Genomic DNA, 144,179 nt, shown 5'->3' with positions numbered 1-144,179 from the left:
GTAAATGAAAAGCTGTTAAATGTCATGAAAAGTATGTTTGAAGGCGCTTGGGTTCCAGTACGTGTGGATGGTGAACTGAGTGAATTTCTCCATCTGAATGTTGGATTAAAACAGGGATATGTCATGTCAACATGGTTGTGCAATCGGTATATGGATGGAGTTATGACGGAGATACATGGTAGGGCACTGGATGTTGGAGCGGCCCTAACGAGAGATGGCAGCATTTCGAAACTTCCAGTTCTGTTGTTTGGAGATCATTCTGTAGTCTCAAGTGAAGACGAAGGGGAACTGCAAGGCTTGGTGAATGAGAGTGAGAGTGTGTGTAAGTAACGGGAGAGTAAAGATGTAGTCTTCGAGAGACATGAAGTCACTGAGTGCAAGTGAGGCTGGATGGTGAGGAAAAGGAAAATGTGAGTGCATTCATGTGCTTGTTTACTGTGAGGAGTAAGGATGGAAGTGTAGAGGATTAAGTGCTTGAAAGGGTACAATTGGGAAGAAAGGTTGCTGGTTCTTTGAAAGCAGTGATAAGAAACATGGAAGTGAGCATGGAAGTAAAAAGAGTCACTGTGATACCAACTGTAATGTATGGAAGGGACGTTTGAACCTTGTCGGAATGACACAAATCAAGAGGGAAAACAGTGGAAATGAGTTATTTGAGAGGAGCATTTAGAGTTACATGGAGAGACAGACTGACAAATAAGGAAGTGATGGAGTGTTGTGGTGTGGGTGTGGGTATGAGAGAAAGCGTTATGAGAAGTACACTAAGGTGGTTTGGCCACGTGGAGATGATGAAGAACGACAGACTATGTAGCAGAGTACATATGAGTGAGGTAGGGGGAGACCGAGGACGAGATAGAGGGATAGAGTGGAGATGTATATGAGAGATGCATGTATTAGCCTGGGGGAGAGCATCGCAATGGCAAGGAACAGGGCGACATGGAGGAGATTTGTTTGTGGCTACTCCTTACGGTATTATGGCGTCTGCCTACAGACCGATGGATAGAGTGGTAGAAAAAATGAAGTAAGAAATTTTATCACGGTATGCCTCAAATTTGCAGACATCCAGCAGAACCGAACCCCGCCGAACTGAACGTACTGGGTGATGGAAGGAAGTCCAGGCACCGAAACTGATCAAGGACCTCGTCTGCAGCAGCCAACAAACAATTTCACCCTGACTGCCTCACAAACGGGGAGATAATTGGATGCGTCACCGATATAATGAAAATCTTGTCGCCTTCACCTGAGGATGTCTTTGATGTTTTATTCTCACTAACACTCGATTATTTTATTTAGCTTTTGGAATACCATTCATAGTAGAGGACTTTGATGCTGAGTTTACTGAGGCTTAAATCCTGTTGGTGTGAAGATAGTTTCTACCCAAAATAAACCCGCTTCAGGTAGATATGAACAAACAGAACACAGACGTGCATTTATACCGAGGTAAGAGAGAGGGGAGGGGGGAACAGGGATGGTGGGAAGGGAAGAGATTAAAGGAAGCAGTGGGATGAAGACGCGGAAAAATGTGTTGGTGGCGAGTAGGAGGAGCGAGGAGAGGTGAGAGAGGTGTCTTTACAGTAAGCCCAACCTCAACGTGATGGTAAAAATATGTCTATAGCCGCTTAATTGAGGCAGATTTGCCAATAGCTAGATAAAACCACTTCGGGTGGCCAGTAAATAATATAAATGTTATTATCGAAGAGAAGTTAATTGGCATAGTTGAGTAAGGAGGAGGAGGAGGAGGAGGAGGAGGAGGAGGAGGAGGAGGAAGAAGAAGAGGAGGAGGAGGAGGAGGAAGAGGAGGAGGAGGTCATCAATTACTGAGATATGTATGCATGGGTGAAGGGGATTGGAACGGATAAGGTGGAGTGTGAGTGTGATCATGTTGAAAGTTTAAGTGTGTTGGGCTAAAGGGTAAGACGACTAAGCAGAGCAGTGAACATTAATTCCATCATCCCGTGAAAGCCATTTAGATTAATTCTTGTTATCCTAAGACGATTTTATTCAGCCTGGGAGGTATTTCGAGCTGGGGGGTTATATGTAGCCTTAATTAATCTCTTCATTAATAAAGCAAGAGAGGACTGACTGAGGTGGACTTGGAGAGTGTGAAAGAGCATGTGAGGCAGCATGGATGAGTAAGAAAGAACCATGGAATATTGATTATGTTGAAAAAAGAAGGGATGAAGCAAGAAAGATTAACCCCTTCAATCGCATCCCGTATTTTCAAAACTAATTCTTGTTATCTCAGGACAATTATATTCCGCTTAGGGAAGCTCTTTCGTATTCGATGAATGATTGAAGGAAAGCTCTCTCGTGTTCAAGGGATTAATAGAGGAGAGCTTTTGCGTATTAGGAGGTTTATTAGAGGAAAGATTTCTCGCAACTGACTGACTGATGAAAGCTGTATCTAACTCCTCCGACTGAAAGTTTCTTCTAAGCTAGATAAAATCACTTGAAGGTAGCATAAATAAAATACGTCATCGGACTGAAGGGTTAAGATCAGAGTATGGAAGTGTATGGAAGGAGCATAAAAAAGAAACGGTGGAAGAAGGATGATGAAGGACGGAATACAGAATCGGTATGGGAGAAAGCATGAAGGAGTGTGTGGAGGAGCATGGAGGAGTGTCGATGAGCATGGAGAAAAGTGTGGAGGAGCATGGATGAATGTGGAGGAGCATGGAGGAGTAGAAAAAGTAGCACAAAAGAGAAAGGGTAGACAAAAAAGGTTTAGGATGGAGCAAAGATGAAGGAGAGAGTATGAACGTTGTGTAGGACAGGGAATTTGAAGGAATATATGAGAAAGCATTGAGGAATAAAAGGAGAAAGCATAGAACCATAAAGGGAGAATACCTTATGTGTGTGAGGAAATTAGGAGAGCATGGAATAGATGGAAAGCAAGAGAGAATATTAAGGACGGAGGATGAAAGGAAACATAAGTACTGGCGTGTGACAGAATGAATGAAGCTTGAAAGAAAATGAGATATTGAAATAAAAATTTCGAAACTTGTAAGATTAATTCAGGGACATGGAACTGTAGCAGGAGTAAACAGGAATGTAGAACTCACAGAACGCATACCTTTGCCAATGCCTGTACCAGACAACTCCGATCACCACCAAAACAAAATCAACTCTTCCTTGACCCACATATCCAAAATATTTCACTGAAATCCATCGGTAACTTTTTGAGACATCTTGTGGACAAAGAAACAGATATACAAGGGTGAATACATAAATACCTCCAACTTCGGTGGCGGAGGTAACTAAACGAAGTGTGTGGTGGAGCATGGAGGAGTGTGTGGAGGAGGATGTGGCAGACGCAGATATCAATACCGCTTGAATGCACGCGGGAACACCAGGATGAAATTACGACGGAGCGGGAAATACAAAGTAGCAATCATCATCCTCGCCACTCCTCGCCTCTTCACTCCTGGCTTATTTATCTCTGTCCTCTACTTCACTTCTTCAGTTCTGTTCACATTTTTTTTTCTTTCCCTTCATTCCTGCTCCTCTCCTTCCGCCTTTTCATTGTTTCTTCTCACTGCACATCTTCTCTCTTCCTCTCCTGTTTTCTTGTCTTTGCTCATCTTCTCGCTTCCTCTCCCATTTTCATATTGTTTCTTTTCTCCTCCACTCCTATTTCCTCCAATCCCAGCCTGTTTTATTTCTCCAACTTCTCCCCTTTTTCCTCTATTCTCTTCTCTTATCTAAACACCACTGTTGAATTTTTCACTGAACACACACACACACACACACAGGGAGTCAATCGAGGCAGACGTGCGACATCGGAGCTCCGTACCGAACCAACACGGCCAGTGGCATTGCCTAAATTAGTATCTTTGTATGAGTCAAGCTCTGTACCAGGTTAGACTAAATAATTTTTCATTATTAAAAGGAAAAAAAAAAAAGTTTAAACAAGACTTGTTCAAACAGAAAAGAGAACCAAGACGAAAGAATGCGCTGAGTCAGCTGAGGTTTGTTTAGACTACAGCTGCACGGGGATTGTAAGTACATACTCTGTTCTTTTAGTATTGCAAAATGGATACATACTTTAGTAAAGCAAATTTGGAAAAGAAAAGGGATAAAGGTAGAAAGCAAAATGATGATTTCTACCAAGAACTGGCTGAAGTGGAGACTCACAATAGACTGGTTGAACGTGTAATCAAACTAGAAATGACTTTCAAAAAAGAAATTGATGAAATAAAGAAGCAGATGCACTTGCAAAAGGAAGAAATAGAATAACTAGGAAGGGAGGCCAACAAGAAAGACACAACCATCAGTGAACTAACAGTGGAATTGAGTACACTTAGGAAGAAAATGAGTGAAATGGCAAGTACAGTAGTCAATCACGAGAGTGTTATGGAAGAGTTCAAAAATGACACAGAGACAATTAGGCAAGTAATCAGTCTTATAGACCAGAGCAATGATACTGAGAAGATAACAAAGGTGAATGAAGCTGTACAAAGCTACAAAAATGATGTGGAAACCACGTATGCTGAAATGGTGAAAGTAAAGAAAGACTTAGAAACAAGGGTGGAGGAAAAAAACATTAAACAGGAAGTGAAAAGAATAATCCAAAACAATCCAAAGTTAGTCAGAGATTCAGTAGATTTAAACAAATCTATAGTAATCACTGGTATAGAAAAGGAAGAAGTAAAAAACAAGATCACAAGAGACAAAAAGGAGATGGCAAATGTAATGAGCTTACTGAAAGAAGTATCAGAGGAAATCTGTAGTAAAGACATAGAGGAACACAAAAGGTTAGGGAAATAGGAGAAAAGCAAGACAAGACCTCTAAAGGTGACTTTCCAGAGTGTAAACACTGTGGAAGAGATACTAAAATATGCAAAGAATCTTATGGAAAAAGAGGAGTTCAATAATGTATCGATAAAAAGTTGCCTAACACAAGAGGAACTGGAATTACTGAAAGAGAAAAGGGAGGAAGCAAAAGCAAAAAATGAGGGAAGATCAGAAGAGAAGAAGAAGAAATTTTTTTACAAAGTAATAGGATTGCAGGTACGAAAGTGGTACACAAACAGGATGGAATAAAAAGAAGGAAGGTAGTAAAACCATGTCATGACAAGTATATAAACAAGATGATAAAGTTGATGTACTCAAATGTGGATGGAATGGTATCTAAATTACTAGAGATGAATGATTATGTCAGAGAAAATGAACCACAAATAATATGCCTAACTGAAACAAAATTAACACCAAGGATATCCAATGACATACTAAACTTAGAGGAATACAATATATAGAAAAGAGACAGAAATTTAAAAAAAGGGGGAGGAATTATAATATTAACTAAGAAAAATCTAAAAGTCAAGGAAATTAAACTAAATATACCATCACAAGTAGAACTGTTTGCAGTAGAGATCAACACATCTGAAAGGAAAGTAATTGTAGCCAATTAGTACATGCCACCCAGATCAAACACATGGGAAAGAGATGAATATGAGGACCTGGCAGAGAGTACAATTCAGAGTTTAAGATCATTACTACATAAAATGGAAGAGAAATCGGAAAGAATTATACTAACTGGGGATTTTAATACAAATATTAATTGGAATACTCTAGATATAATTAGCCAAGAAAACTGTTGGGACCAAAAGCTCCTGGATCTCGTGCAGGAGTTTTTCCTGACGCAACATGTGAGGGAAACCACCAGAAAAAGAGGACTTGATGTACCTTCAGTGCTAAATCTAATATTTATTAAGCAAAAAAATGATATTGACAGTTTAATATATCACCCTCCACTCGGCAAAAGCGATCATGCAGTACTAAATTATAACTTCAGGATAGCATATGACATAGTTAACAGCAATGACAGTTACAAAAAGAGCCTAAACTATAAAAAGGGAAATTATCAAGACCTAAAGAAGTATTTCTTAGAAGTTGATTGGGAAAATGAGCTTAGAGGACAAGATTTAAATGCTATATATAAAAAATTCTGTGAATTTTATGAAATAGGAGTCCAGAAGTATATCCCACAGCACAAAGAAGCAGATAAGAAAATACAGAAATGGTTCAATACAGAATGTAAAAAATCAAAAGAAAGAAGAGATTTGTTGTGGAATAGATACAGAAGACACAATAGTGAAAGGGCGTATAATAATTAGAAACAGGCAAGAAACGATTATACAAGAATAAGGAGGGAAGCCCAAAAACAGTTTGAGGAGAATATAATAAATAAAAGTAGTGATCAACCAAAGCTGTTTTACATCTACATCAGAAGCAAAACCAAAGTAAAAGATATAATACAATCCATTACGGACGAGGGAATCACTTATACACAAGAGAAAGATATTTGTGAAGCACTAAATAAGAATTTCCAATTAGCTTTTACAGAAGAAAAAAATTTTGAGAGGGGCTATGTGGAACATGCATGTCCACACATACTACCAGATATACAAATAGCAGAAAAAGTAATACAGGAGGAGGTAAGTAGATTAGACAGAGGAAAAGCAAGTGGTCCTGATGAAATTTCATGTTGGGTACTATGAGAATGTGCAAAGGAGTTAAGTAAACCATTATTTTTAATTTTCAAGAAATCCTTGAGTCAAGGTAAACTACCTGATATTTGGAAAAAAGCAAATATTGTCCCCTTATTCAAGAAAGGAAATAGATAAAATCCACTCAACTACTGACCAGTATCACTGACCAGTGTTGTATGCAAGGTATTAGAAAAGCTTATAAGAAAAGCTTGGGTAAATCATCTAGAAGAACACAGTATGATAACAGAAAGACAGTTTGGTTTCAGAAAAGGAAAATCATGTGTTACTAATCTGTTGAGCTACTATGACAGAGTAACAAACACAATACAGGAAAGGGAAGGATGGGTGGACAGTATCTATTTAGATTTCAAAAAGGCTTTTGACACAGTACCACACCAAAGACTTTTATGGAAACTGTACCATCAAGGAGGAATTCGAGGCAAACTGTTTTGTTGGATGTAAGACTTTCTCATAAAAAGAGAAATGAGAACAGTACTAAGAGGAAACTACTCATCATGGAAAGAAGTGACTAGTGGAGTACCACAGGATTCAGTGCTAGCACCAATCATGTTTTTAGTGTATATAAATGATATAAACAGTAAAACTGGAAATGAAAACTATCTGAATATGTTTTGCAGATGATGCAAAAATACAAAGGAGAATTACTAACACAGACTCTAGTAAAGAGCTACAAGAAGAATTAAATAAACTTCATGAATGGAGTAATACATGGCAAATGGAATTCAATGTGGACAAGTGTCATGTAATCAAGTTTGGTAAAAGTGGAAAAAGACCTGATTGGGATTATAAGTTAGGAAATAAAACCCTATACACATCAGAAAGAGAGAAAGACCTAGGTGTGATTATTAATAACAGACTATCTCCGGCTGACCACATCAGCGAGAAGGTACGGAACATGTATACACTGCTTGCAAATATGAGAATAGCATTCACATACATAAATGAAGACATGCTAAGAAGGATAATATCATTCATTAGACCAACCCTGGAATATGCATCAGTAGTCTGGAGTCCTCATCTCAAAAAACACATAGACAAGATTGAAAAAGTTCAAAGGGCCTCTACAAGATGGATACCAAGCTTAAAGGACCTAAGCTACGAAGAAAGACTAAATAAACTGAATCTACCAACACTACAGGAGAGAAGGAAAAGAGGTGACATGATAATGCTATATAAGTGCATATCAGGGAAGGAGAAAATAGACATAAATAATTACTTAACATATGGAGGAGCATCAACAAGAGGACACTGCAAAAAACTGCATAAGAAGAGAGGTGGTAAAGACATAAGGAAATTCAGTTTCCCAAACAGAGCAATTGATCAATGGAATGCACTACCGAATGAAATAGTGTGTGCCCAAACAGTTCACAAATTTAAGGATATGTACGATAAATATGATTTAAGACACGGGACAGTACGAGCTTGACTCTTTCCTGTAAAGATACAATTAGGTAAGAACAATTAGGTAAGAACACACACACACACACACACACACACACCTCCTCATGTTCTATTCTTAGGGCTTCTTGCCTGTGGCGAAAACTTGGTGAAATCGGAGACAGACAGGCGAGAGGCGGACCCAAGTTTGTATGCTTCTTTACGTGTGCGGCTGAGTCCACTTGCTTCTCTCTCGTCACCACGAAGTTTGGATCAGCGGTGCCCTGAGGTGAGGCCTGTATAACACCACCCCACGCCATCTGAGTGACACCTTACCCACTAACCCTGCATGACCTCACCCCAACCTCCTCTGAATGACACCATACCCACTGACCCTAAATGACACCACCCCAACCCCCTCTGAATGACACCTTACCCACTGACCCTGCATGACACCACCCCAACCCTCTCTGAATGACACCATACCCATTAACCCTTGTATAACACCACCCCAGCCCCTCTGAATGACACATTACCCACTGCCCCTGCATGACACCATCCCAACTCCTCTGAATGACACTATGCCCACTGACCCTGCATGACACCACCCCAGCCCCCTCTTAATGACACCTTACCCACTGACCCTGCATGACACCACCCCAGTCCCCTCTGAATGACACTATGCCCACTCACCCTGCTTGACCCCATCCCCAACACCTCTGCAACACCACATCTACTGAGCCTGCCTGACCCCACCTCCAATTCCAGTGACACCATCCTTACCCACCCCCGCATGACCCCACTGCACCCTCTCTACAACATCACACCCACTGACCGTGCATCACCGCACCCCAACACCCTTGCATGATATCATACCTGCTCACCTTCCATGACACACTTCATCCCCTCTGCAGTACCACACCCACCCATCCTGCATCACCCAACCCAACCCCCGTGAAACACCATACCCATTCAACCTGCATGACCCAACTCCTAATCTCTCTCTATAGCCCGACAGCCTAACCACTCACCCTGAATGACCCCATCCCATCCCCCTCTACATGATCCCACCCAACCCCCTTTGCACAACATCCCCACTCACCCGGCACGATCCCAGCCCACACTGTGTGACCGTAACCCATTTACCAGCTCTCCATGACCCCACTCTCCACAGCTTATTAATTCACATCCCACTTCCTACATAATTTCACCTCTTCCCGAACTCACAATACAGCTTTCATAACCCCACCCCATCTCCTGTTTGACCCACTTCATCTTCCAATACTGCATTGTTTAACGCCAATCCTCTGCATGGCCTCAAACGAGTGCTGTAAGAAAACTCACGATTCTAATGCATCATGAACAGATAAATAACTCTTAAGATCTCTAATGCCTAAACACCATGTGATTATTTATCTGGCAAATGCCCAACGATTTTACGCGGCAGTGAGAATTCTGCCAAAGATTGAACGTTAATGAAACATGACGATTTTTGTAATATTTTTTTTTATTCTTTAAGATATGTCCGACTGTGGGCAAAGGCTTCAGGGCCTATCTCAAGGCCCAGCAGTCCTCCTAAACATCTCAACATGTCACCAATTCGGCGCTAACACCTACAGTCCATTCTGAATACATGATAGGGCTGTCTCATACAGGACTGGTGTACTGGTATTAGCTGGGGTATTTTTACGACATGATGGTGGGTCTTCTCGTAGATCAGTAAAGTCTGCTTTTTATGAAATTCAAATCTTTAAACTGTTCCCTGCCCAACAGGGATTCGATCTAGGGTTCATTAGGAACACAGGCCGCTGCCTCTCTACCGATTCAGCTCTCTCTATCCACTGGTTCAATCAAGCCGCGTGGAGAGTTCTGCCTTGTCAGTTTTCAGCCTAACTGGTGCAAGTCAATAAGTGGGAATACAAGAAAATGGATAGGACTATTAAAAATCATGGTGGTGGTGGGATAGGGCAGGACGAATACAGCCTGTGAAGATGAGTTTGTCCTAAAGACAGCACTGGTGAAGAGAAGGTACATGTCACAGGATTCCCTTAGATGTCTGACGAGTGGGGAGAGAAAAAGGGTGTGTAATGGGGTGGGTGGAACAGACTGCGTGGATGTGCGTGAGGGGGCTGATCAGATGCATACATTCAATTTTATCTCTTTACCTGTGCCTTATGGTATGCATAAAAGAATACTGTCATTTTGAAAGTTACTTGACACTGAAATACAAGAAAAAAGAACTAACCAGATTCAATGGGTTGAGGCACCATAGTAATGACATAAGAGTGAATTCCACCAGTGTCGGATGTGAAAGGGGAGAGAAGAGCGAGAGCATTAAGAGCACACAGACCCCACAAGACACCAGGGTTGAAATTATCTAGGAAACCCTTCAGTCTGAACGTTCGGCCCAACTTTACCTATAATGCCCCACTCTACAATAAGGGGAGAAGTAGGAATGCACTAAGGAGCCTGTTATTTCTGTGAGATCGGAAACCACTTGACGGTGATGCTATGAGCTCTACCTTAGACCTACTACGAGAGTTACAAGGATCACTTCACACAACATCCAAGGAGCAAATGAAGAAGCTGTTTTTATCTTTTGAATTGCATATCTAGCTGCTGACTGATTCCTAAGAAAAAGTAGCATGGCCATCGATAAACACACATTATCATTGGAAAATAATGCCGAATATTCCATTATGATTGTGTCTTCCCTTCCATATTCGTCATTCCTCCCCTAACGCAAGAGTACGTTACTGTACGCCATTTCCCTCTCTACACATTGCTATCACAAAAAATATTTCATGTAACATCGTTCATCACCGAAGCCAGGAGGAGAGTCTAGAAACTTTGGACTGTTACTAAACAGCTGCTGCAAATATTTCCTTTACTATTGCTGTCCTTACATTAAGTAATCCCCATTTTTTACTTCACTGTCGATGGTATGACGAACCCAAAGGTGTTTGTAAAGGATATAATATGAATAAAATTCGAAAATACATCTGCTGATGGCAGTGTTGTGATGAGAGCTTGTAATCAATGACAACTGACTCCCAGAAAGTCATCATGGACGACTGTAAATATCTGCTAGGGTTCAAACTTCCTATAGAATACATCATTGCAACAATATTACTTTCTTGCAAGGTCCCCAGATCTACCGCTGGGCGGAGAGGGATAAAAGGGAACAAACTGGATTCAACAGGATGACTATCCCTAGAATGTAACTCTTACTTGATGCCACCTGGATCAGCCAACCAGTACATTGCTGGTTCTCCCTTTGCTGGTAAGGTGGAGCCAGCATGACCAAAGCTGACATATGTTAATGATGGCGTGGACCACATCAGCGAGAAAGTTGTTTAACAATATTCCGGGCCAATGATGCACCGCTGTGTCATTTGTTGGTCAGCTGATTCCTGGCTGATGTGCTGCGTCATTTGTTAGAGTGATTTTTCATGGGTCAGTTACATGGCACAACAATCTGGTGAACACAGGCAACAAATCATCATTTTGTTGGAAACTCACCCCCGGTCCAGGAACGGGGTAGAAAAGTAACCCAAGGCTGGCCAGGAATAGTGTTAATCGTTCACAGCTGTATATTTTCTAGTTTCTTTGTGCTTAGATCCAAATTTATCCCACATAGGGTAGGGGGATGATCAGTAACTAAACCAAAACTAATCTATTTGGTTATAATAGTCATCTCAAAAAGTAAGCAAAAAATGATCAGTAACTCAGCCAAAACTAATATACTAAGCTACTTGATTTATGTTAAAACAGAGAGAAAAATAAAGATCAACTAAAAGCCAAAATATTTGGTTGAAGCCGAGTCATGCAGAAAGAAGTACAAAAAGTCAGTTAGCATGTACTGTACAATAGCTCCAAATTGTATCTCTACTTTTCTGTATATTCCTTTAAAGTAAAAAAGGGTTGAAAAGTTTATATATACTCTCCAGTAATTTATTCTTGTGCATGTCTCATGCTTTTCGGTATAAAGTTAAAAGCTCCGCGTATAAAGTTAAAAGCTCCGCAATCCAATCCTTTATTGTCCCACCAGGAGCATAGAGGTCCTGGACTAGGCTGTTCATTTCGGACATTTACCTTGAGGGTAACAAGTTACTCTTCGATATGTTTATCAAATGCGAAATTAACACAACCCATCCCCACACATAACTCCATAACTGATTATGAATTATGTCCAGTTGGAGAGCCATGACTCACGAATTCCGATGCCCTTTTGTTGGCTACGAGGTTACCACTTTGCTTAAAAAAATGGTTCATTGATTACAAGAAACTATGTTGTTTGTCACTCAGGGAAGCTACTAGAAGGTGGATGGTGGGAGGCCCCCCTCCAAGAAAAATTAGAGCAAAAACGCTCATGTTGAAAAAACCAGTTCGTTGTGTAAGTGTCGCCTACAAAATCCAAAGATTAACTGAATTGCTCTAATAACGCAGAGTAATTGGGATACCAGATAATAAAAATACCGATGACAAGAGGCTATCTGATCCATGTAGATAAGAACAAAGAGTAATTCAAAGGGGGAAAAATAAAGAGCCCAAAGATAACACTTATATCTTTATCAATTGAATACTGGGCCCAATATTTCGTACGTAATTCTTTTCACGGGTGAGGAGAAGTAAAAGATATGAATAAAAAAGATATAAGTACACCCCCTCACACACACGTCTTTCTACCTACCACCTATATCTACCTACCCAGATAACATGGGGTTATTGGGCCAATATCGGCTCATTCCGGATTAGTATCGGTACCACCGGGTTGTGGCAAATAGCATTTGACCTGCACTGACTTAATACACAAAATACTACTGTATTCCATTCCAATTCTGGCAAACCAGAATTGAAATAGATTACTGTTGCCGATGCTAGCATATACCTGAATTGGGTCTATACTGTATAGTCAAACCCTATTCACGCCATTTCCGGCTGTTTGTTTATTGTTTGCCTGTATATAAATTTTACAGTTTTTAAGTTACTTTAATTTTGGATAGAGGACACAGAAACAAATAATGGTTAGTTAATCGAACATCTTCTAAAATCTATTTTTACTTCAAAATTAGAAAATTATGCATTGTATTATAACTTTTCTGAATAACAATTGGTTATTTATTATTATTATTATTATTATTATTATTATTATCCGATACAGTAAATGTGCACTGGATTTTCCCCTTATTTTTCCGACTTTTCTTCCACCGCCCGCAGTACCACTGATGTCTATCTTCCCGATATTTGTAGTGCAAATTACACTCTTTACACTAAATTTGGCTTAGCAAAACTCCGTGTTTTCTTAGTAGTTCAATAGATGCTTCGTTATTACTGTGGAAAAGTAAATATTGATTTTGTCAAATTTGTACTCTTCGTATCCTAAACCTGGGTGTGTGTGTGTTTTTTTTTTATTATTATTATTTCAAACTATTTGGCTCCTATACAAGTCTGGCAGTCTGTCCAGTAGAATTATGTGTGAAATTATATACCAGTCATGCTTTAACAAAGAACCAAAAATTATAAACTGCAGATGATTGAGAGTCACAAGACGCCAACAGACTTATATCACACCTTTTCCAAGCTGCAAAACCACCTTTAAATCACCTTGTACTGTGCTGAATATCACTATTCAACAAAGACATGAATGATGTTCAGCTCAGTTCAAGGTAATTCAAAGATGGTCTCTCAACTTGTAAAAATAGAAGAAATCGGGATATGCAGTTTTGCCTTTAATGGTCTAATACATAACCAATGCTGGCTAACAGATGGTTCTGTAATGGTTATGAATAGGTCTGATACAGCAGAACATATTTACATGAATCAACACGTACCCAGCAAACACTGAAATGACGGGCCAGCACTGGCATATAACGGAACTAAGGGAAAACGGCAACCATGCACTGGACCGATTCCTGGCCATAATATTCTGTTTATATCGGGCCAATTGATGCATAACTTGTGTTGGGACGATATATAAATAATTCTTTTTTTTTTTCCCAACACTGGGGTGAAACGGCAACCATACATTGGACCGCGTCCTGGCAGTAATGGTTATATATATATATATATATATATATATATATATATATATATATATATATATATATATATATATATATATATATATATATATATATATATATTTGCCAGAAATTCTACCTTAGTGCAAGCCAGCCAGAACGTCCCAGCACTAGAACTTGACTCTCCCGAAATTGTTCCACTTAAAACACAGACAAGGTAAGTGAAATCCATCCTAGATATTTTACCTACCAACAAAGCTCCAGGTCCAGATGGAATTCCGCCAATTGTTTTGAAAAAGTGTTCCCCAGAACTTCCCTCTGTTCCTGCTGAATTATTCAGACTATGCATACGTACTTCTTCATTCCGTAATTAATGGAAAGAAGCCAATATCCACCCAATTCCAAAGAAAGGAAGTTCCTCTGACCCCTCTGATTACAGACCAATAGCAGTCACATCTTCTCTTGGTAAGGTTTTGGAAACTGTAATTAATAAGCACATAGTTAAACATCTCGAATCCAACAACTTAATTAGTGAAAGACAATATGGTTTTCGCCAAGAAAGATCTACCATTGACATACTCAATCTCCTGACTCACACCATCCACCAATCAGTTGACCTACATGGAGAAACTCACGCAGTAGCCCTGGATATTTCTAAAGCTTTCGACAGAGTGTGGCACCGTCCCCTGTTGTCCAAACTCCCTTGCTATGGACTAAACTCTTTTGTTCCTTTGACTTCCTCATATCTCAGCAACAGAAAAATAAGAGTAAAAATAAATGATGTATATTCCACTTTCCACTCAATTAACGCCGGCGTGCCGCAGGGATCAGTTCTGGAACCAACCCTGTTCCTCGTTCATATCAATGATCTCTTGTCTGTCACCCAGAATCCCATCCATTCATATGCAGATGACTCAACAGTTCATAGTTCATTCACATTCAAACACCCATTTACAAAGTCTGATATCTCTAATGCTCAGCTCAGTACAGGCATCTCTTTATATCAAGAATTATCCACGATCAGTGAATGGGGACAAAATAACCTTGTCTCATTTAAAGCTAGTAAAACTAAATATATACACTAACAGACAGGTATTGTCAGTATCGTATATCACCTTCTATGCTACAAATATTCCTATTTCCAAAAGTATTGAAATTTTCGGCGTCTCGCTTAACAATGCCCTCAGCTTGACCTCTCATGTCAGACCACTTGCTAAAACCGCCTCAAAGAAACTTGGATTATTGTACAGAGTCCGTAACTTCTTCACTGATGAGCAGTTAGTTATTATTTATAAGTCATGTGTGCTCTCACCTTGAATACTGCTCACCTTTGTGGAATGGATGTGGAGAGGTTGCATTAAAACAACTAGACAAAATTCAGAACAGGGCAGTTAGAACTATTAATATCCCTGCTATTACTAATAAACTGCCTCCCCTACAAGTAAGAAGGAATGTTGCCTCCCTTGCGTTATTTTACAGATATTTCTATAGCTAATGCTCAGACGAAGTTGCGTCCATTGTGCCACGTCTCCATGCCTTCCCTCGTGCTACACGGGCAACTGGCAGTGCTCATAACTGGAATGTCACTCAGCCGTACTGCAGAACTTCTGCCTATCAGAATTCTTTCATTCCCCGAACTGCATCTCTCTGGAACTCACTTCCCCAGAGTTGTTTCCCTCCAATCTTCAACCTACTGCTGTTCAAGTCTAACTGTTAGAGATATTTTATGAACAGAGGACACCAGTAATTTGGTGCATGGATTTTTTTTTTTTAATTCATTTGTTTTTCCTTCCTCTGCTCTGTTATAATATATAATATATATATGTATATATATATATATATATATATATATATATATATATATATATATATATATATATATATATATATATATATATATATATATATATATATATATATATATATATATATATATATATATATATATATATATATATATATATATATATATATATATATATATATATATATATATATATAAATATCCATTAATTATCTAGTCCTACGTTGTTGCCCCATGAGGAGCGTGGAAGCTCGGGGCTGGGCAGTTGGTCCTGACATTTAAGGTGAGAGTGACCAGTCTTACTCATCCCTGACTGGCATTACGTGAGCAATAAACCCCAATCACCCCATGGATATAAACCTTCACCGGATCAATCCGATTAGAGCACAATAATTACCCACTAAACCACCAGGCGCCAAATTTTGGTTATATGGTTACCACCCATCATAGTAGATGGTTTCCTGGTGTACAGGAAACCATTTGGCTTGTCACTCAGTGTAGAGTCACCCACAGGCAGAAGGAAGTGGAAATAATGAAGGAAAGAAAGACAGAAGAGGGAGTGTAAAGTCACCCGTAGGCAGAAGGACGAGGAAAGACTGAAGTGAAGAAAGACAGAAGCTGATGGAAGGAAAAAGGATGGAGGTGAGGAAAGGGCAGACACCCGAGAGCAGCACTACGTATATCTATCTATCTATCTATATACCTAGGCTGCTTCCCCCAAGGAAAGGGAGGTAGCCGAGACAGGATGACACACTCCCCATTACTCATCCATTCAAACACATTCATTCGCATCTTAGCCCCAAAGGGGAGAAGGAACAGATCCTCACCGCAACACACCGCACAAGGGTCAACTGCGCAATGCAATCAGTGACATCTGCAGCAGGGCCCGACAGCAGAGCTGGTTTACCCCTGCCACATCATAATAGACCCATCCCCTTATCCACACCTGACCTGACTAGCTGATCAGACCAAATGAGGGAGAATATCCCCTCAGGGCTGCGTCATCATTTATTCATTCACAATTTCTCTCCATTTATTTCTGTCACGCACAGCCACTCTTCCTTGCTCAACAGACATCCCTCTCGCATCCAGCGCTCTCTTCACACTGTCCATCCATCCTATTCGTGGTCTCCCTCTCAGCCTTACACCTCTCACATCAGACCTAGTTACTTTTTCACCAATCGCTCATTATCCAGTCCCTCCATATGCCCAAATCATCGCAACACCCTCTGCTCAACTCTACCAGCCATCTCCCGAATAGCTCCAGTTCTCCTTCGCACTTCATCATTCTGCACTCGATCCATACGCGACACTCCACACATACTCCTCAGACACCTCATCTCCATTACATTCAAACTTTTCCTCTCTGCTACACCCATATTCCATGTTTCAGCCCCATACAACGCAGTCGGTACCACAACACTCTCATACAGCCTTCTCTTTACATCCATTCTAAGTGAACGACATCTAAACACTTTTTTCATTCCTCCCCGGACCTTACATACTTCATTAATTCTAAACTTCACTTCTGCATCTATTCTTCCATCCACAGCAACATGTGACCCTAAATATTTAAAACACTCTACCTCCTCAAGCAACTCACCATTCAAAACTATATTCAACCTCCTCAAGCAACTCACCATTCAAAACTATATTCATCCCCCTACCATCTACCATCCTCGTATACTTCATCACTTTACTCTTATTCTCATTTACTTTCAATTTCCTTATTTCATCCTTCCAAACTCCTCTACCAACTGTCTCAATCTCTCCTCTAAATCAGCCACCAGTGCAGTATCATCTGCACACAGCGGCTGCTTCAGATTCCACTCTTCATTCCACTCTTCACCATCAACATTCACCAGACTCAGACCTCCACCTAAAACTCTTGCATTCACCTACCTTACAACACCATCCATCTAAATATTAACCCGCCCCATCCCGACGGTTTCTGGGCAGTGGTATGCCCCAGTCCCGACATTTTTGGACCTTTTTTTTTTTGGGGGGGCTCAAACATCCGCTTTTGGTGAGAAACATCGAAAATTCATAGAGAAATCGCTCACTTGAGGTTTGAAATGCTCAATTTAGGTACGAGTACATCCTTACCTGATTGGGTTTTCTAACAGGCTGGCACCAAAGAAAACGAGTTCTATGGGAGGGTAACTATTTTATCCACTCATAAACAGTATTTATTTATTTACTTGGTACGAATTTATATGTAGTACAAGAGTATATTGGTTTTCAAACAGTAATATAGGCATTATAAGCATTGTTTCACTCTCTAACTCATCACCATTCATGACCTTTATTTTCCCACATTACCTGATCATCATTTCTGACTGTTTCTTCCTCTAATGCTATGTAAAGTTTGTCCTCCACATTGTCATCGATTGGGGAATCACTCTGGCCCTGAATGTCTTTATTGGCCAGGTCACTGGTAACAGGTGAATTGCCGAGACAATGGCATGCAGGGGGGGGGGATAGGTTATGCGGTGTAAGGCATTGTCCCTGCTTGGCATCTTGTAGAGGAATAGAGGAAGGTGTCCCGTGTATACGTGCCAAAAATCACTCGCGAAATCACTCGCGAAAATTGAAAATTGTGTAAATTAGGGACCTTGCAATGTTGCCGCGTTAATTCACTTCGCCGGGACATGAGTGCACATCATGTGCAGACGTTAATTCACGTTGCCGGGATGGCGCAGGTGAAACAACCAATGCGACATCACACATCCCTGTCGCAGCCCCACTCTCACGGGAAACCAATCACTGACAGCATTACCCACTCTTACACTATCTATTTTTTCTATTGCCAGATGCCTCAATCCCGTTTGGGGTGGCCACAAACAAATCGCCTCCAAGTCGTCCTGTCCCCCGCCATTTCACTGCCCTGCTCCCAACTCACACCCCCCTCTCTCATATACCTCTCCACCCCATCCCTCCATCTCATCCTCGGCCTCCTCCTCCCTCTTTCCCCCTCCACCTCACTCACATACACTCTCTTTGTCAGTCTGTCACCCTCCATCCTCTCCGCATGGCCAAACCACCTCAGTGTGTTCCTCATAACGCTTCCTATCACATTCACATCCACACCACAACGTTCCTTTATATCCTCATTCGTCAGCCTGTCTCTCCATGTGACTCCACAGGTTCCTCTTAAATAACTCATTTCCACTGCTCTCACTCTTGACTTGTGTCCTTCCAACAACGTCCAAGCTTCACTTCCGTACGTTAGAGTTGGTATCACAATACTGTCATGTAGTAGCTTTTTCACTTCCATGCTCACTTCCCTGTTTCTTATCACTGCTTTCAAAGAACCAGCAACCTTTCTTCCCTGCTGTACCCTTTCAAGCACTTCACCCTGCAAACCTCCATCCTTACTCATCACACTAGCCAAGTACTTAAACGTACTCACATTTTCCAATTCTTCACCATCCAACCTCGCTGTACATTCATTGACTTCACCTCTCTCAAAGACCATCACTTTACTCTTCCCTACATTCACCTTTAGATTCAGTTTCTTACACACTCTCCCAAACTCATCCACCAAGCCTTGCAGCTCCCCTTCGTCTTCACTCAACAACACAGTATCATCTGCAAACAACAGTACAGGGAGTTTCCAAATACTATCCTCTCTCACCAGGGCCACTCCAACATCCACTACCCTACCTTGTACCTCTTTTATTACCCCATCCATGTACAGATTGAACAACCATGGAGACATGACACATGCCTGTTTCAACCCAACTTTCACGCTCTACTATTTACATATAAACTTTTCACCCCTTTTAGTAACCTACCATCAAGTCCATACAATCTTAAAACAGTCCACAAAGCATCCCTATCAATTCTATCATATGCTTTCTCTAAATCCATGAATGCCCAAAACACATCCTTGCCTTTCACTAAATACTTTTCACACACTTGTCTCACAGCGAACACCTGATCCACGCATCCCCCCCCTCTCCTAAAGCCACACTGCTCATCACCGATCACTCCCTCTGTACCCTCTCTAACTCTCATAATTAACACACTACCATACACCTTACCTACAACACTCAACAGACTTATACCCCTAAAGCTAGTACATTCATACTTATCACCCTTACCTTTATACAATGGGACCACACAAGCACTTGCCCAGTCAATTGGCACCATACTTTTCACAAAGCACACATTCAACAATTTTACTAACCAGTCAGCAATAGTCACTCCACCACCTTTCAGGCATTCCACAGCACACCCATCCATACCTGCAGCTTTCCCTGTTTTCATCTCCTTTACTGCCTTCTCCACTTCCTCCTTCGTGATCAAAGAATCAATCAACTCTCCAAACACATTTATTCATTGAACCCTTCCATCCGCCACAATCTCAGCCATCCTTTCCTCCTCTACATTTAACAATCTTTCAAAATACTTGCCCATCTCTTCCTTACTGCATCCATTTCAATTAACATCCTTCCATCCTCTGATTTTACTCGTTCTTCCTTCGCAGACTCTCCCTTTCGCACCTTTTTCACCTCCTTCCAGAACATTTTCTCATTCTGTTGAAAATTCTCAGTTAGTCACCTACCCCACCTTTCATCTGCTGCCACTTTAGCACCATGCATAGCCCTTCTCGCCCTATTCTTCTTTTCCTTATACCTCTCATATGACACCTCATCCTTCCTCTGCAACCACACTTCATATGCACGTCTCTTCTCAGCCACAGCCATACTTACTTCCTCGCACCACCATTCACTTCCCTTTCTTACACCACCACCCACACGTCTCACACCACACACCTCTTCTGCATGCCCCACCACAGCACTCTTAAACATCTGCCATTCCTCCTCAATACTGCCATTTTCCTGATCTTTCAATGCATTCCACTCATCTTTCAATTTCTCCTGATACTCTATCATTTTTTCTTTCATTTACCCAACTCACTCACTTTCAAAACCTCCCTGCCACACATAACCCTCTTAGCTCTCACCCATCTCTTACCTACTCTTAACTTTCCTTCTACAAGGTAGTGGTCAGACATACCTCCACCCTCCCCTCTCAGAACTCTCACATCCAACACTTCCTATTACATTCCGAGACACAACCACATCAATGCTTTATCCACAACCATTCCACCCTCCTGTCTCATCCATGTATACTTATAAATATCTTTCTTCTCGAACAGAGTATTTCCAATCACCATCTCTCGCTCAACACACATCCCTATCATTCGTTCCCCATTTTCATTTCTTCCAGGCACACCATGCATACCAACTACACCTTCAACTGCTACATTTCCCACTCTGGCATTCAGATCTCCCATCATTACTACATTCACATTCGCTCCAAAACTCTGCAGACACTCGTCAACATCATTCCAGAAAGACTCCCTCTCTTCTTCATCCCTTTCACTACCAGGCCCATATGCACTCACAAACACCCACAACTCACGTTGAAATTTCACTTTCACCCACAGCAGTCTCGATGACACCTCCTTCCATTCAATCACACACTGCTGTACTTCCGGACTCACTAACAAGGCCACACCTTCTCTTGCCCTTCCTCTATCAACACCTGACAATCTTCCATTCACACTTCCAAACATAGATTCCCCCTTCCCTTTCATCTTCGTTTCACTCAAAGCTAACACATCCAACTTTCTTCTCACAAACATTCTCCCAATCTCCTTCCTTTTAGCCTCAATCGTACTACATCCACGCACATTCATAGACCCAGTGTTCAGGGTACGGGGATAACTCAATCCCTCATCGCTTTCTCTGGCCTGTCTCTTTTTAGGAACTGAAAAACAGAGGAGGGGGTCCCTATATATATATATATATATATATATATATATATATATATATATATATATATATATATATATATATATATATATATATATATATTCTATCTATCTGTAGCCCGACGCCCTAATCCCGCAAAGGGTGGCCGGAGACAAAACGCCTCCAAGTCGCTCTGTCACCCACCATTTGACTACCCTCCCCTCAGCTCACTCACACCTCCCTCATATACCTCTCAACTCCATCCCTCCACCTCATCCTCGGTCTACCCCTCCCTTTCCCTCCCTCCACCTCACCTACATACACCCTCTTAGTCAGTCTTTCATTCTTCATTCTCTCTACAGCACATGTCCAAACCACCTCAGTGTATTTCTCCTAATCTTCTCAACCACATCCACATCCACCCCACAACGTTCCTTCACTTCTTCATTCGTCAACCTGTCAATCCATGTCACTCCACATGCTCCTCTCAAGTAACTCATTTCCACTGCTCTCACTCTTGACTTGTTCCCCTCTTGCAAGGTCCATGCCTCGCTTCCATACGTCAGGGTAGGGATCACAATACTCTCATGGAGTGACTTCTTAGCTTCCATACTAACTTCCCTATTTCTCATCACTGATTCAGTGAACCAACAAATTTCTTCCCTGCTGTACCCTTTCACGCACTTCATCCCCCATTCCATCCTTACTCATCACACTACCCAAGTACTTGAATGCACTCACATTCTCCATATCCTCACCATCCAACCTCACTGCACACTCTGTGACTTCATTCCTCTCAAACACCATAACTTTACCTTTGTTTACATTAACTTTCATCTTCCTCCTAAACACTGTGCCAAATTCATTCACCAAACCTTGCAGCTCCCATTCAGTTTCATTCAACAATACTGTATCATCAGCAAACAGCAACACTCTCCAATTGTCACCCTCATGCATTACAGCCACCCCCACATCCACTGCCCTACCTTGCACCTCCTTTTCAACCCCATTCATGTATATATTAAACAGCCATGGAGACATCCCTCAACCCTGTTTCAGTCCCACAATGAGATCAAAGAACTCACTCAACTCACCATCTACTTGCACCGTAGCCCTAGTTCCTTCGTACATACTCTTCACAGCACTCAACAATTTCCCCTCCACTCCATATATTCATAATTCTTTCCACATACCTTGTCTATCTATTCTGTCATAACCTTTCTCCATGTCCATGAAGGCAGCATACACTTTCTTTCCCTTCTCTAGATACTTCTCCACTAAACATCTTTGAACAAATATCTGATCTACACACCCTTTTCCCTTCCGAAATCCCCCTTGTTCTTCTCCAACTAGCTCCTCTGTCATATGCCAAACCCTATCAGTGAGTATTCTACCATATATTTTACCAGTCACACTAAGAAGGCAAATACCCCTATGGTTACCACATACTTCTCTCTCACCTTTTCCATTGTATAAAGAAACAATTATACCTGATTTCCAGTCCTCTGGAACCCTTCCCTATTCCCAAGCCAATCTACACAACTTCCATATCCACTCCACAACAATCTCACCCCCATACCTCAGCATTTCACCACACAGTCCAGCAATTCCTGGGGCCTTTCCCAACATGATCTTCTTCATTGCTTCCACTACTTCCACCCTACTGATCTCTTCCTCCCTCCTCTCATCTCTTCTTCTCCCAGTCATTCCCCAACCACTTAAACTCGCACTGCTCTCACTCTCTACATTCAATAAATCCTCAAAGTGCTCCTTCCATCTCCTCAGTTTCTCTCTCTTCTCCACCAGCAATCTTTCACTCCCCTACTATTTTCCCTTTCACACTGCCTTACTTTCTTTACCTCCTTCCAAAACATTTTCTTACTCTCCCTCCATTTCACACTCAGATTCCTCCCAAACACTTCATCCACTTTCTTTTTACTCTCCTTCACCAGTCTCTTCACCTCCCTTCTACTGCTTACATATACCTCTCTCTTCTCTCTCTCTCTCATCTTCTCCTGTACCTCTACTTGCTAACCATTCACTATATGCCTTCTTCTTTTGTTCCACAGCTCGTTTCACCTCATCATTCCACCATGCTGTCCCTTGCACACCCTTGCATCTCCTTCTCACTCCACAAACCACCTCACACGCTGCTCCTATCTCTTCCATGAATATCTCACATACGTCTTCCACCCATTCCATCTGCTCTAGCTCATACCTTCCCAATCTTTCTTCCACTATACTCTTATACTCTGCCATTTTCTCACTATCTTGCAAATTCTCTACTCTTCTCACAGGAGCTGTTTCCTCTTGTCTTCCCCTTCGTCTCCTCAACCATTTTCTTTGCAGCTTTACCTTGGCCATCAGTAAGTGATGGTCCGAGACTCCATTCCCCCACCCTCTCCACAATCGTGCATCCAACGCTTGTCTTCTCATTCGCTCATCCACACACATGTAGTCTATCATTGCCTTTTGCTCAACAAGTTCACCATCCATCCTCCTCATTACTCTCCATGTATTCCGGTGGATCATGTTATGCCGAAAGTAGGTGTTGGCTTTTGCTAACCCCTTACCAGCACAGATGTCCACCAAAGCACTACCATTCCCATCTACTTCAGCTGGCACACCCCACTGACCAACCACCCCATCCACTCGTACATTCCCAACTATCCCATTCATGTCTCCAATCAAAAGCACTCTCTCACTCCTTTCAAATTTGTCCATATGTACATGCTTCTACTCTCGCCCAAAACTCATCTTTCACTCTTGCCACTCGGTCCTCTGTCGGAGCATACACACATACAATCGCCCACACTTGTATACCTACTTTCATCCTCACCCATACAATCCTTGCACCCACCGTTCCATACTCTCTTATATTCTCCTTCCACTTCTTGCTTATCATCAGACATACTCCCTCTCTTGCCCTCTCATTCTCATTAACTCCCACACATATACCTAAACCATATTCCCATTCTCTCACCCTTTCACCTTCCCATTTAGTTTCAGTCAATCCACATATATCCACTTTTGCATCCTCAAGCACCTGAACAATCTCTCTCTCTCTTTCACTTCATCATTCACTCCTCTCACATTCCATGTTCCCACCCTCAGAATGTCCTTTGTCCGTTCCTTAGTCATTAACGTATGGTCCGTCCTGGTCCGAGGTGCTTTATTCGCTTGTTTTAGTTAGTTCTTTTTACGGGGTGGGGCACGAACCCACCACCAACCTTTTAGTTGCCTCGTACAACAAGCAGGGATACTGAGGGAGTATTCTTGAAACCCACCTACCCCCAGGGGGGTATATATATATATATATATATATATATATATATATATATATATATATATGTGTGTGTGTGTGTGTGTGTGTGTGTGTGTGTGTGTAAAGGATGCAAGAGTGTATAGAGGTTGGGGGAGTGGACTTTCTGACCACTACTTGGTGGTAGCCAGAATTAGGATGCAAGTAAGATGGAGGAATAGAAGAAGGGAAAGACGAGAGGAAGGAGTAGTTGCAAGTAGAGAGGAAAGGTTACAAGAGGATGAGAAAAAGGCAGAGTATAAGAGAGAAGTGAAGGAACGATTGGGCAAATATGAATTGGAGCAGATGGGAGACGTGGAAGGTGTGTGTAAGATATTTACAGAAGAAATATGTGCAGCATGTGATGTGGTGTGCGGAAGGAAGAGAAGACGGAGGGGGGTGCAAGGAACAGCGTGGTGGACTGAAGAGGTGAAACAGGCTGTGGCACAAAAGAAGAAAGTATACAATGAGTGGATGAGAAATAGGGGCGTGGAACACGTTGAGAGGCTGAAGAGAGAGTTATATGTAGAAAGAAAGAGAGAGGTGAAAAGATTAGTGAGAGAGAGTAAGAAGAGAGTGGATGAGGAATTTGGAAGGAATTTGAGTGTAAAGTGGAGGGACTATAAGAAAATGTTCTGGAGAGAAGTGAAAAGAGTAAGACAGGGTGGAAGTGAAGTTAGCAGGGGAGTGAAAGATAAAAATGGTAGATTACCAGTGGAGAAGGGAGAAAAAGTGAGCAGATGGAGAGAACACTTTAAGGAATTGTTGAACGTAGTGGATGGAAGTATTGCGAGTATAAGTGGCTGGGGAATGGCTGGGAGAAGGAGGGAGGTGAGAAGACAGGAAGAAATCAGTAGTATAGAAGTTGTGGAAGCAATGAAGAAAGTTAAATCTGGGAAAGCCCCAGGAATTGATAGAGTGTGTGGTGAAATGCTGAGGCATGGGGGAGAGATAGTAGTAGAATGGATGTGGAAGATGTGCAGATTGGCCTGGGAGGAAGGTAGAGTCCCGGAGGATTGGAAGTTAGGTATAATTATTCCCTTGTACAATGGAAAAGGGGAAAAAGAAGTGTGTGGTAATCATAGGGGCATTTGTCTTCTTAGTATAATAGGAAAAGTGTATGGTAGGATACTTATAGACAGAGTTAGAGAAAGAACAGAGAAATTAGTTGGAGAAGAACAGGGAGGCTTAGGAAGGGAAGAGGTTGTGTAAATCAGATATTCATTCGTATATCTTTAGTGGAAAAGTTTCTAGAGAAGGGAAAGCAGTTGTATGCGGCTTTCATGGATTTGGAGAAAGCATATGACAGGGTGGATAGACAAGGATTGTGGAAAGTGTTAAGAATATATGGAGTAGATGGGAAGTTGTTGAATGCTGTGAAGAGTATGTACGATGGTGCGAAGGCTGCAGTGCGTTTGGATGGTGAACTAAGTGCATTTTTCTCTTTGAAACTTGGTTTGAAACAGGGATGTGTCATGTCTCCATGGTTCTTCAATCTGTACATGGATGGCGTAATAAAAGAGGTACAAGGTAGGGTAGTGGATGTTGGAGTGGCCCTGGTGAGAGAGGATAGTGTTTGGAAACTCCCTGTATTGTTGTTTGCAGATGATACTGTGTTGTTGAGTGAAGACGAAGGGGAGCTGCAAGGCTTGGTGGATGAGTTTGGGAGAGTGTGTAAGAAACGTAACCTAAACGTGAATGTAGGGAAGAGTAAAGTGATGGTCTTTGAAAGAGGTGAAGTTAGTGAATGTACAGCGAGGTTGGATGGTGGGGAATTGGAAAATCTGAGTACGTTGAAGTATTTGGGTAGTGTGATGAGTAAGGATGGAGGTTTGGAGGGTGAAGTGCTTGAAAGGGTACAGCAGAGAAGAAAGTTTGCTGGTTCTTTGAAAGCAGTGATAAGAAACAGGGAAGTGAGCATGGAATTGAAAAAGTTACTACATGACAGTATTGTGATACCAACTCTAACGTACGGAAGTGAAGCTTGGACATTGTTGGAAGGACACAAGTCAAGAGTGAGAGCAGTGGAAATGAGTTATTTAAGAGGAGCCTGTGGAGTCACGTGGAGAGACAGGCTGACGAATGAGGATATAAAGGAGCCTTGTGGTGTGGATGTGGATGTGATAGGAAGCGTTATGAGGAACACACTGAGGTGGTTTGGCCATGTGGAGAGGATGGAGGGTGAAAGACTGATGAAGAGAGTGTACGTGAGTGAGGTGGAGGGGGGAAGAGGGAGGCGGAGGCCGAGGATGAGATGGAGGGATGGGGTGGAGAGGTATATGAGAGAGGGGGGTGTGAGTTGGGATCAGGGCATTGAAATGGCGGGGGACAGGGCGACTTGGAGGCGATTTGTTTGTGGCCACCCCAAACGGGATTGAGGCGTCTGGCAATATATATCTATGTATATCTCTCTCTCTCTCTCTCTCTCTCTCTCTCTCTCTCTCTCTCTATATATATATATATATATATATATATATATATATATATACACTTATCCCCTAATTCTACTATCAAAAGTTCTTCAACCATCTTACTTCTACTATGGAACACATTCTATCCATTTCTCCTTTCTCTGAATCTCCATTTTAGGAGATTTCAATGTTCACCACCACCTTTTGCTCTCCTCTCCTTTCACTGATCCATCTGGTGAACAAGTCTACATCTTTTCTATCCTTAATGACCCAGAGCAGCTTGTACAGCACGCTGCCCGTATCCCAGACCACCTTGGAGAGAGCTCCAACATACATGACCTCTTCCTTACAACTAATCCTTCTGCTTACACTGTTAATCTATTCTCTCCGTTGAGCTCCTCCGATAACAACCTTATCACCTTAACCTATCCTATCACTCCGGTACGGCCTGTGGACCCTCCAGGGAAACGTTGTCTGTGGCATTTTGGAGCCGCGGATATGGAGGCCCTCAGGCAGTACTTCTTTGATTTTCCCTGGAATGATTATTGCTTCCCTGGCCGGGAGCCGTCTGAGTGTGCCTTGCGCATTACGAAGGTTATTCTATCAGGCATGGAAGCATACATTACTTTCTCATATCTTTATCATGCATGTTCTAATGCTGTCCACAAGAAGGAGAGGGCCTACAAAAGGCACCAGAGACCCACCCCTGAATCAAATCATCTTTATGTTTCTGCCCGGAATCGTGCTAAGTCTGTTCTTCGCTTTGCTAAAAATAATTTCATCTGTACTAAATGCTCTCAACTTTCCAACTCGAATTCTTCCTGCTCTTTCTGGCACCTTGCCAAAAACCTTTCTAACAACTTTACCTCATCATCCTTCCCTCCTCTTTTCTACTCTGATGGTTCTGTAGCTATTTCTTCTACTGATAAAGAAGATCTCTTCGCACAGACTTTCTCCTCCAATTCCTCCTTTGACGATTCTGGTGCTGTTCATTCATCACGTCTCCCCTCTGACTTCCTCATGGTTGACATTAAAATTTCTTCAGCTGATGTATTTTCTGCCATCACAGGCCTCAATACTAACAATATTGGCCTGATGGAGTCCCTCCTGTTGATCTCAAGAACTGTGCTTCTGTGCTTACACCCTGCATAGGCAAACTCTTTCGCCTCTGTCTATCAATTTGTACCTTTCCTTCTTGCTGGAAGTTTGCTCTCATTAAGTCAGTCCCAAAGAAGGGTGACCACTCCCAACCCTCCAACTATCGTCCAATTGCTTTAACGTCCTGTATTTCAAAAGTTTTCAAGTCAATTCTAAATAGAAAAATTTTAAGGCATCTCTCCTATCACAACCTTCTTTCTGATCGTCAGTATGGGTTCCATCAGGGACGCTCCACTGGTGATCTTCTCACCTACCTTTCAGACTCCTGCTCACCCTCCTTTCGGGACTTTGGTGAAAGCTTTGCCATTGCACTTGACATCTCAAAGGCTTTCGATCGAGTCTAGCATAAATCTTTAATTTTCTAAACTGCCCTCTTAAGGTTTCTATCCTTCTATCTGTGCCTTCATCACTAGCTTCCTTTCTGGTCATTCTATTGCCGCTGTTGTAGACGGCCATCGTTCTTCTCCTAGGTCTATCAACGGTGGTGTTCCTCAAGGCTCTGTCCTATCACCAACACTCTTCCTTTAATTCATCAATGACCTTCTAAGCTGTACACCTAATCCTATTCACTCATATGCTGATGACTCGACCCTTCACCTTTCCATTCGGTTCCCGCAACGCCCATCTCAGCAGTTACTTCAATAAACAAGGGATGAGGCTATGGCACACCTAATATCTGACTTGGCTCGTATCTCTGACTGGGGTAAAAATAATCTTGTTTTTAATGCATCTAAGACTCAGTTCTTACACCTATCGACCCCACAGAATCTTCCACAGGTATACCCATTAATATTTAATAATACTCAGCTTAATCCTGCATCATCCTTGAACATGCTTGAGGTTTTATTTACTCGGGACTTGTCTTGGAAAGATCATATTACATCTCTTGTAAAATCTGCTTCCAGGGGATTAGGTGTGCTAAGCTGACTCCGTTCTTTCTTTACCCTTCACAATTGTTGACTCTATACAGGGGTTTTATTCGCCCCTGTGTGGAGTACACCTCTCATGTGTGGGGAGGCTCCCCACATAGAGCTCTTCTCAATAGGATGGAGTCAAATGCTTTTCGTCTCATTAACTCTCCTCCTCTTACTGACTCCCTTCAACCTCTGTCTCTTCACCGCACTGTTGCATCTTTATCTCTTTTCTATCGCTACTATAATGGTCACTGCTCCTCTGAACTGTCTGCATGCATTCCTCCACCTCTACGACGGGCACGTAGCACCCGTCTAGCAGCAAACTCTCATCCCTTTTCTGTCCAACTCTCTAATGCAAGAGTTAACCGTTACTCCCAGTCCTTCATTTATGCAACAGGTCAACTCTGGAACTGTCTCCCTCTGTCTGTATTTCCTGCTGCCTATGATCTTCAGTCTTTCAAACGTCCAGGCATCTCGGAATGATCGGATCTTGAATTTGGCCCTCTCTTGTATTTTGTTTTTCTCTTGGAGGGAACTGTTATTGCGGACTCATGGCCTTTGGTTCCTTCTTCCTCGCATTAATATATATATATATATATATATATATATATATATATATATATATATATATATAGATAGATAGATAGATAGATATAGATATAGATAGATAGATAGATAGATGGATACGATATGTGAAGCTACAGAATGTGGTGAATGTTTTTGGCGTATCCGATAGAGCCGGGATTCCGGGGGCTTGAATGATGAATGAATGGAAGCGTGGCCCATTGAATTGGGCAAATTTTGGGCTGTCTGGACATTGCTACTCCTCACCCTGCCCTTGGGTGGGAAAGGAGGTCCTGATGACGATGATGATGATGATGTTAATAATATATATATATATATATATATATATATATATATATATATATATATATATATATATATATATATATATATATATATATATATATATATATATATATATTGTAATAGGCCTATTGGTGTAAAACATGTATTGGACGGATATATAACTTCGAGAACTGGGTCAAGAATGGTAATAATATGTTGGCCCAATCTATGTATTGCTGATCACGCCAATCAAGCAGCTAACAACTGAGTGATATAAATACACATCATCCATCCCAGATCATTGTCATATAGTGGATAATTTAAATATATTTTATATAATATAGAAATTTCGACGGACGGGGGTTTTCCACTGACAACTATCTGGTTATAAAACGAGAGTCTTATTTTTCGTAATGTTTTTGTGGAACTGAACTTTTTTTCAGGTTACTAGATCATAATTGTAATGTTAAAGGGGCATTGGCATAAGCACAAAATATATACACCTGGGTCTACAAAATGGTCAGAGTTGCACTACCGATTAGGAAGGTCGTCCGTGGCTCAGTGGTAACATGCACATATCTGATGTGGTGGAGGCACGGGTTCGAGTCCCACACCTGGCTTATGATTCAATTTCTCTCATTTCAGACATTCCATCATTTGATAGTAATTCGGGACAGACGGAGATACTGAGCTGGCAACATAGTGTGTATTCATAGATGTATGTACACACAACAAAAAAAACTATCGTTACACCTTCTGCGCGATATAAAATGACACACGAATGAAGGTTTTTGATAACAGCCTCCTCCATTGGTATCCCTGCGTGTGTTTGTTGCATATTTATTATAAGCTATATCCATTGCTTCTCCCATGCATATTTCTACCTCGTCCTATTTGGCAACTCACCCACTGTCAGGCTTACCAACCCTAGCGAGACAGCCAGGTTGTTCAGTATGAAACACATCGGACCCCCCTGTAACGATAGTTTTTTTGCTGTGTGTACCTTGGGTAAGAGAGACTCCACTCACTAAATCAGCTGTCGGATGTTTAGACTGTACTGTAGACTTTCAGAGGAGAAAGGTTCGAATCCAGATTTTTTTTTTTTTTTTTTTTTTTTTTTTTAAGGGTAAAAGTTTACAATGTTATTCCCTCAAAGGAAGAAAAAGTAAATATCAAGATCTGTTAATTTCGAGCTATGCAGACACACTTACTTGTAAATTGGTCTGATTACTTACACCCGATTCAGATTTGATTACTGGCTTCTGATACAGACATGATGTTGGGCCAGAAGAGAACCGAATCTGGATCTATGTGCAAAAGGTTGTCGGCACTTGCACTGGGACGATTCTGGTCGTCTGGCTTGCCTGCACAATTCCAACACCACGTGCCATCACAAGCCAGCATCGGTACGATTCTGATCCAACACAGTCATGTTTGCTGGCTACTTATTTATTATCTACCTCTCTACCAACCTGCCTACCTAGCCGACTACTTAAATACATATCTACTTAAACACTTATAAAACTATATATATACATAGAAACTTTTCTTTCTTACCTAAATATCTACCTACCTACCAACTTACCAGTCTGCCTACCTACCAACCAACTAGTTTCTCACCTACCTTGTAAACTTTTTTCTACCTTTCTACTCTCACCTACCTAAAGAAATAAAGTATGTACCCACCTATTTACATATTGTACCTACCTCATAACTTACTTAACTACTTTCCTACCTACCTACATGCCTATCTTAACTGCAGTGTTACCTATTGACTTACTATGGGGAAAAGTACAAACAAAAAAAAGTGATCCATACAGATACAACCCAAGGAGATCCCTTTCAGTACCATGATATCTGCCACTTTTGTTCCAGATACTGTTAAACGATTTTTCTTCATTTCTTGGCAGACCTTCCGCTGTGCAGGACGTTAGCTTTGTTCTGGTTGCAGTCATTTTGTTGATTTTGCGAATGACCCCTGAGGCCAATATTCTTGTTAGGTTAGAAACCTCCCTAGCACCTCTTCCTTAGCAATTTATTTTTGGTGAGTCTGGTTAATATCGTTTTGCAGATTATACAGTATATGCAGAGTTTAGCTATACAAGAAGGACTTGTGTAATACACAACAGGACAGTAAGGTGTAACCAGCTAAGTGCTCTTTGTGAGAGCGTGACGAGTGAGCGTCGCCATGTTATTACACTATCCCTTTTTATATAAAATTACAGGCGAAAACTCCGATATTGTTAGAGCTAATGCCAAAAAACAGTGTTACGATGGAAAATTTTTTTTCATTTGATTTCGTAATTGAGATATTCACCGATTAGAGACGACCACTTCTTTGGAAAGTTCAAGATTCCAAGGAGTTCCTACACATTTATGGGTGAGTTTTTAGTTGATGACAAAATTGCTTGATGAATGTATCACATGCAGAAAGAATTTCAACTCTACTTGACCTAGGAGTGAAGCTATTAGCTTCTGCTTGGCGTGACCTTAGGGTAGGGCCGGCCCAGGTCGGGCCAGGTCGCTCATTTCGAAACCTAACTGAGAGTAGACATCATTCGTTTGCTTCCCTCGCTCGCTCGTGATAAACGAAATGAATGCCTTTGAAAAAGATGTTTGAGAGCTTTTTAACCGACGAGAACATGGGCCACATAAACCACTGAACACCTTGGAAACAACCTCAGTGTTTATGTCCGTAACAATGGTTCATTCAGTTCATCTTAGCCCAAATTTGCATCCTTTTGCAGCTTATTTCACGTAGCTCACTGAAGAAAAAGACAATACTGTGGCTCTACATCCTTTCTACAGCACTTCCTTTTGACTAGGATCATTGTAGTGTTAATAATGTTATAACTCAATACTCAAGGTGGAAGGATGGCAATTTCAGGCCAAGGTGAAGTGAACAGTGTATCTTTTTTTTTTTTTTACGATATATGTTCTTTTCATTCAACTTTAGGAAACCCCTCGTGATGAAGAGGTTAAACTTACTTTACTATGTGAAAACGCTGTGCTTCTATTCCTTCAGAACGAGGACGTCTACTATATTACTGGATTCTTGCCATTTTCAAGGTAGCCGAGTAATTAATGTTGTTAACTACGAGGCTGCCGGCTTCTTAACGCCAGTGGTCGAATCCTGGTGATGGCAGCTTGCGTCACTTGACTCAGGTGTCCATCCATGTTTTGTATGCTGGTAGGTAAAATGAATTACTAGAGGAACACCTAGGGGAGGTGCCTGGAAATCTGAATGATGGATGATTCAGTGACCTTATATCCCAGGATAGTGGGTGAATAACCCTCCACAGGATTAAAGGTCTCAGTTACAAAGAGGAGCACAGCGTCTAAGTTCCCCATGGCATATGGCCCATCTTTACTCTAATTGATCAGTTACATTCATTGATGAATGCTATTTCTGACGGAGGAGGTTATGTATTTACCCAAAACGCTTATGGAAATAATTCACAATGGTTAAAAAATTACTGAGTACCATGTCCAGCGCTGGGCATCAGGCATAAACAGTATCTCATGATCTAGACTGTTGATACTTAAATTAATTACTGTGCCTTCAGTTACATTCGTCTTAGGGCTAAATTAATAGCCTACATATAAATTTAAACTATTACATAGCTACAATGATCACAGACAGTAGCCGACAGTCATATCTACGAATCACTTCATTCAAAAATTACACTCACAGTGAAACACTCACACATCTAACATTCACGCATCTAACATTCAAACATCTAACAGCCCTTCTGAAGTGACTTGATTTCTGAAGTTTATTAAATTTATACCCATCCTAACTAGAGACCACACAACAACAACAGCAACAACAACAACAACGATGACGACGTCGTCGACGGCACAACAACAGCAACGACGACAACGACGGCAACAACAACAGTAACAAAAATAACACATTCAACCCGGCACCCAATATTCAATCACTGTCAGTCACATGACCACAACCACTACCAATAATAGTAATAATAATTATTATTATTTTTATTATTATAATAATTATTATTATTATTATGATGATGGAGTGTGTGGTGAAATGCTGAAGCATGGGGGAGAGATAGTAGTAGAATGGATGTGGAAGATTTGCAGATTGGCCTGGGAGGAAGGTAGAGTCCCGGAGGATTGGAAGTCAGGTATAATTATTCCCTTGTACAAAGGAAAAGGGGAAAAAGAAGTGTGTGGTAATCATAGGGGCATTTGTCTTAGTATAATAGGAAAAGTGTATGGTAGGATACTTATAGACAGAGTTAGAGAAAGAACAGAGAAATTAGTTGGAGAAGAACAGGGAGGATTTAGGAAGGGAAGAGGTTGTGTAGATCAGATATTCATTCTTAGATCTTTAGTGGAAAAGTTTCTAGAGAAGGGAAAGAAGTTGTATGCGGCTTTCATGGATTTGGAGAAAGCATATGACAGGGTGGATAGACAAGGATTGTGGAAAGTGTTAAGAATATATGGAGTAGATGGGAAGTTGTTGAATGCTGTGAAGAGTATGTACGATGGTGCGAAGGCTGCAGTGAGTGTGGATGGTGAACTAAGTAAATTTTTCTCTTTGAAAGTTGGGTTGAAACAGGGATGTGTCATGTCTCCATGGTTGTTCAATCTGTACATGGATGGGGTAATAAAAGAGGTACAAGGTAGGGTAGTGGATGTTAGAGTGGCCCTGGTGAGAGAGGATAGTGTTTAGAAACTCCCTGTACTGTTGTTTGCAGATGATACTGTGTTGTTGAGTGAAGACGAAGGGGAGCTGCAAGGCTTGGTGGATGAGTTTGAGAGAGTGTGTAAGAAACGGAATCTAAAGGTGAATGTAGGGAAGAGTAAAGTGATGGTCTTTGAGAGAGGTGAAGTTAGTGAATGTACAGCGAGGTTGGATGGTGAGGAATTGGAAAATGTGAGTACGTTTAAGTACTTGGGTAGTGTGATGAGTAAGGATGGAGGTTTGGAGGGTGAAGTGCTTGAAAGGGTACAGCAGGGAAGAAAGGTTGCTGGTTCTTTGAAAGCACTGATAAGAAACAGGGAAGTGAGCATGGAAGTGAAAAAGTAACTACATGACAGTATTGTGATACCAACTCTAACGTACGGTAGTGAAGCTTGGACATTGTTGGAAGGACACAAGTCAAGAGTGAGAGCAGTGGAAATGAGTTATTTAAGAGGAGCCTGTGGAGTCACATGGAGAGACAGGCTGACGAATGAGGATATAAAGAAGCGTTGTGGTGTGGATGTGGATGTGATAGGAAGCGTTATGAGGAACACACTGAGGTGGTTTGGCCATGTGGAGAGGATGGAGGGTGAAAGACTGACGAAGAGAGTGTATGTGAGTGAGGTGGAGGGGGGAAGAGGGAGGGGGAGGCCGAGGATGAGATGGAGGGATGGGGTGGAGAGGTATATGAGAGAGGGGTGTGTGAGTTGGGAGCAGGGCAGTGAAATGGCGGAGGACAGGGCGACTTGAGGCGATTTGTTTGTGGCTACCCCATACGGGATTGAGGCGTCTGGCAATAGATAGATAGATAGATAGATTATTATTATTTTATTACTATTATTATTATTATTATTATTATTATTTTTATTATTATCAACATCATGATTATCACTCTCCTGACAATACTGTGGCTCGGCATAAAAATCCACAAACACAGCAAACCACACACACACACACGAACTCTCCTAATCTCTTATCAATTAACATTCGTGAGAGAGAATAACAATACACTGACCAACACTGGCCTTCATTAAGAGACTACATAAACACAAAATATATCTGACCGCGTGACGTGAACAATACACAGGCACACACACACACACACACACACACACACACACACACACACACACACACACACACACACACACACACACAGCATCGTATATGCAGATCACAGTCAAGAGAACCATGAACTCCTTCACCACAGTGATATGATATAATCTTGCTGCCAACAGTGATATGATATAATCTTGCTGCCACCAGACTGTTTTATGCAGCGTGGGATATGGGTCTTACAAGCGGCAAGATTACTGAAGGCAATATCTATGACTGCGTAGGTCGGAAAGTCTCTACAAGCTGAATAAATGTCTGGAAATAGAATAATGAAAGAGTGCTCGTTGACCCTTCGGGCCCCTCGCACTTGCTCCTGCGGAGGGCTCTAGCGTTTATGTGCTGTTCTAGCGTAACGTTGCCACTTGGATTTTTTGCAGCTAACCAATTGATCGTGTTATTTGCAGCTTCGGGAATGGAACCCAAGTTGTCCGAACGCAAGTCCGAAGTACACACACAGACATACGGCTACTGCTACAGTTTATTTTTGTTCTACATCTGGGCAAAAAATCTACGGAGATCCTATGCCGGGCTCCGGGAGCAGCGTTTTTTGGTCAAAATGTGATCGCTTATTAAATATAGTAAAAGTTTTTCAATCGTGATGGGACCAAGTTTTTTTTACATCAGCGATTTCTTTGCGATTTTTATGCCAATTTCATTGCGATTTGAATGTGTAATTTCGGCTGCCCAAATTACACACACACACACACACACACACACACACACACACACACACACACACACACACACACACACACACACACACACACACACACACACACACACACGCACACACACACACACGGTTAGTGCTATAGTATATTAGATATTAGCATGGGAGGATATAACACTGTGAAAAAATTATAGATCTGATGTGTAATATGAATGTTTTCATACCGAACTTTCTCACCTAAGGATATACACACAATGACGTAAGGTCTAAACATGTTAAAAGTAATCTAGTGGTGGCAAGAACAAGGTATAAATGCCATCATTGTGCTGAAGGAAGTGGGTTTGTAAATTCTGACTCTAGTACAAAAAAAAAAAAAATCTGTCTGTCTTCTGTCTGTCTGTCTGTCTGTCTCTCTCTCTCTCTCTCTCTCTCTCTCTCTCTCTCTCTCTCTCTGCAGTCTGAAATCAGGAAAGCCATAAAGCAGGATTTTGGTGTGGTTCAGTGAGTGAAGCCTCGTCAAGAAATCAAAGCAAAACAGGATGGGTTAATAAGACAGTGCACGACTACTCTGTTCACACTGACATTTGTCATATTCTTAGGCTGTGAGAAATCTACATAAACACACACAATACAACGACACACACACACACACACACACACACACACACACACACACACACACACACACACACACACACACACACACACACACACACACACACACAAAAGCTGACCACAGCGGCTCCTCTAGAACTCACTTGGGGAGGAAGAAAGGGATGGAGGAAGAATGAAACAACACGAGAGGAAGTAGAATAGCAGGTGGAGGGCAGAAAGCCCGCCAGGCAGTGGGGAGGGGGGAGTGGAGAAAGGCAAAAACTGTCAGAAAAGCAGGAGAGGGCAGACTGGCAGGCGGGGGGGGGGGAGGGAATTCAAGAGCTATCAGGAACACAGGAGGGGGCAGAAAGGCAGGTGGGGCAGAAAGGCAGCTGAGGGAGGAAAGGCCGGAGGAGGCAGAAAGGCCGGTGGGGGCAGAAAGGCAGGAGCGGGCAGAAAAGCAGGAGGGGGCGGAAAGGCAGGAGGGGGAAGAAAGGCAGCTGGGAGGCAGAGAGCTAGCACAGTGGCAGAAAGGCAGGAGGATGCAGAAAGGAAGGTGAATGACTTAAGGGCAGATGGGTGGCGGATAAGCATATGGGTGGTTGAAAGGCAGGAGGGAGGAAGAAAGGCAAGTGGGGCATAAAGGCAGGGGGGAGCCACAAAGGCGTGAGGCAATCATAAAGACTGGTGAGGGGGGTAGACAGACAGGTGTGAGGACAGAAAGGCAGGTGAAGGCAGAAAGACAGGTGGACGGCAAAAAGGCAGAGAGGAGTAGTAAAGCTAGAAGGAGCAGAATGGCAGGACGGTGGGAGTAAGAAAGGGTGGACGACAGAAAGGCAAGTGGGCGGCATAAAGACAGGTGGGCGGTAGAATGGCAGGAGGGCAGCAGTTAAGCATAGCGGTGGCAAAAAGGCAGGAGGGAGGCAGAAAGGCCGGAGAGGGCTGAAAGTCAGGTAGGGAGGAGGAAGGCAGGTGGGAGCAGAAAGGCATTAGGGGACAGAAAGGTAGGTGAGAGCAGGAAGGCAGTGGACCAGAAAAGCAGGTGGGGACAGGAAGGCAGGTTGGGATAGGAAGGCAGGTGGAGGCACAAAGGTCGGTGGGGGCAGAAAGGCATGTGAGGGCAGGGAGGCAGGGGGAGGCGGAGCGGCAGGCGGAGGCAAAAGGGCAGGTGGGGAGCAGAAAGGTAGATGGTGAACAGAAAGTTGGGAGGGAGGAGGAGCGAGGAAAGTTGAAGCGAATAAAAAAAAAAAAAGGAGGAACAAGACGAGAGGAAGGAAGAAAATGAAGGATGGAGGGAAGGAGGGAGGACGGCAGAAAGGAGAGGAAGCGAGGATAAAATTAGGGGGGAAAAAAAGAAGTAAGAAGGAGGAGAGAGGACAAAAACAAGGGGACATGGAGGAAAAAAACTAAGGAACAAGGGGTTCAAGGATTAATAGCAGACTAGTAAGGAGGAATCGGGAAAAAAAAACAAAGAAAAAAGAAAAAGTGCTAATTTCAAAGAGACTAAAAAACGGCGGGGGGTTGGAGCAGTTTAGCTCATCTAGACACAGGTCCGTGGAGCCACGAGAGTAATTTGATCCAGCCAACTTACGAAGCATCGTCAGCTCCAGTCAACATTAACTCTTAAACTTCGTAATTACCGCTTCAAAGTAAACTTCGTAAAATACGGTGGAGGAGCGGAGAAAGTGGGGCTTGTGGGGGTTTAGTGCTTGGTGGGGGTGCTGTGGGTCCATGTGTGAGTAATGGAGTAAATGGGATGTGTAGTGCTTGGTGGTGGTGGTGGTGGTGGTGATGCCGTGGGGTCAAGTGTGGGTAATGGGGTAAATGACGTGTGTGTGGGGAAGGGGCGTAGTGCTTGGTGGTCGGCACTTGTTAGGGACGTGTGTGGGTAATGGGGTGGATGGGATGCGTGAGGTGTGCTTGGTGGTGATGGTGCGGTGGGGCCAAGTGTAGGTAATGACGTAGATGGGGTGTGTGATCGTGTGTGTAGTGCATGGTGGTAAAGGCGCGGTGGGGCCAAGTGTAGGTAATGGGAACTGAGTGAGTTGGTTGTGGAGTATGTCTACTTCAGAGTCTTACATGTAGTTGGTGACAAACACTTCTAAATGGTCATTGTGCTGTGGAACATGTGGAATATTATTGTCGAAGATTGATGTGACTGCTTGTGGAGTGTCCGGCATATCGAACTCTATAAATTCTATTCTTCTTACCTTCAGACATTTTTCTTTGGTTTACGAGACTTTTCGAAATGGATGATTTAGGTAACCTTGACTGACTCTTCACTATGAGGAACAGCCCTAATTATCAAGGACCGTCTGAGGTGAAAAAAAAAAAAATCGTATGACGGAAGAAAGAAGAGAATAAGTCATCGTGGTGAAGGGGTTTATGGTAGATGGTGATGTGGGATAATTTAATAGTGCTGTGGAAAAAAAGGGTGACTATCGGTTAAGGAATGATGGTGTGGGTTATAGGTGGAATGCGTCTGGTTATGGATTTCATGAGTACTTTACGTTGTGACAATATCTGGTAGTGCGGTGATGTGGTAGTGTTGTTAGGATCTATGGTAGACTGGTTGTATGGTGTGGTAGACAGGTAGGCTAGTGGGGGTAAAATAGTAAGTATTCGATGGTACTTGCAGCTGGTATGGTACTATGGGTGGTAATGGTGGTGTGGCTGGTATGGTAGTGTGGGTGGTAATGGTAGTGTGGGTGGTAATGGTAGTGTGGATGATTATGGTAGTGTGACTAGTATGGTAGTGTAGATGGTAACGGTTGTGTGGCTCGTAAGGCAGTGTGAGTTGTACTGGTAGTGTAGGAGGTAATGTTAGTATGAGGCGGTAATGGTAGTACGGGTGGTAATGGTAGCGTACGAGGTAGTTGTAATATCGATGATGATGGTACTCTGGGTGGTAATGGTGATATGTGGACGGTAATGGTAGTGGGGCTGGTAAGGTAGTGGGGCTGGAATAGCTGTGTAGGTGGCAATGATAGTGTAGGAGGTAATGGTAGTCTGGAAAGCCATGGTAGTGTGGTTGATATGGTAGAGTAACCTGGTAAAGGTAGCGTGCGTGGTAATGGTAGTGTGGTTGATATGGTCGTGCGGCTGATATAGTAGTGCGGCTGGTATGGTACTATGGGTGATAATAATAGTGTATGTGGTAACGGTGGTGTGGGTGGTAATGGTAGTATAGGTGGTAATAGTAGTGTGGGTGGTAATGGTAGTGTGGGTGGTAATAGTAGTGTGGGTGGTAATAGTAGTGTGGGTGGTAATGGTAGTGTGGGTGGTAATAGTAGTGTGGGTGGTAATAGTAGTGTGGGTGGTAATAGTAGTGTGGGTGGTAATGGTAGTATAGGTGGTAATGGTAGTGTGGGTGGTAATGGTAGTGTGGGTGGTAATGGTAGTGTGGGTGGTAATGGTAGTATGGGTGGTAATGGTAGTGTGGGTGGTAATAGTAGTGTGGGTGGTAATAGTAGTGTGGGTGTTCTGGTGTCAACATCTTTTTCCATATGAAGTTGTAGTATCACACATTGTACATAATAATTTTTAAGTCATAATTAACAGTGTGTAATGAAGTGTGAATGATGAACAACCAAATATCATTTCGCTGTTAGCTGTGGTATAGAAGAAGGTGGGTGGCAGACCACAAGTGCCACCCTGTTTCAATTATAAAAAGAAGGTTAGGAGAAGTGAAAAGATATATGAATAGTGCGTAAGTGTAAAGTCCTGGGGAACCATTTATTATGTTGGTATATGTGAATGTACTTAATACCATTTAATAGAGGTGTATAATGTGCTAGTAGAGTTGTCATTTATATCTACTTTTTGCATAAGCCCAGAGTATATGTAAATGCACGGCACCTCACTTTTTAGTTGACCTCAGCACCGCGCCCTAGTCGGCACGGTGAGCGTACAGCATCAGAACCCATCTTACAGTTTAAAAGGGAGGGTGTATCGCTCTTACATATCTCTCGGGTTGCAGTTATATTATTCTGTACCCAATAAAGAGAGATTTAATCTGCTCATTTCTGTCACCTTACACTACCACTTAATAACAGACCAGCTTCCACCTTCTCGTGGCAGAGGACCTTTGGTGGGAAGTGTCGGGCAGTGACGGCAAGTAGCTGACGTGTACTACAGACAGTGTCGTCGATCCAACACGGTGGTCTAGTTATACTATACAGCAGAACACATTTATTGGTGCTAGCGGTGGTACGATATTTAGTGCTAGCCGTGTACCGATACATTAAATTGGTGCTCAGTGCTGGGATACAATACGTGCTAAAGGGCTTTATGCTGTGAACCAGTAACCCTTGCAATCGCTCGTTCCTGAAGGTGAAACAGAAAATCTTACTCTACTGTTGTAAGGGGACTAATTACCAGTGAGTTAAGTGGAGCAGATAAACTGGAGTGGTGCATATTAATTCCTCCCATTATTCTGCCAGTACGAGATTCCTATCTTAAGCACAAACTGGCAGTTTTCTCGCCCTGTGGTGTGCGAGATATCTCCATCTTCAAACACAAACTGGCAATTAGAATCTCGCTCTCGTGTGCGAGAGGCGAGATAAGGGGAGTTCAAGCCAGTGCGGTGAGGAGTGGGTCAGCTAGTGACTTCTAGCAACTCCAGAGACGGGCACGGCCGAGGCGAGCCGAGGGAGACCGAAAGCGGCGGGCCTGGCGTGGTACAGGGCGAACCAGTCGCTTGCTAACTCCCACAGCGAGCGGGCTGCTGCGTATGGTTGGAGGAGTCTGGTGGAGTGTGGAACGTGGAATGTGGATCATCATCCTGGACTTTCATATCTAGGTAGTGTCCATGCATAGTAATCCACACACACACACACACTTGAATCAACACACGTTAGTTAGTTGATGAGTGGAAATAAAGGTTTCTCAGAATTCCCTTGAAATAAATATACTTTCTGTAATTTATATGGGTCCCGTTCTCTGTCATTTACCATAACTATCCTTTTTGTCGGTTTATCTTCTTGTAACTGGGAGGGGAATATTACTGACAAGGTTGGATGGATACAGTGAAAAGTGGGGACGTAGAATTAGGGGAAACAGAGACCAGGAAATCCCACTAGACTCAGAATTTTATGAGTGGGTTGAAACATCAAATAAAAGTGCTCAGACATATAGAATGAGTGAAGGACATATTGAGGATCAAGGTGATGAGGATATTTCTGAAGGACAGGATGAGGATTTGAACGTTTTACATTTGCGTTCTGGTCATACTTATTCATCAGTCCCAGAGCAATCAGTTAGATCCAAAATGGCCACTAGTCTTGCTAATGAGGGTAATCCTAGTGAGGAGACTGTGGAAGTTGAGACTACAACAGTACCTTTGGTCACTCAGGATATGCAAAATCCAGTCATTAGTGGTAGTACTACAGCCACTCACATACCTGTCCATACTTCTGATGTTTTCAGTACACCACAAGGTTTTGGACAGAATTTATTTTCTGTTCCTTATTCAAATGCATGGGGTATGAATACTAATATTGGCATGCAAACCTAGAATCCTAATCAATGGGGCATGAATACTAATATTGGCATGCAAACCCAGGGCCCTTATCCAAATACCTGGGGCATGACTAACAATATGGGCGTGCAAGGTCAGACTAACCCTCCTCCTTTGTGGCAGACTAATATGGCACCCACTAACTTGACTACTGCTAGTATCCCACAGACTTTACCTCCTGTTGCGCCAGTCAGACAGTCTCAAGGGCCTATTGTTACTCAGGCACCTTCAAACACAGACTACATCAAAGTACTTCCCACGGCACAACCAAGTTTACAGTTTACTGGGGAAGACAATTATGATATTCACAAGTTTTTGAGGGACTGTGAAGCCCAAATACATAGGCTACAGATTGCTAGTGATGCGGAGAAGATTTGGCATGTGAAAGCAAATATTAAATCAAATTCTCATGCTTCTGAAATGATGGAGGCATCCTTGTTTTACTCTGGGCCTACTGCTGAGAATTATGAACAGTTTAAGGAAGCCCTAACCCACATTTTTGCAAGTGATTGCTATCTGCGAGATGCTTGGGTGTTCAGGTATGTAAACAGGGCTCAGCAGTACCCTAACTGTTTAGTGAATCAAGCATTGGCGAAGGCAGGCACGTGTTATGTAGAGGCTAGCAAAGCCTTACCGAAATTGGGCTGGGGAGACTTGACTTTGGGAATGACTTTTAAAAGAGTCGCACGGTTACTTGAATATTTACAGTTTCTAGCTTGTTTGAACTCTGCTACTCGAGCTCATGTACTTAGGCAGCCGAAAAGACCTCCCGAAACATCCTTGCCTGATATGAGCTTTAAGCTAATGGCAAAGGCTGAAGGAGAGGGTAATAGTGTCCTAGCCATTCACACAGAGAAACCTCCTGGGAAGTATTGTACAGTGTGTAAAAAGGCTGGACATACAGACAAAAAATGTTGGCATGCTAAAAAGGCGGCACGCCATGCAGCCAAGGCCAACTCGACTGCCACGTCTGAGCCTGGATCTGGGAAGCAGGTGAGTAACAAACAACCCAGTACTAGTTCTCCACAACAAAACCCGACCAAGGCCACGAAGTCAAAGGGGACAAGGTGGTGCGCCATACATGGGCATTGTATTCATGAAACAGACTACTGCTCCATTGTCATTGAAAACAGGAAGAAACTAGGAAACCAAGCTAGTTCGGGGGAAGCTCGGGGCCACACGCCAAAGTAATTAAAATAGTACAATCCACCGATGCGTGTGTGGCAGCTATTACTAAGGTGGACTTATTATCTATTCCTTGGATCATAGGGAAAGGTCAAGTGTCCCTGATCGTAGATACAGGGGCATGTACAAACATTATTTCTAGTAAAGCGTTGGAAAGACTTAAAAGTGAAATGCCTCTAACAAACTGGACATTATCACCACCTGATGTAATGTTGACAGGTGTGACAGGGAGTAGAATGAAGATTGTAAGCCAGGTGCCGTTGACATTGAGGGCAGATAAACGATCTCCTGTGTTACGTGCTACGTTTTATGAGGTTGAGGATTTTCCTCTGCCAGCTGATGGGCTGTTAGGCTTTGAGACCATGGAGGAGTATGATATAGTAATACACCCTCAAAGACATTCCATTTCCTTTAATGGGAAAGAGTTTGTAGGCCTTAATCCCTCAGCGACACAAACTGGAACTGGCATCCAATCAGGAGCCGTCCAACCAGTTGTGACCCCGACAAGTGAAGCGTCAAGGGAGTCCCCGGATGCACATGAAGCGGAGGGTATGGACTGGAAGAAAGTCAGGGCTATAATGAGTGGTAATCACCACTTACCCAGTCGAACTGTCTGTAAAATTCCTGTCCGAGTACCTGACGTGTCGGTGGGAACTGATGTAGCATGCTTAACTGAGACTATGAAACATAAGGCATTGTCGCTGGAATCGACTCTAACTAGCGTTGGCCAAGACCAGAAGACGCCCCTCTTCATCGCAAATATGAGTGGTGGCGCAGTTAAGCTCAGAGATAGTTGTTATATAGGCGACTTGATGTGCTATGGTGCCCCCATAAAGGAAGTCGATGACGTGCCGGTGATCTCTCCTGTAATTAAATCTCAAGCAACGACTCAGTCGGAACCCGTACGTCTGGCTAAGGAAAAACAGCTGGAGCAATACGTGAAGGTCACGGATAATGTAGACCATAAAACACGACTCCTAGCCCTCCTTAGAGAATTTTCCGACGTAGTAGCACTTCCAGAAGCGCTGGGTAGGACGGATAGGGTGAAGCATCATATTGGTTTGTGCCCTGGTACAAATCCAATTTATGTGCCTGCATACCGTCTACCGCACAGCCAAAGGGAAGCAGTGGATGAGGAAGTTGAAAGGATGCTGCGTGATGACGTTATCCAGCCTTCCTCCTCGCCTTGGAATGCACCACTCTTTCTAGTGCCTAAGAAGGACGGTGGTGTGAGACCTGTTGTGGATTTTCGGCAAGTGAACTAGGTAACAGTACCGGATCGTTACCCGATTCCGCATCTGCGAGACTTACTTCAATCATTAGGTAAGGGAAATACTGTGTTTACTTGTCTGGATCTAGCATCAGGGTATTGGCAGGTGGAGCTGACCGAAGAGTCGCGTCCCATTACTGCTTTTAGCACTCACTGTGGGCACTTAGAATTTCTCCGGATGCCTTTTGGACTGAGTAATGCTCCTTTAACATTTCAGCGGATGATAAACCAATTGTTTGGCGAGATGTTAGGGCAAGACGTCTTAGCGTATCTAGATGACCTAATCATCGTGAGTAACAATGTTAACAGCCATTTTAACAAGTTAAAACGAGTGATGGAAACCTTGAGATCCGCAGGTCTGAAAATTAAGCTATCCAAGTGTGAATTTCTGAAATCCAGTATTAGATTTTTAGGACACCTAGTTGATGGTAATGGCATCAAGACTGTGCCGGACAAGGTAAGGCCAATGTTAAATTTTCCTACACCACAGAACAAGGATCAGATAAGATCGTTCCTAGGCCTCACTGGCTTTTATAGTTTTGTCCACAGGTATGCCATCATAGCATCACCTTTAACAACGCTACTTAAGGACGCTGCATGGAAATGGGGACCCTCGGAAGAGAAAAGCTTCAACGAGCTCAAGCAAGCCATATCAGAAGCACCCGTATTAGTGTTTCCTGATTATACTCAACCTTTCTATCTGTGCACGGACGCCTCAGGTCTGGGTCTGGGAGCGGTGTTACAGCAGAAGGATGAGCAAGGAAATACACATACCATAGCGTATGCTAGTAGGGCATTAAGACCCCCAGAGAAGAACTATTCGATGACACATTTGGAGACATTAGCAGTCGTGTGGGCGTTAGGACATTTCCGGGATATTGTCTTTGGCTACCGGATAATTGTTTTAACTGACCATGCACCCATACGCGACTTGTTTAAAGGAAAAAACTTGCACGGTAAGGTTGTGCGTTGGTTTAGCAAGGTAATGGAGTTTAATCCAGAGGTCAGACATTTACCAGGCCGTCAAAATGTTGTGGCCAATGCGTTGAGTAGAAACATTGCTGCTACCATAGCAGAGGATGTTGCTCTTGCTGAGTATTCCTCAGACACAGTAAAAGCGGAACAACGTAATGATGTGATGTGGTCTCAAGTCATCTATGCCTTGGAGTCTGGCAACGAGACTTGTCTACCTGAACTCCCAGTACCAATGACTCACTTCCATCTTCAACAGGGTCTTTTGTACAAGCAACCCCCAGGGAAGGACACTGCATATCAGTTGGTTGTTCCTGCTACCTTACAGCAAGCCGTGCTACAGTTAGTTCATGACGTACCTCAAGCGGGTCATCCCGGTCGCAATAGATGCATACGTGAGGCGAGAAAGAAATACTATTGGCCGACCATGAGGAAGGACATAGAAGCCCACGTCAGTCAATGTGTCAAATGCGCGGAAATACGAGGAACGACGGGACTTCCGACTCCCATCTTAGAGTATCCTCTACCGGAAAAACCCTGGGATACAGTCTCCATTGATCTCTTAGCATTGCCGAGAAGTCGTCAAGGTTCAAGTTATGTACTGGTGGCAGTGGACCATTTCTCACGATTCACTGTTTTAGCACCTTTACAGACGAAAACTTCAGAGGAGGTGGCGCACGCTTTTGTGACTTCAGTGATTTGTCCATACTCTACACCTAAGGTATTGCTCAGCGATAATGGCAGTGAATTTCGTAACCAGGTTTTACAAGAAATCTGTCGTATGTATGGAGTAAAGCAAGTTTTTGTAACGCCTTACAGTCCTAAGAGCAATGGCCTGGTGGAGAGAACAAACAGGAAGATACTGGAAGTCTTGAGACCAATTATAACCTCAAATCAGGAGGATAACTGGGAAGACTGGTTACCACATGTAGCGGCAACCATCAACTCCTCAGAAAATTCATCAACTGGGAAGTCTCCTCATTATATCCTTTATGGAGAAGAGAAAGTGTTACCCTACGATTTGTTGGCTGGACCTCCTACTCCAGTATACAACGAAGAAGACTACGCAAAGGTACAGTTGTTGAAATTCCAACGTATACACAGTGAAGTACGGAAAAGATTAAAAGCCTCAAGAGCGGAGATGATGGCGAAACAACACAAAGGTAGTCAAGAAAAGACATTACAGGCAGGCCAGAAGGTCATGATCCACAACCCTGAGAGAATTTCCAAGCTCAGACCTAAGTTCCGCGGACCATATACCGTTGTGGAACGAGTACGTGGAAATACTTATAGAATAAAGGATGAAGCTAATGGAACTCAGGAGGTAGTACATGCTGATAGGATCAAACTAGTAAGTCAAGAGCTAGGCCTAACTAACCCTGTGTCTGATGTCTTGTCCCCTCTGTCTTCGTCGCAGTCTATGTCGTCGTCCGTACCTGTCCCTAACCAAGAGTATCGCAGCAAGCTACGATCCCACAACAAGAGTGATTAAGGGAGTATCTTCTCTTGCAGAAAAAAATGTGGCTGTGGCTCATACTCCTCGTGCGTTGCTTGGGGTGGACCTATGGAAAGACGTCGGACACGGACACGACTGCGTTAATGCCAGGAGCACTGAAGAGCCCACTTGGAGAAGTCGTGGTAGTGGAAGATGCAGTATGCGTCTACTATCCAATGGAAGGCTATCTCCAAACGCCAGATATTGTCAAGGAGGTCTCCAAGGATTGTCGAATCTCAGACAGCAACTATTGGAAGTGGGAAAGATGTTTAATCGAAACCCACGATTGACAAACTCTGACACTGAAGCTTTGGAACGAACCTTGCATGGAAATGTTGAGCTTCAGACTAGGCATATAGACAGGCTCACCGACAGGCTCACTAACTTGCATGTAGCTTTACCTAACGTACACTCTGATCTTTCCAAGCATGTCCATGCACGTACTAAGAGAGGACTTGTGGATTTTCTAGGAATCCTATCTCAACAACTCTTTGGTACGGCATTAGATAAGGATGTAGTGCAATTGGGTAGACAGATGCATGACTTGACACTGGCCGCTAAAGCCAATAATAGATTAATTATGCATGTGTATAAACAGTTAGATGAGTTCACTAACAAAGCTAACGAGATAATTAGGACTACCAACCATCTAGTAGAGCTTGTGAACAACATCCAAATTAACTTACCAACCCTAGCTAACTTGGTGCTATTCGCTGAGTACTTACATGCTCTCGACGAGTCAACCACTGCTTTGGAGAAGCTAGCAGCCAATATGGTGGACGGCTTAATCGATGCAAGTTTGAACAGGGTTAATGCTTTATTGCTGCCTACTAATATACTAACCAATGCACTTGATATAGCTATGTGGAAGCATGGACTTATGCCACTCTTTGATCTGAGTCAACTGGAATATTATTACCCATTGTTAGAGGCCCAGTTGACCCATGAAGGCATCCTGATTTTGGTACCTATGAGGAATGCTGTAACATACCAGGCATGGCGGTTCATTTCCTTCCCTTTTGCTACTGCTAATAATACACTTGTTGTTATTGAAGGGGGTCCAGAGGTGCTAGTTGTCTCAGATGACAAGAAATATGTAGCAGAAACGACTGTGGATGAATTTGAGAAGTGCAAGGCCTCATTTCTTGATCTCCATGTATGTCCTGCTTTCCATTTTGTCTTCGTACCATTAAAGGTAGAGGAGTGTAAGAGGGCCTTGTTGGACACAAATACTTCCTCTGCTCTGCAACGTTGCACCTTCCAACCCATTCAGTTGAAGTCAGTTTTCCATGCTCATATTCATGCGAAACAGTACTTTTACTTTCCTGAGACAGAGGATGTAACTGTGATTTGTGCCTCACAGAATCAATTCTTTACAGTAAAGGGGTACTATGTTGCACCTGATTTTTGTGAGTTACACAGTAAAGAGATAGCAGTTCTGCCTAGTAAGCATCATCTAGCTTTGACAGTGAACTTCTCATCCCAGTTACGACCCTTTTTACCTTCATTCAATGTTACTTCCTTGAATGTGAACAGGCTGTCTCATGTATTAAAGGAGCTTACCTTCCTCTGCCACCTGAACAGGACTGATTTAGAGCCTTATGTACTGTCCTATCTTCCTTCTTACCTTTCCCCTTCCTATTTTGGTCCTGGCGTTGGTCTTCTACTTATTGTGGTCTTGTCCTGTGTTTGTGGTTTAGGCTACTATTTAAGGCGCCAATTAAGGAACCCACTGATACCACGTGTCCGTACTCGAAGATTGCAAGTGGATGTTCCTGAATAGTTAGCTACCCTACACTCTGGTTAGGCTACACGGTAGTTAGGACAACAATATCGACGAGGACGTCAATGGTGTGGCCGAGCGATGTTCTGGTGTCAACATCTTTTTCCATATGAAGATGTAGTATCACACATTGTACATAATAATTTTTAAGTCATAATTAACAGTGTGTAATGAAGTGTGAATGATGAACAACCAAATATCATTTCGCTGTTAGCTGTGGTATAGAAGAAGGTGGGTGGCAGACCACAAGTGCCACCCTGTTTCAATTATAAAAAGAAGGTTAGGAGAAGTGAAAAGATATATGAATAGTGCGTAAGTGTAAAGTCCTGGGGAACCATTTATTATGTTGGTATATGTGAATGTACTTAATACCATTTAATAGAGGTGTATAATGTGCTAGTAGAGTTGTCATTTATATCTACTTTTTGCATAAGCCCAGAGTATATGTAAATGCACGGCACCTCACTTTTTAGCTGACCTCAGCACCGCGCCCTAGTCGGCACGGTGAGCGTACAGCGTCAGAACCCATCTTACAGTTTAAAAGGGAGGGTGTATCGCTCTTACATATCTCTCGGGTCGCAGTTATATTATTCTGTACCCAATAAAGAGAGATTTAATCTGCTCATTTCTGTCACTTTACGCTACCACTTAATAATAGACCAGCTTCCACCTTCTCGTGGCAGAGGACCTTTGGTGGGAAGTGTCGGGCAGTGACGGCGAGTAGCTGACGTGTACTACAGACAGTGTCGTCGATCCAACACGGTGGTCTAGTTATACTATACAGCAAAACACATTTATTGGTGCTAGCGGTGGTACGATATTTAGTGCTAGCCGTGTACCGATACATGGGTGGTAATAGTAGTGTGGGTGGTAATGGTAGTGTGGGTGGTAATGGTATGGTAGTATAGGTGGTAATGGTAGTGTGGGTGGTAATGGTATGGTAGTATAGGTGGTAATGGTAGTGTGGGTGGTAACAGTGGTGTGGGTGGTAATGGTAGTATGGGTGGTAATGGTAGTGTGGGTGGTAATAGTAGTGTGGGTGGTAATGGTAGTGTGGGTGGTAATGGTATGGTAGTATAGGTGGTAATGGTAGTGTGGGTGGTAACGGTGGTGTGGGTGGTAATGGTAGTATGGGTGGTAATGGTATGGTAGTATGGGTGGTAACAGTAGTGTGGGTGGTAATAGTAGTGTGGGTGGTAATAGTAGTGTGGGTGGTAATGGTAGTGTGGGTGGTAATGGTAGTGTGGATGGTAATGGTAGTGTGGATGGTAATGGTAGAATGAGGTGGTAATGGTAGTGTGGATGGTAATGGTAGTGTGGATGGTAATGGTAGTGTGGATGGTAATGGTAGTGTGGATGGTAATGGTAGTGTGGATGGTAATGGTAGAATGAGGTGGTAATGGTAGTGTGGATGGTAATGGTAGTGTGGATGGTAATGGTAGTATGAGGTGGTAATGGTAGTGTGGGTGGTAATGGTAGTATGAGGTGGTAATGGTAGTGTGGATGGTAATGGTAGTATGAGGTGGTAATGGTAGTGTGGGTAGTAATGGTAGTGTGGATGGTAATGGTAGTATGAGGTGGTAATGGTAGTGTGGGTGGTAATGGTAGTGTGGGTGGTAATGGTAGTGTGGATGGTAATGGTAGTGTGGGTTGTAATGGTTGTATGAGATGGTAATGGTAGTGTGGATGGTAATGGTAGTATGAGGTGGTAATGGTAGTGTGGATGGTAATGGTAGTGTGGGTGGTAATGGTAGTATGAGGTGGTAATGGTAGAGTGGGTGATAATTGTAGCGTGGATGGTGGTGGTAATATGGGTGATAATGGTACTGTGCTTGGTAAAGGTTATGTGAACGGTAATAGTGGTGGGCTAGTATGGCAGTATGGATGGTAATGGTAGTGTGGAAGGTAATGGTAGTGTGGAAGGTAATGGTAGTGTGGAAGGTAATGGTAGTGTGGGAGGTAATGGTAGTGTGGCTGCTATGGTAGAGTGGTGTGGTAAAGGTAGTGTGGGAGATAATGGTAGTTTTTTTTTTTTTTTTTTTTTAATGTATCCGACTCTGGGCAAAGGCTTCAGAGCCTATTGCTTGGGGGCACTGACCTATCCCAAGGCCCAGTAGTCCTCCTACACCTCCACATGTCACCACTTCGGCGCTAACACCCACCGTCCATATTGAATACATGCTAGGGCTGTCTCATACAGGACTGGTGTATTGGTATTAGCGGGGGTATTTTTACGACATGTCGGCGGGTCATCTGGTAGATCAGGAAAGTCTGCTTTTAGGAAATTCAAATCCTCAAACTGTTCCCTGCCCCAGCCGGGATTCGATCCTGGGACCATTAGGACCGCAGGCCGCCTCTCTACCGATTCAGCCACGCCTCCCCCATAATGGTAGTGTGGAAGGTAATGGTAGTGTGGAAGGTAATGGTAGTGTGGCTGGTATGGTAGAGTGGTGTGGTAAAGGTAGTGTGGGAGGTAATGGTAGTGTGGAAGGTAATGGTAGTGTGGAAGGTAATGGTAGTGTGGAAGGTAATGGTAGTGTGGCTGGTATGGTAGAGTGGTGTGGTAATGGTAGTGTGGGAGGTAATGGTAGTGTGGAAGGTAATGGTAGTGTGGCTGGTATGGTAGAGTGGTGTGGTAAAGGTAGTGTGGGAGGTAAAGGTAGTGTGGGAGGTAAAGGTAGTGTGGGAGGTAAAGGTAGTGTGGGAGGTAAAGGTAGTGTGGGAGGTAAAGGTAGTGTGGGAGGTAATGGTAGTGTGGGAGGTAAAGGTAGTGTGGGAGGTAATGGTAGTGTGGGAGGTAATGGTAGTGTGGGAGGTAATCGTAGTGTGGGAGGTAATCGTAGTGTGGGAGGTAATGGTAGTGTAGCTGGTATGGCAGAGTGGTGTGGTAAAGGTAGTGTGGCTAATATAGTCGTGCATATGATATAGTAGTGCGGCTGGTATGGCAGTGTGGGTGATAATATTAGTATGGGTGGTAATGGTATTGTGGCTTGTATGGTGGTGTGGGTGGTAATGGAAGTACCGGTAGTAATGGTAGTGTGGGTGGTGGTGGTAGTGTGGATGGTGTTATAGTGTGGCTGGTGTGGTAGAGTGGCTGATATGATAGTGTGGGTGGTAATGGTGGCGTAGGTGGAAATGGTGGTGTGGGGGGTAATGGTAGTGCGGATGGAATGGTAGCGTGGCTGGTATAGTAGTGTGTCTAGTACGGTAGTATGGGAGGTAATGGTAGTGTGGGTGGTAATGGTAGTATGGATGTGAACGGTAGTGTGGGTGGTATGGTAGTGTGGGCGGTATGGTAGTGTGCATGGTAAAGGTATCGTGGGTGGTATGGTACTGTGGATAGTAATGGTGGTATGGGTGGGAGTGGTGGTGTGGGTGGGAATGGTGGTGTGGGTGTTAATCGTAGTTTCGGTGTTGTTCATAGTGTGGGCGGTAATCGTTGTGCTGCTGGTAAGGTAAGGTGGGAGGTAATTGTAGTGTGGCAAGTTGGGAAGTGTGGTTGGTATGGTAGTGTGGCTGGTATGGTAGTGTGGCTGCACAGTATGAATGGAAAAGAAAATTAAAACGTACATCTTTTTCATTCTGTCTTCCACAACATGAAGCTATTCAACTTATAAAGGATTACTAGTAGTGAAGGAGCTAATATAGACCGTTGTTCAACACCCGCACTACGACAGATCTTTCCTTAACCCATTGGCTCCCAGCGTCCAATATAACGGACGGAACTGGGCATTTTCAGAATTCAATAAAGAAGGGAACCCCGGGGTAGGGACCTATGAGATTCGCGACTATGTGCTGATAGGCGAAGGGCGGTTCACTTAGTACACGTCCAGCAAATCCCTCGCACAAGAACTCTGGCCACTAATGGGTTAATTGAGCATAACGTATAAGTAGAAAAAAAGTTCATTGTTCATTGTTCATAATTCCCATCTGCATTTAACTCATTACCTGCATCGACTAATCTTCGCTCCCATGCGCCTTAACAGGTATTTACGCAGGTACCTGAGGAGGTATTGTAATTATTTCACGTCAGTCAAGATTATGACGTTGAGATAATCATTAATGGCAGACGGTTCACCATTTGATGACCTGTCATTGAGCTATTTTATTTGAGATAAAACATTTATTTGGGGAAACGAGAGAAATAAGTTAGGCTTAATAAACCTCTTCACTGCTACATATCCTTCTTAAGATAGCAACAAAATTATAATGACAACTAGAAGCCATCTCATGATGGAATCTCACCACCCGCAAAGCAAGAAAGTTTCTCCTCGGCACATAATTTTGCACCTCCATGTCTTATTAGACACAAATGCAGGATGTAAAACACACACAAAAAAGGACAGCAAGCGAACCTTACAACTGAAAATATTTCCACTCTGCTCGCTTCGCAACGCTGGTGGTAAGCGAGCAGAGTGGTAATGTTTTCAGTCGTGAGATTAGCTGGCTGGCTTTGTTTGTGTGTAGGTAATCAAGATATCTCATGAACGGCTTGAACTATGAACATGAAACTTTCATGGCATCAAGATATGGCCAAAAGCTCTAACTAGTTCGAAAATGGATTCTCGGGGTCAAGGTCAAGATCAACAAAATAGATGCCAAAGGTCAGCTAGTGATCTTTGGTGATCTTGACCTTGACCACGAGTGCCCATTTTCGAACTCATCCAAGATTTTGGCCATATCTTGATATCCTGATAGTTTCATATTGATAGCCCAAGCAGTTCATGAGATATAATGGTGCTAATGGCGGGCGATAAAAACTATTTGATCTTTGGCAGCCATTTTGGTGACCTTGACCTGGACCTCGAGTGTCCATTTTCGAACTCATCTAAGATTTTGGTCATATCTTGATAACCTTAAAGTTTTATGTTGATAGCTCAAGCCTTCATGAAATATCTTATTTACTCACACACACAGCCAGCCAGCCAACCTCAGATCTGACAACATTACCACTTCGCTCGTTTCGCAATGCGGGTAGTAAATACGCCACGGAACTGAAACTGTAAGCTCCGAAGGGGAACGGATAGCTGTCTTCTTGCTCTTCCTCTTCTGCTTTTTCTCCTTCTCGATGTCTTAGGGTGTCTACAGCTTCCCCTTGTTTATCATTCTACATGTTAAACCCTTGAGGACGATGTTCTTTAATCACTGCCCTCTCGACACGTACAGGTATTTATTCAGTTCAGGAGAGACTTTTCGTTCCGCAGAAGCTAGATATAACTTTAATTAATATCCTCACTACCAGCTTAATATAATCGCTTAGTTGTGCAAGAGATGGAGTTGACGTTCTCGGGCTGGAAGGATTAAGCTGTATAAAAGTCTGATACTTGCCAAAACAATAATAAAAATCTCCATAACCTCTTCAACTCGGCGACGTATTATTTAATTTCATTCATTGCAACTGTAGACGAATTTGTGCAGCTGAAGTGAGACCTTCACGTGTTGCAGGGGTTCTCCACCTCGATTACGTGATGCACTATGAACTTTATCCCTGTTGCTTCTACTCTGTTTTATTTAGCTTCGTAAAACAACTGAATTCCGAAGGTGTTTATGACTTATCTAACACTTCCAGTATCAGTTGGCTCGTTACTTTATTCCTGCGACCTCAGCTTTGTTTTTCTAGCTTTATAGCGCACCCGACTTCTGAAGCGGCTTAATTTTTAGACTATTTAACACTTCCTGTATGACTCTCCCAAGGTGAATAAAATCAAATGGAGGTAGCAAGGCAAATACTTAAACAAGACTTCACCAGATTCACGGAGTATCGGCAGAATTGGCGTCGATGAAGAGGTTAATGGAAACTAGTTCTAACCTTTCCCTATGAGAGACCAATCTTACCCAGGGTAAAACTGGTTGATACCAGGGCACATAAATGGGTAAAGGTGTAGGCTAATGACGGGAGGGAAAAGTAATGAGCTGATCACAGAAATTTGCAGCAATTATACACTAAATGTTGCTACACTCTGTTCACTTTAGTAAGGCGTAAATAAGACCTAAAAATTTCATCTCTCCATCCTGAATCCTAAGCTATACACCAAGACATAAGTAGCAGAATGTTGTCCTAGTTGCCCGAAAGTGCTACAAGTGCTAGGAAAGTGCTATTAGGCGCAAAATTTCCATCTCTCCATGCCGAGTACTGAGCTATAGCAAGATATTACTATCTTTTCAAGCTGAATGCTGAGCTATAGCAAGATATTAAGAAACTCATTGCCAAGCAATTTGTCCCTTAAGCCTCGCCCCTTCACTCATCGCCTGGGAGACCATAGACTTGAGACCACGATTTAAGGAAAAAGGCAGGACAGATGCTTCACAACGGGTATAGCAGAATGTAGTCCTAACCATGTGAAAGTGCTATGATTGTACTGTTAGGCGTAAAATTTTCAGCTCTCCATAATGAGCGATAGCACGATATTAACAACAGAATGAGGTCCTAGTTAAGAGAAAGTGCTATGAAAGGCCGAAGTTCCGTAGTATTGTCTGATTTAACCAACGTGCAGCTGGAAATAGACTGCAAAAGGAAGACATTCTCCGCCTGTTTAAGAATGAACTATTTTTTTGGCTAAACAACACCTCCACTACGAAGGTATCTTTCTTAATAAGTCTTCCAACTCACAATATTATTAAACTTATATAATAGCCAAGAAGTTAATGTTGGCTATATCTAACCCTTGCTGTTCTAAAGTCTCCTAAGCTGCGTTACAATGTCTGGATTTAACATGAATATATTATAAAAAGGTACGCTCGTAGTGATGGGGTTGAGATGAGCATAGGGTAACATAATATTCCTGACGATCATAATTACCGGTAGTCTTATTCCTAACCAGAGGGTAGATGTTAACAAAAGCAGTGAAAAACTGAACCAGATTATTATCCCACGAATTTTAAACAACACAACACCACAGTCTATCCCATTTAATTACATATTTAGTGTGGGGGAGGCGGTGGCTCAATCGTTAGAGAGGTTGCCTGCAGTCCTACCGGACCCAGGTTCAAATCTCGGCTAGGGCAGGGAACAGTTTAAGGATTTGACTTTCATAATAATCAGACTTTGCTGATCTACCAAAGACCCGCCGACATGTCGTAAAAATACCCCTGCTAATACTGTACCAATACACCAGTCCTGTATGAGACAGCCCTAGCATGTATTCAATATAGACGGTGGGTGTTAGCGCCGAAATGGTGACATGTAGTGGTGTATGGTGTGTAGAAGGACTACTGGGCCTTGTGAACAGGTTGTGAAGCCTATGCCCAGAGTCAGACACAAAAAAAAAAGAAAAAAAAACTTGCCTGTTGCAATGACGGTGGTGATGGTGGTGTAAACAGGTGGTGGCTGCGGCGATAATGGTGGTGTAGTGATTAAAGCATTACTGTACACATCGTCAGTGAAACTGAAACACACACACACACACACACACACACACACACTTCATTATGTCATCCTGTATTACTTAAACCACCAAACACTATCATTAACGACAAGCAAAACCAAGCAATAGGACCTTAGATTCAATATAAAATAATACTTCATGTAATTAGTGACGCTTTGGTAGCGTAACGGGGATGAACTTTGAAAACCCGCAGAGACAAGGTTGAGGCTGGTTTGGAATGACTGGTACCAGTAATCTTACTTCACCGTGACTCACACAGACGATAAATCAGCCCACTCGTCCAGCTACTCGTTCACACACATCACCATTACGCAACGTGGCCAGAAGACTTTACTGAAACACCGTAAAACTCCGGAAAACACGATGATTAGTTCTTGCGTCTGCACACTCCATGAAACGTAAACAAACATTTGAGGTGGAGGTTTGAAAGGCGGGGGGAGGTGGATGCACCTCCTCCCGACATTTTCTGACATCCACGTGACTTGCAGAAAATGGGAATCCTACGATAAAATGCATTTTCCCCCTGTATGGGGACAAGATAGTTATAACCCAACCGTTACAGCTTTATTGCACATATTTTAGTCGAAGAGCAGTACATAGATTTCACAACATTAACATCAGTAACATAAATGATATTACTTATGCAGTATTAAGCAAATTATATTCAAGAGTTAGTTCGAACGGTAATTTTTCGTCCACTTTTAGAGTTGCTTGGTCTAGTCGCATAACCTTATTAATGCATTAAATATAAATTTGGATGACTGACATCACGTTCTTTGTCTATCTTAAATAATAGTAAAGATCGTTTAGAGCAAATTTGTTCTCAACGTTTCAAATGCAATATAGTTCAACATCATTCATCTTTACTAGTTGAACATTTCCATTAGGCCTATACAGTCTCGACAACGTAACAGCCAGATCAGGCAAATAATAAAAAGGGATTACAGTTGTTAGTCGTTTACCATTATTAGGGTGTGAAGGTCCTGGAATCCTGGATGTATTATTGCAGCCTGGAGTTGTTAGCCACCCTCGTCCAGCCAACCCGTGTATGTGGCAAAGTCGCATTCACGAGCACAGAATTTGCCTTCGATGCAATTCTGTTGAAAAATATCCCTTCAGCTTTGGGCTTGTCCTAATAGATAAAGCAATAGTAATATTTACTCTGAAGGTTTGACTCCGATAACACGAATATATCATACTTATTATTTAATAACTTGTTCGTCGTACAGAGCCAAGCAAGTGACAAATATATTTGGGTCCACTCCACGACTTCCTGTAGGTTTGAACCAGCGAACACAGAGTGAACAAGTTCGAAGCATTCATTTGTTACCAGGAGAGAGAGAGAGAGAGAGAGAGAGAGAGAGAGAGAGAGAGAGTAGTGGGTGCCTGTGAATTTTAGAGGAATGAGATGGAGAAATGAGCTGCTTAACAAAGTTAAACAGGGATTTTTCCTTTCGTTTCGGTTGGCTTTCTATGCCTAAATGACTAAATAAAGGTAAATTATGAAATATAATAACTGGATGATGAAATGGTAATAGGGTCTGGTTAATGGTTGTTTAGTCCAAGGTGTGCAGTGGTAAGCCTAATTCCAGGCAACGGTCTCTGTTAAAAGTTGGATATTTTCAGTCCCATTTATTTTAAATATCTCCATGCATGTTTACAGAGGAATAGGGCGAGAAGGGCTGTGCGTGATGCTAAAGTGGCAGCAGATGAGAGGTGGGGTAGGCGGCTGACAGAGAATTTTCAACAGAATAAGAAAATGTTCTGGAAGGAGGTGAAAAGGGTGCGAAAGGGAGAGTCTGGGAAGGAAGAACGAATAAAAGCAGAGGATGGAAGAATGTTAATTGAGATGGATGCAGTAAAGAAGAGATGGGCAGAGTATTTTGAAAGACTGTTAAATGTAGAGGAGGAAAGGGTGGCTGAGACTGTGGCGGATGGAAGGGTGCAAAGAATAAATGTGTTGGGAGAGTTGAATGATTCTTTGATCACGAAGGAGGAAGTGGAGAAGGCAGTAAAGGAGATGAAAACAGGAAAAGCTGCAGGTATGGATGGGTGTGCTGTGGAATGCCTGAAAGGTGGTGGAGTGACTAATGCTGACTGGTTAGTAAGATTGTTGAATGTGTGCTTTGTGAAAGGTATGGTGCCAGTTGACTGGGCAAGTGCTTGTGTAGTCCTGTTGTATAAAGGCATGGGTGATAAGTATGAATGTACTAGCTTTAGGGGTATAAGTTTGTTGAGTGTTGTAGGTAAGGTTAATGGTAGAGTGTTAATTATGAGAGTTAGAGAGGGTACAGAGGGAGTGATTGGTGATGAGCGTTGTGGCTTTAGGAAAGGGAGGGGATGCGTGGATCAGGTGTTTGTTGTGAGACAAGTGTATGGAAAGTATTTAGCGAAAGGCAAGGATGTGTTTTGGGCATTCATGGATTTAGAGAAAGCGTATGATAGAATTGATAGGGATGCTTTGTGGACTGTTTCAAGATTGTATGGACTTGATGGTAGGTTACTAAAAGGGGTGAAAAGTTTTTATGTAAATAGCAGAGAGTGTGTAAGAGTGGGAAATGCTGTGAGTGACTGGTTTCCCGTGAGAGTGGGGCTGCGACAGGGATGTGTGACGTCGTCTTGGTTGTTTAATATTTACATGGATGGTGTTGTAAGGGAGGTGAATGCAAGAGTTTTAGGTGGAGGTCTGAGTCTGGTGAATGTTGATGGTGGAGAGTGGAATCTGAAGCAGCCGCTGTGTGCAGATGATACTGCACTGGTGGCTGATTCAGAGGAGAGATTGAGACAGTTGGTAGAGGAGTTTGGAAGGATGTGTGAAATGAGGAAATTGAAAGTTAATGAGAATAAGAGTAAAGTGATGAAGTGTAAGAGGTTGGTAGATGGTAGGGGGATGAATATAGTTTTGAATGGTGAGTTGCTTGAGGAGGTAGAGTGTTTTAAATATCTAGGGTCACATGTTGCTGTGGATGGAAGAATAGATGCAGAAGTGAAGTTTAGAATAAATGAAGTAGGAAAGGTGCTGGGAGGAATGAAAAAAGTGTTTAGATGTCGTTCGTTTAGAATGGATGTAAAGAGAAGGCTGTATGAAGGTGCTGTGATACCGACTGCGTTGTATGGGGCTGAAACTAGGAATATGGGTGTAGCAGAGAGGAAAAGTTTGAATGTAATGGAGATGAGGTGTCTCGTATGGATCGATTGCGAAATGATGAAGTGCGAAGGAGAGCTGGAGTTGTTCAGGAGATGGCTGGTAGAGTTGAGCAGAGGGTGTTGCGATGGTTTGGGCATATGGAGAGAATGGATAATGAGCGATTGGTGAAAAAGATAACTAGATCTGATGTGAGAGGTGTAAGGCTGAGAGGAAGACCACGAATAGGATGGATGGACAGTGTGAAGAGAGCGCTGGATGCGAGAGGGATGTCTGTTGAAAAAGGAAGAGTGGCTGTGCATGACAGAAATAAATGGAGAGAAATTGTGAATGAATAAGTGATGACGCAGCCCTGAGGGGATATTTTCCTACATTTGGTCTGATCAGCTAGTCAGGTCAGGTGTGGGTAAGGGGATGGGTCTGTTATGATGTGGCAGGGGTAAACCAGCTCTGCTGTCGGGCCCTGCTGGGGATGTTACTGATTGCATTGCGCAGTTGACCCTTGTGCGGTGTGATGTTGTGAGGATCTGTCCATTCTCCCCTTTGGGGCTAAGATGCGAATGAATGTGTTTGAATGGATGAGTAAATGGGGAGTGTGTCGTCCTGTCTCGGCTACCTCCCTTTCCTTGGGGGAAGCAGCCTAGGTATATACTGTAGATAGATAGATAGATGTTTACAGTACGTGTATGCCCCTATGGACCTATTTTCACCCCATGAATATTTTATCAATGAACATTTTCACCATTCGGAACAAAATCCCCCATGGACCTATTTTCCTTAATGACTTTTTTTTTTTTTCAAAGACGCCTACTTTTCTACGTAACCTATTTTCCCACGAACTAATTTTCCCCACTGATGGATTTTCTCCCAACGGACTAATTTTTTCGTCGACTTTGAATCTCTCCATGGATACAGGTTTCCTACATGGACGTATACCCATGGACATATTTTTCACAGTGAACCTATTTTCCACATAAACCTGTTATCCGACTTGGTTATATCACCCACTGATGCGTGCAGTTGAAACACAGACCTCTTAATCAGCAGACGTATTGCACGATGGACCTGTTGTAACACACTGGATATATCTACACCTACTTCAGCATGATTCTAGAATAATATCCCCTGTGGACCGATTTTCCGCACACTGATCTATTCCCAACTCGGACGTATTCACTTAAGTGACCTAATGCCAGAGGCCTGTTTTCCCACAATCCGTCCATCCACCTACACACCCACCCATCAACGCACACACCCACAGCCTAACTCAGTACAGTATGTCCCAAAAGTAGGACGACATAAACCCGCCTTTTGTGTCGTCCTACAGGTAGCCCCACCACCCACCCCACTTAATGCACGAACCCCACTCCACCCCACTTAACCAGCCCAACAACCCTTTCCCTCCCTCTCGCCCACCCACTTCACCTAATCCGCATGTGAAATCACCAGCCTACACTAACCAATCTACCCACCCAGTCACCAACCTATCAACCCGAATACCATGCTCCACAAGTCGAATGACTCGCAATTTCACACACACACACACACACACACACACACACAAATGGAAGCCAGGTCACTAATGGATTAAGTACTGAGAAATCTATCAGTTTCTTTAACCCTTGGGTGTTTAGAGTTGCTTAGAACGTTCCCACTTGCCAACTGGTGGACGGGAGTTCGCGCCTCGCTCAGGTTGCGAAAAGTTTCACTGACGAAGTGGGTGGTTACTGTCCCCCTTGAGCAAGGGGACGGGTGTGTGCGTGTGTGAAGGTCACAGCCTTGCCCTTAGATCGGACTATATGAGCTCTCAGCTCCCTTCCGGGAGGGTAAAAGCTGACGATCACGACCATCAAGTGATCCTGACCGACCCGGTGAATTACACACACACACACACATACACACACACACAGAGGCGGGGTGGATTCCTTACACGAAAGATGAGTCTAACCGCTTAACTCAGGCTGTCAGTAGAAAATAGTACTCTTTACAGGGAGGTTGCCAGGTCGTAGATAATGTCATCCCGGCTAAACGCACATGATTCTATGCGATACGAGTAAATAACGTGCTTGAGCTAAACAATGAATTTTTTCCTTGGCTGATGACGAAGGAGTTTATTTATCCCAGGATAACGTCTCGTTGGGCAACATGAAAGATGGGTTTTATTCTGGGTAACGCCATTTGACTTCGTCAAATTATTAAGCAGGCTGCGTAACTTCTGTTAAATGTCTTATGTTCGTTTTTTTTTTTTTTTTTTGTGGTTGGCACCTGGAGATTTCTTGCAAACTCATGAGTATTGTTCTCATTAGCTGGATATCCCTCTCTGGACAGAGAGGCAAATTACTTTCTTAAGCACAGCTTTTTGTTAAATCAACAGCATTTATCTCCTACTTCTTTATTCTTTCGATAGCCATCCTTAAAAAAAAAAAAAAAAAAAAAATCACAAAACAAGGCAAGTTCTAGTGACTGATGGAAGAAATATTCACACTGTGGCCTGTTTTCAGTGGAGCACAGGAATCCAGGGTTTCTCATCCCTTGCATTTCCCTGTGCCAGTCTACCTCCACCTCATTTTTCCAAAATTCATAGGCGTTCACCATACACGCTCTCTCTCTCTCTCTCTCTCTCTCTCTCGGTAACAAATGAATGCTTCGAACCTGTTCACTCTTTGTGTTCGCTTATTCAAACCTACAGTACAGGAAGTCGTGGAGTGAAATCCAAGAAACATATTTAAGTCACTTGTTTGGTATTGTATGAGGAAAAAAATAGTTATTATAAATGTGATATATACCTGTTATTAGAGTCAATTCTTCAGAGTAAATATTACTATTGCTTTATCCATTAGTACAAGCCCATAGTTGATGGGATATTTTTCGACAGAAATGCATCGAAGACAAATTCCGTGCTCTTGAATGCGACACTGCCACATACACGAGTTGGCTGGACGAGAGTGGCTAACAACTCCTGGCCGCAATAGTACCTGAAAGTGGCCTGAATTGATTTGAGTGGGTCGGGGTGGATGTGAGGGACCCGACTGCACAACAGCAAGTGGTTGGAGTGGGCGTGACTTGACATGAATCAGGCACCGATTTGGGGGGAGGAGGGGGCGTGTGGGATGTTCTTCGTACGCCCTCTTTTTTCGGCAGACCAATGAATTGCTTATAATAAAGATTAATGTCATTTACCAAATTATATGCAATGAATATCATATTGCACATGCATTCACCTTTATTATATTTTTCTATGATTAATACAAGTAAAACAAAAAGGAATGTTTATTTTGTATTCCTTAGGTGCTTAAGGGATAATTTTACCGGGAATCACGTCCGTAGTTTTTGAAGGTGCTGGATCGGACCCTGTGAATGGCATTGACCTGCCTGTAATACTTCACCCCAAGTACTTAAACTTATTCTGGCTGCTACCTGATTATTTGTTTTTACCATAAAAGTGCACCTTCAGAATGAATAGGTAAAAAAGGTCACATCCAACCCTTCTTATTCGTATTCTCAATCGACTTAAAACAACATCGTCTGGACACAGGAACAGTAAAAAAAAAAAAATTACGCCGTTGGTATGAAGGGGGTTAATTAACTAAAATGTACCTGACTTCTCCTGAAATGTCAAATATAATATCTAACGTGACATGATGTTAACGCCGGAAAAGTATATTCGTAATTAGCCTGGTTCATGCTGGAAAATAATAGGCCGTGTCAGTCGTCGTTCTTCCGACAGTTATGCTGGTTTACGGGTGTGCCAACATGTAGCAGGTATGTCGTCGACGAATGAGCTTGTTTTGCTTGTTCCTGCTTCTTCCAGATGATTTTATTCAACCATTAAGGGTCTGTCTTATTAAAAGGGTTAATAAAGGGTACTGGTAACATCAGTTCCGTAAAGAATATCCTAAACTGAATAACACTGTCAGGAAGCAGCAACAACGTATTACAAAGACAAAGAACGCTATAGACAGCTGAACCACCTCAGCAATATTACTACTCGAAGGAAATTACATATGAAAGAGGGGCGACCACCAGAGGTTCTACCCTAGCTACAACCTGATCCGGTTGGAGATCTACCACCAATTAAAAATTCGTGGTACTAGCTAAAAAAAAAAAAAAAAAAAAAGTTTCCCCTGGGTCCGTCCCCGCCGAGGGGGCTGGGAAAACCCACCCCGCCTAAAACCTGGTCTGCGAGAAGGCATGCAACTCTGCAAAACTTTGTGTTTCTAGGTGAAAACACTGGCCGCCCATAAAGGCTTTGGCCCGCCACTCCGATGCCTTCCATCCTCTAAAAAAAGGCTTTGAGGCTCCTTTGGCCCAAGTGAAGGTTTAAAAACCACTGTGCAATGTGTTGTGTTTTTGAGTTTATACACATACATTAATACATAATTTTTTATGCGAAGAAGAAGGAACCAAAGGCCGTGAGCTCGCAATTATTGTTCCTTCGGAGAGAAAAACAAAATACAAGAGAGCCAAACTCAAGATCCGATCATTTCGAGATACCTGGACACACTGCGTTTGGAAGACTGGAGACCATAGGAAGCAGGAAACACAGACAGAGGGAAACAGTTCAAGAGTTGGCCTGTAGCATAAATGAAGGACTGGGAGTAATGGTTAACTCTTGCATTAGAGAGTTGGACAGAAAAGGGATGAGAGTTTGTTGCTTGACGGGTGCTATGCGCCCGTCGTAGAGGTGGAGGAAAGCATGCAGACAGTTCAGAGGAGCAGTGACCATTGAAATAGCGATAGAAAAGAGATAAAGATGCAACAATGTGACGAAGAGACAGAGGTTGAAGAAAGTCAGTAAGAGGAGGAGAGTTAATGAGTCGAAAAGCCTTTGACTCCACCCTATTGAGAAGAGCTGTACGTGGAGAGCCTCCCCACATATGAGAATTGTACTCCACACAGGGGCAGATAAAACCCCTGTATAGAGTCAACAATTGTGCAGGGGTAAAGAAGGAACAGAGTCGACTTAGCACACCTAATCTCTTGGAAACAGATTTTACAAGAAATGTAATATGATCTTTCCAAGATAAGTCCCGAATAAATGAAACCCCAAGCATGTTCAAGGATGATGCAGGATTAAGCTGAATATTATTAATCATCAGTAGGTATACCTGTGGAAGATTATGTCGGGTTGATAGGTGTAAAAACTGAGTCTTTGATGCATTAAAAACAACCAGATTATTTTTACCCCAGTCGGAGATACGAGCCAAGTCAGACATTAGGTGTGCCATAGCTTCATCCCTTGTTTGTTGAAGTAACTGCTGAGATGGACGTTGCAGTACCCGAATGGAAAGATGAAGGATGGAGTCATCAGTATATGAATGGATAGGGTTAGATGTACAGCTTAGAAGGTCATTGATGAATAAAAGGAAGAGAGTTGGTGATAGGACAGAGCCCTGAGGAACACCACTGTTGATAGATATATCTAGAAGAACTATGGCCGTCTACAACAGCAGCTATAGAACGACCAAAAAGGAAGCTAGTGATGAAGGCACAGATAGAAGGACAGAAACCGTAAGAGGGCAGATTGGAAATTAAAGATTTATGCCAGACTCGATCGATAGCCTTTGAGATGTCAAGTGCAATGGCAAATCTTTCGCCAAAGTCCCGAAAGGAGGATGACCAGGAGTCTGAAAGATAGGTGAGAAGATCGCCAGTGGAGCGTCCCTGACGGAACCAATACTGACGATAAGAAAGAAGGTTGTGATAGGAAATATGTTTTAAAATTTTTCTATTAAGAATTGATTCAAAAACTTTTGAGATACAGGATGTTAAAGCAATCAAACGATAGTTAGATGATTGGGAAAGGTCACCCTTCTTTGGGACTGGTTGAATGAGAGCAAACTTCCAGCAAGAAGGAAAGGTACAAGTTGATTGACAAAGGCGAAAGATTTTGCCTCGGTAGGGTGTAAGCACAGAAGCACAGTTCTTGAGAACAACAGGAGGGACTCCATCAGACCCATATGCCATATTAGTATTGAGGCCTGTGATGGCAGAAAATATATCAGCTGAAGAATTTTAATATCAGCCATGAGAAAGTCAGAGGGGAGAATTGATGGAGGAACAGCACAGGAATCATCTAAAGTGGAACTGGAGGAGAAAGTCTGAGCGAAGAGATCTGCTTTATCAGTAGAAGAAATAGCTACAGAGCCATCAGAGTAAAGGAGAGGGAAGGAAGAGGAAGTAAAGTTGTTAGAAAGGTTTTTGGCAAGGTGCCAGAAGGAGCGGGAAGAAATCGAGTTGGAGAGGTGAGAGCATTTAGTATGGATGAAATTATTTTTAGCAGTGAGAAGAACAGACTTAGCACAAATCCAGGGAGAAACGTATAAAAGATGCGATTCAGGGATCGGTTGGCTCCGGTACCTTTTATAGGCCCTCTCCTTGTTGCAGACAGCATTAGAACATAAATATATATATATATATATATATATATATATATATATATATATATATATATATATATATATATGTATGTATGTATGTATATATATATATATATATATATATATATATATATGTATGTATATATATATATATATATATATATATATATATATATATATATATGTCTGTATTTATGTATGTATATATATATATATATATATATATATATATGTATGTGTCTGTATGTATATATATATATATATATATATATATATATATATATATATATATATATATATATATATATATATATATATATATATATATGTATGTATGTATGTATAGCTAGCTAGCTAGCTAGCTAGATTGATAGGAAGGTAGATGGATAGATAGATATATACAGTGGGGCACCAATTTTCGTGCCTAATTGGGTCCAAAAATAATGCGCGAAAGTGGAATTAGCGAAAGTTGGGGCATTGTCTTTATGGCAAAAAGGCTAATTGGTTCCCGGTTATCCTAAAGTAACATCAGATTTTCATTTTCACTTGCAATATAGTACATCAAATCACTATTGTACATTGCATTGTGAGATACAAACAATAAAAACTGTACAGTACACATTATATGAGGAGAAACATACCACAGAGACCAGGTTGAGGTGTTTAATGGATGTTGGGGGTAAGTATCCGAGGCGCGTGGCGGGCTTATTTAGCCACGGCAGACGTATTGGCGCCACCTCTTGCTGCCTCGCTACCACTCTCTCTCTCTGCCTCCTCAGATGCAACTTGATGCAACACTTCCTTTGAATGTCCCGGCCACTTTTTATCACCACCACTGCCTCCCGGCCCTCCCCCCACACCACCAGGCTCTCCCCCCACACCACCAGGCCCTTTCCCCACACTACCAGGTATAGTACAGGCCATTGAACCGTGAGAATCCAACACAATGGAGCTAGCACGCTCGTACACGATGGCGGGAATGGGTGGACAGAGTGTTGACATGACGTCATTCAAGATGGCGGTGGGTTGCGGGCGGGCGGTGCAGGAAATTCAAAGTTCAAAATATTGTCCGAAACCCAAAATTTGTGCGCGAAAATCGATTTTTTTTCAAGCGAAAGTGGAAGTTAGGGAATATTTGGTGCATGCCGCGAAAGTGGATTCCGCGAATCCTGCTGTAGCGAAAGTTGGTGCACTACTGTAGATAGATAGCATCCATAACACAGGAAACACTGCAGACACGTATGCACACATATACTGATAAAGAGGAAGTGCGGAAAATTGCAAAACCGATGAAAATACTGTCATTTAAGCAAAACTACTGCTTTTTGAGTCGTGTTATGGCGCTTTGCCGGGTGTGTATTTCCCAAGTTTGTTGCGTGGGAGCTTCGCCTGGAGTCCCACGTCTGACATAACACCGCTGCTTCCTCTCTTGTCAATGCCAGAGTGTGCAACTGGACACGCAGCACGTATGCACATATTCTGCAGGCGCACACACACACACACACACACACACACACACACACACACACACACACACACACACACACACACACACACACACACATGCACGCACGCACGCACGCACGCTCGCTCGCACGCACGCACGCACACACACACACACACACACACACACACACACACACACACACACACACACACACACACACACGGTATAATGATGTTCAAGCAAATGAACAAACAAAAAGACTTTCCATCCTCTGCACAAACATAAGATACACGCCCACCCTTATCAAGAGCACACAGGAGGAAGCAGATAAGGTGGCTTAGGGTACTCAAGATTAAGGATAAGAAGCACGACTATCATATGACTTTACTCTGTCCTCTTCTCTCAGGAAACATCTGAAGCATTGCAGTAGGAACCATCACAACCACCCAACCACCAATACACCCACAACATCAGCCACCATACCATCATCCTTCAGAAATATCATCATTTATCACAACAGTAACAATCAATGCCGCAAGAACAACTATCACCGTAACAACAACCATCACCAACACAAAATCCATCACCATCACAACAGAAACAAGACCAACCACCATAACATTAACATCATATCCTGTAACTTAGATCACAGAATCAGAAATTAAAGTACAGCAATTGGAGATTAAATCTGTAAGAGTGGAGGAATTTGAGGGTGTACGAGAGGAAAAGCAAGGAAATGAGACATTGTAAGGAAAGAACACAGAGATATGAGTGTAAATAAGGAAGATGTGGACGATTTGGAAAGCTGTAGGTAGGTCGTAATAATCACAGCAGGAAAGTGAGCTCAGGGATATGATGTAAGCCATAGGCTGGAAGAAATGGCAAAAGTATTAGGGACCTGGAGACGTTTGTGGAAGAACAGACCAGCGTCTATCCTTTTGGGCATGTAAGGAGGCATACTGTTGGCATCCATGCTGCGATGAATCACAGGAATGGGATCTTGGTGCTCTGGACTGCAGAAGGGTGAAGTTTCGGAAGAGAAGTGCCTTATGTCTTTGAGTGGGTTGGCGAGTGAGAAATGACATGATAAGAATGGTGTGGATGTAGATACAGAGCTGTGGAATTGGCTGGCCATGGTAAGTAATCGTAGTATCGGTACGGCCATAAGGAGTGAAAGGAAAAGTGACTGAAAAGAAGAAAAAAAAAGACAATACAGTATACAGTAGGCTACAGATCTGAAACAGTGAGTGTGGGAGGAAGAGAGAGGGCAAGAAAGACATGGAAAGAATAGTCCGCAAGAAAATGAAATGCGTGGATGGCACTGAGCAAAAGAGTGGGGACAATATTTGGAAAATTGTTCCTGTTAGTCAGGCATAACAAGCAACAAATGCAGTGATCGGAGTAATCCCTAGAGTAACTAGAGGGGCACTCAGTGGATAGCATCTCTCCGACAAGGGCAGCACAATATCTAAACTACTCTTCATAACAGGTTAGGGTTTCTCATTATTGATTAGGGTTTGGCAAAAATATTTTTCCTGAACAGTCTCTGTAATACTATCTGGACCTGTTCCAGAAGAAAATCGACTGTTCCCTGGGACATGGGCTATCTGCCCCCCATATTTGGTCTAAATCTCTCTTTTAGTTTCTGAGTAATCCTGCTAAGTGACAAACTAGCAAACAAACAGAGGTGAAAACATATTCTCCTTGTCGGAGAGAATAAGCGGGGCTTCAGCGTGGATGAGAAAGTAACTATACGTGAACGAGGTTGAAGGGGGGGGGGCCACCACCTTAAGTAACTGCAGCAGTAAAACCAAAACACACACACACACACACACACACACACACACACACACACACACACACACACACACACACACACACACACACACACACACACACACACACACACACATACACACACACACACACACACACACACTGAAAAACCACCACCAAAACCTCCCTTCCCCCTCTTCTTTGCCCTTCTTCCTCTACCCTCCTTCCCCATGAACCACCACCCCACCACGCCTTTTGTAAACTCTACCGCCAGCAACTGTAAAATCGCCACAATCTTGACCCCGAAATGCCCTTACTCCCTGCCCCCTCCTTTGCACTGGAGAACAAATGTCTGACTATTTCCCAGGTGACTCCATAATGCGGAGTTATGAAGGCGGAATTTAACTAGTGTTTTAAACAATAATTACAAGGCAAAGCGGGGGTCACTAAAGGAAGGGCTTCAGGAGGAAAGAAAGAAAGCGGTGAGTAAGGGAAAGGGGGTGAACCTTATAGGGAAAAATGAGTGAAAGGGGAAGGAAGAAAGATGATGGGGTAGTGCGAAAGATGGACACGACAAACTACGGAGGAAAAGAGCAGAGACACGAATGAGAGAAAAGGTAAAGGAGAGTCAATGAAACATCCAATACAACCGACTGTTAAGGAAAATAAATGATTAATTCATTGCGCTTTTATAGTATTTTTTAGGAAAATATGTTGAAGGATACTAATGAATATGAAAAAGTGAGACAGGAACAATACGAGAGCCAAAATTATGAAATGGTAACCTTAGTGGCAAGACGTGTGAGTTCTTTTTGGTGGAGAGAGAAGGAGTGAGGATTTGGTGGATGGGGGGAGGCTTCCTGCTTTTCTCTCCTTGTCCTTGACTGATAGAATAGTTTTGTTAGTTACAACCTTCCCTATGCCAAGCAGCCTAAAGCGGACCGACAAGTCTTTTGCTATTCGTTTTCCTTTGCAATCCTCTGTACACCTTTGTGCTTCCACCTGCTGCTGCTGGAGAGCTGGGCGAGTCGTTTTCGCCCTTTCCATCACGGGCGTGGGGTCGAGGGCAGCGTCGGGGCGGCTTCCACCTGAGCTCGTTGGCGCCTCCTCCATCGGCGCCGCTCTGTCTACCCGGCTCCCGTCCCGCCCTGCCTTCGTTTAGACCAGCGTGCTGCCGGCCACACCATCTACCACCAAGCCCGGCCCTGCCTCGTCGATCATCGGGCAGCCGATCTCGTCACCAACCATCGCACCTTCCCCTGTCTCTACCGCCTTTCCCTCGTTAGCCAGTTTGCTGTCCCAGCTACGCTTTCATTGGAGAGCTTTTTTTCCTGCTTCTTCCCTGACGGGCTCTTTGTTTGCCCGTGTCCCAACAAGTGCGGGGCGAATATAACAACCTTTGTACTCCTTAGTATACCGCATTTTTTGCGACGGCAAGTGGTGTCCTCAGGTGTCCGACAGGTGGGTTTAAGGAGGATAGGTACTGAGGAGATTATACGAAGTGAGGATTAGGACTGAGGGGGAGAATGAAGGAATAGGAGAGGGGGGGTGGGGGTATAATGAAACAAAACTGAGTGGAAAGGCAGGGGAAAGGGAGGAGATAAAGGGGAAATATTAGGAAAATCTGGTGAGTTATATGGGGGAAAGGAGGAAAAAGATGAAGGAATGAAAATATATGGGACAAAGGAGAAAGACTGAGAGGAAGAAAATAGGAAAGGGATAAGGAATTAGGAAAGGCAGGGATACGGGAAAATGTAATGAAGGAAGGGAGGGAAAACTAGAATGGAAGAAGGAGAACGGATAGAGTGGTGAGGAAAAGAAAAATGGAGGGAAGAAAATGAAGGGAAATGTTGAAACGACGATGGGGATACAGATGAAAAAGACGGAGAAGTGGAAATGAAGGCACTGGAAGAAAAGGAGGAGGATGAAAATGATCTAGGAGATGTGAGGTGAAGAAATGAGGGAAGACGGCTGGAGGAAAGCGCGAGAGACGAAGGGAAGGAAATGAAATGATGAAGGCAGACGAGAAGGTTCGAGGGAAGGAAGAAGAAGGAAGAAAGAAATAGGATAGGCGAAGGGAGGACAGGAAAATAACAAAAGAGGAAATAAAAAAATAGCATAAAATCAGTAAAACCAGGGAAGGCAGCTGGTCCAGACGGACCAAAGCCAGAACTATTCAAGGCAATGCTGGGAAGTGACAAATGTTTGGAGTACTTATTGGATTGCCTCAATAACATTTTGGAAAAAGGAGAAATCCCAGATAGTTGGACAGAATCAAGAATGATTATAATACCCAAAGTAAAAAACCCGGAGGCGAACAGACTGAGGCTGATAATGTTAATCAACCCGGCGTACAAAATTTTTATGAAGATAGTTAAGGAAGAATTGATAACCATTTACGTGGCAACCAAGAGGAAAAGGAAAAACAAACTGGTTTCACAAAATGAAAAAGGATAGAGGATAATATATATATATATATATATATATATATATATATATATATATATATATATATATATATATATATATATTGTTACGGAAAAGAGAAAGATAATGTACATTTTAAGTGAGAATACTAAAAATCACTACTGTCCCGTAAAGTTCCAGGTTCAAAACAAAAGAGTTAGGTAAAATCACAAGTCAAAGTTTAATGCTCAAACTAACAACAAAACATTCAGGACTCATAAGGATAATGTAATGGCAAAAAACAGGTTAAATATATGGTTAACTGCAAATAGCTTCTATTAAAACGAAATTAGCAAGAGTAAATTTATCTAAGTCAGCCCTGATAAAGTAAGAAAACCGGATAATACTCAGTGAATACAAGATATATTATTACAGATACAAAATATTATCAAAAATGACTGACATAAAAACACATGAATCACAAAAACCTCACTAGGCCTACGATTCAACACTTCATGCTATACAGTACAAGGAAAAAAATGTAATAACAGTCATACTCAAATTACACAGCTGGCAGATGGTTGGAGACTTCCTGAGCACTCACAATAATAACAACTGTACAGGGGAGGACAGAGATGTCAGCAAAATGAAGAGTAGATCTAAGTGGCAATAATGCAGAGACTGAGCTCATTATATAGTGGCCGGCAGAGCTTGATACAGCTTGTAAGAAGGACGCGCAAATGAAGCCAGAGGGGACAAAGAGTTGACACTCCTGCTCTGAACAACAGAAAGAACGACTTACTCTAATATAAGGGAGGAGGGGGGGAGTGAGGTAGAACACGCTCGTGATCAAACATGCAGCATATTGTACGTTAGAATTACACAAAGGATGATGAAATCATAGGCTACGTAACACCTCCCCACAAAGAAAAAGAAATTGACAAAGGAAATTTCTTATTACTCTAAAACAATCTGTCTAAAGTCTAGATAAACAATCTGCAATAACATTTTCTTTCCCCTTGACATGTTGTATGTCTAATGAATACTCCTGAAGAAGTAGACTCCATCTTGTCAATCTCTGATTTTTATCTTTAAACTTACTAAGGAATTTCAGTGGGTTATGATCGGTGTAAATGGCTATGGGGTCAAAACCAGAACACAAATAAAATGAAAAATGCTTTAAACCCAAAATCAAGGCCAAAAACTCTTTCTCAATAGTTGAGTAGTTCTTTTGAGGTGGAGTGAACTTCTTACTGTAATAAGATACAGGGTGTTCAATACCCTGATCATCCTCTTGCAGCAAAACAGCCCCAGCTCCTGTATCACTTGCATCAACAGCCATCTTAAAAGGCTTAGCAAAATTTGGAGTAGCGAGCACTGGCTGACTTAATAGGATAGCTTTAAGTTTGCTGAAAGAGGATTCACAGTCATCGGTTCAGACAAATTTAACTCCCTTTTTCAGTAGGTCTGTAAGTGGTGATACAAGAATAGAAAAGTTAAGAACAAATCTCCTGTAATAACCTACCATTCCCAAAAATCTTTGTAGCTTTTAGGTCTGGGAAGATCAATTATATCCTGAACCTTAGCTCCTGGTGGTACAACATGTCCATCACCAATAACGTACCCAAGGTACTGAACTTCAGCTTGACCAAACTCACACTTTGATAAATTAGCTACAAGATTAGCCTGAACCAAACGCTCAAGAAATTTACTGACATGGCATAGGTGATCTTTCCAGTTGTCACTGAAGATTAATACATCATCAATATAAACAACACACCCTGCCAAACCCTCTGTTACAACATTCATGAGCTTCTGAAAAGTGGCTGGTGCATTCTTCATACTATATGGCATTACAGAACATGCAAAAGTCTTTCCTAGTGTTACAAAACATGAGATCTCCCTAGCACGTTCAGTCATAGGTACTTGCCAGTATCCCTTTAACAAATCAAACTTACTTATGTACCTAGCCTTTCCGATCTTGTCTATGCAATCTTCCACGCGAGGGAGAGGGTAAGTGTCTGTTTTGGTTATCTGATTAACACGTCTGTAGTCGATGCAAAGCCGCTGTGACCCACCTGGCTTAGGGACTAGAGTGACAGGAGAACTCCACTCGCTCTGACAGGGCTCAATCATCTTGTGGTCCAACAGGTAGCCAAGCTCCTTCTGGATGAGGGGAACTTTCACTAGGTTCACACGGTAAGGAGGCAGTTTAATTGGCTTTGCGTCTCCAACATCGACATCATGCATCAACACAGTGGTTCTTCCTGGAGTGGCACGGAACACTTGCGGGTACTCCTGCAGTAATGCCGAAAACTCCTGCCTTTCCTCGGGAGGTAGATGAGAAAGCTTAGTCTGGAGATCATTCATGATATTTCTCCGTAGTATGACCAAGTACATTTACTTTTCTGAAATCTAGAGGTGAAGCTGGTATTTACTTCCTGAGAAACATCATCTTTATTCTCTTTCCTGTTACCATTACTCTGAGTAGAGGCAACGTACTTACTCTCAGCTTTCCTTTTTTCTTTATAATATCTCTTGTGAGTGAGAACATATTCATCAGCTAAAATTGCAGCATCAGACAAATTATCTATTCTTTTCTCATCAAGATATAGGCTTACATCTTTATTAATACACCTTTTGAAGTCCTCCAGCAAAATCATCTGCTTAAATTTGTCAAAATCAGAATCCACATTCTTAGAATTTAATCACTGCTATAACAGATCTTCTTTGATTTTTGCATACTCAACATGGGATTGCTTATCTTGCTTATAAGTTGACCTAAATTTTACTCTATAGGCTTCAGTAACAAGCTCATAGGCCTTAAGAATTAAGCTCTTAACTACATCATAATTATCAGATTGATCCTGAGGCAAAGATGCATAAATTACTTGAGCTTTATCGGTGAGAACAGTTTGAAGGAGTACTGGCCAATACTTTTTGGGCCAATTAAAACCTGTAGCTACCCTCTCAAACAACTGAAAATACTTTGTTAAATCAGATTCATTAAAAGGAGGGACAAGTTTAACATTTCTAGCCACATCAAAATCATCAGAGCTAGATGATCCAGTTCCACCTTGTTTCATGCGATACTCATGGTCTGCCTGAATCCTAGCAAGTTCAATTTGTGCCTGAGCCTGTACCTGTGCCTCCTGAATTCATTTGCCTGAAATTCAGCCTCCTTAGTACGAGCCTCCTGCAGGGCTAGCTGTAACTTAGCTAATTCAATCTGCGTTTGCTCATTTGGAGGAGTTACATTAAACAAGCTTTCATTAATCATGTCAACAATTTGATCTTTAGAATGATGAGAGCGAACAGCTATTCCCAATTGTTGAGCTACAAGCTTAAGTTCATTCTTTGTTCTGTTTTCTACATCACACACTGTTTGCACATTTGACAAAAAATCTTTGGCTTCATCAAGCGTAGTAATAGTAGACATCATGAATAAATCACAGTCACAAAATATCAAGGAATATCCTTACAATAATATCCTGAATATCCTGATAAGAGGTCGCCAAATTTATGTTACGGAACAGAGAAAGATTATGTACACTTTAAGTGAGAATACTAAAAATCACTACTGTCCCGTAAAGTTCCAGGTTCAAAACAAAAGAGTTAGGTAAAATCACAAGTCAAAGTTTAATGCTGAAACTAACAACAAAACATTCAGGACTCATAAGGATAATGTAATGGCCAAAAACAGGTTAAATATATGGTTAACTGCAAATAGCCTCTATTAACACGAAATTAGCAAGAGTAAATTTATCTAAGTTAGCCCTGATAAAATGAGAAAACCGGATAATACTCAGTGAATGCAAGATATATTATTACAGATACAAAATATTATAAAAAAATGACTGACATAAAAACACATGAATCACAAAAACCTCACTAGGCCTACGATTCAACACCTCATGCTATACAGTACAAGGAAAAAAATGTAATAACAGTCATACTCAAATTACACAGCTGCTAGATGGTTGGAGACTTCCTGAGCACTCACAATAATAACAACTGTACAGGGGAGGACAGAGATGTCAGCAAAATGAAGAGTAGATCTAAGTGGCAATAATGCAGAGACTGAGCTCATTATATAGTGGCCGGCAGAGCTTGATACAACTTGTAAAAAGGACGCGCAAATGAAGCCAGAGGGGACAAAGAGTTGACACGCCTGCTCTGAACAACAGAAAGAACGACTTACTCTGCTATAAGGGAGGAGGGGGGGAGTGAGGTAGAACACGCTCGTGATCAAACATGCAGCATATTGTACGTTAGAATTACACAAAGGATGATGAAATCAAAGGCTATGTAACAATATATATATATATATAATTGGATCCCAGGGGTGCTGGCGAGGCATTGCACTGGGAGGGCACTAAGCGTACCGCCCTCCGCCTATCGGCTCATAGTCGCGAAGCTCATAGGTCCCTACCCGGGGGTTCCCTACTTTATAAAGACTTGAAAAATCCCAGTTCTGTCCAGTACTCTGGACACTGGGCTCCAATGGGATATATATATGTTGTAGGTGGGGGCTCTCACCATCCACTCATTCGATGTAATGCTGCTCTCAGGTGTCTGCCCTTTCCTCCCTTCCATCATTCTTTCCTTCCAGCCTCTTCTGTCTTTCTTTCATTCGTTCTTTCCTTGTCCTTCTGCCTACGGGTGACTTTACACTCCTTCTTCTGTTTTTCATTCCTTCATTCTTTTCTTTTCTTTCTGCCTGTGGGTGACTCTACACTGAGCGACAAGCCAAATGGTACCTGTACACCTGGAAACCATTTACTACGCTGGGTGGTAACTGTATAACCAAATTTTGGTATCTGGTGATTTAGTGGGTAATTATTGAACTCCAGTCGGATTGAGCCGGTGAAGGTTTATATCCAAGGGGTGGTTGGGGTTGATTGCTCATGTAATGTCACTCAGGGATGGGTGAGGCTGGTCACTCTCATCTTAAATGTCGAGACCAATTGCCTAGCCCGGGGCTCCTACGCTCCTCATGGAATAATGTTGGATTGGATGATGAATATATATATATATATATATATATATATATATATATATATATATATATATATATATATATATATATATATATATATATATATATATATTACAGAATTGCATTGAACAGACATATAAGCAGAAAAAACAAATGTTTGTAGCAGCAATGGATTTTAAGAAAGCATACGACTCATCGGTAGAGAGGTGGGTTGCAGTCCTAACGGACCCAGGTTCAAATCCGGTCTGGGGCAGGGAACAGTTTAAGGATTTGAATTTCATTAAATCAGGCTTTACTGATCTACCAGAAGACCCGCTGACATGTCGTAAACATACCCCCGCTAATACTAATACACCAGTCCTGTATGAGACAGCCCTAGCATGTATTCAATATGGACGGTGGGTGTTAGCGCCGAAGTGGTGACATGTAGAAGTGTATGGTTTGTAGGAGGACTGCTGGGCCTTGATAGCAGGCTGTGAAGCCTATGCCCAGATTCGGACACTTAAAAAAAAAAAAAAAAAAAAAAAGCAAGAATAAAATGATTGAAGCAATGAAACGTTATAAGACAGACAGCAAAATGACTGAAGTCATAAAGGAAATATACAAGAGGGACAAAACCATAATATCATTAGAAGAAGATAGACAGGTGGAAATCAAGATACAAAATGGCATAAGGCAGAGATGTACTGGATATACCATATTATTCAAGCTGATAACATACATGATAATAAACAATCTGGAGGGTATTAACTATGGATACAAAGATGAGAGAATAAAGATTAATACGCTGTTCTTTGCAGATAATAGGCTGCAAATATCCCAGAGTTTGGATGACGCAAGAAAAAATGTAAGGTATCTAATTGAAATAAGTAAGAAATGGGGACTGGAAAAGCAACTTCATACTATTTAATGTGGGAGAAGAAATACAAGACATAGAAGGAATAAAAGTGGTGGATAACATTAAATACCGTATCTTGGAGTAACAATAAACAAGAGGAAATGTTTGAATGAACATAAACAGGAATTAATAAAAAAGGCACAGAAACTGTCAAACCTGACTTACAGTATAATTATTAAGAGCTGCAATAAGATGATGACTGGAAAAACATTTTGGAAAAGTGTTGCGGTGTCAGCACTGATGCATGGGGCTAGTGTACTAGATTTCAAGAAAGAATAGTTACTGAAATTACAAAGAATAGAAAAGGGTGTGCACAGAACAATATTAGGAGGAAGAAGAAACACAGCATTGGCAGGAATAGGAGGAGAGGTGGGATCTTCACTGTTTGAAACAAGAGTGATCAAGGTCAGGCTTGCATACATTCAGTCAACAATAAAAGGAGGAAGAAATGAACTAATGGAAAGGATCATGAGAGAAACCCTGGAAGGAGGAGCTGATACCTGGGCAAAAAGCTGCAGGAATTTAATGAAAAGAAAAAAAATCAACGAACATAGATTAAAAGAAGAAAGCAAAGAGAAACTGAAGAAAAAAGTGGAAGAACAAGACCTAGAACTGTGGAGAAAAGGAGTAGAAGAAAGATCAAGCTCAAAGATATATATGCAATGGAAGAAACAGATCGGGAAAACCGAAGATTAACATGACAACAAGCCAGAATCAGTGATATTATTCAGGGTAAGAACGAACAGCTTGCCGTTGAGAGCAGAAAACAGACACCAAGAGGGTAATACAAGATGCCCTATGTGTAAAGAAGTCCTGGAAGATCTGGAACACTTTCTATATTTTGCGAAGGATTCAAGGAAGAAAGAAATATGATCAATAAATTACATCAGCCATACAAGGAAAATAAGGAGAAAATAATAGGAAGACTCTTATTTGAATATGAAAAATGAAGGAGATAAAAGAGGTATAAGACTACATATATGCGGCATGGAAAAAGCGAGAGAAGAAATTGAAAAGCGAACAAGAACCAGCCTCAGACTAAAGAAGAAGAAGGGAGCCGTTACAAAGACATATCTCCGAAAAATCATCGGATCGGATCGGAAAGATGAGGGTGAGTGAGGAGGAGTGCTACTGGAGATGAGATAAAAGGCAGAAAGACATTATACATGGAAATAAAAAACAAGAAAATACACACACACACACACACACACACACACACACACACACACACACACACACACACACACACACGAGAGAGAGAGAGAGAGAGAGAGAGAGAGAGAGAGAGAGAGAGAGCAATGCGAAATGGTGTATTGCACCTCATCTACATTTGCTGCAGCCAGTATCACCTACAGTGTATACAACGAATGGAGGAAGGATAAGTTCAAGACTGGTGCGTCCCAATGCTTGTAGCTGAGAGTAGATGTGGGTTGGGAGGGGTGAGATGAAGGGATGAAGGGTAGGGTGAGGTGAAGGGTAAGGTGGGATGAGGAAATGTTGGGTAGGGTGAGGTGAAGGGTGATAGGCAGGGTGAGGTTAAAGGGGAAAGGAATGATGGGGTAGGGTGAGGCGAAGGGGTAAAAGGTAGTGTGAGGTGAAGGACTGATGGTTTGAACGAAGTGAATGGGTGAAGGGTAGAGTGAGGTAAAGGGTTGGGTGAGGTGAAGGGTAGGGTGAGGTAAAGGGTTGGGTGAGGTGAAGGATAGGGTGAGATGAAGGAGTGAAGAGTAGGTTAAGGTGAAAGATTGAAAAGTAGGGTAAGGTGAAGAGGTGAAAGGTAGAGTGAGGTGAAGGGGTGAAGGGTAGGGAGAGGTGAATGGGTGAATGGTAGGGTGAGGTGATGGAGTGGAAGGTATTGTGAGGTGAAGGGGCGAGGAGTGAAGGGGTGAAGGGCGGGTGGGATGAAAAGATGAGAGGTGTGTGGAATGAGTGAGGGGTGTGAGAGAGAAAGACGAAGTAGGTTATGAGAGGGACAAGGCGTAGAGGATGACGAAGGGATAGTAGGGCGTGAGGGAAACGGATGCATTTTACAGAGAGTGAAAGAGAAAAAGGGGAAGAGTGAAAGAAAGAATGAGAGAATGAGAGTGGGAATGCATTAGTGGGAAAGTAGGGATGGAAGATTATGAGGAGGTATGAGATACACGAAGGCGTCGGAGGGAGAGCTGGGGTGTGGTTGGGCGGGGTATGGCTGGGTGGGTCTGAATAAGGCGGAGCAGGGCGGAGTGGGGCGGGTCCAGAATTATGTCATAAAAGTAAAAACGTTAATTACCTGGACGTAATTCATAAAAATGAAAAAAAAAAAAAAAAAAAAAAAATCCGTAAAACAGTACAGGGACAGGAAAGAAAGTAGGTGTTTCAAAGGACGCAGGGAAAAACCTGAAGAATCTTAAAACAGTCATACTTTCATGAAAAACTACCCCCCCTCCCGCCCTTCCTCCGAACCTCATTTCTTTGGCCCTGGAACTGAGAGAGAGAGAGAGAGAGAGAGAGAGAGAGAGAGAACTGTATGTGATTAAACATTCGAGGCGCCACGATTATACAGCCATTCAAGAGGAAAGTTAGGGAAGAGAGCACAGGTAGCCTGGAGAATGACGGTAACTAGTGAGGGAAGAGGAAAGAAGGAGAAGGGGATGAGAAAGAATAGAAGATTGGAAGAAAGGCATATGGCGTGAGACGAAGGAAAAGACCAAGTGGGAATCAAGAGGGAAGGTGGAGGAAATGAAAGGATGGGAGGAAGACGTTAAAGAAAAGGAAAACTGAAGCGAAAAGAATGGGAAAATAAGGAAGCGCAGCAGTTGAAGAATTAGAGGGGGAAAGAGATATAATGGAAAAAGAATCAACAGGAGGGAAAGGTGATGGATGGGAAAAGTGGGGGGAAGAGAAGGAAAATTATTAAGGGTAAGAAATTCAGTGGGAAGAGTGGTGAGGAATGCAAAGAAACTGTGATAAGCTGTAGGGAGGAAAGGGATAGAAGGGAAAGAATTCAGCTTCACAGAAGGGAAAGATGGGATAGAAATAGAGGCAGCAAAGAACAGGAATGGTTTTTGTTGTTCTTGGTAAATGAAGAAGGCTAACATTAGTAACGGTATCATAGCTTTACCTCGAAAGGAAAGGTGTATAATTAGCGTTCTTCCTGTCCTATGGATAAGAAACAAAAAACTCCTTAAAGGAAACTAAGGTCAGAAGTGGTCTAGGAGTATAAAAGGGATAATGTTGGGCTCAGCACAACGGTGGGCATGACAGGATATAGCAACTGAAGAAAAAAGAAAATTTAATGAGGAAAACGGAAAGCACAAAATCAGTAACCATTGACAGATATTTCGCACAAAAAATAGAATATTTACAACAAACTAATCGGTAGACTCGGAGTAAACAAAATTATTAAGAAATTTATGGAAGGGAAAAAATGCAAAAATTAGTTGACTGTGCTGACAAGAGACTGAAATGGAAAACGCTGAGAATGACCTTTGTTGTGCAATAGCCTACAATACCAGAGACTGCTTCCGACAGGAATAATGGAGAGAAGTTTAATGACGCATTTTTATTTTTCCTTATTATATTTTATATTTTGCTTCATCTAAACGCGATGCCGTTTGTCTTTTTGTGTTTTTGTCTCGCTAGCCTTTCACTTATTTTACTGAAGGGCTAATGAAATTCCTTTTGTCAGTTGAATAAATCGTGGACATGTTGCTATTGCTACTGAAAATGAACTCATTGAACAGTCGCAATCAAAAGTATTATCACCTATCTTGCTTCTCTCTCCAGGAACTTTGGAAATCAATGTGGATAATCCGTAGCCATCGACAATGGTGACTCCATTTACCCTCAGATCTATGTCATCGACGTCGTTTGATGCTGGTCCACCACACTGATTATCGTATTCCGTACACACACACACACACACACACACACACACACGCACACACACGCACACACACGCACGAACACACGCGCGCTTGGAACAATGAGAGAGAGAGAGAGAGAGAGAGAGCAGCAACAAGGAGAGGGAAGGTGGCTAGCATAAGAAAAGGGATGAGAAAGGAATTAACCCAAGGCATCCCATCAACTTATGGGTACGTTGCGACATTTTGTCACAGCTAGTCCCATCGACGTACTGGTACATTGCACAATTGCAAAGTTCATAATTTGCACAATTTTCAATTTTCACGCATGATTTTTGGTATGTATATACGGGACACCTTGAATAAATCGTGGACATGTTGCTATTGCTAGTCCCATCTACATGATGCCAGGCAGGGACAATGCCTTACACTGCATAACCTCCCCCCCCCACGCCATTGTCTCGGCAATTCACCTGTTACCAGTGACCTGTTACCAGTGACTTGTTACCAGTGACATTCAGGGCCAGAGTGATTCCCCAATCGATGACAATGTGGAGGACAAAGTTTACATAGCATTAGAGGAAGAAACAGTCAGAAATGATGATCAGTTAATGTCGCCAAAAAGGGTCAGGTATGTTGATGAGTTAGTGAGTGAAACAATGCTTATAATGCCTATATTACTGTTTGAAAATCAATATACTCTCATACTACAAATAAATTCATACCAAATAAATAAATAAATACCGTTTATGAGTGGTGTGGAATAGTTACCCTCCCATAGAACTCGTTTTCTTTGGAGCCAGCCTGATAGAAAACCCAGTAAGGTAAGAAGTTACTGCTACCTGTATTGAGTATTTTAAACCTCAGGTGAGCGATTTCTCTATGAGTTTTCAATGTTTCTCACCAAAAGCGGAGGTTTTAGCCCCCCAGTTTTTTTTTCCAAAATAGCTCAGGATTGGGGGATGTCGGAGGTGCGAAATAGCTCGAGACGTGACGGGTTACGAACAAGATCCTCTCTGACGGCAAGAGGGGCTAAAGAAGGAAGGGAGAAAAGGAGAGGAAATGGAAAGCAATAATGAAGAAGAGGGGAAACAGGAAGACGGGAAAGGAATGAGGAGGGGAGAGAGGGAAGGGGAGAGGGAGTGAAAGAGAAGAGAAAACTGCACCATGAGAAAGAGAGAGAGAGAGAGAGAGAAGGGGGGGGGCAAGCAGGAGGAAAAGAGAGGGAGCCGAGGAGGGGAAGAGGAAAGGGAAGGAAACTGAAGGGAAGATAAAAAAATATGTGAAAGAGATGAGTCCGTGGATCATGATAAGAATTAAGAGGGATGGTGAGAATGAGGAAGGCAGAGGAGAGGAAATGGGATATATAGATGGATAGACAGAAAGAATGGAAGGGCGGAGATAGAAAAAGAGGATGGGAAGAAGTTATGAGGCTGATGGGGAGAAGAGACGAAGATCCGTATTCTCTTCGGTTGAGGATGCCCCTAACATCTTTTCCTAAGCGATTTATTTTGTCCCGCATCTTACTGTCCTCCTCTGTGTTGCATAAATCCTTCCAATATCTTTCTACTCTGCATAAATAAGGTGCAAAAGAATATTATCCAGCCAAATCCAAAACTTAATAGCTAAGGAAGATGTGTTAGGAGACTTCCTTAACCCTAGAAAATATGAGCCAAAGAGTGAGGTGCAGGAAAAAGGGTTGAGGGACGAAGAGGTGAGGGAAGGAGAGGTGAGTGACGAAGAAATGAGGGACGAGGAGGTGAAGGGAGGGAAGGAAAACTGAAGGAAAGAGGGAACTAGAGGGTGAGGAGGAGATCCAGTATGAAAGATGGGGAAGAACATGTTGAAGTCAGGGGTCTGTGATGAGGTAATGGAAGGAAGAGTGTGTCGTAAGGTGAGCTGAAGTGAGGAGGCAATGTGGGCATAGGGTACAAAGGAGTGCAAAGGAAAGCAAACAGCAACAGACCTAACGGTCCTCTCAAGGCTGCTGGTTACAGAGAAGACCGTCACTATGATATCTAATTCTACAAGTTGAAGGTAAGGATAGTAAAGCAAGAAAGTTCCCCCCCACCCACTAAACTCTCCAGTCGATTCTAGCAGGAAGAAAGTGAGAAAGATCACCATGAAGCATGGAAAAGCTGACATGGAAATTTCATAAGAAACACTGAAAAGTGGTAAACTATATTCTGTCCTGCCGTATCTATAACACTACAAGTGTCAGTAACCTACAAGTATCATTAATTACGTAGTACTTCCCTGCTATACTTTCGTCACAAACTGAAACAGAGAAAAACAGCTTACCTTATTATTCAGTCATGAAGGAGTTTAGCTCAGGATTTGAAGCGAGATGGTTATCCAAGCAATTGTTTAATGTCGCCACTGTTCTGCAGTCAATGCTATCACTGGCCAGTTTATTTCAAATGTTAACAACCCTATTAGCTCGCCACATCCAGGTAACGTATGGGTACGTTGCTACGTTTTGTCATGCTCAGTTCCAACAATGTACCCATGCATTTTCCAATTGCGAGGTCTGTCATTTGCACATTTTTAAAATTTCGCTCGTGATTTTTGGTATGTATACGCGGGACACCTTCCTCTACCCGCTGCCAGGCGGGGACACTGCCTTACCCAGCATGATCCCCGTCCCCCCAGCACACCTTTGTCTAGGCAACTCACCTGTCAGCAATGACCTGGCCAGTAAAGGCATGTTGCGTAACAGTACGAAATTCAGGGTGAGAGTGATTCCCCAATCGATGACAATGTGGAGGACAAAGATTACACAGTGCCTGAGGAAGAAACGAGCAGAAGTGATGAGGAGGTAACGTCGCCAAGGAAGGTGTGGTATGTTGATGTGTTCAGTGAGTGAAACAATGCTTGTATCACCTATATTATTGTGTGAAAACCAATATATTCTTGTACTACATATAAAGTTGTACCAAATGAACAAATATCTACCTATTCTGAGTGGTTTGCAACACTTACCGCTACCATAGAAAATGCGACACCTACAGTGCAGCTCTAGAGGACACGGTACCAGGTTTTTGAAGGGTCACCTGTACAGCCCATTTCTAAGCTCAAGTGAGCACTTTCTCTGTAATTTGCCTTTGTTTCTCACAAGAAGCGGAGGATTGAGCCAAACAACAACAAACAAATCCAAAATTGGTCGGGATTGGGGGGGGGGGGCATTGGTGAAAAATTGGTTGGGACACTGCAGGTTAAAGAAAAATGCTTAGCTTCATTAGACTGGAAATGCTTTCCAATAAGCTTACACCCATTACCTCTAGCATGGTTTGAACGATTAACTATAAAATACTTATCAACATTCATATTATCAATTCCTTTAATAATATTGAATACTTGAATCAGATCCCCTCATAGTCTGCGCTTGATAGGTTAAATAATTTCAGCTCATTTAATCGCTCCTCATATGATTTGGTCCTCAGTCTGGGTATCATTTTTGTTACTCTTCACTGTACTCTCTCTAATTTCTCTATATATTTCCTGTAATATGATGACCAGAGCTGCACGCAGTACTGGAGATGTGAATGCAGTAAGGAACTGTATAGGGTAAGAATTATATTTTCAGATCTGAACTCGAATGATCTAGCAATAAATCCAACTAGTTTGTTTGTTTTATTACTTCTGTGCATTGTTTACTTGGCTTCAGACCATCTGTTACAATTATTTCTAGATCCTTTTCTAGGTTCACATTCATGAGTTGTGAATGATTCATTGTATAACTAAATTTCTCATTCTTGCTCCCAATACTCAGAACTATATATTTATCAGTATTAAAATTCATATCAAAATTCTTTGTTCTGGGGTATCAGCTCTATAACCAATCTTCATACTGTCAGCAATTTTTTATATTTTACAAAACACGCCTTCATCAATATCGTCTATATAAATCAAGAACAATATAGGACCAAAACTAAGCCTTGCAGTACCCCACTTACAGCATTTTCCAGCCTGATTCCTTACCATTGATTACAACTCTCGTTTACGATTCATAAGCCAGCTTTCAATCCATTTTAGTTCACTGGCATTGATACCATAGACGCACAGTTTTCTCAACAAGTCGAATATGTGAAACTTTATCAAATTCTCTTTTGAAATAAAGGTAAATGACATCGACTGATTTAGTGCTGTCGTACGTGTTGATAATGTCACTGAAAAAATCAGGTTGATTAGTAAGACATGAAGGCTTATTACGGAATCCATGCTGCGAGTCCTTGATGAGACTGTTCTGTTCTTAATACTTGACCAATTCATCTCTAATTACGGTTTCCAACAACTTGCAAACAACTGATGTCAAGCTTATTGGTCGGTAATTGCTGGGTTGAGAATTGTCTCCCTTTTTGAGTATCGGAGTTAAATTTGCTATTTTCGAACTGCTTGGTACAATGCCGCTTATGAGAGTGATACTAAATATATGTGCTAAGGGTTTCACTATTACATCTATACCCTTCGGAAAGACTTTTGGAAATATTCTATCTGGCCCTGGTGTTTTATTTATCTTTAGCTTATTTAAAGCAAAGAGTACATCTCTCTCACTGATAATAATTTCTTTGAGTGTGTTGTCTTCATCTATACGTGCAAAGGACAGCGTTTCGATGGAGCATAAACTTTCTAATATAAATACAAATGTAAAAACGTGTTAAGAATCCTAGCCATCTTAGTTTCATCATTTGTATGTTCACCATCTGCTGATACTAGTGATCCTATTGTTGGTGTTACTATTTTCTTATTTCTGATGTAGCTAAAAAATTCTTTAGGGTTGGATATATTGATGCTTACAATTTGCTCTTATTAAGTTTTTAAAATTTCGACGTAAATTATGGTAAATATCTTTATCCTCCTTATTATTAATGGCTTTGTATTTCTCATAAGCAAGTTTCTGATAAGGAAGTTTCTTTGCTGAGAGAGAGAGAGAGAGAGAGAGAGAGAGAGAGAGAGAGAGAGAGAGAGAGAGAGAGACTAAATTTACTATCATTTACATGGAATGATATTTTTATTTAATGGATGAATAATAATATCCATTTTCACGGAATACCTTTTAAAGCGACGTAGTTTTTATATACATCTGCTTGATAACACTCCCATTTGAGCTTCGTTGGTGTGGTATTTTATTCTCGTTACAGACAATTTAATTTATCTCTTACAATATGATAAGTCCTCATTTTACTACTTGCAGGTATGGAAAGAAAATTATTTACAGACAAGAGTCCAGTAAGTTAGAGTTCAGTAAACCCTTTCAGTATTTCAGGTGAGTAAAATCGTCTGGAAGTAGCAAGAATAAAATGAAATTAGACAATCGTACTGCAAGAGCTATTCAGACACTGTTCACATAGACCTAGCTATTTAGCGGTAACAATACAAACCGCATTCAACTTGGGACCCACCCGTGATAGAGAAAGGGTTCATAGAGGCTGCACCTAACTTTTCTTGTTTAAATAAGTCTCTCCAAAGCGGAATTAAATTGTCTAGTGGCAGCAATAACAGAACAGACGTACTTACAAAACACGTCATTAGTGAGATGCGGCTAATATTTTTAACCTTTAGTACTGTACTTGGATGTCTTCATTATTTTTATTCATTTATTCCATCAGACACTTCTACCCACCCTAAGCAGACCCTTCCTACTGCAGAGGTTTATATACTTAGGATCTATGGAATCATACCCTTCCTACTGCAGGGGTTTATATACTTAGGATCTATGGAAAACATATTCATATTTCACACTTACATATTTACCACGCAGATACATATCTAATAGACACGCATGTTTAATACATATATATTAATCAGTCTCTATCGTATTTTTTTTTTTCGTTCTTTCACTGCGATAACACATTCATTATTTATATATTTATGCAAACATGACGACATTTTGCTCCCTTATCCCATTCAGTCACATGATGTAATTTAAATTTCGTACTTCGTGCCTCCACATGGTTTTATTCTGTTTATAACTGACATGGTATAGAGATGAAAGTGTCTCATGTACCTAAAAATGAAAGTAAAACAGGGAAGGAAAAAGAAACTCTCAAGGGACAGCAAGAATGACACGAAAACGAGAATAGTTGTCGTAACACGTTTTCTTTCCCGGTCTGTTCTCCACATTACAGCTAAATATCCTCTTCTACGGAACTGGTTTTCAGAACACCTCTTCTTAAGCGGAGTGTTCTCCAAATTACACCTAAATATCCTTTTGTGCCTAAATGGTTCTCGTAACACCTCTTCCTAAGCGAATTGTTCTCCACATTGCACCTAAATATCCTCTTGTAGGTAAGTGATGAAAATAATGTCAATGTTAAGAAGACATAAATAACATATCGTACAACAGAAAGCCGTGGTGTAATATGCAATAATTTCCTTGATATGGTGCCACGAAGCTTTCACTGACACCTAGGACGGCGTTATCGTTGGTTAAAGAAGCTTCTTAACACCTTTTGCTAAACGAATTGTTTTGCTTATTACGCCTTACCCTCCTACTCTTAATGTAAATGCTTAAAATATCTTCATAATCTGCATCAATAACGTATATCAGGAAATACAAGCGCCCCATCCAGAAACAAATAGCTAAGGAAATGGGATTAGGGAGTCGTCTCACCTGACGACAATACTGGCCCTGGACTATGATCATATATCTCACTCAATCACCCCGAGGGAAATGTCTGTCAGATTTCTTAATATATAATGATGAAGGAAAATTTTAAGGAAAATTCAATAAGAATCCATAAACCTATTAATGACCCGAGACAAATATCAGGAAAAAGTAGTCACGCCTACCGAAGCAAAAGCCAGGAAGCCATTTTATTTTTCATTTTGTTTTTTTAATAATCCATGCAAGTTTTTTTTTGACTGGTTGGTTTTCAGGATTCACACACTAGAGAGCCAATGCATTTCTGCTGGTGTTCTGACGGACATATTTCTTCTATATTTGTACCTCTCTCTCTCTCTCTCTCTCTCTCTCATCCCGACAACCAATATTTGACAAGAGTAATTACAAACCAAGTGGAGAGGAAATCATGATAATAATCGCTTTCAGTCCCCGGCGTTTTGAATATATGAATTTCTATAGCAATTCCTGGTAATTGGATTAACATTAGTATTTAATTGCACAGAGAGAGAGAGAGAGAGAGAGAGAGAGTATACATCAACCGGCAGCATCCAACCTGCCTTTCCTGGCGGCTTCCTGTACCTGAGGATTAATTAAACACGCATCCACACACCCCTCACTCTCTCCCCTACCCTCTCATCTGTCTGTCTGTCTGTCTCTCTCTCTCTCTCTCTCTTTCCCGGCAGCGATGTCTCATAGGCACATGAACACTGATCGGTCACCTTTGGTCTGATCTACTCGAGAGTGTCACATTCCTTTCCTTGTGGGCTGCCGCTGCATCGCCGCACGGTTGAGCCCTGCTGGGTTTCTCTCTCGGGCTGTGGTTCTCCCCTCCCGTACCATCTGTTCATATTCTCTCTCTCTCTCTCTCTCTCTCTCTCTCTCTCTCTCTCTCTCTCTCTCTCATCACCGTTACTGCTCAAAGGCCACAACATCACCACCTTCCTGCATCAACACATTCCATTTTCCTGCTATTCAAAAATTATATACATTGATCCTTAATATTTACTTACAATTCTCATAATCTTCAGCAGCCTGGAATCCTTTTGGTTTTTGGCTGAATGACCCAAGTATCCTCATCCAGATCAGAAAAAAGACAGCAACACCACAACGTTCACGTTCTTATACAATTGCTTCTATAGGGTGATCCGTAAACAGCGCTGCACTAAACACTAACCTGGCAGTATCTTATGTTAAAAGAGATGCTTAGTAAATTGAATATCAGTGATTGCGAAGGTTTTTGAGAGAGAGAGAGAGTAGCAATAGGAAGTAAATAAATGATGAAAGGTGGATACTGGTAATACTGAGCCATCCCCACAACACACGAGATAAAGCCATGCTGAATGGAAGTAGTGCTACATACGGTATGGGTCACCTTGAATATTTCAGTTACCGGAAGACTTGACATTTAATTGTTTTCAATTGCTCAAGGGTCATAGAAGCAGAGAATCTATATTTACCAAATCACATTCTTCCAATAGAATACGGCATGTAACAATCAAATTTGCATCCAGGTCCTCAGTTATGTCGCTGGGTGAACAGGGACGTAGGATAAACAAAGTGTTTCTAAGAGTCTGGCCGGCTATGGAATAAAACTTAAATAGAGATATGAAGAATATATTGCACACACCCATGTCTATAAATTTTTCATGACAGACGGTCTGTGCAGCTGTCATTCTCACATTTTCCCGGTTTCGACTGGAATGATGCGATCTTGTTTTCCGATCCTTAGGTATCTAAAAGTCTTAGAACAAACCATAATCAAAAAATCCTTTGTGATAATCAGTCTCCAAAGTACCAATAGGTGTGGCACTGCTTTCCACTGTATCCCTACTCATTTCTACTCCACATTCCCTCTTCTCCCCTCTCTTCAAGTGCTTTCTTCTCTCTCACCTCCTCTTCCTCTTTGAATTTCACTCTCTTCCCTCCCCATACATCCAGAGTAATAATCTTTTCTCTCCCAGCCAACCCTCCCTGCTAAAAACCATTTTCCCTCTCCACCCTACCCCCTCATCTTCCTCTCCTCTCTTCTTTTCCCCTTTGAATTTCTCTCTATCCCCTCCCCACACGTCCAAACTAATAACCCCCCATGCCCCCACACAGTCTCCCTCCCCTCCCTACACTCTCTTCTTCATCAGCTCACCTACTCTTCCTCACGACTCCCCCATCGACTGTCCCTCTCTTTTTCCTACTCGCCTTTGTCCATTCACTTTCCTCCTCTCCCATATTGATTTTTTTCCTCTCACATACACTTTTCTCTCCACACACACTCTCCTTTCGTCCCACTCAGCCCACCCACGTTCCTCCTCTCCTCACTCACCCCACGCACTTTCCTCTCTCCCTCCTCTCCCCGCTCACTCCACCCGCTCACTCCACCCGCTTTAATCCTCTCTCTCTCTCTCTCTCTCTCTCTCTCTCCCCACCCATTTTTATCCTCTGCTCCTCCTCTCGTCACTCACCCCGCCCCCTTTCCTCCTCTCCTCACCCACTCTCTTTTTCCTCCATCCTCCCATCCTCACCCACCAGCCAGCCGTCGGCTTATGAGTCCGCTATTGCTGTTAATGAGAAAAGAAAGGAAAAATCTCATGCACTTACTGGAGTTTCAGTTCAGCTCTTTACCTTTAGACCTCTCTCTCTCTCTCTCTCTCGAAGTTTTTGATAGAGCTTTAAATCCTCAGTCAGGGCTATATAGATTTACTGCCTCTGGTCCGGTCTCCACACACACCACAAAGCCAGTCAGGAGACAGGACGTGTGTGCAGGGCATTCTCCAGGTCCTGTCCTCCCCACTTACTGTTTTTTAACCAGCCCATACACCACTGACCGGGCTAATGTATGGCCCGGCCTGCACTATATGTGCAGGGAATCTTTCAACGAACGAACGAACGATCCGGCCTCCACTATAGGTGGAGGAAATCTTCAAACGAACAAACGAACGCTTCCGCTTGTTTTTTTAACTGTCACTTTCTTGTCCGTCTGTGTGTTATCTGTGTCCCTCTCAATCCAGTTAAAGGGCTCTGTATGTGTGTCACTTTCTGTATATGCCTCTGTTTGTCAGTCATCTCACTGACTTTTTACCAGCGGCGAGAGAGATGTTGGTATTGTGTTCAGTTTCTGTGTGTGTGTGTGTGTGTGTGTGTGTGCACGGTAACTTCGCAACCGCTCAAGATATAATCACAAAATTTTACAGGTGTGTTGTAGGGATGAAAAACTCGGACTAGCTCGAAAGCCGCGCCAGATATGTATCGGCTCCCGTCTGGTGTGATTCTCGTCTTGGCGGGGCATCTAGTCTTTTCTGCTCTTTACCATCTCTCACACTCAGTTTTCTTATGTTTGTCTGTCATCTCATTGTTCCAAATAACTGAACTGTATTCAGTATCGGCGACTCACCTTACACCGTTGCACGAGATTCAGCCTGTGTGTGTGTGTGTGTGTGTGTACCTTAACTCATTCTAGACTATTTGATGGAAATGGATGACACTTTGCACATGAGTTCTTCCATTTACTCCGAAGGTCTTTCATTATGTACAATTTCCAAACCACGATTTTTGGGGAGGGGCAGCCCCCGCTCACCAAATACAAAATTCTTAGAAACAGTGAAAGGAATGCAGATATAGCTTTGATATCTTAGTATAGTTGTACAATGGTCTGTCATCCGCAATACAATATTTGGGGAGCATGAACCCGCCCCCCCATGATGACTGGGGGGTCAGCCACCTCACAAAATTAAGACAACCAGAAATAGCAGACAGAACTGAATGAATTTCCCATTTGAGTCCGTCTGGTTACCCCAAAGGTGTCTCCGTATATACGGTTTTCCAAGTGTGAATATTAAGGGGATCGGCCCCCCATTAAGTAAAAAAATATCAGAAACTGAAAAAGGCAGATATGATTTTGAAGTTTCAGTATTTCCGAGATGCGATATTTGAGTAGCATGACTCATCACCCCCCTCCCCACCAATAATTCTTGGAGGTTCAGCCTCCCCAACCCCACCAGGAAATAAAAACGATCAGAAATGGGGAAAGTAAGCACATGGAATTCAACAAAATCGGCATACATATCACAGCAATGGACGTTCAATTTCCATTAACGTTTTCCCTGAATGCAGAAGAAGAATCTGCACATCTAATTTATTGCCCATCTGTCGGCTGCACTGTCATTCCGTCTCTCACCACTCATATTCATCAATTTCATTGAGGTCACCTCAGTTCTTGCTTTGTCTCAAACATCCATCAGCTCTAAAACTGAATGTCGCAAGAATATACTAGAGAGGCAACATTTGAGAAAAAAAAAAAAAATGCATGACATTATCCAGAGCTATCCTCTTATGAAAATGCAAGCACATGCTTGGGCTTGTAACTCATATGAAGAACATCAAAAAACAAGCAGGCTAGAGGGGTCATACAAATTGAATTCGCCGAGCACAGTACCCGCATTCGATGCCGAATAGAAAGCCTGCCTTTATTGAGATAGTTGTTTTGGAGTCTGGGAGTTCGCATTCTTAAACTTGTAGCTTAGCGCCCATTCTTTAAACTTTGAGCAGATATAATATAATTTTAAAAGCACAGATCGAATATCTGAGAAAGGTGCCTCGAGATACCACGCCTGAATACATGCATAGTAATTTTTAGGCCATGCAGCCCAGGCATAAATGAGTGAGGCCGTGACAACCGGCGTTTTCTCATTGAAAACTTCAAGAATAAGGAAAAAAAAAAAGCTTTGGAAAATTTACAAAGGTGGCTAGAATGTCATAATGGCGAAACAAACAATGAAGGCTGTGTAATGTATGAAGCCTTTAATTCAGAGCTCCCTCCCCCCCAAAAAAAAAAAAAAAAATATTTAGTGACGGTGGGATGAACTTGAAAATAAGTCATCGTAATGTAGGGGTTAAAAATGGATGATTTGGTAAAAGTTGTAACCTTATCGCATCCTCGTCCCTTTTTTTTTTTTTTTTTTTCCTAACTTATTTTCTCAACGTGTTGCTGCGCTAACATGCAGTGACTGGTCCACCCCATTAAGGCGATTTGCTGTTATCATGAGTTCGCTAATTGCTGCTTGTCCCTCTTCAAGGGCTGTTAGTTTTTAAGTCAGGATTACACTGTTCCATGACGTATAAAAACTGGAAGAACCAAACCAACATACCGAAGAGAAAGGCCCTCACCTAGTGGCACTGATATAACCGAAAGTTTCCAACACCTGGAATTAAAAAGTTCCTCAGTTTCTCTCATATTTTCTCAAAGCAGGGTGGTGAATTGCAGAACAAGGTCAGCTTCAGGCTGCAGTCCAGATGAATCAAGGGCCCTACCAACAATGATGATAGTTTTTGTCTTTACCTTGCTATCCCTAGATGATTTTAAACACCTCAGGGGAGATTTTCGAACTGAAGGAGTTAGGCATAGCCTTCATTGACCCTTCACTACAAGAGGTCTACCAAAAGCTGAATAAAATCATTTGGACGTGACAAGAATAAATCAGTACCGCACGGCACCGGATTGAAGAGTTTGACTCCAGGGCTGTCAATACTCTCATAATACGTGGCGGGTCCCGAACAAAGTTTCAAAACCATAAACGGCAAAACAGCTGCTAAATTCATCACAATTGTACCGCTGTGACTGTCGATTATAATCTACTTTTCATTTTTAGAAGTGGCATTCCATATCAAAATGACAGGCAGGTAACCTAATATTTTCCCTTTCAGTTATTTCCATTTTCTTCGCATAAGTGTATGCGCGCTCGCGTGCGTGCGTGCATTTGTGTGTGTGTGTGTGTGTGTGTGTGTGTGTGTGTGTGTGTGTGTGTGTGTGTGTGTGTGTGTGTGTGTGTGTGCGCGACTGATAAAATTATAATGATGGTGATTATTACTGAAAGTCTTTGTAGTTGTATCAGTTGCCTTTTAACTCTATAATATGCAGGGGTCTTTCTTAAACTATGTAAAACCCTCGGACAGTAGCACTAGTAAGGCAAGAACAAGCGTCACTGCATCACACGAGGATTAGGTCTAACGGAGTTTGCTTGTGTGTACAGTAATGTGTGCACGTCGCTGCTTGACACTCAGCTACTCTATCCAAGACAGTTATTCGATACTCAGTCACCCGACACACACAAATGGGCTACTCGACACACAGCCATGCTATTCAGCACGAAGCTACCTATTCAACGTAGAGCCACCATATTCAACGCACAGCCATCCTATTCGACAGTAAGCTAAGTTATTTTACACTAAGCCGACATATTCAAAAAGATCTCTCAAACGCAACACACAACCACCCCGTTCAACACACACACACACACACACACACACACACACACATCATTCGTCTACAGTTACTCGACACCGCTACTCGACACACAAATAGACGACACACGGGCACTTGAAACGCAGCTCGACACACAACTATTTGACACACATATGCTCTATTGAACACAGCTTAACACAGCTTATCCATTCGACACCAGCCTCCCCAACAGATACACTGCTACCTTGTTTGATATACAGCTACTGTTTTCTACACACGACAGTTATATTTGGCATACGACTGTTCGATACACCTTTTTCGACACATAAGACTCACAGATACAAAACAACCATGTTGATAATCAATTATTCTACACATTTTTGACCTAACTTAATCATCACACAACCATTCCAAACAGTCTTATCACACAGCATTCCTAATTGACACATAGCTATTCTAACGACACACTGGCACCATATTCGACACATCGGTACCCCATCCAACACCCATCAGTGAGTGAGATAAGTAATGCCACCGTCACTGACACAGCACACACTATAGCTAGTACTTTTACTCTAGCCTGCCTAAAACTACCATCCCTCCATCTTGAATGGTGAGGTGTAAAATGTAGAATAACACTAAACTATGATGCTAGTCACGAAGAAGTGATGTGACAAGGATGCGGAGCCGGGGTATTGCCATTTCCTCCACTAATCTACGTGAAATAGGATGCAAAAGAACGAAAATCTGAAGCAGGTAAAGCTACAAAAGGGTAAGGGCAGTCGAAAGTTTCGGTTAACAAGTAGCCAGGTAGTTCCATAACTACCTAACCAACCTACATTGTGTTCGCCGGTGCTGAAGAAAATCGTCTGGCGTTAGATGATATAAATTAGCGAGAAATGCTACGAAAATCTTGTCAGAGGTTCTGACACCGAGTAAAAGAGTCTAGTGGCAGGATAATAAGCCACAAAGATGTTCACCACAAAGCCAATCGCCATCCATCAGTGAGGTGAGTAAAATCATAAACCATCTATAGTTCTTTCACCTTAACTTCGCCCACATTTTCGTTGTTTTGCACCTTATTTCACGGAGCTCTGTGTCAGAAAAAGACAATGCCACGGCTCTGCATCAATTCTATAGCACCTCTTCGTGGCTAAAACAATGTTCTTGCGTTAACCTGTTGTTACAACTCTGCACTCAAAATGGAAAGATGACAATTTGAGGCCAAAGCAGAATAAACAGAGTACAGTCAACGTATAACATCCCACAAAATCCATAAATGACCATTCTTTAAGTTTCTATCCGACGGTGAGGGAAATTGCTAGGGGCTGAATAAACAAATTAACGAGAAATTTTAAAATAATAGTGTAGTTATTTTTAATAATGATAATAAAAAATCTAGCTAATAATAGTAAATTTTCATAAAGATAATCAGCACACAAATATATATATTTTGTTTTGCTTTACGCAGGTCCTAACTTCCGTCATTTTGCAGCCGATTTCACGTACCTCAGTGGCAGAATATGGCAATAAAACGGGTCAACATAGTTGCCATAGCACTTCTTCGTGACTAGCACTATATTCTACTGCTAGAGCTAAATAATGAGGATAGACAGATGACAATATCAGGCCAACGTAAAGTAAAGAATCTAGAGTAGTAGAAAAAGTACATGGAACAACATTCATCCCGGTTATTTTATTTAGCTGAGGGAAGGTTTATCGAACTGGAGGGCTTTGACAGAACTTCCACCAACACCTTCCCCTAATACAGATCATTCCATAGTTGAGTAAAATAGTTTGTAAGCAATCCAGTATGGACGAAAAAAAAAGGTCCAGGATTTAAGGAGACCCATACTGTGTGTCATTGGTGCAAATTAAGCTGTTAAAAAATACAGGACGGTATGAAATTTTAATATGCATGATAGATAACTAAACAGATTGACAGCTGGACAGACAGATATACAGGTAGATATGTAGATAAATAGGATTACAGATAAATAAACATAAACATACAAAGACAGAAATGCCATGAAGTGCCGAATGTCAAGGAAAACATAGTTAAAATAAATAGATATTAAAACCACATATCGAGTACAGGAGCTGAAATACAGGGAGCAGTCAAGCATAACCTGTGCTTAGGGCTGTTTGCATATACCTCAGTGTTCACTCATACAACTGGCAAACACTTTATAATCAAATCAGAGTCAACAGTGAAGAATAGGGAAACCAAAAACAGTTCGTGATAGCAGTTAACTGTTATGGTTAAGATCTTTTATAAATACGACAATATTGTATAAAAAGTTGAATATGTAAGATCAATCGCAAAGGAAACAGTGTTAAGAAGTTCCCTTACTCACGGAAGGTCGGCGGATAGGACGAGTTCCTCCATGCCAAGGCGACCCGGGAGCATTCACATTCTGAACCCCTGTCATTAGTACTTGCTATCCGAGTCTCAACCCCGCTGCAGCCGCTGAAGGAATGTTGGATATTAGGACTCACTGTGTGTGTGTGTCTATCTATATATATATATATATATATATATATATATATATATACAGAGAGAGAGAGAGAGAGAGAGAGAGAGAGAGAGAGTGTATATATATATATATATATATATATATATATATATATATATATATATATATATATATATAAGAGCCTCTGTGGCACAGTGGTAGAGTGTGCGTTTCGCACTCAGGAGAGCGCGGGTTCGCCTCCCGCCAGAGTTGTAAAAGCTGAGAAAGCGTTCACCAAGCCACTTGCTACTTTGGCGGACACAAGGGGTGCTGTGCTTGAACCAGTGTCGCATACTAGTTTGCTTGTACCCAATCGGCTTAAGGCGGGCCGATTACACTTGGTTCACAGACTACACACACATCCAATGCCACTACAACACTACAGTCACACTCACAAGCACTTCTCACCCTACATACCGTCTCTACCAGACAGCCTAAGCCACTGGGTAGAGATACATTGGCTGTATCGTCCCTGCTTCGGTAGGGATAGGCCAGTCCTGCAGTGGACCTCAACGGCTGCTGCTGATGATATATATTATATACATATATATATATATATATATATATATATATATATATATATATATATATCCCATTGGAGATCGGTGTCTGGAATATTGGACATAACTGGGATTTTCCAAGTCTTTACAAAGTAGGGAACCCCCGGGTAGGGACCTATGAGCTTCGTGACTATGAGCCGACAAGCGGAGGGCGGTACGCTTAGTACCCACCTAGTGCCGTGCCTCGCCCAGCACCCCTGAGATCCAATGGGATATATATATATATATATATATATATATATATATATATATATATATATATATATATATATATATATATCAAGTTCTTAACTACATCATAATTATCAGATTGATCCTGAGGCAAAGATGCATAAGTTACTTGAGCTTTACTGGTGAGAACAGTTTGAAGGAGTACTGGCCAATACTCTTTGGGCCAATTAAAACCTGTAGCTACCCTCTCAAACAACTGAAAATACTTTGTTAAATCAGATTCATTAAAAGGATGGACAAGTTTAACATTTTTAGCTACATCAAAATCATCAGAGTTAGATGATCCAGTTCCACCTTGTTTCATGCGATACTCATGGTCTGCCTGAATCCTAGCAAGTTCAATTTGTGCCTCCTGAGAACGTGCCTGAAACTCAGCCTCCTTAGCACAAGCCTCCTGCAGGGCTAGGTGTAACTTAGCCAATTCAATCTGCGTTTGCTCATTTGGAGGAGTTATATTAAACAAGCTTTCATTAATCACGTCGACAATTTGATCTTTAGAATGATGAGAGAGAACAACAATTCCCAATTGTTGAGCAACAAGCTAAAGTTCATTCTTTGTTCTGTTTTCTACATCACACACTGTTTGCACATTTGACAAAAAAATTTTGGCTTCATCAAGCGTAGTAATAGTAGACATCATGAATAAATCAGTCACAAAATATCAAGCAATATCCTTATGATAATATCCTGAATATCCTGATAAGAGGTCGCCAAATTTATGTTACGGAACAGAGAAAACTGTCCCGCAAAGTTCCAGGTTCAAAACAAAAGAGTTAGGTAAAATTATAAGTTAAAGTTTAATGCTCAAACTAACAACAAAACATTCAGGACTCATAAGGATAATGTAATGGCAAAAAACAGGTTAAATATATGGTTAACTGCAATAGCCTCTATTAAAACGAAATTAGCAATAGTAAATTTATCTAAGTCAGCCCTGATAAAATGAGAAAACCAGATTATGCTCAGTGAATGCGAGATATATTATTACAGATACAAAATATTATTAATAATGGCTGACACCTAAAGCACGTGAATCATAAAAACCTCACTAGGCCTACGAATTAACACCTTAAGCTATACAGTACAAGAAAAAATGTGATAACACTTATACTCAAATTACACAGCTGCTAGATGGTTGGAGACTTCCTGAGCACTCACAATAATAACAATTGTACAGGGGAGGACAGAGATGTGAGCAAAATGAGGAGTAGATCTAAGTGGCCATTAATGTGAATATTTTGCTTCCTAATGCCAAAGATACTTTCACCTCGTGTTTCTTCTTGCATTGTCTACCTCACTTTCGCATCCCACACCCACACTGCTTACTCGTAAGTAAAGTGGAGACTCACACACACACACACACACACACACACACACACACACACACACACACACACACACACACACTCAGGCCGTATTCTTATCGGTTAAGGAAGCTACTTGACACTTTTCCCTAAGCGATTTACTTCGCTTCTTATGCCTTACTGTCCTAGTCAGTGTTATATAAATTTCTCTTAACATATCTATACTCTACTGTACATATACAACCCACGAGAGGATGCTGACCAGCATTATCTAAAAATAAACCGCTAAGATGTGCGCGGAGCCTCCTTACCCGACAATAATATGAACATCAGTCCCACTCATTGCTCTCTCTCTCTCTCTCTCTCTCTCTCTCTCTCTCTCTCTCTCTCTCTCTTATTACATCTTGCACGCTCACTTTCATATTTTAGTGTGATCTTTGTGAAGGAATATCTCAAAGCAACAAAGGGAGGAGGATCGCACGGGAGACGTGAAAATAATCGTATAGAATCTGGAATGTAGGTTGGCAGCAGTTGAGAGAGAGAGAGAGAGAGAGAGAGAGAGAGAGAGAGATAGGGCAGGAGCAATTTGTACCCACTATGAAACTATTAATCCAGGTCACCAGAAAGTTTGGCCAATGACGCCATAAATCCACACCCTCACCACTTACCCCCACGAATTTAACACCCTTATCATCATCAATGAACGAAAATGGGCACAATTTATCGTCGCAGAGATAAGGCGCAGTGTGTGTGTGTGTGTGTGTGTGTGTGTGTGTGTGTGTGTGTGTGTGTGTAATATCTTCATAATGGACAATGAAATTTACCCCGTTCAGTCACAGTGTTCTTTGTCTTGATCTCTCGGTCACTCTGTCTTGATCTGTCACTCTCTCTGTCTTGATGTCAGTCTCTCTGTCTTGGTCTCTCTAGCCGGTATTCATATTAATTGAGATAACTCCCTGACACCTCCTCTTAAGTGATTTAATTTGCTTATTACACCTTACTTTCTTCTTGTGAAAATCTTTATTAATGACGAACAAAAGGATATTAACCAACCATATAAAAGATAAACAGCAAAGGGCGAGGTGTTAGGGAACTTGACTACAAGAACACGAACCTCACCCCGGTTCTCAATATACTCGCACATGCGATAAGTTTTGTATATGTTGTGTGTGTGTGTGTGTGTGTGTGTGTGTGTGTGTGTGTGTGTGTTTCTGTTTGATAAGTCAGTATGTTCAGCTATTCGATGTTGTATAATGCTGTGTGTGTGTGTGTGTGTGTGTGTGTGTGTGTGTGTGTGTGTGTGTGTTTCTATTTGATAAATCTTTCTCTGTCGGTGTCTATCTATGTGTATCTGTGCATCTGTTTCTCTATAATTTTATCAGTCTTTCTGTCTATTTTTCTGTATACGTATGTTTATATTCATCTGAGTATTTGGATTTTTTAATCTTTACCTTCTTCTATTTTTCCATCGCTTTTCTGCCTCAGTCTCGTTACGTCTCTTACTTATTTTCCATCGGCGTTGTCATCTCACAAATTAGTCTGGCCATCAGTGGATAGGGTTACGATGAAGCTGCACATCGTGATCATCCATCATGTAACACCTGCCCCCACCTGCCTTGTGTAAGTCAGGGAGAGGCCCAGACTAATAGATGTGTGGCTGGAGTGTGTGTGCTATATATGTGTATGTGTCACTGCATGAATATGTCTGTGTATGTGTGTGTGTGTGTGTGTGTGTGTGTGTGTATTAATCAACATAAATGTATGTATGTATATCGATCAGTGTGTGAATACCTGTGCATATGTTTTTATTTGTCTATAGCCTAAAAGTCAGTGAGGTATCAGTGTTGTGTAGTGGTTTATGTTGTATAAGAGCACGTTCAATATTGTAAAGGATAAAAAAGGTAACTATCAATCCAGCCTTAACATTTACAGAAATTTGTTGGTAGGGATTCTTTATGTACTTATCAATGATTTGTTTTTATGTATTTTTATGACAGACATTTACTATATGCAGTAATTAACAAACAGTTGGCATGATTCGTGCACAACAACACGGATTGTTGACAACTTCCTATCCTCATCCTGCTGCTTCTCCCCCTCCTCATCAGGATCATCAGCATCGACATCGTAGTCATCATTCCAATTTACCTCTCAAAAGACGGAGTGGCGTAAGACACAGAAATTAGGAGAAAGCATACAAGTAAGAGCACTTTCGGAAGGAGCAAAGTCATTCAGATTTAGTCAAGCATTCAAGATCTTGGAGTCACCTAAAAAGAAAAAAAAAAAAAAAAGGTAAGTAGATATAATTTCCCCCCCGCCCTTTAAGCACCATAGTCCGAGTCCGTGTTTTCCTCTTTTCTTGATGTCTCCAACGATTGCATTTATTGTTGGAGAGAATTTTTAAACACGAAAGATTAGATTCGGCCATCATTATCCCCACCAGTGCAACAAGAATTTCTTTAATGAAAGACAACTGTGTGGAGAAGGCAAGAAACAATTAGTACTAGACTGTCGGTCTGAAGAGAATACATTGCAGTTTATGGGCAGTTGTTCAGATTGTCACTCTTAGAAGAAAATAGGCAAGCTTCATCACTTTTTTATTGCTCATATATAATTATGGAGTACTGTCTCTAACAATTGAGAAAGTAAATATAAGTAGTGACATGTTTTGGTAGGATATCAGCTTGCTAGTGTCGGTAACTGCAGTGAGGCGAACTTCATATTTGGCACTTTTGAACTACTTACTCCTGTTACTCAAAGACAACTAATGCATTCGCTACGATGACTTCTTTATTTATCTATTAGTTGTTTCAAATGCAGCCAGCAGTGCATTTGTTAGCGTATCTGGCTTGCAAATGAATGAACACGTGTTAGATCACGGGGCCTGGTCTAACAACTGAGCACAGTTTGTTTTCCCTCTGTCCCTGAACCTCCAGTTGTGCAACTGGGGACCTTGATGTCCTGTAGCACTGACTGATTGGAGTTGTGTTTTAGGGGAAGATTGGGACCAAGTAAAAACTACTAGTCTGACGTAATGACACTAGAATAGTCAACAAGAAGACTAATCCAATCTTTGTCATTTAATCCTTGCTGCCCCTACACTGTTTGTATAGCGATAGAAATACTGGTAGTTTATTGTAGGCTACTGACGGAGCTGTAACGAATCTGCAATACTCTTTACAGTATGTCTAACATTCTTGATTAGTTTATACTTTCTACCCTCAGATGTTTTTGTTCAGTTATAAGGAGACCTGTCGTAGGGAAGGATTATCAGAAAATATGAAAACATCATCATCGTCAACATTCTTCTTACACCTAACTAAGGATGGGTTGAGGTAGGGTCTAAAAATAAGAACATACGAAGCAGACCCATTCCTACTGAAATCCGGGGGTCTACCTAAGAAGCATAACAATTATTTATTTATTTATACGTTTATTATCTCCATTTATGCACTTCACATATTCTACACCAGCCAGCGGTTCAATCAGGCTACAGTCAAGATGAAATAGGGACACCAAAAGCTTGTCATGCGCCTTCCGTACAAACATACAAGTATATCCCCCACCTTCAACGAATATATAATGGAAAAAACGAACCATCTGAAACACGCAATAGCAGAGAACGGGTTTAACACTTTTTTCACCAGTTGTAGGGCTTTCATTGTATCTCGTCAGGTGTAGGGTTTTCATTGTATTTACTCAGGTGTAGGGTTTTCATTGTATTTCACCAGGTGAGGGTTTTCACTGCATTTCACCAGGTGTAGGGTTTTCATTGTACTTCGCCAGGTGTAAATTTTCTTCAGATGGAATTGAGAAAAGTTTTTTTTTTTCCCCTCCGTCTGAGCATGTTTCATTCAATCAACGGTGAAATAAACCCTGCAAATATCAGTGGCTGGTTGTAATACAACTAGAATCGATTACAGCATTCAGCACTTAGTTGTTAGACACTCATTAAAAAAAAAAATAATGGCGTCGACGCTGCATGTACTTGGGAATAGTGTTGGTACGTTACAGACACATATCAAGGACTGCGTATCATCATCATCATCATCATCATCATCATCATTTATCTTTCATCACCATCAAATTCATCATTTCCATTATTCATCATCATCATCAGCAGCAGCAGCGGTACCATTATTCATCATTATCATCATCATCATCATCATCATCATTACATTATTCATCATCATCATTATCATTGTTCATCATCATCACGATTACCATTATTACTCATCATCGTCATTAATGGTAATGCTGGAGGTTAATACAGAGGTTGTCCCAGTGAACCCCAGTGCGATATTCCAGCGTGTGCAGTCGGTAGGCGGCCAAAGCCTGAATTTGTCAGCGTATTATGGACAGCCACCTGACCCGATATTTACTGGATTTACGTTCACACGAACCGTGCCATATTTTATGAGCCAATTTGCCTACCACTCATTTATGGATATTTATGTTAAAGAGGATGAAGGTAATGCATGTTGGTACGCATTTTCAAATTCCCTTTTTAAGTTATGGCTTTGATATAACATGCAAGGTTTATGGTGATGTAGAATTTAATAATGTTTCAGCAACGCGCATTACGTCTGTGGTAAATTCCCCCTTCCCCCACACATCACAGACTGGAGAAGCCATATTGCACTACCAGGACCACAACTGATTGTAGTACTGTACGCCTGCAAAAGACCCTGGGTAATAACCAAATCTGTGGGTATTTAAGATTATGGATCCCCCTCTGGCTGTCAGCACCATCACCTCAACATAGATACACATATCACATTTAATGGAGAATGTACGGTGGCGGTCAGGTGACATCTGCTTGTGCAACATGGCACACAAATTAAGTCTACCAGTGCGGGAAACCATACCTATTGATTTACAAGGTTTAGGTCTCCCCCTTCCCCCCCTCCCCTCCCTTTCATCATCCGTTGATATTTCACAGCTTGTGGCTGCCATGTATCAATAACTGAGCAAATTTTGGTTGTAAAATTCCCCCCCCCCCCACTCACCCACACACTGTGCATCGTAAAAACCAGCTGACTCGAGATTCTAGATCCTCCTTTATGCACGGCATGAAGTCTGAGTGTCCTGCAACTTTACCTACACAATAGGTCGGTAGTAAAAAAAAAAAAAAAAAAAAAAACACCCACTTGGTTCTACAGTAGGTGTCTGTCCCCACTCCGTCACTTACTCCTCGCCCCCAAATGTCAAAATCTTGTAAGCCACAATCTCGTCACCTGGCTTACAGTTAGTTTAGGTCTGTAAGGTTGGGTTTGAGTGGCTTTGCTCATTGCAGTTTGGCAATTGCAGATTTTGCTCCAAGTCCACAAATACCCAATCTGAAAAGAGATATGCCACCCAAATACATTCTAACAAACCTAATCTTATCGGAAATCAATTTAAATGTGACCTAACATTTTGCAAAGCCATTGTTTACTGCTAGGTCACTTACTTCCTCACCTTACGAAAGATCTGTGGATACGAGTATCTTTGTCTGTGGAGAGAAGGAGGTCTAATGATTACATATAGCATTACCTCACACAACCGTTTTTTTTTTTTGTTTTTTTTTTTTTAAGGACACAAAAACCTGGCATTAGACTGTGGCCCAGCTTGAGATGAGTGGTTTGGTATACCTTTTTCAGCTCGAGAACGGGATCAATAACCAATCAAGTTATTAGTAGTTGTGTCTGATTTAAGAAGGCGTTGGAGAGTGATGCCTTTCCATGGTGACTCTGATATAACCGGATGGATCTGCTACTCGGTTATCTACACATCCCCCGAAGGGAGGATAGTGAACTGCAGGCGAAAGTACGAGTAACATTTAGTTTACAGCCCATCAGGTTCCTGTTCAGATGAGCCTGAGGCCACAACAGCAGCAGCAACAGCCGGGGCTCCCCCCCCCCTTTTTTTTTTTTTTTTTTAACCTCCACCAGGAGGTATATGTTTTACCCGGAGTTTGTTTGTTTTTCTCTGTCAGTTAGCAGGATTACTCAAAAAGTTATGAGCGGATTTTGATGAAATTTTGTGAAATGGTGGGCCTTGGGCACAATGAATCAATGATTAAATTTTGGGTCGGATCAGGAACATCCCGCACAATATCTCCAAAAGTTCACAATGAATACCAATGAAATTTTGTGGAAATATGCATCATGAACCAAAAAAGAATTGATTGAGTTTGGGGGCTGATCCGGATCCGGATCCGAATCCTGTATCCACGGATACGGATCCGGGATTCTTCAAAAAGTTATGAACGGATTTTGATGAAATTTTGTAGAAGGGTGGGCCATGGGCAAAAAAGGAAATTATTAAATTTGAGGGTGGATCCGGATCCTATTGTACATCCTCGGAACCCGATCAGGATCCTTTTTAATGGCAATGCCATTTGCGGAGGTATGCGCTCTCTCAGCGCTTTCTAGTTGTACAAGTATTCTTTCTATTTTCGAAGTATCTTCTTCAAGTTAAGATAGACTTCTCAAACAGGAATGGTTTAATACAGCCTTCGTTAACTTCCCGATTCTTCTGCACTCTGCAGAGCTGAACGAAATCCTCTGGTTGTATAATGAATAAAAAAATCTAAGGAGGTGATGGTGCAGTACGTGTTGTTGCATCCAATGTGAGTAAAGCAATTTCTGGTGGTGTCTGGGGGACGATGATTGACTCTAATTTGATTCACATGTACCAATATTGAAACTGAAAATTCCTAGCACGGAACTCCACTGACAACACGATGGGGCTGGTGCTGTGGTGGGGATATATGGTGATGATGTGTCAGCGATATGTGGTTGTACTGGTGGTGGTGATGTGGTGGTGGTAGGATGGTAGTGTGGGGTACGGCATGTATCGGTGGAGGTGATAATGGTGAAGTACCTTAACAACTGAGGGACGGGGGTGGTGATGGTGGTGGTTATGTGGGGTAAGTGATGGTAGAGCAGTGGTGTTGATGATGGTAGTATTGTTGATGGTGGTGTTGGTGGAGGTGATAGTAGTTTTAGTACTATTGTTGTTGTTAATGGTGGTGGTGGTGGTGGTAGTGCAGATAATAGTAGATTTCGTGTTTTTGTTGCTGTTGCTGTTAGTGGTGGTGATAGTGGTTATGTTGGCCAGTTGTAGTTATGGTGATGGTGGTAGTACTGGTAATAGTTATTGGTATTAAGTCTACGGTAGTGGCAGTAGCAATACTGGTGGTGGTTGTAGTGGTGGCGACAGTGGAGTAGGCATAACAAGGTTTGTGTCAGAGGTGTAGAGTTAAAATAGCTCAAAGAAGCCTAAAGTCTGGCGAGGCAGATGCGGGTTATTACAGTACCTAATGATTGAAAAGCTTACCGTGTTTGTAATACACCTCAACACGCTTACAAATGCACACGTTTCCAGCCACAGTTCACGCACATGACTACCGACAACCTCAGTACGTAACGACTATGTACACACACACACACACACACACACGCACACACACACGACTATTTATGCCTTTAAATAAATACTTGGGTGCTTGAAAATTAACACACATTGTAACGGACCTCTGCTTTAGGTGCTTTTTTCCAACAGATATTTTCTGTTGCTTAATTAAAATACACCGTGTTTTTATAGCTACATATATAGATACCTGCTGAGTAGAGGTATCAAAGGCTCAATATACAGTTAACAGATAGACAGATAGGTAGGTGGGTAGGTAGGTAGGTCGGTAGGAAGGTACGTTGGTCGGTAGGTACGAAGGTTCACAGATAAACAGATAAATACAGATAGCTACATATAGACAGTTAGAAACATATATGAACAGACTGATAGTTTCCATGGACCAAAAAGTGGGTTAAACACAATATCTAATCTATGTAATATATCTGAACATAGTACATATAAAAAGAAACTTCAGTGCATAGGAAAATAAACTGTACTGAAGCGATCCGTCCAGAGTTTACCAGCCGTAACGTTGAGTAGGTTCTCTTATTACAGTCTACTTGCACATAGAAATGAAAAAAGGGACCTGAATTTGTAGGTTTACTGTTCTGTCTGGTAGCCTGAGGAAGTGTCTGGTAAGTTTGAGAACGAGAACAGTCTGCATTGCTCTGCTTCCTGAATTAAGAGTTCGTCCACTTGCAGAATTGGTGATTTTTGACGTGTTCTTTGCCTCAAATTTATGCCAGAGAGAGAGAGAGAGAGAGAGAGAGAGAGAGAGAGGAGGGGGTGAGGGAAGTAGTCACCTTTACCACACACACACACACACACACACACACACACACACACACACACACACACACACACACACACACACACACACACACACACACACACACACCTTCTCCATGATCTTAACGTTGTATGCCTGCCACTTCTTTCTTAGCATCTTAAAATTGCCACTTGTTGGAAGGATCTATTGCAATGAAGTCAGCCTGTTTTTGGTACCTGGGCAAACCTTTTAGCCTGAATTCGTGTATGAAACAAGACGATTTGGCAGATAATTGATTTAACATCGTGGGTCACAGTGGCCAATATACTATCAAGGGAGTTTCCGCCACACTCTCTCTAGCTTCTTCATCCATGTGAGTGACATTTATTGTCTGCTCTAATGCTTGTAACCCCTGCAACATGAGGCTTCTTCCATGCTTAGATATTGATGGAAAATTTTTGTTGCAGTATTTAGTTCTGAAGATTCAGCTGATAACGTCAATGTTCAATTTAGCAAAGGTCAGAATCATATATCACCATCATCATTACCCTAATCCTTTTTCCCACCTAATGATAGCATAAGGTTAGATCCAGAAACAAGAAAAGAAACGTTAAGTAGCAAGGCCAGGGAATTAGCACCCTTGTCATTCTCACATCATTCAAACCTTTGGATTCCAGGCTCCTCCACAACACCAGCACCTTCCAGTGCTATTTTTTTTTTTTTTTTACTTTTTTTATTACCCATTAATGTGCTTCACATTCGCCTGCCCGTTCATTCCGTCGATTCTTAAGTTAATAATAGGATGCCAAACCTTTGCCATGTGCTTCTCCTTATATTCATATTTAGCCAACTAGCTTAAGCCATTAGTTACATAGCTTAATTAGTTCCATACATAGTCTCCTCACACATTCATTTGCCCTGTCCATATAATTTCGTATTGGCTTCCTGTGTAGAAACTTCGTAGCTTCTTGTAGTGTGTTTTGTAGATCAGTTATGCATACAGTATATTATACTCTTGGACGAGCAGTAATTATAAGCGAATAGGTTTGTAAGTAGATAATCTTAATTCCCATTGTCGTGCAATGACAGGAGAGGTAAAGATGAGTATAGGACTACAGTAAGTATAATCTTATTTGTCTTGAAAAGATTAAAAGCAGAGTCCCGCTGTTACCTCCCAGACTTGTCTCTTTAGACCCCTTCTCTCTCTCCCTCTCTGTACTATTTGTCGGTCCTATGGTAAGCCCCATTCTGACTCTCTAATCTCTGCATTCTCATCTAGGAGGGCTCGTGTCACTTGTATAAACCGTAGGTAGGGTTTCCAGAAGCTTGCACGTGTCTGTGTTTATATAGCGCTTCTGGTGCCCTCTGGCATTCCTTAAAGAAATGCAGACACACATCTCCTTTGGTCAACTCTCGCTGACACATTTCCCATTCCCACACCTTGGCTGGTTCTCCAATCTACTATCTAGCAATCTATCTATCTATTCATCATGCTATGAGTTGTTTTATTATAATATAGAGTCCTGACATTGTTCGGTCACGCCAGTTGGCGATCCTACGCCAGCATTATCAATGACGCACTCTTATTATGGATTACAATATTGTATACAGCAGACATAATATTCATGATAATATTGTACTGATCTAATAATATTCTAGAAACATAATACATTTTAAACAAATTGTATACATAATGGAGCAAATGCGTTATAGTTGAACTGATTATAAAATATTGTATAACATATTGTACAATGTGTATGCATAACAGACATACGCGTATAACTGTGCAATGGTAATACTGCTAGGTCACACACACCACAAAGCCAGTCAGGAGACAGGACGTGTGTGCTGGGCAACCCCAGGTCTTGTCCTCCCTACTTACTGTTTTTTTAACCAGCCCATACACCACTGACCGGGCTAATGTATGGCCCGGCCTGCACTATAAGTGCAGGGAATCATTGAACGAAAGAACGAACGAACGAACTGCTAGGTCATTACATTATATATGGAGTTATATCTTTAGTAATGTCTAATACAGTATTTCATCTAACTTTTATGATGACTCTGGTAATTGTTGTAACATTGTATGAATTGTTGCATAAATGTATTTTTATTGTACATAATTTTATTACAATTCCTACATACCGTTTGTAGTTACGTAACTGTAGCAACTGTAAAGTAATTGTATTAACACTGTAGTAATATTGTTGTAACATTGTAGTAATACAGAATTGTACTAACACTGTATGAATTGTTACACAATAATAGTATTGTACATAATTGTATTGTAATTGTTACATATCGTTTGTAGTTACATAATTATAACAACTGTAACATAATGCAATCGTTTGTCGTTACATAACTGTAGTAACTGCAGTAATATTTTAGGAACTGCAGTCCTGATGTCGTAAAGACTTTGTAGTTAATTGTAGAGAAGTATATTTTAGACTTGTGGTCGAGCGGCTTTTATATCTTGTAGTAGTTTCCCCACCAGATGTCATGTAGTGACGGGAGAGGTAAAGAATAGTATGGGACTATTTTTATTTGTCTTGGAAATATTAAACAGGTATAATAGTATAAGTCCTGGGTAGCTACCTCCCTGTCTCGCTATCTCTCTCTCTCTCTCTCTGTTCTAAAGCTAATCTCCGTCTCGACCTCTCTCTAGGGTCGCTTGTCTCCTTCTAAACTCTCTTTCCTAAAATCTCGTGTAGTAGGGTGTGTGTGTCACGTATCTTCCTCATGGCAACAGAACTTTCTCACGAGAGGACTGCTGACAGCTAACTGAATCATCTCCTTACTGGCCGCTGTCGTCAGCTTTCCCGTGTAAGCGTTTAGCGCTGCTCGCTTCTCGCAAACACAACACCTTCTCATCATTTGACTTCCTGCTTCTATCTGTCTCTCTATCTATCTATTTATCTATCTATCTATTATGTAGTCCTATATTTGCTCGGCCGCGCGAAAATGACGTACCATCGACATTTAATAGTTATAATATATTAATACATACTACATACACATTATAATGAACTTATAAGCTAATTAAGTGAAATACATAATATTGTAAAGTAACATAATTGTATGAATATTGTATACATATATTATGCATAGTAAATAGTGATTATTCAGTAATATTACATTTTAAATAAGTTGAATACATATTGGAATAAATGCATTAAAGTAAATTATTTAACTGTAATACAGTATGTACTTGGGTTATTATAGTGAAATGCATACATGCAAGAATAAAAATAGTTTAAAATTAAGATTATTGTAAGAGTTACTAATATTTCATTTAAAGATAATGGTACTGGTCTGCCATATATGGGTCATTCTTCTTTGTGTTATTATTATTATTATTATTATTATTATTATTTTTTTTTTATATATATAATTAATACTATATACAAAATATATACACTTCATTCAGGGTGGTTAACTGTGATGTTAACTCTCCCCCACTAAACAATGACTCCAAATTAGCAATTCTTGCATGCATTCTGTGCATGGCCAACAGCAATACTGCAACCACAATGCAGATAATTATGAAGACAGAAGGTGCTTGGCTATACACATAATATGGGTTGAACATACTCAAACTCAAATCTTCCCAGGGCTTCATTGTTTCATTGATCAGCTGCATAGTTTCAAACTTAGGTGAAGTCAGCTTAATACTTGTGCTCATGTTTAAGTCCATATCAGGCAGTGGGTGGAAATGTTTGTGTGTATGATTGAGGATGGCGTAGTGATTGATGGTGGAAAAAGTAGACATGGATGGTGTAAATACCGCACAGTAGTCTGGTGCTATGTATAATCCTGAGGCTGATGTATGAGATGGTGGTATATCTGGACAGACTATGTAAACTGATGTGTTATGAGGGAAATAAAAAAACTGCGAGTGTCCAATGCGTTGATGGTGTACAAGTTTATCTGGAGCAAAAGTGAAGTTGCAATGATGATGAATATTGTTATTGCTGATGATAGCCATTTCACAAGGGACCGTATCAGTAGGCTGAAACGTGAAAATGTACGCAGGACAAAGATGAACAGCATGTAAGGATGTGCGGCACTTTCGCTCAATCGTTGACTCACTTGCGAAAGTGACAGTGTCTCGTCTCTTGGAGACCATGATGAGTTCGGTGTCTGTGTTGATGTTGATGATGACTAAAGTGTTGTTGTTTCTATAGGGGAAGGGGTGTATTTGGTATACTGTGAACAGGTCTTCCGTGATGAATGGTACATGAACTATCACTGATGTTGGTGTTAGTGTTGCTTCCAAGTACGGGTAATATTGCATAAATTCCCTACTGCGGAACAATGGCTTCAATTTATGTGTATGTATGCCTTGACTAACTATCTGACGTAGCTCATGAACTGGGAGTAAGTCATTTGTGATCTTGCCATCACCAGCATTCGAAATTCCTTGCATAAGTGCCCTGAAATGATCTCTAGTGTTCTCTAATTGTAGTAGAATCGTGTCAATATGTTCTGTGATGATGGAGAAGTGCTGGAAAAGGGTAACGTTACCCTCCAAGTTATTTATTTTATCTATACTCTCGAGAGCTACGTTTTCTGCTTGTTTCAGATTTTTCACAATTGTTTTCATTGCTGAGTTCTGTCCTGTGATGAATTTATCTTGGTATGTTAGTACCTGAGCTATCTTATTAAATTTTTTGTTTATTTCTTTAAGGTCATCCTCTGTAGCCAATCCAAAGATGTTCCCAAGAATTGCGCCGCCCAGATCAAACAAACCGCGCTTTTGGCGAGTACGTGTGATGTTGTTCCTGTCGCTCAGCACCTCTGTTCCAGAAGATGGGAGATCTTGGATCATGACGAGCATAGTTGACTTCGCCTGTTCTAGTTTCCATTTCGCTAACTTCACCATTTCATCCACTTCCTTGGTGATATGTGATTGTGAAACATAATTCCCTATCTTGAAGTCCAGAGTTCGCATCGGCGTCGCAAGTCTTTCTATATAAGTAGGTAAGTCATACAAGTAATCTAGACTTATTTCAGTACTCATGACATCCTTGACGATTGTAGTCGTGGCCGTTGGAGCTATGAGGCATCCTTGTCGTACTATATGCTTGGGGTCTAGGTGCGCATATACTCTTACTATGTATAGGAGAATCCATAGCATAAGTCCCTTCATCGTAACCTACCGAAAAAAAAAATCTATTAATTTCCTATAAAGCTGTGGTTGATGATAGTGATGATGTGCGTTACGGTTGGCTGTTATTTCATTTATAGAAGGAGTTTAAATCGATATTTAATTCTCGTAAATGATGTACTGTAGAATTCATTGGAATAGTTGCACCTATGTTCGATTGTTTGGTATATGACCTTAATTTCTTTTTGTAATCATTGTTGTGTTCTTGCTTGGTTTCTTGAGGTACGTTCACCTGTTCGGTTGTATCCGAGGCTGAATAATTATGTGATAATTCCCTTGAAACTCGTTTTAAATGGTCAATATGAACTTGTTTTTCCTCGCCACTTGAAAGTGACTTAATTAAAACTTTGTTTGCCTTTATGTTAATTACTCTGTATGGGCCCTCAAATTTAGGGGATAATTTATTGTCTCTCGTATGAATGACTCCGTAAACAATGTCTCCTAAGCTGATAGGTGAATCTTTTGCTTTTTTGTTAAATGCCTCCGTCATTTCTTCCTTGGACATCGTTAATTGTTTTTGCACTCTTTTGTGTATGTCCTGGAATTCACGTAAACGGAGTTTAGAGTAATCATCGTAATTGTATATAGGCATGCTGTCACCTTCTAGGAGCTCATATGGTAATTTTTTATCTGTGCCATATATAATGAAATGTGGTGTGTCACCAATGGATTTATTTATAGACCCATTAATGGAGGCCTCTACTCTGGGAATCCAATCATCCCAGCTTGCATAATTTTCACTGAGAATGTGTCGTAGCACATCTAATACCTTTTTATTTTGTCTCTCTACCAACCCATTCGATGCTGGGTGATAGGCCAAAACGTTAACCTTTTTAATGTTGTATTGTTTACATATTTCTTGTAAGATCTCAGAATTAAATTCTCCTCCATTATCACTTATTAATACCTTTGGGGTAGTAGAGCGACATATTACATTATCTGTTATTGCCTTTGCTACTGTCTCTGCTGTCTTATCTTTAATTGGAGCTAAAATGACATAACGGGAAAAATGATCCGTTGCTACGAATAAGTATAGGTTATTATTGTATGATAATGGCATCTTGAGTAAATCAACAGCGACAACGTCCCATGGTTGATGTGGTACTGGGTAATTACCCATCGGTGCAGGTGTGATTGGGTATCCTTTGTGTTTCGCACATGATTCGCATCTGTCTATATGATTGTGTATATCTCTTCGTAATGAAGGCCAGTAATATAATAGCTGGGCTTGGTTGAATGTCTTATCCTTTCCAGGGTGTCCTGCATGTGGGCTGTCGTGTATCATTCGTAATACTTGGGGTATCATGTCATTAGGTACTACCAACTGGTTAGTATTTCTTTGGCGTTTTGGTTGTTTAGAGTTAATTTTGTATAATGTATTATTGACCATTGTGAATTGTTCAAGTGGGACATGCAGTTTGGGTAATTGTATGTCATCTCCACTTTCTAACTTGTATATTACTTTTGACCATACTGGGTCAAGTCTTTGTGCCTTTGCGATATCCTCGTGGTTTGGGATATTTCCTTTGAGATCTAACGCCGCGACTTGAATTGTGTTCGGGTTCCTAGATAATGCGTCAGCTACTATATTCATTTTACCTTGTATATAATGTATTTGTACATTGTAGTTTTCAACTGTACATTTCCATCTTGCTCTCCTCCCAGAAAGGAGTTTTTCTTTAAACATACCCACCAGTGGTTTATGGTCGGTGAATAAGTGGATTTCGTAACCATATACCAAATCTCGAAACTTTTGTAATGCAAAAATCACTGCAAGTGCCTCTAAGTCTGTAGTGCTATAATTTTTTTCTGCACCTCTTGTTTGTCTGCTGGCAAATGCAATTGGTTGATTCTTTCCTCTTTTATCTTCCTGCATCAGTACAGCCCCTAATCCTTTAACTGATGCGTCTGTACAAATAAGAAATGATTTCGTGTAATCTGGATATGCTAAACAAGGTGCATTCGTTAGTTTAATTTTTAGATTGTTAAATGCCCTTTTTTGTTCTTCTTCCCATTGGAATACAGCATCTTTTTTGAGTAGTTGGAATAGAGGGAAGGCTATATGAGAGAACTGTGGTACGAAGGACCTATAGTACCCAGCCAGACCTAAAAATTGTCTAACTTCGTCAGTCGTAGTGGGTTCAGGAAAATCTCTCACTGCCTGTATTTTGTCATCAGTGGTGTGAATACCATCAGAGCTTAATTTGTGGCCTAAGAAATTTATTTCCTTAAAGCAAAATTTGCATTTAGAAAGTTTAATTTTTAATCCAGCATCACTAAGCTTTTGTAAGAGTAAGTCTAATTTCCTGAGATGATCCTTAATATTCTTTCGTTGCGATAATAATATCGTCAAGATAAACAAATATTCCTTGTCCTAAAATTCCGGACAATACGTAATTCATAAGACGCTGGAACGTACCAGGGGCTGTCCTCAGTCCCATTGGCATTCTTGTATATTGATAATGGCCTCTGTTTGTTGAAAAGGCAGTGTATTTACGTGACTCCTGAGATACCGGAATCTGATAGTATCCGTTTAGGAGATCGATGGTCGAGAATATATTATTCTCAGGACCAATATTCTGTAGAACATCACTTAGCAATGGCATGGGAAATCTGTCTGGGATGGTGTGATTATTTAGTTTACGGTAATCTACTACCGCACGCATTTCTCCATTTCTCTTGGGCACAAAGAAAAGGGGAGCGTTCCACGGAGAAACTGAAGGCTCAATAATTCCAAGCTTTAACATTTCATCGACATACTGATTAGCAAGTGTACGTTGGGAGTGTGGTATGCGATAAGCTGGTACGAAAATTGGTGGTGTTTCTGGGTGCACATTAATCATGTGATTAATCAAGTTAGTACACCCTAATTGTTCTCCGGGCAAGGCTACGGTGTCCCTGTGTGTTTCCAACAGGGTTAACAAATCATTTTTCTTCGTCAAATTCACCTGAGTGAATTAAATTCTCTTTTATTCTTTCTCTATCCGTAGATTTTATCTCACTTGTTACTCCACCAATATTTATTTCCTTCACAGGGGCTAAACATTTTTCAATATTAACTATGCAAGTTCCCTTCTTCAACTGAACTTCCCCATTCATGTGATTAATAATGAATATCTGAGTTAGCCCTTCGTCGTTCGTATGACATAATGCGTTTTCTACTGACAATCCCTTTACTTTACATAATTCTTCTAAGACAAGAACAGTACTATTCCGTAATTTGCTCTTTATGGTAACCTTCATGTATGAATTAGGTGGTATAACCAAATCATTAGTGAGATGGGCTGGAAAAATTGATAAATCAGTACTGTTAGCTGGGTCACTAATTCTGGAGGATGGGGTTGCTGGTGTAAGTGGATCTATACACTCATCTGTTTGTGTATGTTTGTTTAAGCCTTTAATATTACCAATTCTTTTTGGCTCTCTTCTACCAATCGGTGAGGGCTCTGAAGTTATTTCCTCTATAAATTCATTATCAAAGTCTATTCCATTCATTTGTGGGAGTATAGTTATGTTCTCAGTTCTCATGGATCTTAAGCCCAGTAACATATGAGCTTTAATTGCTAAGTTTTCAACGATATAGAACAATGCAGAGAATGGTCTTGTAGTTTCTGTGAAACTGAGATTTAATCTTATCATACCTTTTACTGTAATCTCTTGACCATCTACTGTGTTTAATTCTAAATCAGCTTCATCCAGAAAAGTTACTTTCTTTTTATTTTTAAGAATTCTATTTAGTTCTTCATGTGTTATTAAGTTCACTGGAGAGCCTGTATCTAAAAATAAGGAAACGTTTTGATCCTCACATACAGCTGGTATCAAGATACACTCATTTCCCAACATGCCTCCTATGTGAAGTTTAACCTTGTTCTTTTTTATGTTTGTTCGTTTTTTGTCATGACTTGGTCTTCCCCCGATTTGAACATAGACACAATTTTTTCTACTGTTTTGCAATCACTAGTCCAGTGCCCTTGGTATCTATGATGCCTACAGTAAGGACCAAACCCTTGTGTCTTTTGATTATCCTCTTTTGCCTTGATAAAGCATTCATACCTTGTGTGTCCTGGTTTTGCACAGTAATGACACAGAATGGACCTATCCCTTGACTGTGACCTACGAGGTGATTTCCCATAAAAAGTGTTGTTTATAGCGCGAGACCTGCTCGGGCTGCGCGAAAACTTATGAAACTGCCTGTAGGAAGGCGTGTGGGAACGAGGTCTAGGCGTCTTTGTCTGTTTGGACTGCCTCATTTCAGGTCGCGATCGATTTTGTTCTCTGTTTGGGGTCGGTGTTGATGTTTTCACAGCTGATACTGTCTCAGGTACCCTGATTCTACCAGAATGTGCATGTGTGTCGACCACACCTGCTTTACTGCACTGCATCTCTACCTCGTTCATTAAGTCTAGTAAGCACATTCCAGGGATGTACGCGATTGTTTTGGCGATCTTAAGGGTTCTATCAGGTAATTTACACAAGGCAGCTACATAACCAATGATGTCCACGACGAGGTCTGGGGACATCTTTCCATCATCTGTTATCCACTTAGAATTCTCCAGAGTAGCTAATAGGGTTCTCTTGATTGTGGAGACATCAGCAGTTATTTCACTGGAGCACATGGTTTGTAGTGTGCTCCTTACAAGATCTACAATTTTATGTAATTCTGGAATTATACCTGGCAAGAAGTTCATACCTCCAGAAAATTTCTTCAGAAATTCAGTTTTAAATTCATCATATGTCCTAGCACGATGTAGCTTATCGGAGCGCAATAAATTGCTTGCTGGACATCTTTCCTGGCTTATGCAAGATGAAAAAATAGCAATTTTCTCTTGTTCATCTAGTATGTGGCGCTTGATGAACATTTGTTCGCACTGACTGATTAATGAAATGACATCAATGCGATCCTTGTCTGTGCCAGAGAATTTTGGGGCAGTCTTATCCTCGTGATACACAAAAACGTGAGGTGTGGTTTTTAGATCAGCAGTATTTGTTTCTTGATTCATATTTAATGATTGCCCTGTTAATTCAACTTGTATGAGTTTATCGTTATGTGATGGAATGGTAGAATATGTATGACCGGACCGGGTGAACCCTGTTAAGTATATTGGCATACGTATTTAAGGCAGCTGCTTAAGTCGATACTCTCAACATCTGAAGGGGTTTCCCACTCATCATCCGAAACTCCCGTATTTGTTTCCTTATCTATAACGTGTGGTGTGGGTTGTACAATGGGTGGGCTGTCTCTTAATTGTGAGTCTGATGTTGTGGCAATTTGTGTGTCATCTGGTATTAACGTGGGTGGTTGCGAAAATATTCCTGTCATTAAGATATGATGTTATGAAATACGCCTCTTGTTTATTTATGTCCTAGCAAACTAGATGATTAAATAAGTTGAATATAGCTAATTTTAGCACTGAGAAGAAATGAGCAAGTATAATTTTACCCACTTGATACAGATCGTAGAGGTGTGTCGATACAAAAGTCGATCTCGGAAGAAAATACAGGTTTGATTGAAGATCTCTTGATAATTCTAGTGGTGTGTTGATGGACGATATTACTCAGGAAACTCCATGGCCTGGTATTTGTAGTGGTTAACGGCTGTCCCAGGCAAACCTCAACATAGAACGTCGAATTTCCAACTTAACTGTGAAAATAAGTGAATATGAGTAGGAGCTATGTGAATAATGAGTAATGAGTAGTGGGTGAGAAGTGCTTGGTGTCCGTCACACGTTGCTTGGCATGGCAGACTCAAGCGTTGTGATGTCATCTCAGCACATGGTGACGTCGGCTTCCCACACTGGTAGCTGTGGTGAGTGAATGAGTAGCGATGAGTAACTTGAGTGAAGACGAGTGAGTAAGATGAGTTGTAAATCGTGTCTCACTCTTCGTTTGTTTGTTCCCTTTATTCTATGTGGAAGTTTTCTCTGTCCTTTTCTCTAGTGATTTATTCGTTGTGGGATGAAGACTGCCGCTACTTGTAGGTGCGTGTAGAAGATTATACAGACGACGTAGAGTTGTTAATTGTAGTTGATTGTAGATGGCTGTAGTTGATTGTAGATGGCTGTAGACTTTGTAGAACTGAAGCTAACCTTGTAGTCTCGGTTGCTTTTGTAGAAATTTGCTTTTAATTCGGAGACGATGTCCGCAGATTTGCTGGTTTGTCGTTAAGCTACTTGCAAGGCGTCGGAGTGATCTCTTGACCTCTGCATCAGCGTAATGATCTGGGAGACGGAGGGGGCAGGAGCTGATATTGTTGGTTGTTGTCAATCTTGATATTTTGTAGGAATTTAATGTTGATTCGTAGATCGAGGTTCGTATACGTTCGCTGCTACCAAATGTCGTAAAGACTTTGTAGTTAATTGTAGAGAAGTATATTTTAGACTTGTGGTCGAGCGGCTTTTATATCTTGTAGTAGTTTCCCCACCAGATGTCATGTAGTGACGGGAGAGGTAAAGAATAGTGTGGGACTATTTTTATTTGTCTTGGAAATATTAAACAGGTATAATAGTATAAGTCCTGGGTAGCTACCTCCCTGTCTCGCTATCTCTCTCTCTCTCTGTTCTAAAGCTAATCTCCGTCTCGACCTCTCTCTAGGGTCGCTTGTCTCCTTCTAAACTCTCTTTCCTAAAATCTCGTGTAGTAGGGTGTGTGTGTCACGTATCTTCCTCATGGCAACAGAACTTTCTCACGAGAGGACTGCTGACAGCTAACTGAATCATCTCCTTACTGGCCGCTGTCGTCAGCTTTCCCCCGTGTAAGCGTTTAGCGCTGCTCGCTTCTCGCAAACACAACACCTTCTCATCATTTGACTTCCTGCTTCTATCTGTCTCTCTATCTATCTATTTATCTATCTATCTATTATGTAGTCCTATACTGACATCGATAATCCGTTCACGCTGCGGTCAGTGATACTGATGACGTGCCATGCCACTGGCTTGTGGAGAACAATAACTTGCTCTTTGTTGTATTGTTGCATTTGCAGTAACACTTACACCTATTTTCATTTGTTTGTTATGCGATCTTACTTCTTTTTTTTTTTTGTATGCTTGTTTGTTTCTCTTCGTTTGTCTACGCTTTTTCGGTGTTGTCCGAGGTTGCATAATTGCTGATTAATTCCCCTGGGACCCTTTTTTAAGGCTTAGTTTATATTGCACATATAATATTGAAAATGATATTATATAGCCCCATAATTTTTTATTTTATATAAGAAATGAATATATACACTACATACATCATTAATTATATACACTCACTTGTTGTTCATTTGTACCTATAGAAGGCAATGCATGTGTCAGCACTGTGTGGAAATCTTTGTCATCACGATTTTGTGGAAGATGTATATCTTGCTAACGTCATTTGTGTTGGCCTTTTTTTTTTCCTGGTTTTCCTTGTAACTTATTTTGTCTGTTTCCACTAGGTAGCTTTAATAAATAAATAAATGTTTAATACAGTTCTTTTAATTGCTCACTGAGCAACTGTGATATATTTTCTTTAAACTTTGTGGATGTAATAATGTATAGTTGTATGTATGAAACATATTTTATGTAGGTCTAAATGGTAACACTCATTGGTAAAAAATTGATGCTACAGTAAATGAATGAATATATACAGTGGAGAATATTTATTGTTGGTGTAAGTCTTTAGTGACTGATTTAAGCAGATACTTGAAATCGGTATGTGTACGTAAGTTGTAACTATACAGCACGGTTTATAATTATGTTTGTGCAGAAGTTTTTGTCTACCACCGTGTATTGTATAAATGAAGTAACTATGTAACTCACTAATTTTTCTGTGCTGGGAATGGTGTGAGTGGTGTGCACGTGGTGATAGCGTTGTCCTTCATGGGTTGATTGACGGGTTGTGGTGGTGTTCTCAGCTTCTCAGCAAAACGTTAGCAACGTCGACTTCTCACACTCTGGTAGCTTTGGTAAGTAAATGAGTAACAATGAGTAATGTTGAATAACAATGAGTAAGGTGAGAGGTGAGTGAAGGATCTGGTATTTGCTCCCATCTTCATCCATGTCGCAGCATTGTGGTGGTGGTGGAGGCGTTGGTAGGTTGGAGAGAAGGGTTGAGTCGGGGGGGGGGGGGGATGATGTAGTTGTGGGTTGTGAGTTACCTCTCTCTCTACATTTGCTTGTTTTGTTTTTCCTTCTCGATGTATTCTCGGTCCTTTTTTCTTGTGATTTACTCGTTGTGGGATGAAGAATGTAGCTACTTTTAGATGCGTGTAGAAGATTATAGGGACGACTCGTAGACTTGTTACTTGTAGTTGATCGTAGATGGTTGTAATTCATTGTTTCGTCGTAGAAATTGGAAGATTGTATCAATATTTTGTTAAACTACTGGCAAGGCGTCGCGTGACCTCTTCACCTCTTCATCAGCGTGATGATCGGGGAGATGGAGGGGGGGGGGTTGGAGAGAATACTGTCAGGAGATGGTTGTGAGTTGTTGGCTGTAAGAGGTATTGTTTGTTTTCTATCCTGATAATGCAGAATCAGCTGTTGGAACTGAAGCTGATCTTGGTTACAGTCTCACCTGCTTTTGTAGAAATTCAGTGTAGAACTGAAGCTTATCTTGGTTAGAGTCTTGCCTGCTTTTGTAGAAATTCACTGTAGAGATTTGTACTTTCGCTGCCACCAACTTTTGTAGAAACTTTGTAGCTTCTTGTAGTGTGTTTTGTAGATCAGTTATGCATATATTATACTCTTGGACGAGCGGTGGTTATATGTAAGTAGGTTTGTATGTAGATAATCTTAATTTCCATTGTCATGCAATGACAGGAGAGGTAAAGATGAGTATGGGACTAAGTATAATTTTATTTGTCTTGAAAAGATTAAAAGTAGAGTCCCGCTGTTACCTCCCAGACTTGTCTCTTTAGACCCCTTCTCTCTCTCTCTCTCTCTCTCTCTCTCTGTACAACCTGTCCGTCCTATGGCTAGCCCCATTCTGATTCTCTAATCCCTGCATTCTCATCTAGGAGGGCTCGTGTCACAAGCATAACGCGTAGGTAGGGTTTCTAGAAGCTTGCATGTGTCAGTGTGTATGTAGTGCTTCTGGTGCCCTCTGGCATTCCTTACAGAAATACAGACACACGTCTCCTTTGGTCAACTCTCGCTGACACATTTCCCATTCCCACACCTTGGCTGGTGCTCCTATCTACTGTCTGTCTATCTATCTATCTATCTATCTGTCTATCATGCTATGAGTTGTATTATTATAATATGGAGTCCTGACACATGCGACTACCGCATCTAATGCCCCAGATATAATTGTTATGCGTATTTTTTATGTTTTCTTCATTCATGTTCCCTAAAGCTTGATTCGTTTCTTCAGGGCTTCATTCTCTAGAAATGGAAAGTTACATATATTTCTGTGCATTATTATTCACACCTATTTATAACCACTTCAGTACCATAACATCGTTTTTATTATGCACTTAGCAGTGCCAGATGACATTATACTATTTTAGGCAACAATTTTCAAAATCAAGTGGCTGGAAAAACGCTCTTAACCAAACCTGTTCACAACAAGAGGTCTCCCTTAAGCTAAATAACATTGCAGACCGGTAGGAGAAATTGTCTCCCGTGGTGGACAGCGAGATTATGTGGACTTAGTGACACGCTATCGGATCCGCCGGTTCTGCCAGGGCCATCTCCAAGTACAGTTACCTCCACTTCTAACGAGTACAGCGGGTGGTGTGTTTGGTGAAATGTGGCACCACTGTGTTTGTTTCCGTCGTAGTAATTGTAAGTGAATGGGCAGATCCGGCAGAGCTTCCCCACCGCTACAGTATCTAGTACCCACAGAAACAATGTTCAGCCAAGTCATACGCTGTCTGCAAATACAAGTGTTTGCCACGTATGCATAGTGCAAGGTAATGAGAAAAACATATAGTAATGCTATTGGATCCCATTATTTCTGACAGGAGATGACCGTGAGGCGAGGTGGAACGAAGAGGAGGGGGAACAGGTAGTGGGGGAGCATGTATCGAAACTTTGTCGTGTTTCGTTTAGAATGATGAAGGGTGTGATTATACAGATGTTCTCAGGTGATCTGTAACTCCGTATGCAATAACGAGCATCTGATGAATGTTGGAGTCTTAATGTTCGTCACACAATGTGGTGAACAACTGTAGTTGAGCATAAATGTTAGAAGGTGTGATGTCCGGGGTCTCGACACGTGGTTTACCTGAGTCTAGTGAGTGTGCGACTCAACTTCTGTAACATTTTTGTGGCAGAACCAGGGTGGCCATAAATGATTCATGATTATGCATGTGACACAACGGTCATGCCACGTTGTGCATCATCCAGTCTTTTTTATTGTGAGGAAAAACAATCATTATAATCACAAATCATGGTATAAGTAGATGTCCTGCTGCATAGGATTATAGCTACTTTGAGTGCTGGACAGCTATTGGCTTGTGCGAAAATGTTGTGCAGTCATCATACTGATGGATTACGCGGAGGTAATGAGATACTGTATTTGCATAATGAATGCGTATCTTGTATTATAATAATTGAAATAACGGTGCTATGGATGTTCAGTCCACAAATGATGTCGCTTTCTTCGAGGTGCTATTTCATTAGTCTGGATAGCTGTGACACAACATCAACAATCATTGATTATCGTATATTATATTCTCTTTAAAACATTCATACATTAGTTTTCACACAAGTACTACACATTCAGGCCCTCCTTGTCTCCAGACACTTTATGCTATTTAATCGTGTGTCTACGCTCACAGACTGTTCATCCAGAGGGAGCAATATTTCCTTTACCGCGCATGTCTATCCGTTATCTGCCATTATAACACAAGGTTTGAATATGTGGCAACGGGTACGCAAAATACGTCGGTGGCTTGGTGTTGCTGGGAGAGTGTAAAATTGCGTATTTGTGCAGCGAGTCTGGTAATATACTTCATCGACTTATTCACACTCACGCCAAGATAGCAGCCAAAGTCGTTGTTTTGGTGACAATACTGACTGACCACTGAACACTCTTTCACCTCCCAACAGTCTGAATGAGATCCTGTTTTCAGCCAATAAAACACTAAGTAACTGAGTGAACAACGCAATTTTATATGTAAAGTAAGGAGTGTTTTGTGCACCAAGTCCTCATACAGACATATACAGTATAACACAGCCAAGGATAAGCTGGACCTAAGGTAGGATAAAGTTTGGGTGCTGCTGGAGTGTCCAAGTAGAGGTAAGCAACATCGATGCACCAGCACCTCGACGGTAAAACCCGACCACCGCGCTTTAGGCAAATTACCCCCGGGTTCTGAAGCTGCCCCGCATCATCCAGTAGACGTCATCCAGTAGATTTACACAAGGTCATTGATAAGACTGCAATCTCGCCGTAGTGATGTCATATGATAAGGAAGTCAATATCAGTTCTCGTTATCCATTATATGAGAAAGGGCCGGAATTTTGAGAGAGAGAGAGAGAGAGAGAGAGAGAGAGAGAGAGAGAGAGAGAGAGAGACAGAGAGAGAGAGAGAGACAGAGACAGACAGACAGACAGACAGAGACAGAGAGAGAATCTCTCTCTCTCTCTCTCTCTCTCTCTCTCTCTCTCTCTCTCTCACACACTCCAGAAGCATTATACTGTTTAATCGTGTGTCTACACTCACACACTGTTCATCCAGAGGGAGCAATATTGCCTTTACCAATACCACACATAACAATTATGTTGGTGATGACCCTACTCCCAGCCAGTGGGAAGGGGTATTAGAAGAGGAAGGAAATGTTCCAGGAACAAAGAGTGTGGGATGCTTGACCACCCTGCTTGGTGGTAAGGTGTGTATGGAAGTGGACAGTTGTGGAGTAGGAGCGAGTGAGAAGGCGGGCAGATGGGAGTAGGGCGAACATATATTATGTGTTGTATTGGTAAGGGAAATATTGTTCCCTCTGGATGAACAGTGGCTGAAAACAGGATCTCATTCAGACTGTTGGGAGGTGAAAGAGTGTTCAGTGGTCAGTCAGTATTGTCACCAAAACAACGACTTTGGCTGCTATCTTGGCGTGAGTGTGAATAAGTCGATGAAGTATATTACCAGACTCGCTGCACAAATACGCAATTTTACACTCTCCCAGCAACACCAAGCCACCGACGTATTTTGCGTACCCGTTGCCACATATTCAAACCTTGTGTTATAATGGCAGATAACGGATAGACATGCGCGGTAAAGGAAATATTGCTCCCTCTGGATGAACAGTCTGTGAGCGTAGACACACGATTAAATAGCATAAAGTGTCTGGAGACAAGGAGGGCCTGAATGTGTAGTACTTGTGTGAAAACTAATGTATGAATGTTTTAAAGAGAATATAATATACGATAATCAATGATTGTTGATGTTGTGTCACAGCTATCCAGACTAATGAAATAGCACCTCGAAGAAAGCGACATCATTTGTGGACTGAACATCCATAGCACCGTTATTTCAATTATTATAATACAAGATACGCATTCATTATGCAAATACAGTATCTCATTACCTCCGCGTGATCCATCAGTATGATGACTGCACAACATTTTCGCACAAGCCAATAGCTGTCCAGCACTCAAAGTAGCTATAATCCTATGCTGCAGGACATCTACTTATACCATGATTTGCGATTATAATGATTGTTTTTCCTCACAATAAAAAAGACTGGATGATGCACAACGTGGCATGACCGTTGTGTCACATGCATAATCATGAATCATTTATGGCCACCCTGGTTCTGCCACAAAAATGTTACAGAAGTTGAGTCGCACACTCACTAGACTCAGGTAAACCACGTGTCGAGACCCCGGACATCACACCTTCTAACATTTATGCTCAACTACAGTTGTTCACCACATTGTGTGACGAACATTAAGACTCCAACATTCATCAGATGCTCGTTATTGCATACGGAGTTACAGATCACCTGAGAACATCTGTATAATCACACCCTTCATCATTCTAAACGAAACACGACAAAGTTTCGATACATGCTCCCCCACTACCTGTTCCCCCTCCTCTTCGTTCCACCTCGCCTCACGGTCATCTCCTGTCAGAAATAATGGGATCCAATAGCATTACTATATGTTTTTCTCATTACCTTGCACTATGCATACGTGGCAAACACTTGTATTTGCAGACAACGTATGACTTGGCTGAACATTGTTTCTGTGGGTACTAGATACTGTAGCGGTGGGGAAGCTCTGCCGGGTCTGCCCATTCACTTACAATTACTACGACGTAAACAAACACAGTGGTGCCACATTTCACCAAACACACCACCCGCTGTACTCGTTAGAAGTGGAGGTAACTGTACTTGGAGATGGCCCTGGCAGAACCGGCGAATCCAATAGCGTGCCACTAACTCCATATAATCTCACTGTCCACCACGGGAGACAATTTCTGCTACCGATCTGCAATGTTATTTAGCTTAAGGGAGACCTCTTGTAGTGAACAGGATTGGTTAAGAGCGTTTTTCTAGCCACTTGATTTTGAAAATTGTTGCCTATAATAGTATAATGTCATCTGGCACTGCTAAGTGCATAATAAAAACGATGTTATGGTACTGAAGTAGTTATAAATAGGTGTAAATAATAATGCACAGAAATATGTGTAACTTTCCATTTCTAGAGAATGATGTCCTGAAGAAACGAAACAAGTCTTAGGGAACATGAATGAAGCAAACATATAAAAAATATGCATAACAATTATATCTGGGGCATTAGATGCGGTAGTCGCAGGTGTCAGGACTCTATATAATAATAATACAACTCATAGCATGATGGATAGATAGATAGATAGATTGATAGTAGATAGGAGCACCAGCCAAGGTGTGGGAATGGGAAATGTGTCAGCGAGAGTTGAGCAAAGGAAATGTGTGTCTGCATTTCTGTAAGGAATGCCAGAGGGCACCAGAAGCACTACATACACACTGACACATGCAAGCTTCTAGAAACCCTACCTACGCGTTATGCATGTGACACGAGCCCTCCTAGATGAGAATGCAGGGATTAGAGAATCAGAATGGGGCTAGCCATAGGACGGACAGGTTGTACAGAGAGAGAGAGAGAGAGAGAGAGAGAGAGAGAGAGAGAGAGAGAGAGAAGGGGTCTAAAGAGACAAGTCTGGGAGGTAACAGCGGGACTCTACTTTTAATCTTTTCAAGACAAATAAAATTATACTTAGTCCCATACTCATCTTTACCTCTCCTGTCATTGCATGACAATGGAAATTAAGATTATGTACATACAAACCTACTTACATATAACCACCGCTCGTCCAAGAGTATAATATATGCATAACTGATCTACAAAACACACTACAAGAAGCTACAAAGTTTCTACAAAAGTTGGTGGCAGCGAAAGTACAAATCTCTACAGTGAATTTCTACAAAAGCAGGCAAGACTCTAACCAAGATAAGCTTCAGTTCTACACTGAATTTCTACAAAAGCAGGTGAGACTGTAACCAAGATCAGCCTCAGTTCCAACAGCTGATTCTGCATTATCAGGATAGAAAACAAACAATACCTCTTACAACCAACAACTCACAACCAGCTCCTGACAGTATTCTCTCTAACCCCCCCTTCCATCTCCCCGATCATCACGCTGATGAAGAGGTGAAGAGGTCACGCGACGCCTTGCCAGTAGTTTAACAAAATATTGATACAATCTTCCAATTTCTACGACGAGACAACGAATTACAACCATCTACGATCAACTACAAGTAACAAGTCTACAAGTCGTCCCTATAATCTTCTACACGCATCTAAAAGTAGCTACATTCTTCATCCCACAACGAGTAAATCACAAGAAAAAAGGACCGAGAATACATCGAGAAGGAAAAACAAAACAAGCAAACGTAGAGCAAGAGTTAACTCACATCCCACAACTACATCATCCTCCACCTGACCCCACCCTTCTCTCCAACCTACCAACGCCTCCACCATCACCACAACACTGAGACAGGGGTGAAGATGGCAGCAAATACCAGATCCCTCACTCACCTCTCACCTTACTCATCGTTACTAAACATTACTCATTGTTACTCATTTATTCACCACAGCTACCAGAGTGTGAGAAGTCGACGTTGCTAACGTTTTGCTGAGAAGCTGAGAACACCACCACAACCCGTCAATCAACCCATGAAGGACAACACTATCACCACGTGCACCACCACTCACACCATTCCCAGCACAGAAAAATTAGTGAGTTACATAGTTACTTCATTTATACAATACACGGTGGTAGACAAAAACTTCTGCACAAACATAATTATAAACCGTGCTGTATAGTTACAACTTACGTACACATACCGATTTCAAGTATCTGCTTAAATCAGTCACTAAATACTTACACCAACAATAAATATTCTACACTGTATATATTCATTCATTTACTGTAGCATCAATTTTTTACCAATGAGTGTTACCATTTAGACCTACATAAAATATGTTTCATACATACAACTATACATTATTACATCCACAAAGTTTAAAGAAAATATGTCACAGTTGTTCAGTGAGCAATTAAAAGAACTGTATTAAACATTTATATATTTATTAAAGCTACCTAGTGGAAACAGACAAATTAAGTTACAAGGAAAACCAGGACAAAAAAAATGGCCGACACAAATGACGTTAGCAAGAATATACATCTTCCACACAATCGTGATGACAAAGATTTCCACACAGTGCTGACACATGCATTGCCTTCGATAGGTACAAATGAACAACAAGTGAGTGTATTTAGTTAATGATGTATGTAGTGTATATATTCATTTTTTATATAAAATAAAAAACTATGGGGCTATATAATATCATTTTCAATATCATATGTGCAATATAAACTAAGCCTTAAAAAAAGGTCCCAAGGGAATTAACCAGCAATTATGCAACCTCGGACAACACCGAAAAAGAGTAGACAAACGAAGAGAAACAAAGAAGCATACAAAAAAAAAACACACAGTAAGATCGCATAACAAACAAATGAAAATAGGTGTAAGTGTTACTGCAAATGCAACAATACAACAAAGAGCAAGTTATTGTTCTCCACAAGCCATTGGCAAGGCACGTCATCAGTATCACTGACCGCAGCGTGACTGGATTATCGATGTCAGGACTGCAGTTCCTACAATATTACTGCAGTTACTACAGCTATGTAACGACAAACGATTGCATTATGTTAAAGTTGTTACAATTATGTAACTACAAACGATATGTAACAATTACAATACAATTATGTACAATACAATTATTGTGTAACAATTCATACAATGTTAGTACAATTCTGTATTACTATGATGTTACTACAATATTACTACAATGTTAATACAATTATTTTAAAGTTGCTACAGTTACGTAACTACAAACGGCATGTGGGAATTGTAATAAAATTATGTACAATAAAAATACAATTATGCAACAATTCATACAATGTTACAACAATTACCAGAATCATCATACAAGTTAGGTGAAATATTAGACATTACTAAAGATATCACTACATATATAATGTAATGACCTAGCAGTTCGTTCGTTCGTTCTTTCGTTCAATGATTCCCTGCACTTATCGTGCAGGCCGGGCCATACATTAGCCTGGTCAGTGGTGTATGGGCTGGTTAAAAAAACGGTAAGTAGGGAGGACAAGACCTGGGGGTTGCCCAGCACACACGTCCTGTCTCCTGACTGGCTTTGTGGTGTGTGTGACCTAGCAGTAATACCATTACACAGTTATATGCGTATGTCTGTTATGCATACACATTGTACAATATGTTATACAATATTTTATAATCAGTTCAGCTATAATGCATTTGCTCCATTATGTATACAATTTGTTTAAAATGTATTATGTTTCTAGAATATTGTTAGATCAGTACAATATTATCATGAATATTATGTCTGCTGTATACAATATTATAATCAATAATATGTATTAATAGATAAGAGTGCGTCATTGATAATGCTGGCGTAGGATCGCCAGCTGGCGTGACCGAGCGATGTCAGGACTCCATATTATAATAATTCAACTCGCAGCATGATGAATAGATAGATAGATAGATAGTAGATTGGAGAACCAGCCAAGGTGTGGGAATGGGAAATGTGTCAGCGAGAGTTGACCAAAGGAGATGTGTGTCTGCATTTCTGTAAGGAATGCCAGAGGGCACCAGAAGCGCTACATAAACACTGACACATGCAAGCTTCTGGAAACCCTACCTACGGGTTATGCACGTGACACGAGCCCTCCTAGATAAGAATGCAGGGATTAGAGAGTCAGAATGGGGCTAGCCATAGGACCGACAAGTTGTACAGAGAGGGAGAGAGAGAAGGGGTCTAAAGAGACAAGTCTGGGAGGTAACAGCGGGGTTCTACTTTTAATCTTTTCAAGACAAATAAAATTATACTTACTGTAGTCCTATACTCATCTTTACCTCTCCTGTCATTGCATGACAATGGGAGTTAAGATTATCTACTTACAAACCTATTCACTTATAACTGCTGCTCGTCCAAGAGTATAATATACTGTATGCATAACTGATCTACAAAACACACTACAAGAAGCTACGAAGTTTCTACTCAGGAAGCCAATACGAAATTATATGGATAGGGCAAATGAATGTGTGAGGAGACTATGTATGGAACTAATTAAGCTATGTAACTAATGGCTTAAGCTAGTTGGCTAAATATGAATATAAGGAGAAGCACATGGCAAAGGTTTGGCATCCTATTATTAACTTAAGAATCGACGGAATGAACGGGCAGGCGAATGTGAAGCACATTAATGGGTAATAAAAAAAAGTAAAAAAAAAAAAAAAATAGCACTGGAAGGTGCTGGTGTTGTGGAGGAGCCTGGAATCCAAAGGTTTGAATGATGTGAGAATGACAAGGGTGCTAATTCCCTGGCCTTGCTACTTAACGTTTCTTTTCTTGTTTCTGGATCTAACCTTATGCTATCATTAGGTGGGAAAAAGGATTAGGGTAATGATGATGGTGATATATGATTCTGACCTTTGCTAAATTGAACATTGAAGTTATCAGCTGATACTGCAACAAAAAATTTCCATCAATATCTAAGCACGGAAGAAGCCTCATGTTGCAGGGGTTACACGCATTAGAGCAGGCAATAAATGTCACTCACATGGATGAAGAAGCTAGAGAGAGTGTGGCGGAAATTCCTTTGATAATATATTGGCCACTGTGACCCACGATGTTAAATCAATTATCTACCACATCGTCTTGTTTCATACACGAATTCACGCTAAAAGGTTTGCCCAGGTACCAAAAACAGACTGACTTCATTGCAATAGATCCTTCCAACAAGTGGGAATTTTAAGATGCTAAGAAAGAAGTGACAGGCATACAACGTTAAGATCATGCAGAATTTGTGTGTGTGTGTGTGTGTGTGTGTGTGGTAAAGGTGACTACTTCCCTCACCCCCTCCTCTCTCTCTCTCTCTCTCTCTCTCTCTATCTATCTATCTATCTATCTATCTATCTATCTATCTCTGGCATAAATTTGTGGCAAAGAACTCGTCAAAAATCACCAATTCTGCATTCTGAATTCAGGAAGCAGAGCAATGCAGACTGTTCTCTTTCTCAGACTTACCAGACACTTCCTCAGGCTACCAGACAGAACAGTAAACCTACAAATTCAGGTCCCTTTTTTCATTTCTATGTGCAAGTAGACTGTAGTAAGAGAACCTACCCATCCTTACGGCTGGTCAACTCTGGACGGTTCGCTTCAGTACGGTCTATTTTCCTTTGCAATGAAGCTTTTTTTTTATATGTACTGTGTTCAGGTATATTACGTAGATTAGATATTGTGTTTAACCCACTTTTTGGTCCTTGGAAACTATCAGTCTGTTCATATATGTTTCTAACTGTCTATATGTAGCTATCTGTATTTATCTGTTTATCTGTGAACCTTCGTACCTACCGACCTACGTACCTTCCTACCGACCTACCTACCTACCCACCTACCTATCTGTCTATCTGTTAACTGTATATTGAGCCTTTGATACCTCTACTCAGTAGGTATCTATAAATGTAGCTATAAAAACACGGTATATTTAAATTAAGCAACAGAAAATATCTGTTGGAAAAAAGCACCTAAAGCAGAGGTCCGTTAAAATGTGTGTTAATTTTCAAGCACCCAAGTATTTATTTAAAGGCATAAATAGTCGTGTGTGTGTGTGTGTGTGTGTGTGTGTGTGTGTGTGTGTGTGTGTGTGTGTGTGTGTGTGTGTGTGTGTGTGTGTGTGTGTGTACATAGTCGTTACTTGATGAGGTTGTCGGTAGTCATGTGCGTGAACTGTGGCTGGAAACGTGTGCATTTGTAAGCGTGTTGAGGTGTATTACAAACACGGTGAGCTTCTCTGTCATTAGGTACTGTAATAACCCGCATCTGCCTCGCCAGACTTTCGGCTTCTTTGAGCTATTTTAACTCTACACCTCTGACACAGACCCTGTTATGCCTACTCCACTCTCGCCACCACTACAACCACCACCAGTATTGCTACTGTCACTACTGTAGCCTTAATAATACCAATAACTATTACCAGTACTACCACCATCACCATAACTACAACTGGCCAACACAACCACTATCACCACCACTAACAGCAACAGCAACAAAAACACGAAATCTACTATTATCTGCACCACCACCACCACCACCACCACCACCATTAACAACAACAATAATAGCACTAAAACTACTATCACCTCCACCAACACCACCATCAACAATACTACCATTATCAACACCACTGCTCTACCATCACTTACCCCACATAACCACCACCATCACCACCCCCATCCCTCAGTACTGTTAAGGTACTTCACTTCACCATTATCACCTCCACCGATACGTTCCGTACCCCACACTACCATCCTACCACCACCACATCACCACCACCAGTACAACCACATATCGCTGACACATCATCACCATATACCCCCACTACAGCACCAACCTCATCGTGTTGTCAGTGGAGTTCCGTGCTAGGAATTTTCAGTTTCAATATTGGTACATGTGAATCAAATTAGAGTCAATCATCGTCCCCCAGACACCACCAGAAATTGCTTTACTCACATTGGATGCAACAACACTTACTGCACCATCACCTCCTTAGATTTTTTATTCATTATACTACCAGAGAATTTCATTCAGCTCTGCAGAGTGCAGAAGAATCGGGAAGTTAACGAAGGCTGTATTAAACCTCTCCTGTTCGAGAAGTCTATCCTAACTTGAAGAAGATACTTCGAAAATAGACAGAATACTTGTACAACTAGAAAGCGCTGAGAGAGTGCATACCTCCGCAAATGGCATTGCCATTAAAAAGGATCCTGATCGGGTTCCGAGGATATACAATAGGATCCGGATCCACCCCCAAATTTAACAATTTCCTTTTTGGCCCATGGCCCACCCTTCCACAAAATTTCATCAAAATCCGTTCATAACGTTTTGAATAATCCCGGATCCGGATCCGTGGATACAGGATTCGGATCCGGATCCGGACCAGCTCCCAAATTCAATTAATTCTTTTTTGGTCCATGGCGCACATTTCCACAAAATTTCATTGGTATTCATTGTGAACTTTTGGAGATATTGTGCGGGATATTCCGGATCCGGATCCGACCCAAAATTTAATCATTTATTCATTGTGCCCATGGCCCACCATTTCACAAAATTTCATCAAAATCCGCTCATAACATTTTGAGTAATCCTGCTAACTGACAGACAAAAAAAAAAAAAAAAAAAAAAAAAGCCGGGTAAAACATATACCTCCTGGCGGAGGTTTAAAAAAAAAAAAGGGGGGGGGGGCCTGCTGTTGCTGCTGCTGTTGTGGCCTCAGACTCATCTGAACAGGAACCTGATGGGCTGTAAACTAAATCTTACTCGTACTTTCTCCTGCAGTTCACTATCCTCCCTTCGGGGGATGTGTAGATAACCGAGTAGCAGATCCATCCGGTTATATCAGAGTCACCATGGAAAGGCATCACTCTCCAACGCCTTCTTAAATCAGACACAACTACTAATAACTTGACTGGTTATTAATCCAGCTCTCGAGCTGAAAAAGGTATACCAAACCACTCATCTCAAGCTGGGCCACAGTCTAATGCCAGGTTTTTGTGTCCTCAAAAAAAAAAAAAAAAAAAAAAAAAAAAACGGTTGTGTGAAACATTAGACCTCCTTCTCTCCACAGACAAAGATACTCGAATCCACGGATCTTTCGTAAGGTGAGGAAGTAAGTGACCTAGCAGTAAACAATGGCTTTGCAAAATGTTAGGTCACATTTAAATTGAATTCCGGTAAGAATAGGTTTGTTAGAATGTGTTTGGGTGGCATATCTCTTTTCAGATTGGGTATTTGTGGACATAGAGCTTAATCTGCAATTGTCAAACTGCAATGAGCAAAGCCACTCAAACCCAACCTTACAGACCTAAACTAAAGGTAAGCCAGGTGCCGAGATTGTGGCTTACAAGATTTTGGCATTTGGGGGCGAAGAGTAAGTGACGGAGTGGGGATAGACACCTACTGTAGAACCAACTGGGTGTTTTTTTTTTTTTACCACCGACCTGTTGTGTGGGTAAAGTTGCAGGACACTCAGACTTTACAATCTCGAGTCAGCTGGTTTTTACGATGCAGTGTGTGAGTGAGTGGGGGGGGGGTAGGGAATTTTACAACCAAAATTTGCTCAGTTATTGATACATGGCAGACACAAGCTGTGAAATATCAACGGATGATGAAAGGGAGGGGGGGAGACTTAAATCTTGTAAATCAATAGGTATGGTTTCCATCATTGCGTAGACTTAATTGTGTGTCATGTTGCGCAAGCAGATGTCATCTGACCGCCACCGTACATTCTCCATTAAATGTGATGTGTGTACTGTATGTATGTTGGGGTGATGGTGCTGACAGCCAGAGAGGTATCTATAATCTTAAATACCCACAGATTTGGTTATTATCCAGGGTCTTTTGCAGGGGTACAATACTACAATCAGTGGTGGTCCTGGTAGTGCAATATGACTTCTCCAATCTGTGATGTGTGGGGGAAGTGGAAATTTACGACAGACGTAATGCGCGTTGCTGAAACATTATTAAATTCTGCAGCACCATAAACTTGCATGTTATATCAAAGCCATATCTTAAAAAGGGAATTTGAAAATGCGTACCAACACGCATTACCTTCATCCTCTTTAACATAAATATCCATAAATGAGTGGTAGGCAAATTGGGTCATAAAATATGGCACGGTTCGTGTGAACGTAAATCCAGTAAATATCGGGTCAGGTGGCTGTCCATAATACGCTGACAAATTCAGGCTTTGGCCGCCTACCGACTGCACACGCTGGAATATCGCACTGGGGTTCACTGGGACAACCTCTGTATTAACCTCCAGCATTACCATTAATGACGATGATGAGTAATAATGGTAATCGTGATGATGATAAACAATGATAATGATGATGATGAATAATGTAATGATGATGATGATGATGATGATAATAATGATGAATAATGGTACTGCTGCTGCTGATGATGATGATGATGAATAATGGAAATGATGAATTTGATGGTGATGAAAGATAAATGATGATGATGATGATGATACGCAGTCCCTGATATGTGTCTGTAACGTACCACCACCATTCCCAAGTATCTGCAGCGTCGACGCGATTTTTTTTTTTTTTTTTAGTGAATGTCTAACAACTAAGTGCTGCATGCTGTAATGGATTCTAGTTGTATTACAACCAGACACTGATATTTGCAGAGTTTATTTCACCGTTGATTGAATGGAACATGCTCAGACGGAGGAAAAAAAAAAAAAAAACTCTTTTCTCAATTCCATCTGAAGAAAACTTACACCCGGCGAAATACAATGAAAACCCTACAACTGGTGAAAAACAGTGTCAAACCCGTTCTCTACTAGTGCGTGTTTCAGATGGTTCGATTTTTCCGTTATATCCTCGTTGAAGTTTGTACGGAAGGCACATGACAAGCTCTTGGTGTCCCTATTTCATCTTGACTGTAGCCTGATTGAACCGCTGGCTGGTGTAGAATATGTGAAGTGCATAAATGGAGATAATAAACGTATAAATAAATAAATAATTGTTATGCTTCTCAGGTAGACCCGCGGATTTCAGTAGGAATGGGTCTGCTTTGTATGTTCTTATTTTTAGACCCTGCCTCAACCCATCCTTAGTTAGGTGTAAGAAGAATGTTGACGATGATGATGTTTTCATATTTTCTGATGATCCTTCCCTACGACAGGTCTCCTTATAACTGAACAAAAACATCTGAGGGTAGAAAGTATAAACTAATGAAGAATGTTAGACATACTGTAAAGAGTATTGCAGATTCGTTACAGCTCCGTCAGTAGCCTACAATAAACTACCAGTATTTCTATCGCTATACAAACAGTGTAGGGGCAGCAAGGATTAAATGACAAAGATTGGATTAGTCTTGTTGTTGACTATTCTAATGTCATTACGTCAGACTAGTAGTTTTTACTTGGTCCCAATCTTCCCCTAAAACACAACTCCAGTCAGTGCTACAGGACATCAAGGTCCCCAGTTGCACAACTGGAGGTTCAGGGACAGAGGGAAAACAAACTGTGCTCAGTTGTTAGACCCGGCCCCGGGATCTAACACGTGTTCATTCAGTTGCGACCCAGATACGCTAACAAATGCACTGCTGGCTCCATTAGAAACAACTAATAGATAAATAAAGAAGTCATCGTAGCGAATGCATTAGTTGTCTTTGAGTAACAGGAGTAAGTAGTTCAAAAGTGCCAAATATGAAGTTCGCCTCACTGCAGTTACCGACACTAGCAAGCTGATATCCTACCAAAACATGTCACTACTTATATTTACTTTCTCAATTGTTAGAGACAGTACTCCATAATTATATATGAGCAATAAAAAAGTGATGAAGCTTGCCTATTTTCTTCTAAGAGTGACAATCTGAACAACTGCCCATAAACTGCAATGTATTCTCTTCAGACCGACAATCTATTATTAATTGTTTCTTGCCTTCTCCACACAGTTGTCTTTCATTAAAGAAATTCTTGTTGCACTGGTGGGGATAATGATGGCCGAATCTAATCTTTCGTGTTTAAAAATTCTTTCCAACAATAAATGCAATCGTTGGAGACAGCAAGAAAAGAGGAAAACACGGACTCGGACTATGGTGCTTAAAGGGGGGAAAAAAAAATTATATCTACTTACCTTTTTTTTTTTTTTTTTTTTTAGGTGACTCCAAGATCTTGAATGCTTGACTAAATCTGAATGACTTTGCTCCTTCCGAAAGTGCTCTTACTTGTATGCTTTCTCCCAATTTCTGTATCTTACGCCACTCCGTCTTTTGAGAGGTAAATTGGAATGATGACTACGATGTCGATGCTGATGATCCTGATGAGGAGGGGGAGAAGCAGCAGGATGAGGATAGGAAGTTGTCAACAATCCGTGTTGTTGTGCACGAATCATGCCAACTGTTTGTTAATTACTGCATATAGTAAACGTCTGTCATAAAAATACATAAAAACAAATCATTGATAAGTACATAAAGAATCCCTACCAACAAATTTCTGTAAATGTTAAGGCTGGATTGATAGTTACCTTTTTTATCCTTTACAATATTGAACGTGCTCTTATACAACATAAACCACTACACAACACTGATACCTCACTGACTTTTAGGCTATAGACAAATAAAAACATATGCACAGGTATTCACACACTGATCGATATACATACATACATTTATGTTGATTAATACACACACACACACACACACACACACACACACACACACACACACACACACACACACACACACACACACACACACACACACACACACACAACACACACACACACACACATACACACACACATACACAGACATATTCATGCAGTGACACATACACATATATAGCACACACACTCCAGTCACACATCTATTAGTCTGGGCCTCTCCCTGACTTACACAAGGCAGGTGGGGGCAGGTGTTACATGATGGATGATCACGATGTGCAGCTTCATCGTAACCCTATCCACTGATGGCAAGACTAATTTGTGAGATGACAACGCCGATGGAAAATAAGTAAGAGACGTAACGAGACTGAGGCAGAAAAGCGATGGAAAAATAGAAGAAGGTAAAGATTAAAAAATCCAAATACTCAGATGAATATAAACATACGTATACAGAAAAATAGACAGAAAGACTGATAAAATTATAGAGAAACAGATGCACAGATACACATAGATAGACACCGACAGAGAAAGATTTATCAAATAGAAACACACACACACACACACACACACACACACACACACACACACAGCATTATACAACATCGAATAGCTGAACATACTGACTTATCAAACAGAAACACACACACACACACACACACACACACACACACACACACACACACAACATATACAAAACTTATCGCATGTGCGAGTATATTGAGAACCGGGGTGAGGTTCGTGTTCTTGTAGTCAAGTTCCCTAACACCTCGCCCTTTGCTGTTTATCTTTTATATGGTTGGTTAATATCCTTTTGTTCGTCATTAATAAAGATTTTCACAAGAAGAAAGTAAGGTGTAATAAGCAAATTAAATCACTTAAGAGGAGGTGTCAGGGAGTTATCTCAATTAATATGAATACCGGCTAGAGAGACCAAGACAGAGAGACTGACATCAAGACAGAGAGAGTGACAGATCAAGACAGAGTGACCGAGAGATCAAGACAAAGAACACTGTGACTGAACGGGGTAAATTTCATTGTCCATTATGAAAGTATCACACACACACACACACACACACACACACACACACACACACACACACACACACACACACACACACACACACACACACACTGCGCCTTATCTCTGCGACGTTAAATTGTGCCCATTTTCGTTCATTGATGATGATAAGGGTGTTAAATTCGTGGGGCTAAGTGGTGAGGGTGTGGATTTATGGCGTCATTGGCCAAACTTTCTGGTGACCTGGATTTATAGTTTCATAGTGGGTACAAATTGCTCCTGCCCTCTCTCTCTCTCTCTCTCTCTCTCTCTCTCTCTCTCTCTCTCTCTCTCTCTCTCTCTCTCTCTCTCTCACCTGCTGCCAACTTACATTCCAGATTCTACACTATTATTTTCACGTCTCCCGTGCGATCCTCCTCCCTTTGTTGCTTTGAGATATTCCTTCACAAAGATCACACTAGAATATGAAAGTGAGCGTGCAAGATGTAATAAGAGAGAGAGAGAGAGAGAGAGAGAGAGAGAGAGAGAGAGAGAGAGAGCAATGAGTGGGACTGATGTTCATATTATTGTCGGGTAAGGAGGCTCCGCGCACATCTTAGCGGTTTATTTTTAGATAATGCTGGTCAGCATCCTCTCGTGGGTTGTATATGTACAGTAGAGTATAGATATGTTAAGAGAAATTTATATAACACTGACTAGGACAGTAAGGCATAAGAAGCGAAGTAAATCGCTTAGGGAAAAGTGTCAAGTAGCTTCCTTAACCGATAAGAATACGGCCTGAGTGTGGCAGTGCGTGTGTGAGTCTCCACTTTACTTACTGGTAAGCAGTGTGGGTGTGGGATGCGAAATTGAGGTAGATAGTGCAAGAAGAAACACGAGGTGAAAGTATCTGTGGCATTAGGAAGCAAAATATTCACATTAAGCAACTCATCACAATTTCGACATTTTGCTTCGTTAAACGTCAGGTATACAAGCGTGGCTTATGCATACTTATTTTTTCCCTCACCTTTTTCTCCATTGTTGCTTAGAGAAGGTTTTGAATTTCCGGGCCATATGTCCTTCCAACAGTTCCCACTTTCACAATTACAGCAAGATGCGTTACCTCCACCCTGCCCTACCTTCCACCACTGAAATAGTCCACACAGGTCCAAACAACAACAAGTTGATGTACTTCAAATTCATGAGAAAGGGGACAGAGAGATGCCGAGACGTCAGCAATGAAATGAAAACGGTATCACAGCACTCTTTATTATCGCCCGCCTAGAGAGGTCCGAATGTAATCGCCTGCGTCTGTGTGTGTGTTTGTGTGTCTGGCTGTTACCAAAATATCTTAAAATCAAGTGGGCAAATTGTATCCAGACTTTGTGGTGAGTACCCTGGGATAAATGGCTTATTTGTTAATAATTTTTTCCTTTGTTGGTCATTTTTGCGAATCTGCTATGTTATCCTTCCAACGGACAGAGGATTTTGCAAATATATATATATATATATATATATATATATATATATATATATATATATATATATATATATATATATATATATCTTGCCATTATCCACCCTTTTATACCGTACTCTCAAGGAATGAATGGATATTTAAAAGGTAACTGATTGACATTCTTCAAAGGCCTGTTATACTCAATGACATTCACCAACATAATACCTCTGACTTCAGACCTCTGAATTCTAGCGTGATATTCAACTTAGTGGGAGTATTCTGCGAAATCCTAAGGCTTTTTTTTTGTTTTGGGAAATGATATGCCTTCGACTACCATTGAATTACTGATCTAGTTTTTTTTTTTTTTGTGATGGCGGTCGATACGCATTTGTGATCAAATGTTTTGGCGATTATCTTATAAGGCTCTTGACTGATGGTAAGCACACACCCTTTTGATAGGAAATAAAAGATAGAATAATTTTTCGTAGGTTATGAATAATAATAATGCATATGCTATCATCTTTCATGCTGGTGTGGTTATAGTATGGACGAAAGTTAAGGACAATGATAAGCAGTAACTAAGGTAATGTACCCTGCCGTAGCTGGAATGCAATGACCCGTATTCTCGTCGGGCAAGGAGGCTCGCTAACATCTCTTCTTTAACGATTTATTTTCCAAACTACTCATTAATATCCCCTGGTTTGCTTCTTCGATCTTTTCAGTATCGACACAGAGTTCATGAATAACACACAAGAATATAGTAACGGAGCAGAACCAGAAATAAATCGGTAAGGATGAGGTATTAGTTAGCTTCCTAACCGTACTAGACTACCTCCCAACGATAAACGGAGACGCACTATAGCCCCTGTCTTCGCATGACGTCACGAGACTGTCTATATGAGGAAGGCCTATTTTATCATCGAAGTGTATAGTTTATCCACCTTGCTCCCACCCAGCCTCACCCATTTATCCACCTCACCCCTACCAGCATGTAGGGTGATGAATGCCTATGCACCGTCAACCTTATGGGAAAAAATGCATATATGTAATTATATAAAACAGTAAGTATGTATATATGTGTAAGTTTATCCCAGTTAAACAATCTGAATCCGAACCGCCACATCAAACTTCTACATGATGTCTGTGTCCAACACCAACGCTGTCCTTCACTCTAATAAAATGAATCTTCATTGGGTGAAATTTTACTATCCACCATTGCCATAGCCAGTCTCACCGATTCAGATTTATTCTCCCCAATTTTTGCTCGCCCATACTGAATTTGCAGCTTCACAGCCAACATACAAAAGTCAGCATTATGGCAGAGACCTATACTTCGTCCAACATACCTCACTATCCATCACGATCCTAACCAATCTCGTTCACTCCTGTCCACCTTTTTCATCAGTCAATGTTCTAATGTAGTAAAAATATTACCTCGACTACCAGTCGAACTATTAAAAGAAAACAGGTCATGTCCCATATTCAAATATTAGCGTACTTATCTTTACCTACCCTATTCAACCCAATCAGTTTCGAAAAACCTGAATAAACATTCCAAAAACCACTGTACTGAAAGGACTGACATTTACACAAGCTGAATGGCATGACATGAAACAAAATGTAGGTAGTGATCTACATTAATCTCATGGACCTACTGAGAGAGAGAGAGAGAGAGAGAGAGAGAGAGAGAGAGAGAGCGTGTGTGTGTACCCAGACTCATTATTCCCCTGGCATTACAGTATTTACCAGCAACAATTTCCAAAACACTCGTTAACTGCCTCCATCTTCACTTCCGCCTGCATTACCTGTGTGATGCACAAATAAAGTTGCTATATTATGTAAGGCCAAGGATCGAGATTTACAATATTCCAATTACACTTATGATTTTATGGTGTAAAAATTTTGTAAAACTCAGTAAAAATGCAAAATAATAACCCGATGCTATATGTATTTTAATTATTTTTTATATATAACGTGCATTTCTCATTAAAGCAACAAACAACATTGTGGTGAACAATTTTGACTGCATAGTTCCTCGTGTTTAAAACTGCACAAATGCATTTATACGGCAAATTCTTAGCTGAATAATCTATCGATCTATCTATTGCCAGATGCCTTAATCGCTTATACGGGGCGACCACAAACAAATCGCCTCCACGTCACCCTGTCCCCCGCCATTTCACTGCCCTGCTCCCAGTTCACACCCCTCTCTCTCATATACCTCTCCACTCCATCCCTCCATCTCATCCTTGGCCTTCCCCTCCCTCTCTTCTCCTCTACCTCACTTACATACACTCTCCTCCTCAGTCTCTCACCCTCCATCCTCTCCAAATGGCCAAACCACCTCAATGTGTTTCTCCTAAAGCTCCTATCACATCCACATCCACACCACAACGCTCCTTCACTTCCTTATTTGTCAGTCTGTCTCTCCATGTGACTCCACATTCACCTCTAAAATAACTCATTTCCACTGCTCTCACTCTTGACTTGTTTCCCCCCCAACAACGTCCAAGTTTCACTTCCATATATTGGAGTTGGTATTACAATACTGTCATGTAATAATTTTTTCACTTCCATGCTAACTTCCCTGTTTCTTATCACTGCCTTCAAGGAACCAGCAACCTTTCTTCCTTGTTGTACCCTTTCAAGCACTTCACCCTCTAAACTTCCATCCTTACTCGTTACACTACCCAAGTATTTTAACGTACTCACATTTTCCATTTCCTCATCATCCAACCTTACTGTACATTCACTGAATTCACCCCTTACGAAGATCATAACTTTACTCTTCCATACATTCACCTTTAGATTCCGTTTCTTACACACTCTCCCAAACTCATCCACCAAGCCTTGCAGCTCCCCTTCGTCTTCACTTAACAACACAGTATCATCTGCAAACAGCAGTACAGGGAGTTTCCAAACATTGCCCTCTCTCATTAGGGCCACTCCAACATTCACTGCCCTACCTTGTATCTCTTCTAAAACCCCATCCATATACACGTTGAACAACCATGGAGACATGACACATCCCTGTTTCAACCCGACTTTCAAATAGAAAAACTCACTCAGTTCACTATACACACGCACTGCAGCCTTAGCATCTTCATACATACTCTTCACAGCATTCAACAACTTCCCATTTACTCCATATATTTTTAATACTTTCCACAATCCTTGTCTATCCACCCTGTTATATGCTTTCTCCAAATCCACGAAGGCCGCATACAACTTCTTTCCCTTCTCTAGAAGCTTTTCGACCAAAGATCTAAGAATGAATATGTGATCTACACAGCCTCTTCCCTTCCTAAAGCCTCCCTGTTCTTCTTCAACTATTTCGTCTGTTATTTCCCTAACTTTGTCAATAAATATCCTACCATATTCTTTTCCTGTTACACTAAGAAGACAAATGCCACTATGATAACTACACACTTCTTTTTCCCCTTTCCCTTTGTACAAGGGAATAATTATACCTGACTTCCAATACTCCGGGACTCTACCTTCCTCCCAGGCCAATCTGCACATCTTCCACATCCATCTACCACTATCTCTCCCCCATGCTTCAGCACACTCCATCAATTCCTGGGGCTTTCCCCATTTTGACTTTCTTCATTGGTTCGACAACTTCCATCCTACTGATTTTTTCCTGTCTTCTCACCTCCCCCCTTTTCCCAGCCATTCTCCAGCCACTTTTACTCGCATTGCTTTCATTGTCTGTGTTCAACAATTCATTAAAGTGTTCTCTCCATCTGCTCACTTTCTCAACTAGTAATCTATCATTTTTATCTTTCACTCCCGTACTAACTTCATTGCCACCCTGTCTGACTCTATCTCTTTCCAGAACATTTTCTTACATTCCCTCCACTTGACACTCAAATTCCTTCCAAATTCGTCATCTACTCTCTTCTTACTCTCTCTTACTAATCTATTCACCTCTCTCTTCTTTTCTAAATTAAATTCTCTCTTCCGTCTCAACTTCTTCCACGCCCTTACTTCTCAACCATTCATTATATGTTTTTTTTTTCTTTTGTGCCACAGCCTGTCTCACGTCTTCATTCCACCATGCTGTTCCTTGCAACCCTTTACGTCTTCTCTTCATCCCATACACCACCTCACATGCTACACATATTTCTCATCTGTGAATATCTTGCACACATCTTCCACGTCCCTAATCTGCTCCAATTCATATTTACCCAATCGTTCCTCCACATCTCTCTTGTATTCTGCCTTTTTCTCATCCTCTTGTAACCTTTCCACTCTCTTGTACCTATATCTTCCTCCCGTCCTTGCCTTCTTCTATTTCTCCATTTTACTCGGACCTTGAATCTGACCAAAGTGGTGGTCAGCAAGTCCACTCCCCCAGCTTCTATACGCTTTTGCATCCATTACACAACTTCGCATCCTTTCATCCACACACACATAATCAATCATTGCCTTCTTTTCATTTAGTTCACCATCCATCCTTCTCATCAC

This window comes from Coenobita brevimanus, chromosome 60 (assembly GCF_032717465.1).
Source record: "Coenobita brevimanus isolate Jiangsu-jjx chromosome 60, ASM3271746v2, whole genome shotgun sequence".
Taxonomy (NCBI): Eukaryota; Metazoa; Arthropoda; class Malacostraca; order Decapoda; family Coenobitidae; genus Coenobita; species Coenobita brevimanus.
Note: the sequence above shows the minus strand (reverse complement) of the source record.